Raw genomic sequence first — 144,179 nt, 5'->3', positions numbered from 1 at the left:
TGATATGAGTTGGCAAAGTAACGGGAGAAAAGGCTAGGATACACAGCACCAAAGAAAACCTGAAGGGATCAAAATGTATGGCCTGAGTTAGTGACATGACCTGACCCACACACATTAACAGTGAAAGGAACACACAAGTAAACAAAAAAACGAAACTGAAATCTATAACTATCAGTGTCAGATCATCTGTGAATCTTTTTGACAATGTAACATTAAATCAGACCTGGGTATTTCAAACTCTGGGTTGTGAATCAAAGCTTAGTCATGTCTGACTTACTACAGCAGCGCATGTCACTTTAGAAGCTAGTAGTTTTAGATATTTATTTAACTCTATAGAATATCTCAGGTTTTAAAGTTGCAACTCATATTACAGAATAGTTACCTTTACAAACTTCTGTTAATATAGAAATAAACCAATCAGACAAGGAACAACACTTAACAAGAAGGATATATTACATTTCAAACTGAAATTGTTAAACATAAAAGACCAACAGTACACGCTCCAGTGACTTCATCAAGTAGACTGCTTTGCTTGCATAAATATATCTGATTGAATGTTACCAAAGACCTCAGGACATTTGAAACAAAGGAATTAAAGAATGATATTCAATAAAAAAAAGTAAAGGTATAGCCTGCAAACCATAACATAACAATAAATATGTTACTACTCAACAATGCACCCACCTGTCTTTAGAAGATGTTCTGTTCCAAGTCCTACTATCTGGGAGATTAGACCTAGTAAAACAAAAAATTTGTTATTAGTGCAAGTTATACAGAAAGTAGATGTATTGAAGATGTGAAAGATTACATTAAAAATCACCTTTTACATAGAATACATTTTTAGTTAGACACATGAATACAGATGATGATTATGGGGATATTACAAACATTTATGATTATACATTACAAACCCTACATTAATCTAATGCATTTAAAATTGTGTTGTTATATTTATCATTCACTTAATAAAGCAGACGTTTTTACAAAAGACAACATACAACAAGGGGCAGCACGGTGGCGCAGTGGTAGCACTGCTGCCTCGCAGTTAGGAGACCTGGGTTCACTTCCCGGGTTCTCCCTGCGTGGAGTTTGCATGTACTCCCCATGTCTGCGTGGGTTTCCTCCGGGCGCTCCGGTTTCCTCCCACAGTCCAAAGACATGCAGGTTAGGTGGATTGGCGATTCTAAATTGGCCCTAGTGTGTGGTGGGTGTGTTTGTGTGCGACCTGCGGTAGGCTGGCACCCTGCCCAGGATTGGTTCCTGCCTTGTGCCCTGTGTTGGCTGGGATTGGCTCCAGCAGATCCCTGTGACCCTGTGTTCAGATTCAGGGGGTTGGAAAATGGATGGATGGAACATGCAACAATCAGAAAACAAATCACGTCACCTGCAGAAATTCCCATGTAATTTTGCAGTTATGGGTGTACTGATAAGGGGATGAGAAAGTATAGGATTCAAGTAGCAGTTTGTTTCTTGGTGCAACAAGAATTGTCTACATCTTCACATCACCAAAACCAAGGAACTGGTTATTGACATTCGCCGCACCATGAAGTCTCTATTTCCGGTCATTATTCAAGGCACGAAAGTAGTGGTGGACCATTCCTACAAGTACTCGGGGGTCCACATTAATGACACGCTGGACTGGTCTTGGAGCATAGAGTAACTATATACGAAAGGGAACAGCAAGATCTTTTTGCTTAGTAGACTGTATTCCTCTAATGTTGGAAGTGACATCTTTCACATCTTCTATAACTCTGTTGTGGCCAGTACAATTTTCTATGCTGTGATGTGCTGAGCTGGTAATATCACTTCAAGAGAGGCCCACTGAATCAACAGGCAAATTAAATGGGCAAGCTCAGTTAAATGACACAATCTGGACCCACTAGAGGTAGTATCAAAGGAGAGAATAAAAACAAAACTGAGTGTCATTATAAACAATGCTGCATATCTTCTCTCTGACACAAGAACACTATGGACTTTTAGCCAACAAATTATTCAGCAGAAGTGCGTCAAGAAACACTACAGGGATCCTTTGTACCAGTAGCAATACATCTGCATAATGCCTCACTGTGATAGTGACAGACAATTCAGAACTTTATTTCATTTTATTTTCTTGCTTTATTGTCATTCTGATGTCTGTGTATATTTATTTGCCTATTTATGTATGTATTTATTTAAAGAGCTTCTGTAAAAAAAACAATTTTTGCCCTGGGGACAAATTAAAGGTCTATCTATCTATCTATTTACATGTTTGACAACAGTGGAAAGTTAACCAAAAGCTGACATAACTTACCCTTGAGTAGTTCAAATACTGCAGTAGTGTATTTAGCAAAGAAACTAGATGAGAAAATTATAATTTCGGGGTTCAGGGACTCCAACTACAGACCTTGGTCCACCATTATGGCAGTCAAATCTTTCTCATATGGACTGGAATATTAAGTAAACTTGTACTTGTAGAGATTTGCTCAAAAACATGCAGCTAAGATTACATTCAGCTCAACAAAGGTTGTTTTTTTTCCTGTTCACCTAGTGTTTCCAAAATTTGGCTGGTATTTAAAAGTCTCTATTGTACTCCCATTAAAATCCATCCACCCATCCTCTTCCGCTTAACCGAGGTTGGGTCGCGGGGGCAGCAGCTTGAACAGAGATGCCCAGACTTCCCTCTCCCCAGCCACTTCTTCTAGCTCTTCCGGGGGAATCCCAAAGCGTTCCCAGGCCAGCCGGGAGACATAGTCCCTCCAGCCTCTTCTAGGCCGTCCCCGGGGCCTCCTCCCGGTTGGACAATGCCTGGAACACCTCATCAGGGAACCATCCAGGAGGCATCCTGATCACATGCCCGAGCCACCTCATCTGACTCCTCTCGATGCGGAGGAGCAGCGGCTCTACTCTGAGCCCCTCCCAGATGACTGAGCTTCTCACCCTATCTTTAAGGGAAAGCCCAGACACCCTGCAGAGGAAATTCATTTAAGGCGCTTGTATTCACAATCTCTTTCTTTCGGTCACTACCCATAGCTCATGACCATAGGTGAGGGTAGGAACGTAGATCGACTGGTAAATTGAGAGCTTTGCCTTATGGCTCAGCTCCTTTTTCACCGCGACAGACCGATGCAGAGCTCGCATCACTGCGGACGCCGCACCAATCCACCTGTTGATCTCACGCTCCATTCTTCCCTCACTCATGAACAAGACCCCGAGATACTTGAACTCCTCCACTTGGGGCAGGATCTTGCTCCCAACCCTGAGAGGGCAGTCCACCCTTTTCCGGCTGAGGACAATGGTTTAGGATTTTGAGGTTCTGATTCCCATCCCAGCCGCTTCACACTCAGCTGCGAACCGATTCAGAGAGAGCTGAAGATCACGGCCTGAAAAAGCAAACAGGACATCATCATCTGCAAAAAGCAGTGACCCAATCCTGAGTCCACCAAACCGGATCCCCTCAACTCCCTGGCTGCGCCTAGAAGTTCTGTCCATAAAAGTTATGAACAGAATTGGTGACAAAGGGCAGCCCCAGCGGAGCCCAACTCTGACTGGAAACGGGTTTGACTTACTTCCTGCAATGCGGACCAAGCTCTGACACCGGCTGTACAGGGACCAAACAGCCCTTATCAGGAGGTTCGGTACCCCATACTCCCAGAGCACCCCCAACAGGATTCCCGGAGGGACACGGTCGAATGCCTTTTCCAAGTCCACAAAACACATGTAGACTGGCTGGGCAAACTCCCATTCACCCTCCAGGACCCTGATAAGGATGTAGAGTTGGTCCACTGTTCTGCAACCAGGACGAAAACCACACTGTTCCTCCTGAATCCGAGGTTCGACTATCCAACGGACCCTCCTCTCCAGAATCCCTGAATAGACATTTCCAGGGAGGCTGAGGAGTGTGATCCTTCTGTAGTTGGAACACATCCTCCAGTCCCCCTTCTTAAAGAGGGGGACCACCACCCCGGTACACCAATCCAGAGACACTGTCCCCGATGTCCATGCGATGTTGCAGAGACGTGTCAACCAAGACAGTCCTACAACATCCAGAGCCTTGAGGAACTCTGGGCATATCTCATCCACCCCCGGGGCCTTGCCACCAAGGAGTTTTTTGACCACCTTGGTGACCTCAGTCCCAGAGATGGGGGAGCCCACCTCCGAGTCCCGAGGCTCTGCTTCCTCATTGGAAGGCATGTTAGTGGGACTGAGGAGGTCTCTGAAGTACTCCCCCCACCGAACAACAATGTCCCGAGTCGAGGTCAGCAACACACCATCCCCACCATATACGCACCATCCCCACCATATACGGTGTTGACACTGCACTGCTTCCCTAAACTCCTCCCATACCCAAGTTTTTGCCTCAGCAACCACCGAAGCCGCATTCCACATGGCCTGCCAGTACCTATTAGCTGCCTCTAGAGTCCCACAGGACAAAAGGGTCCGGTAGGACTCTTTCTTCAGCTTGATGGCATCCCTCACCGCCGTTGTCCACCAACGGGTTCGGGGATTGCCGCCACAACAGGCACCGACCTCCTTACGGCCACAGCTCCGTTCAGCCGCCTCAACAATAGAGGCACGGAACATGGCCCATTCAGACTCGATGCCCCCCACCTTCCTCGGGACGTGGTTAAAGTTCTGCTGAAGGTGTGAATTGAAGCTACTTCTGACAGGCTTCTGCCAGACGTTCCCAGCAGACCCTCACAACACGTTTGGGCCTACCAGGCCTGACCGACATCCTCCCCCCACCATCGAAGCCTACGCACCACCAGCTGGAGATCAGTTGACAGCTCCGCCCCTCTCTTCAGAGTGGTAGAGACCAGCCCCTCTTAAGGAGATTGGTTCCAGAGTCCATGCTGTGCATCGAGGTGAGCCCGACTATATCTAGCCAGAACCTCTCGACCTTGCGCACTAGCTCAGGCTCCTTACCCTTCAGAGAGGTGACATTCTACTTCCCAAGAGCAAGCTTCTGTAGCCGAGGATCGGACCGCCAAGGTCCCCGCCTTCAGCCACCACCCAACTCACACTGCCCCCAACCTCCTTGGCCCCTCCTACAGGTGGTGAGCCCATGGAAAGGGGGACCCCCGTTGCCTCTTCGGGCTGTGCCCAGCTAAGCCCCATGGGGGGCCCCGGTGACCCGCGTCCGGGCGAGGGAAAACGTCATCCAAGGTTTTTGTTCTTCATAGGAGGTTTGGTTGAACCGGTCTTTGTCTCATTTCCCATTAAAATGCTTTGTCATTTGCGCCATTTATTCTTAACCAATGTTAGGCATTCTTCCTAAGGTTACCCTTAACTAGTTACCATCTGCTGTCATATTCAAGTTGTAGAAGTCAGTTTAAAAGTAACAGTGGCACTCTCTTTATTAATTTTTTAAACACTTTTATCATGTCACCTCTTAATCCCTGTTTCATTAAACTCTAAAGTTTAAACTCTAATTGTTTTTATTTCTCATATCCTGCAGACTGTGAAAAAGGGTACCTTTGTATTACTGTGACCATTTTATAATATGATGGCAAAATGTAAAACATTCCACAAGTGTGTTATTCAGTTTAACACTAGAATTACCAGAGCCTACGAAAAACACTCGTAGATCCGTCCCACCTTAAATCGCTTCTTAAAACCTCACCTCTCCGCCAGCGTCTTTTATTAATCTAAATGTGCTGATAAAGAAAAGTTGCAAGTAGCCGGCTATTCCATCCCCCCACCAACTTAGAACGTGCACAAACTTCTCCCAGCTCATTTTTATAAAATAAAAACATACATTTGATTTCAGTGTGTTACAGCCAGTGTAATTTATGATACTTGTAAAGGTTAGTTTTTTGTTATTCACTTTTCATTCTTTCAGTCGTGTTCAAGATCCTTCCCTACCTGATCCGACACAAAGCTGTTTTCATATAAAGATGCGCTGTAGCTCTGCAGCGTACTTGTGACTGCATTCTGGTACCAATGCTTGCGAACTGCAGTGCCTGCATGCACTTTACGTGGCATTACACGTCTATTTTTTGAGCATACCTGTGTCGCTCAAACACAGGAACATATGTTGGTGTACAAGTATAACAAAACAAGTGCACTTTTATTCTAGACTATAAGTGAAGAAAAAATAAAGCAAGTTACAGTAGGTGGTTGATACGACAGCTTGCGTGGTGCAATGCTAAGAACTGCCGATTTCTGATCCGTACTATATAAAATCATCACATTCAATAGCCGGCTACTTGCAACTTTTCTTCATCAGCACATTTAGATTAACAAAAGACGCTGGCAGAGAGGTGAGAACGGTTTTAAGAAGCGATTTAAGGTGGGACGGATCTACGAGTTTTTTCGTAGGCTCTGGTAATTCTAGTGTTAAGCATAACCTTTCTTCACTTGCATTTACTATAAACCCAGCCTCCTAGTAGAGACATACAGTGCATCCGGAAAGTATTCACAGCGCATCACTTTTTCCACATTTTGTTATGTTACAGCCTTGTTCCAAAATGGATTAAATTCATTTTTTTTCTCAGAATTCTACACACAACACCCCATAATGACAACGTGAAAAAAGTTTACTTGACATTTTTCAAAATTTATTAAAAATAAAAAAACTCAATACTTTGTTGATGCACCTTTGGCAGCAATTACAGCCTCAAGTCTTTTTGAATATGATGCCACAAGCTTGGCACACCTATCCTTGGCCAGGTTTGCCCATTCCTCTTTGCAACACCTCTCAAGTTCCATCAGGTTGGATGGGAAGCGGGGGTGCAGAGCCATTTTAAGATCTCCCCAGAGATGTTCAATCAGATTCAAGTCTGGGCTCTGGCTGGGCCACTCAAGGACATTCACAGAGTTGTCCTGAAGCCACTCCTTTGATATCTTGGCTGTGTGCTTAGGGTCGTTGTCCTGCAGAAAGATGAACCGTCGCCCCAGTCTGAGGTCAAGAGCGCTCTGGAGTAGGATTTTATACAGGATGTCTCTGTACATTGCTGCAGTCATCTTTCTTTTTATCCTGACTAGTCTCCCAGTTCCTGCTGCTGAAAAACATCCCCAAAGTATGATGCTGCCACCACCATGCTCCACTGTATGGATGATACTGGCCTGGTAATGAGCGGTGCCTGGATTCCTCCAAATGTGATGCCTGGCATTCACAACAAAGAGTTCAATCTTTGTCTCATCAGAGCAGAGAATTTTGTTTCTCATGGTCTGAAAGTCCTTCAGGTGCCTTTTGGCAAACTCCAGGCGGGCTGCCATGTGCCTTTTACTAAGGAGTGGCTTCCGTCTGGCCTGATTGGTGGATTGCTGCAGAGATGGTTGTCCTTCTGGAAGGTTCTCCTCTCTCCACAGAGGACCTCTGGAGCTCTGACAGAGTGACCATCGGGTTCTTGGTCACCTCCCTGACTAAGGCCCTTCTCCCCCGATCGCTCAGTTTAGATGGCCAGCCAACTCTAGGAGGAGTCCTGATGGTTTCAAACTTATTCCAATTACAGATGATGGAGGCCACTGTGCTCATTGGGACCTTCAAAGCAGCAGACATTTTTCTGTAACCTTCCCCAGATTTGTGCCTTGAGACAATCCTGTCTCGGAGGTCTACAGACAATTCTTTTGACTTCATGCTTGGTTTGTGCTCTGACATGAACTGTCAACTGTGGGACCTGATATAGACAGGTGTGTGCCTTTCCAAATCATGTCCAATCAACTGAAGTTACCACAGGTGGACTCCAATTAAGCTGCAGAAACATCTCAAGGATTATCAGGGCAAACAGGATGCACCTGAGCTCAATTTTGAGCTTCATGGCAAAGGCTGTGAATACTTATGTACATGTGTTTTTTTTAATAAATTTGCAAAAACCTCAAGTAAACTTTTTTCACGTTGTCATTAAGGGGTGTTGCGTGTAGAATACTGAGGAAAAAAATTAATTTAATCCATTTTGGAATAAGGCCGTAACATAACAAAATGTGGAGAAAGTGATGCGCTGTGAATACTTTCTAGATGCACTGTATAGAAACCAATTGTATAGTCTGGGAAAATAAAGAAAAAAAGGAAGAAATCATTTTCCTTATATCAGAGGAAATGGATGCAAGGTTAAGAAACTTGATGAATTAGAAGAGAAAATTTAGAAATGTATATACTGATCGAGAAGCCCAGTCATTCAGGTGGCTGTAATAGGAATTTAGTAGAGAAAGTGAAGCACAAAATGGACAGAAGGCACCATGATGGCAGCAGAAATGCAGATGAGTTGGGAAGGTCATGTATCAGTTACAGGGATTTCTAGCAGTCCAGAGTTGATACAACAAGAGCCTGACCAAGAAACTGAGTGTCAGAGATAGTAATAATATACTTTCGTGGATGTTAGGGGGAAGCCTTAAATTCCGTTTCTCTGACAGACGTTTTCCAAAACAATTAACCTTCTCTTCCTTTCCACTATTTAATATATTAAAAATAACTGTTACTCAAGTGCACAAGTGCCAACAACAACAAACAAAAAGTCAAATTTATCTGTACTTTAGACAGGTAGCAAATAAAAAGTAGTAGGTGTTAAATACAGTCCCTGAAATATAAAACAAACAACTTAAATTACCTTTCAGCTAATCTCAATAAGTAAATGGGAACCTCAGAACAAAAACACCACTAAACTGTGACTAAATTTGCTCCTATACCTGCCTACATGTCCTCTTTCCATTTAGACCTTAAGGTTGGGGAATTTAAGAACAGTAAAAAAAAAACCCTCAAGTGAAACTAAAGAACAAAAGGAGTGCAAGAGCCATAGTTAGTCAGGTTATATTAAATTGATAGAAGTATTTTCTTAGTTATGTTAAAATTAGTGCATAGTTAATGGGAGGTTCTATTATATCCCCCACAAGTTAAATTATAAATTGAATGCTCTCATTATTTCCTGTCCCTCTGTCTTTCAGTTGGTAAGGCATGGAAGGCAAACAGTTTCAAACCATAAATTACAGAATGTACTGAATTTACAGTACTAAGTGAAATCTCAGTAAGTTTGCTACTGAGAAATAACACACTCTTTAAGTATAGAAAGTAATGGAAGTTTAACACGAGAAAGCTAACATTGTAGTGAAATACAGAAGAAACTTTTTTGCCTTTTATTCTGCATGTGTAGTAATTTTTTTTCATTTTCAAATTTTTGTTAAAACCTTTTTAAAATGAAATTTATTGGACCAAGAAATTTCTTTTGTTACATATTTGACTCATGCTGGATCCTACCCTGTCAACTCATTAACTGCTCGATTTTGGGAACCTGGGAAAGACACAACTTTACATCCAGCTTTTGTTCAAGTTTTGAATTATGGGGCTGAATCAACTATTAAATTGTTTAAAAGATGATTTCTAGGACACAGACTGTAGCACATCAATAATACAATAAGAGCCCCATGCTCGCTTGGTTTATTACTTATTTATCAAATCTATTCCAATATGTAGAGAAATGTGCAGACAGTACTCCATCATTATACACAGAAGTTCAACATGGTGTCCCGCAGGGCTCAGTACTGGGACCTTTACTGTTTTCACTTTACATGCTTCCACTGGGATCTCTCATTAGGAAACATAATGTTAATTTTCACTCGTATGCAGATGACACCCAGTTATACCTTTCATTTAAATCAAATGAAGTTTCTCCGATGTTGTCTTTAATTAGTTGTGTTAGTGAATTAAAGGAGTGGATGAATGAGAACTATTTGTCTTTAAATACAGATAAAACAGAGATGTTAATTGTTGAAGAGAATGACGCTGATCACAGCAATATTTTGTCATCATTTAACTCAGTTGAAATCCCAATTAATTTTACTCTATCAGCCAGCAATCTAGGAGTTATCTTTGATTCTGGCATGTCATTTAAAGCACATAATTACAAAGTTGTCCAAAACATGTTTCTTCCATCTTAAAATGTTAGGAAATTAAGGCGAATTCTAAATAAACAGGATTCTGAGAAATTAATTCATGCATTTACCTCTAGTAGGATTGACTACTGCAATGCGGTGTTCACTGGCTGTTCAAACTGTTCTCTATACAGCCTCCAGTTAATCCAAAATGCGGCTGCTTGAATTATTACAAGAACAAGAAAATATGAACACATAACTCCAGCTCTTAAATCCTTACACTGGCTCCCGGTTAAGTTTAGGGCGGATTTCAAAATCCTCCTTTTAACATATAAAGCATTAGATGGTCAAGGTCCGGCTTATTTGTCTGAACTTATCATGACTTACAAACCAGAGCGCACATTAAGATCTCAAGATGCCGGTCTGCTTATGATTTCAAGGATTAATAAAATAACAGTGGGAAGTCGAGCTTTTAGTTACAGGGCCCCTAAACTGTGGAATGGTCTTCCTGCTTCTATAAGAGATGCCCCTTCGGTCCCAGCCTTTAAATTTCGGCTGAAGACTCACTACTTCAGTTTAGAATATTCTGACTAGAGCTGCTGATTAACTGTACATACTGCATCTCTGTTGTTAGACATTAGCACTGAAACATAAGTAACATGATTGTTATAATTTGTTACTAACCCTCACCTATTCTGTTTCTGTTCTCGGTACTCAAATGTGGCAACTGGTGCCACGGCCCACCTGCCAAGTTGTCTGCTTGCCTATGGTAAAGTCATCCCTGATGGAGGATCTCAGGAATCATGGGAAAAAGGGGTCCTTTCATCGGATTGGCTGGCCGAGCAACGTTTCAGCCGTGGAATGGCCAAATGGGGAGGCAGCTTGATGGATGAGGTCTCCAGGACTCTAAAAATATCCAAATCTTATTATGCGATATCATCTACTGTTAAATTCTGCTCCGTACTTCTAAAATTTTTATTATAATGTTGTATTAAGGATTTGTTCTGTTCTGTGTATTGTATTGTATTGACATCCTTCTTTTGACACCCACTGCACGCCCAACCTACCTGGAAAGGGGTCTCTCTTTGAACTGCCTTTCCCAAGGTTTCTTCCATATTTCCCTACAAGGTTTTTTTTTGGGAGTTTTTCCTTGTCTTCTCAGACAGTCAAGGCTGGGGGGGCTGTCAAGAGGCAGGGCCTGTTAAAGCCCATTGCAGCACTTCCTGTGTGATTTTGGGCTATACAAAAATAAACTGTATTGTATTGTACATACTCTGGTTAATAATGCCACATTATTGCTAGGCAGGAACCAAACTTCAATAAAGTATATATTGTCACATACGTGCGATTAGAAGACAGTCAACAAAACCCACGGCGAGTAGACAGTCGAGAGATGGAGGGATAATAAAAGGGTACTGACCTTTCTCTTTCTTTCTCCGCAGAAGCAAGGAAGAAAAATAAATGTAGCCTATTGCAAAGCCAAAATGGCCAAAGAGCATTTTCCTCGATGATGACGTCACTCAGAAGTCAGAAACAAGACGTCATTTCCCTCCTTTAATTTCCTTGAGCCATTTCTGTTTCTGTATAAATACCCCCCGTTTTACGTTATGAATTTGTCAAATGTTTTCATTAAACCTGCTTGTTTCACCATCTATTTTGACATGTCCATTGGATATTATACGGGGCGGTTCCCGAAAAACTATATCTGACTGGCTGTCATATTTTATTTCCCACTATATATATATATAAACCTTAATAAACTTGCATTACCCCAAAGAAGGTTATCTTAGAACCATAAATCATGTTAACCTGCACATATCTGAGATTTAAAAGGATAACAAAACAAATAGTTTAATGTATATACCACCTTTTACCATACGAACACCACAAATTCGCAAAATGGTTGGATCAGTAAATTATTGTTTCAGAAAGCAAAAGACACTACAGCCCTCAAAAATAACTTGGTAATTACATAGTGGTTTTATTTGAATGGTTAAAGATAAATTCACTCACTGGAAAGAAAATCCTTTCTAGGCAGCAAAATCTAATACTACATGTTATAGTTTAGTACACTAAATGAAACTAACTAGACCTCTCCATCTGGCTTTCAAATCCTGATCCAGTACAAGTTCATGGTGAGTTAGTACCCACACCCTGAAAAGGAAGCAGGACTGAACATACATTCATTAAGACTCATATGCTCACACCAGGCCAATTTATGATGGACAGTTGATATAATGTTTTTTCAGAAATGGGGAAAACATGCAAACTTCTCCTTAAATACAGCCTAGATTACTATTAAACTGGAGTCTACAGCCTTTGATATTTTAAATAATATATCTGTTAATGATTATTTCGTTCTGAGTTATTTCAGTTAAGGATGACAAAAGCTTTGAGTTATTGCAGTTATCCTTACTAGAGAGTGGCAATGTATTGTATGTTGAATAGCCCATACAAGTAAGAATTAAACTGTACTCTGTACACATGACAATAATAACCATACAAATAAGATGTCCTATAAATTAAAAATCCTTATGGAAGCACTACAATTTCTAAATAAACAAACAGGTGCTGGATATTTTGAAAATACAATGTTGATTATTGGACTATTTGAAAAAAATGACAATACAGTAATCCCTCCTCGATCGCGGGGGTTGCGTTCCAGAACCCCTCGCGAAAGGTTAAAATCCGTGAAGTAAAAACCATATGTTCATATGGTTATTTTTATATATTTTAAGCCCTTATAAACTCTCCCACACTATTATAAACATTTCCCGCACAGTTATACAGCATAAAACCTTTGTATTCACTTAGATATTAAGTATGATTTGTTGAAATTATATATGTAAACACTCTGTTTATATACAGTAAAACCTAAATATTATTTTAAAGATATCAAGCATCTCCGATATCACGTATGTTACAGCCATTACGACAGACAAGCCACCAGCAATAAATACCTACAATGCAAGAAAACTTGTATACAGTAAAATGTGTGTACAGTGACACTAAATGTATGTACATGTAATAAGTACTGTATGTAGAAAATTAATTATGGTTAATCACCAACAATGACACGACGACTTGTCTGATAACAATGAGTTTAACTTTACTACACAACAAAGGAGAGCGTTACAGCTTTTCTAAAGGAGCCTCTTCAGGTGATTATGTAGCACCGCCGTTGTTCTTCTTCCGGCAGTCTTCAATCCAAATCCCTAAAGCAGATTCCATACGGACTACCGCCTTATTACATCCACTTTCAACTCGTTTTGTGCCCTGGTTAAAGGACACTGTGGCCGTAGATCTTATATTCTTTTCCTCCTTTTTAAATAAAAAGAATCGTGGGCTCATTGATGCCATAATGCCGTGCTGCAGCGGTGTAGCTTTTCCCTTCCTTCAACATACCCAAAACTTTTACCTTTTCAGCAATCGTTAGCATCTTCCATTGGTGCCTGGGCACGGCCCCTGAAACAGTAGCAGGAGCAGATTGTTTTGGAGACATAACAAAGGGCTTGACTATGCACAAAGATAAACACAAAAGAGCACAAAAGTTAACTCTTTACACAGCGAAACACGTTGATGCTGAATGAGCGAGACGAGACTTCCTGGTTAATGCAGCGGAATCGAATTCGGCACTCCGTTGCTGTGCCAATCAGCACACAGGAACTTAACTGCGTGCTCTGATTGGGTAGCTTCTCAGCCATCCACCAATAGCGTCCCTTGTATGAAATCAACTGGGTAAACCAACTGAGGAAGCATGTATCAGAAGTAAAAGACCCATTGTCCGCAAAAACCCGCGAAGCAGTGAAAAATCTGCATTATATATTTAGATATGCTTACATATAAAATCTGCAATAGAGTGAAGCCGCGAAAGTCGAAGCGCGATATAGCGAGGGATTACTGTAATCAAAACCAAACTTATAAGAAAAAATAAGCCTTTCACAAATCAAAGTCCTTTGTAAAACTACAAAACACAAATGCAACTGAAAGCATGTGCCCAAAAATGAAAATGACTGTGAAAGGCACTACATGAAGTGAGCCCCATAAGGGGACATAACTCAATCAAATAATCCATCTGTATTAATCAAAGTTATGGAATTATTGGAGTTTAACTTTGCAAAGTCAGGAGCCAAGCCTGTACATGACACCAGTCCGCTGCAAAGCACAACAAAGACACATTTTGAGTCACCAATTAACCTAACAACAAAATTCCATAGAAGAAAACCACATCAACACAAGTACATGTATTTTAAAGTGAACACAAATGAAACCGGGTTCAAAAGTCTTCAAGGCACCACTGCTACCCTGTCTGCAAGCATGATACTTTCCATGCAGATGACAGAGCAACACTGCACGCATTTACTTCTTTAACATTAACTTCTGCATTAAAAGGAAACCGCATAGTGTTAAACTTGGCATAAACAATTACCCACAAACTATTAGTTTTTATCTATCCAGAATGTCCAAATATTTAAAAAAGATTAAGTTGATCTTACTAAAAAAGCATGTTGTTCATTATTATTATTAGTTTACTGTTGAAAATTTCGAGTCTTTTTTGTCCCCTCTAATTTCTAACTATAATATATAGACAAAAAAGCCATTCATGCCTTGCTATGTACAGTATGTGCTAATCAGATGCATTTAAAATCATCATATATTTCAGGATGATCTAATGTTCTGACATTACCTGATAACTATCTAAATATTTCAGCACATTTATTTAACAGTTAGAACTATTACATTAAAACAATGTAAGTAAATGCCAAGAGTTTACAGCCAGCAAGCACAGAAATACCAATGGGCAGAGAGAATACTTGCAAGGGCAGAGTAATCATTTCAATAGAAACAATATACCAATTCATTCCATTTTTGAATAAGTATACAGTATTGACAAGAGAATGAAAATAACAGAAAGTCTGGGTAAAGTATTGAAGGTTCAATCTGAGCAAATGTGTTACAATTCTATTCAGCAAGAGTACTTTCTCTGATAATTTTAATAGTAACAGCTGTCTAGTTATTGTAGCTGGTATTTTAACAGGAATATACAACAAGACCTGTGTTGAATTAAAGACAGAGACTTGGGCTATTGATATTAAGCTGGTTCTATGTATGAATGTGTTATTTTGCTATGTGCGTTGCAATGAACATGAGTTTCAACCAGGGCTGTTTGCTGCCTTCTCCTGTTAGATTTGAAATACACACCAGCACCTTGCAATTTAAAAAAAGTCTGAATTTAAAGAGTCTGAAAAAGTGACAGATGAACAATTGCACTCTGAATTCAGCATGTCAGATTACTTCCATATTTAGAAGACAGGAAAATGTAATGTGGCCCGGGGAACCATTGCATAAGTAGATTAGAACATTTGCTTTTGTTCACAAAGTGGCAAACCAGAGTTAGCTATGTGCATTAAATCCAATCCCATATTATTATTAGGATAAGGGAATGCCTCACATACCCATTTTCCTATATACAGCAGAGAATGTTTTAGGAGATGTTTGTACTCTTTCTCTTCATATTGGTTTTCTCTAGTAATTTAAATTCACTATTACTTTCTGTGGTGTATGATAATGTTCCTACATGGAAAATTCTGGCACTGAACTCAGTGTTGCCTTGATGAGCTATCGGTGACTCTTTCATTGAAAAACAGTTCTGAAAATTGACAGATGTTTGGAAGAAACAGAAAGGTGATCTGATAACAAAATGTATCTCAAAAACACTATCAACCTGCCAAAGTCCATTTTCCCAAAGAGTGATTAAAAAGATTTTGCAGCATGAAATGGCTATCATCCACTTAACGAAACTGAGCTTCAGTGTTCGGCCAAGCTTGACATCTGCCTCATCATAAAAAAACTATTCAGAGGACAGTTAGGTTTACTTTTATTACTACACAGTGTAGTATTTCTTAATTAGTTTTCTTTGATAGATATACTGTATGTTAGAATTTGTGCACAGCTTATAATGCAATGCTAAATATTTGAATATTTGCTCTTATAATTATCAGTTTCTATCAATGAAAACATCATCTGCTTTCACTTTTCATAAGTCACGGTTGAGGTGATACAGCAGTTCCAAGCAGCATCAAATATAAGTTGGGAACCAAATCTGGGTGGAGTGGCAGTCCATCTCAGAACATTAATAGAGGACCATTTTAAAGTCTCCAATTAATCTATCACATGTACCTCTTTAATGTGGGGTGAAAAATAGTTGGAGAAAAGTGCACACAGATACAGAGAAAAAAATCTAACTCCACACACACAGCGACCGGGACTGAATTTAAACATAGAATCCTGCAGCTATGAGGCACCCTACTAGCTGTATATCTGGGCAAGGAATAATATTGATAAAGGCAAATGTAATAAACTACATTAAGAATGTTCAGGTTCAGGCTTTAATTTCAACTGGTCTTAACGCTTTATCTGTTTAACTGTACGTTTTTAGAAAAGTGTGTCTGTGTGTAATTTACTTTTATAGGAAATTAAGAAAAAGACTTGCTATAGTGTTGAATACTAAAAGACTTTTGATATATTTTCCTCTCTAAGGAGTTTACTTCCATTACTGTATTTTGCACTGGGAAGTGGAAACGGTTATGCAGTAAAACATCTGGATGATATATTGGGACAGCTTAGCTATTAGTTAACCAGCCAAGCTTCAAGGACTGAATGGTCTCATCTTATGTCTCACTTCTTATGTTCCTATCCAAACAATCATGTTCCATGAACTGCAGGCTTCAACTGGGAGCGGGTGTGCGCAAGTGCATTTCACTCTGGCGATTGGGGTTAATTGGCTGATTGCACACACACGTGCAGAGACAGGCGGATCAGTCAAGTGTCTCATTCATGCTTATCACACCTGCATCCAGTAACACAGGCAGGATATAAAGGAGCCTGAACCATAGATAGAAAATGACAGAGAAAGAGACAGACGAAAAGAAAAGGAAAAGGTCAGATGGAGAGATTGGTGGTTGAACACAAAACAAAACAAAACAAAACAAAACAAAAAGAAGGGCAGCATCACAAAGGAGCCGGGGTGCTGAAAGAAGGAAGGAGGTAGCCAGAAGAGCTCCTCGGAGAAGCATAGGGCTGACACTCGGGGTGGGGGGGAGCATGGGATAAAGGGGTCTACTCAGCTGAGCAATTTTTATGGAGTACCTAGAGTAACCTGATGTTCAGAGGGGGCTCCCAAATAAGGCTGAGGAGAGGCAGCAGGAGACAAAAGTTTGGCATGGAGCTCTGCTGGGACAGCAGGGACCTGAGTCTCTGGAAAAGTTTTCAAGAGGAACAGAACAAAAACACACACACACACACACACACACAAATACAACACAAGCAATTATCCTCTAATTGCTCATTACTCCAGTTAATTTTCCCAAATATGTTTCTATCCAGCTCATTCCAAACAAGGCACAATTTCACCTGAACAATTTTAAATGACTTCCTGTATGCCATATATTTTCATTTTTTTTTCTAAATACTGGGTTCTTCTTATATCAAACCAGATGAGAAATGTAGATAAATCAGACCAGTGGTACATAAAATGACAACAACTTTCTGGTAGCCAGCCGTTAATGCCCATAAAGGAAATACAAAAAGACATACAGAGGAGTAGGATGTGATACCACACCAAACTATACTACAGTAATCCCTCCTCGATCGCGGGGGTTGCGTTCCAGAACCCCCCGCGATAGATGAAAATCCGCGAAGTAGAAACCATATGTTTGTATGGTTATTTTTATATATTTTAAGCCCTTATAAACTCTCCCACACTGTTAACATTATTAGAGCCATCTTGACATGAAATAACACCCTTTAGTCAAAAGTTTAAACTGTGCTCCATGACAAGACAGAGATGACAGTTCTTTCTCACAATTAAAAGAATGCAAACATATCCTCCTCTTCAAAAATGTGTGTCAGGAGCAGAGAATGTCAGAGAGAGAGCGAGAGAAAAGCAAACAATCAAAAAATCAATACGTGCTTTTAAGTATGACGAAGCACCGCGATAAAGCGGCATTTTTTAGAGGAGCGTCCGTATCCCCTAGGCAAACAGCCCCTCTGCTCACACCCCCTCCGTCAGGCAGAGAGAGTGAGAGAGACAAAGAAAAGCAAACAATCAAGCACCGAGCGGGAAGCACATCGTATATCGAGGAGTTTTATTTAATATGTAATTCATGTTCTGATTGGGTAGCTTCTCAGCCATCTGCCAATAGCGTCCCTTGTATGAAATCAACTGGGCAAACCAACTGAGGAAACATGTAGCATAAATTAAAAGACCCATTGTCCGCAGAAATCCGCGAACCAGCGAAAAATCTGTGATATATATTTAGATATACTGTACTTACATTTAAAATCCGCGATAGAGTGAAGCCGCGAAAGTCGAAGCATGATATAGCGAGGGATCACTGTATATAGTTTCAAGAGCAGGGAGACACAACTTTATTGAGAATACCCAAATAAGACTAATACTCCAAGAATATCAAAACTGGAATTTTATGTGACTCATTTAACCTGATTAGGCTTTATTCTACTTGAACGTCTATTACAAGTACACAAAAAAGTTTAAGCTTCTATTATTCTGCAATATTTATTTTATTTTGAAATAAACAACTTAAAAAATTATTTAATTAAAGTCTCCTATCAGTGTATCAGAAGTGTGCAATTAGGTCAACAGAACTTCATGAAGGTACTTTTTCATGCTTATATTCTCAAACATTTAAAAACCCAAATACATGTAATGGTAAATATCGGTCAGGATATGAATGCACCTGCTCACACAATCTTTTGGTTATTCATAGCATTCCAGGGAAGAAGTAAATATTTTGTATAATTATGTATCGTCTTCTACCTCTTCTTTTTTTCACTTAAATCATGTTGCTTACAAGATCTTACTAGAAAATGTGTAGTATTATCTTTCTTGATTTTAGCCCTTACATTAAAAAAGCAGAAATTTAGGTTTTGATTTTTGACATTCACTACATATTTTTAAGGTTGCTTTCCACAGACAGTAATCATGAAAAGTCCCTCTTTTGTGAAAAACACTATCAAGAAAGTTGAAGGGGACTTTTCAAGTAACCCACTTTTACTTACATTTTAAGAGCCAACACAGTTTTTAGCATATTCACGGAACTACTGTCTATTTCTTACTTGTACATAATTATAATTAGGAGCTTACCTTCATAAAACAAGTTTACAGGATTTTGTTGTATCAGTTAACAGCAAATGCCCCAGATAACAGCATAATAAGGTAAAGACAAACAAAGTCAGAAAGGAACTAGGACTAGACCAGTGTAATGATGTTACTACTGGATTTCTGCTACTAAGAACTTCATGGTACTTTGGACACATACTGTAACAATACTATTACTAATATCTGGTTATCCTAAAAATTAGCTTTTGCGACAGGATTAAACTCTGTGCTACAGGCTGCACATTTACTAACTCTTAACATAAAACATTTTGCTAATGAACTGAAAATAAAATGCTACATCTCCTTGGTAAAAATCCTTTCACACAACAAACTAATTCTTAATAGCCTAGTCCTGACAGAAGGCAGCTTTCTTTTATGTTTTAAACCTAGTGTATGTGATGAAAACTATTTTGATATAGCTTTGAACCATACAAAATTTACAGATGATATTATAATCAGAGTCTCTGAATACTAAGGAGGCTGCAAAAATAATTTAAAATGTTTAAAGCTGGGTAAATATTTGAAAAAAGTCAGTGAAATGAACAAAAGTGAAAAGTACTACATTTAGGGACAAGAAATGCTAACTATAAATACAAAATAGGTACCACTGAATTTAAAGCTCCTGGGCCTACATTTACATACATTGTCATGAGGTACAAGTGCAGCATTAACTTGTCATTTTCTCAATAAACAATTTCATTTGCCAACATAAGGAAAATGTGCAGAACACTATTTCATTCTCAAATACTGCTAAAAGCTCCCTTCTAATCAAGCCTTAGGGAAAAACAAATTCTGTGATATTTTCTGACCACTTTATTTTAAAGACAAACATCTTTTTTATTGCTCACAGACATTTATTAAACCTAACACAGAAACAAAGTTTTACCAATATGGATTAAAAAAACTGAAGCCAACTTTGACTTCTATTGCGATTTCTTCCTTTTCATCTTCCTCTTTCGATGATGTCAGTTTGCAAATTCTATATTCAGTACAAATTAGCTTTCATGTACACTGTCAGCTGTAGGTGGAGAGACTGTCCTAATCTGCAAGGTACTTGAGTACTTGATTTTAATAGGTCACTGCTTTCCAAATACATATTTCATAATAAGCTCTTCATTTGCTGTAAAATAACAAAAACCAAAATGAAGCAAAATGCTCAACTTAAATATGGACAGAGTATTAAGAGTAGAAATGACTGCTGCAGCAGATCCAACATTTGCAGTGTGCCATCTGTTGGAATGCCTATTACTGCATAATTATCAATAAATACATTGAATTTATAACACCACAGATAAACCCAGAAAACATTAGCATTTCTGCAGAGATGCATATATCAAGGCCAGGAGCAACAAATGCAAAAAAATTAAAAAATCCACAAATTTGACCTCAGTTTATCAATGAAATATTGACACTGAAAAAATTGCAAAATTCAATTATTCTTTATTAAATCAGTTCAGCTGCAAAAAAGGGAAAACATATCATTAGTTCACATTTTCCAAAAGATTTGTTTTTAGCAACAGCATAGATGCATAATCACATCATTGATGAAAACTAAAAATAAAAAATAGGAATGCGAGAGAAACATTAAACACATTTGCTCTATGTTATCTGTTTCCAGGGGCCTATCTCTTAACAAATCTAAAAATAAAAACTAAAAAGTGAACACTAAACTGCACTGTATTTCCACTGAGTGACCTGAACATGATAAAATGCTTGGAAAAGCGTAGTTTACAAATTAGTAGCTTAATGGGTTTCATTTTTTAATTAATTCTTCTTAATAGGGTTTTTATCTCTGCACATCAGGTCTTCATCCTCGATCGAGGTTTTTAAAAGTTGGCTTAAGACCTACTTGTCTTTCATTGTGCATGATGGGATTGTGGTGGATGTTACAATTGGTTGTTTTATTAATCTGATTTTGCACGATTGCTTGTATTGTGTTTATTTTAATGCTTTTTGTACAGCACTTTGGTGCAACCTCTGTTGTTTTAAATGTGGTTTTATAAATAATCTACGTAATCTAATTAACTATATTATGTGTCTATTCTCATTCTTTTTTGAAAGATGAAAATTTTGTCCTGGGCTATACACACGGTCATTGTCTGAGCAGAGTTTGTATATTTTCCACATGCTTGTGTGGCCTTTTTTTATTATTTTTTTTTTATTTTCCTTGGTACACCTGTTTTAATTCCATGTCCCAAAATGTATTAAGAGTAAATGATAATTCATATCTGGCCATTGTGTTCAAATGTGAGGGGCCCAGCAATGGACTAGTGATTCTATAAAGGTATTATAAAGGCTATTTAGTGTTGTGTCTAATACTGCTAGGACAAGATCTGGCCACCATCAACCCTAAAGTATATTATGCTGGATTGCAAATTTTTTTGTTAAATTTTATTTATTCTAAACAGGTAGATCTAGTATTTCATTTTCATATTGACATACCTTTCAAAAAAAAAATCATACTGATTATAAAAATAACCTTTCAGAGTAAAGCTTAAAGTGTAAATTACAATAGATTAAACAAGACACGTTTGATGTCTTTGAATTGTGAGAAGGAAAGAAAAGACTTTGGTAAACACAGTAAGAACATTCAAATTCTCAAAGAAAGCCTTCCAGCAATAAATCAAACCTGGGGCTCAAGCCTTCAAAGGTATATGGAGAATTAAGCTAAAACTGAAAAGCCTATTTACACAGGACAGAGTAAATTCAGTAATTATTTGATGGATCGGCCATTAGATATTGCTTGCCAAATTTAAAATTCTATTAAATTTTTTTTTATTTTAAAATTGAGAAAGCAATTATAATTTCATATACAGTTGTTTAAAGGCCAAATTAAATAGCAAGGACATTTTTTAAATTATTATTCAAAAAATATTCATGTTAACAGTTTGTAAGTATAATATAGTATAATATTACTACTACAACAATATGTCTCAGAAATAACAATACAAAAATAAATAAATATATATAATGCTCAAAAAAATTAAAGGAACACTTGGAAAACAAATCAGATCTCAAAGGGAAAAAAATTCCTGCTGGAAATCTATACTGATATGGTTTGGGTAATGTGTTAGGAATGGAAGGATGGCACATCATTTGATGGAAATGAAGATTATTAACCTACAGAGGACAGAATTCAAAGACACACCGAAAATCAAAGTGAAAAAATGATGCGGCAGGCTAGTCCATTTTGCCAAAATTTCATTGCAGCAACTCCAAATCGTAGTCAGTAGTTTGTATGGCCCCCATGTACTTGTATGCATGACTGACAACGTTGGGCCATGCCCCAAATGAGACGACGGATAGTGTCCTGGGGAATCTCCTCCCAGATCTGGACCAGGGCATCACTGAGCTCCTGGAAAGTCTGAGGAGCACCCTGACTGAAACATAATGTCCCTGAGGTGTTTTATTGGATCCAGATCATGTGAACGTGGGGGCCTGTCACTTGTATCAATTCCTTCATCATCCAGGAACTGCCTGCATACTATCGCCACATGAGGCCGGGCATTGTCGTGCACCAGGAGGAACCCAGGACCCACTGCACTAGCACATGGTCTGACAATGGGTTCAAGGATTTAATCCTGATACTTAATGGCAGTCCAAGTGCCATTGTCTAGCCTGTGGAGGTCTGTGCCTTCCTCCATGGATATGCCTCCTCAGACCATCACTGACCCACCACCAAACCAGTTATGCTGAATGATGTTACACGTAGCATAGCATTCTCCATGGCTTCTCCAGACCCTTTCACGTCTGTTACATGTGCTCAGGGTGAACCTGCTCTCATCTGTGAAAATCACAGGGCACCAGTGTTGGACCTGCCAATTCTGGTATTCTATGGCAAATGCCAATCGAGCTCCATGGTGCCGGGCAGTGAGCACAGGGCCCACTAGAGGACGGCAGACCCTCCGGCCACCCTCATGAACTATATTTCTGATTGTTTGGTCCGAGACATTCACACCAGTGGTCTGCTGGACGTCATTTTGTGGGGCTCTGGCAGTTATCATCCTGCTCCTCCTTGCCCAAAGGAGCAGATACCAGTCCTGGTGATGGGTTAAGGACCTTCTATGGCCCTGTCCAGTTCTCCTAGAGTAACTGCCTGTCTCCTGGAATCTCCTCCATGCCCTTGCGACTGTGCTGGGAGACACAGCAAACCTTCTGGAAATGGTACGTGTTGATGTGTCATCCTGGAGTAGCTGGACTATCTGTGCAACCTGTTTAGGGTCCAGGTATCGCCTCATGCTACCAGTAGTGACACTGACCGTAGCTAAATGCAAAACTAGTGAAAAAACAGTCAGAAAAGATGAGGAGGGAAAAATGGCAGTGGCCTCCACCTGTTAAAACATTCCTGTTTTGGGGGTCATCTCATTGTTGCCCATCTAGTGCACCTGTTGTTAATTTCAACAACACCAAAACAGCTGAAACTGATTAACAACCCCCTCTGCTACTTCACTGACCAGATCAATACCCCAGAAGTTTCACTAACTTGATGCTATACTCTGATTAAAAGGAGTTCCTTTAATTTTTTTGAACAATATACTGTATGTATATATATATATATATATATATATATATATATATATATATATATATATATATATATATATATATACACATATATATACACACTCACCTAAAGGATTATTAGGAACACCATACTAATACGGTGTTTGACCCCCTTTCGCCTTCAGAACTGCCTTAATTCTACGTGGCATTCATTCAACAAGGTGCTGAAAGCATTCTTTAGAAATGTTGGCCCATATTGATAGGATAGCATCTTGCAGTTGATGGAGATTTGTGGGATGCACATCCAGGGCACGAAGCTCCCGTTCCACCACAACCCAAAGATGCTCTATTGGGTTGAGATCTGGTGACTGTGGAGGCCATTTTAGTACAGTGAACTCATTGTCATGTTCAAGAAACCAATTTGAAATGATTCGAGCTTTGTGACATGGTGCATTATCCTTCTGGAAGTAGCCATCAGAGGATGGGTACATGGTGGTCATGAAGGGATGGACATGGTCAGAAAATGCTCAGGTAGCCTGTGGCATTTAAACGATGCCCAATTGGCACTAAGGGGCCTAAAGTGTGCCATGAAAACATCCCCCACACCATTACACCACCACCACCAGCCTGCACAGTGGTAACAAGGCATGATGGATCCGTGTTCTCATTCTGTTTACGCCAAATTCTGACTCTACCATTTGAATGTCTCAACAGAAATCGAGACTCATCAGACCAGGCAACATTTTTCCAGTCTTCAACTGTCCAATTTTGGTGAGCTCGTGCAAATTGTAGCCTCTTTTTCCTATTTGTAGTGGAGATGAGTGGTACCCGGCGGGGTCTTCTGCTGTTGTAGCCCATCCGCCTCAAGGTTGTGCGTGTTGTGGCTTCACAAATGCTTTGCTGCATACCTCGGTTGTAACGAGTGGTTATTTCAGTGAAAGTTGCTCTTCTATCAGCTTGAATCAGTCGGCCCATTCTCCTCTGACCTTTAGCATCAACAAGGCATTTTCACCCACAGCACTGCCGCATACTGGATGTTTTTCCCTTTTCACACCATTCTTTGTAAACCCTAGAAATGGTTGTGCGTGAAAATGCCAGTAACTGAGCAGATTGTGAAATACTCAGACCGGCCCGTCTGGCACCAACAACCATGCCACGCTCAAAAGTTTGGAGTTCAGGAGATTGTCTTGACCAGGACCACACCCCTAAATGCATTGAAGCAACTGTTATGTGATTGGTTGATTAGATAATTGCATTAATGAGAAATTGAACAGGTGTTCCTAATAATCCTTTAGGTGAGTGTATATATACAGGTATATATATATATATATATACACAGGTATATATATATATATATATATCCATCCATCCATTTTCCAACCCGCTGAATCCAAACACAGGGTCACAGGGGTCTGCTGGAGCCAATCCCTGCCAACACGGCAGGAACCAATCCCAGGCAGGGTGCCAACCCACCACAGGACACACACAAACTAGGGCCAATTTAGAATCACCAATCCACCTAACCTGCATGTCTTTGGACTGTGGGAGGAAACCAGAGCAACCAGAGGAAACCCACACAGACACAGAGAGAACATGCAAACTCCACGCAGGGAGGACCTGGGAAGCGAACCCAGGTCTCCTAACTGCGAGTTCAGCAGCGCTAACACTGCACCACCATGCCTCCCTATATATATATATATATATATATATGTGTGTGTATATATATATATATATATATATGTGTGTGTATATATATATATATATATATATATATATATATATATATACACACAGTATATATAAACAAAGAGAGAGAGAGATTAGATTTATTTAAAGAGCTGATGTAAAAGGCCACATTTCCCCCTGGGGTCAACTAAAGTTCATTTCATATCATTATTTCTTATACTAAACAAGTAAAACATACATAAAAGTTTGAAAAGAAAGGAACTGCTAATAACCGATCAATCATCCACAGCAACCATTAACAAATCACCTAACATCCTAAACCCACGGATCAGTTTCAAATATGGAGGATGTGTAGTCTAAAAGAAAATCATTTGGCAAATCGGTCAATATTAGCATATTATACTTCATTTAACAAAATTTCCTAACTGTCCTAATTCCGTTTCTTGACAGACTGCTGTAACTTCTCCTCTCCTTGTAATGAATAACTTCACTTCATTCGGTTACAGAGGCCTTTGATAGTTTACAAAATGTTTTGCAACGCAAGTCGCACCGCAAGATGAAAAAATTAGCACTTGAGTCATTATTGTGGTGACAAGTATAGAGGCATCCTGTAAGACAGTTAAGTAGCAGTGCGAATATGGCGAGCCTTATCTCAACCAGCCATCTAACAACTAAAGATCAAAAGATAGTTGTAATACTTTCGTATCATGACAGGTTTTAAAGCAACTCTGGAAAGTACGCAGTACTTGCTGTCACTTGTATATCACATCTACCTATCTCGTCATCGTTCGTTTCATTATGTGGAAGGCCAATCCTTGAAAACATATCCACAGCGGCATCTATTATACATGAGCATCTTACTGATATCGGGTAACAAACTGGAACACCAGAGCTAAGTCTTTTGTTAACAGGTCTGCTTTTTTAATATTTTCTGTTGTTTGAGCATTTTTATGAATCTCGGTCAAAATATTCAAAGAAGGGCACTGGTACGTCAGCATAAAGCCAACAATTCCACACAACAATTCATGTACTTCACCTACAACAAAACACATCCTATTGACTGAAAATGGCACAACATTGTACCCCGAGATATTTGCCGCAAATACACATTAAAAACAAAATAAACCAACAGACGCTATGAAGAACTTACACGAGCCTTTAGCGTGGGAAGAATGATACAATACTCTTTTATTTTGGGGGGCTGCTAGCGGTCGCCGACTCTTTCCATCTGTCGCGTTTGCAATATTTCCGTTGCTTGTTCAATTCTAAGCGACGCTATGATGTAGCGAATAGCTGCAAATGCATGCGCTGCACTCACCTTCAAAGAGTGGAAAACGTCTGCACTCTCCTGTTTTCCTGTGGGTTTCTTATTTGGTTTGTCTTTGCCTGTTATTGTTATTATTATTTTCACTCTGATTGGTGAAAGCTACCTGACTGCGTCTTTTCTTCCTGGCGGTCTTTCCGGTTTCATAGGAAACTTGTAGCACCAGGGGCGCATGTGCAAGCAGCAACGCGAGCTCCCAGCAGAAGAGCGAACCCTTCAAATTCCTGCCCTAATACGGTGTAAGTGCCCTAATGCCGTAGCAACCTGGAGCGTGTCCATTCAACATGAAATTCCTTGTAATCGGTGGCATTGCTGGGATCTGATGGGTCCTATGGCAAAAAATAAATTACTCCCAAGTGTGAAATTAATTTAATAGGAAAAGTATGGAATGGTGATACGCTACATCCATGTAAATTTCACTTCCACCTTACGGCACATTTACCAATGCAATAGAAGCGATATACTGTGCAAGAATATACAATAAAGTACATTAATTAATTAATTATACGATATTTATTATGTACACCAATATACAGTAAAAATGAAAACGAAATGGAATGAAATTAATATCTTCAATAATTTTGAAATTTGAAGCTAAACTCGTGGGTCAAATGAAGGAAAGAAGCTGCATGGATAGATTGATTATTGATTACTACAGAGGTGGCTTAAAGCCTCTGCTCTCGTCGTCAAGGTGTGTGTGTATGTGCATTTCTTTCCCTTCATCATTCAGCATGTGCTGTGGCAGGCAAACAAGCTGTCACCTATCTTTATTTATAAATTCCTTTAATTCTGGGAGTTTGTGTAGGCATTCAGTTGTCACGCATGTAAATTTAAATAAATAACGTATCTCGTTACATTATTCTGGTACACAAAATTTGCAAAGCAGTAAGCCTGGTCCCATCATTAAATGGAGCAGACCTCATAATCCTGGTTATATTTTAGACAGTTTCTACTGCAGTTATCATTGGACAAAGGTCAAACCATTTTTGAAATATATGGAGATAAGTGCTGGACCAAAGTGGGCCAAAAACAATTAGCCTAGCGCCTATAACAAGGCAAACTCAATGCAACTTGTTTGATAAATAAAGGTTAGTTTTTTTCAGAAGCTATCAACTGTAAAAAAAAAATCTTTATCTTCCAATAAAAACTGCAATTTTAAGAAATGAAAATCAACTTTAATTTTCCACTGACACACACAGACACCATGTTAAAATCAACTTTTCTCAATATTTTTAACATTATAGAATCAGAAATCTGTTCCTAAATTGATAGTGAATTTTTGACCATATGATCAAACTTAAATTTATATGGAGGTAAATTACTACCATCAATGAATTACATCAAGCATGTACACTACATTTAAAAGGTCAATTGTTATAATTAAACATGGTGGGGTTGTGGGAACGACAACACTGTTAATGTTTTTTTAATCCAATGTGAAACAGCCAAGCGTGTAAATAAAAATCTTGCGAAACAACAACCTTTGTATCTCCGAGGGCCCCTGAGCCCCTTTGGCTCTGATGTAACTGCCCCATCCATATCGCTCAAAAGGGTGTTTAGAAAAATGCACCTGTAAATAAATTTCGTTACACTAAAACATCATCATTAATATTCGTGTTGTTTGACATTTTTCTTTATTAAGGGTAATTTATTTTTTATATACAATATACATTTTATTGATTTTAATTAGAAACGGATAACATTTCAAACTGTCAAGTCAAATTTAACAAATCAAAGCAAAAGTCGACCACCACCCAAGAGAATGAGAGAGGAACCAGCAACCGAAGCTGTTCTATAAAAGGAGCAAGAAAAAGAGAGTATCCTTTCCCACAAAATGGAAGCTTATTCTAAAATGTTATTGATTAGATGTTGCCATATTTAAAAAAAAAAAAGGTTTGAACAGATCCTAGAAGTTAGAATTTGATTTTTTTCCAATTTCAAGTAGTATAGAACATTTGTTACCCATTCACTTAAGAGTGGTGGGGTGGGATTCCTCCAATTGAGCAAGATAAGTCTACATGCTAGTAGTGTAGTAAAGGAAATTTGTTTGTCCAAATCTACTTCAAGGGTGGGTTATTTCTGATATAATAATAGCCCTTAACTAGAAGTTTTATTTATACATGACTACTTCATACACCCAACTGTAATTTTTGTAATGCCACTTTATAGTGATAGTGGGTTGCAGCTAGTAAAATACTTTAAGTGGGGTATGCAATATATGGGTGGCATAATGGCACAGTGGTTAGAACTTCTGCCTCACAGATCAATCCTCCTGGATTTAAATACCATGTCTAGACACTTTCTATGTGGAGTTTGCATGTTCTTCCTAAGTGTCTGCATGGGTTTTCTTCCCACATCCTTACAGAACCGCATGTTCGGTTAATTAGCGATTCTAAATTGTATGTGTGGTGATGGCCTGGCTAGTTACTTCCTGATGCTACTGAATTAAGTAAGTGTAAGTATATAATTTCATTATAAAGCATTACAACTTTTTGGACGTAGCATTTCATTAAGCAAGTTTATGTGTGAGTGGGCCTCCCAAACACAGTTGATCCTTTTCGGTCTACTTAACCTTTTAGTGATGTAACCGGATTCCGATGAAGGAAGTCTGCATGTTATAACACCTACATTATAACAATGTGCACATTAGGTTAACTGCTGAGTGTACGTTACCCAAATGACAATATACAGTATGCGTGTTTGAGTGTGTTAAGTTTAGAGATTAGTACCTGCATTACATGTGAAGCAGCTGGGTCAGGACTTAGTCTCCTTCATTCTGGATTGGATTGAAAATGTGCTTGAAAATAGTTAGATGTATTATTTGCATTTTTAGTCACAGTTTGTTTACTATATTACTGTGTAACTGGTGGTCTGTGTAGTGCTTAATATTCACAGCTCTGAGGGGTGCGATAAAATATTCAAATAAAAAGATTTTAAAACAGTATTTTCTTGAATAAAACAAATAAAGTTGAAGATAAGGAGAGAACCTTCGCAGGTTTGTGACTTTCATATAGTAGTGAAACGTGCTTTTCTCGGAAATCCACAGAGCTATTTTGTTGGAAGGAAGACTTGTGCTTCTGTTAGGGTTTCTCTTGGCATACAAGGAAGATCCAGAAAAAGACCAAACCAATATGGAATTCCTTGAGCAGTCACAAAAAATGTAAGCAAAGCTTTCCTTAAACAGGAATGTTAGTATAAACCCTTAGTTCTAAACCAGGAATAACTGGTGGCCACGTCACTCCTGTAACTCAGCTCCTGTAGCTCCCCTCAGCCTCAGGAAAGTCACATCAAGTGGCTTTATTGTAAAAACCACCCATACACAGCATTGCATCATGGGCAGTAAAGGCTTTGGACTTCAAACCCTGAGGTTGTGGGTTCAAATCCTGCTACTGACACTGTTTGACCATGAGAAAGGCACGTGACCTGCCTGTGCTTCAACTGGAAAACCAAAAAAAATGTAACCAATTGGATTTACCCTGGATAAAGGCGTTAGGCAAACAAATGCAAATAAATTAATGTAAAATGAAATAACGTCCCCCAAGACTGTGGTTCACATAAACACAGAACAAGTGCAAGACAGGTAAAGAGCTGTACTATTTGATAAATAAATAACAGGTAAGTGAACAGTAGTAAAAATTTAAAGCAGGTATAAAGTAGTAATAAATAAATAAAACAACAGTAGTAACAAATGAAATGAATATAAATAAGGTACTTCGGATCTGAGGGTAAGGAGTCTGGACAACGAAGGGGTAGAAGCTGTTGCAGAGCGTAACAGAACTGGTTCAAATGCTACAGTATGGGACAAATAGACCATGGAAGGAGTGGGAGTAGTCCATCACAATGATATAGGCTTTGCAGATGCAACACTTTATATTATAAAGATGTCTTTAATGGAGGACAGAGAGGCCCCAATGATCTTTTCTGCTTTGTGTACTCTCCATTGTACTTCCTTACGGTCAAAGACACTGTAGTTCCCAAACCAGACAGTGATGTGCGCGGTTAGAAGCAGTGTAGAACTGCCATATACACTCACCATATACAAAGTGAAAGGCTAGGAGCAGTTATAATGCCTATATGGGTGAAGTGTCAGGTGGACCAGACAAATGAAACAGGCTTTTAGGATATGGAACAGCATTTCAATAATGTGTAAGAAGATGTAGCATCTCTAGAGGATGGAAAATAGCTGGCTAGACAAAGATGGGACATGTTTATAGAAAGCTTTGGGTCTAGAAGCAGATCTCTTGATCTCTGGTGAGCTCTTACCCTCAGCAGGTGATGGCCATGCAGTGGGAATTTGTGCTAGAGAATAGGTGGGTCAGTATCACTTTCAGCTTTACAGAGGATGTACTGCTTGCACACTCAGGGCAGAGAAAATGTAATCGGGATTTGAAACAAACAGATCAGAATACACTCAGGGGCGCAACCGGGGAGACTAATAATAAATAAACAAAGATCAGGATGTGCAGGCGGAATTGTGATCAAAGAACAAGGAGGTAAGTCATTAGCCAAAAACAGAACAGTTAATTAAATCCAAAAAAACTATTATTAAAAATGTAAAAAATATTAAAAATGATAAAAGTAACAACATATCTCAAATTAAAAGCATAGCTAGCAATATTCATGGGAAAAACACCTATGTGTGGCCCATAGTTCTTTTGATTAAAACAAAACGAATTCAGGGTACTGGACCCCATTGTTTACTAAGTGAGAGTATAAATCTGTCACCAGTCTCCTTCACTGTGGAATGTGAACTTCCTGAAGATGCGTCTTATCTCTAAATGTTGCCTCTGCTGCTGATGCACTGTTAGCATCATTTGGCTATAATCTCCAGTGTTTAAACTGAATGAAAGGTTGGTCATTTTGGTAGTTGATTACCAAAAATATTGAGGATCATGTGAACACCTTGATTTATTTTGGTATCATCTACACTAATAAAAGGCAAAGCCCTCACTGACTCACTCACTCACTCACTCACTCATCACTAATTCTCCAACTTCCCGTGTAGGTAGAAGGTTGAAATTTGGCAGGCTCATTCCTTACAGCTTACTTACAAAAGTTGGACAAGTTTCATTTCGAAATTCTATGCTTAATGGTAATAACAGGAACCTATTTTTCTCCATATACTGTAATGGACCCGCTCGATGGCCGTGGGGGGCGGAGTTGCGTGTTACATCATCACACCTCCCACGTAATCACGTGAACTGACTGTGAACGCATTACGTAGAAGATAAGGAAGTGCTCCAAAGAGCACTGAAGAAAAACGCTCCAAAGAGTGCTGAAGAAAAACCGCATACAAGCTTATTCATAACTGCAGCTACTGCGGAAACAAAGCACGGTGTAAACCGTAAGTTTAAATTAAGTTTATGGACATGCTCACGCTAACATTTGTCATGCCATCGATGAATACTTTATTCGCGAGGTACAAGTTTAATGAGAAGACACGAGGTATAAACAAGACTTTGGATCACTTTTAACGGAGTTAAAATTGCTGTAGTGAGAAACTTTTAAGTGCCGGGTCTTAGCTAACATTAAATAAAGCCGTGGACATTGCAACATCACACAAGAGAGCAGCTCACGTGAACTGACTGAACGCAGTATGAGTGATCACTTCCATGCATCAAATCTGTACAAAAAACGCATTACAAATTGACAAGGTAGGAAAAGAATATGCTCCGAGCTGAGCTCCACAGCTAACGCGGTCTATGGAAGCAACCGCCATGCTGCCACAAAATACTCACAGAAAAATCCACAAGTTAATACACACGCTGTCTCTAGAGTTTCTCCACACTCAATGTATTCCTCGCATCCATGTTATACCCTCTGATCTCCCATTTCAATTCAAATGCCTCCAATTTCCAGTAAGGCTCTGCTTCGCGATGACAAGTAATACGTCTCAGGGACAGACCCTACAAAAGGTTGCCTTTGATTTGAGGCACGATTGCCTTTCTCCTGGACAATATATGTTGTTCGTTTATAAAACAGCGGAGAAGCTGTGTAAAGGCTGCTTCACAAAAAACCAGCGGAGCATCTTATATGAGCAGGCAGTCAACTAAAGAAGGGAATCAATAAATAACTATAATCGTAATAAACGAACAAAAAATAGAGTACAAGCCGCGGATTAAATAAAGGAAATGGGTACCTGAACAGTAAAGTAAGTCTCAAATAGCTACACAATAACTATAACTATTGTAATAAACGAACAATAAAACAGTACAGAACCGCGAAGCAAGGACAAACGACAGCCTTATATGGCGTTCGTTTATAAAGCATCAGAGAAGCTGTGTGAAGGCGACTACACAAAAAAACAGCAGAGCGCCACACTCTGAATGTATTCCTCACATCACCGTTATACCCTCTGATCTCCCATTTCAATTCAAATGCCTCAAATTTCCAGTACGGCTCTGCTTCGCGATGACAATTAATAAGTCTCAGGGACTGACCCTACAAAAGGTTGCCATTGATTTGAGGCAAGATTGCTTTTCTCCTGGACAACTATACGTTGCATTCTCAGGAGTAAGCAGCTTCGTCATATTACAACCGGAGTGCTGAACTGACAACGTGCTATACAAAGAGATTCTTAACAGATAGTTATTAGTATATTTTCCCTCAGTTTAAAAAGGTTTTCTTTTCTTCTTAATAAAAATTTAAAAGCAGTACTTCGTCGCTGCGAAGCGCGGGGATTTTGCTATATACAGTAAGTATATGTAGATATGTATGTATACTGTATATATATATATATATATGTGTATACATATATATGTAGATATGTATATGTATGTATATATATAAATATATATATATATGTATATATATATATATATATATATATATATATATATATATATATATATATATATATATATATGACAGCAACACTCATAACAGTGACAAAACAATTACATTAACAATCATGTTACGTTATTTTTAAAATGTTTCCTTTTCTTTTTCATAACTTCTTTAACACACTACTTCTCGGCTGCGAAGCGCGGGTATTTTGCTACTTGTATATATACCAGGCAGCACAGTGGTGCAGTGGGTAGCATTGCTGCCTTGCAGTTAGGAGACCCGGGTTCACTTTCCGGGTCCTCCCTGCGTGGATTTTGCATGTTCTCCCCGTGTCTGTGTGGGTTTTCTCTGGGTGCTATGGTTTCCTCCCACAGTCCAAAGACATGCAGGTTAGGTGCATTGGCGATTCTAAATTGTTCTTGGTGTGTCGGTGTGTGTGTGCGCGCCCTGCCGTGGGCTGGCACCCTGCCTGGGGTTTGTTTCCTGCCTTGCGCCCTGTGTTGGCTGGGATTGGCTCCAGCAGATCCTCATGACCCTGCAGTTTGGCTATAGTGGGTTGGATAATGGATGGATGTATATATACCCAATTTTTTAAGTTCAGATCTGGTACATTTATAGATTTTTAGGAGTTGAAAAAGCACTGCTTGCAATTTCAAGTGAAGTATGTTGCACTTTTGTAGCAGGAGGTCATTGATTTGGCCCATTGGGTTAGCCCAGTGGATATTTGGTGTAGGGCTGAAACACATTTGAAGTACCAGACTGACATCTCATAACTTTTAAGCAAGCGTGCTTTTTTGGGGGGTTTGCTGGATATTTCCCCAGCTTTATTCTAATCTTTGCCAGTTGCCATCCCTTTTTTATGCACTGTTAAAGTACACACTGCAACAGAAGCTGCCACTAGAGTAGACAGGAAATTTCAGACACCTGGCAGACCTCCTTCTAAAACTTAAAACATTTGGAGTTGTCTGCAGCGTGGATTAATGATGCTTCCAGTAACCTGGTCTGCTGCGACTCAATTGCGTGAATCTCAACTTGTAACTCTGCTTTTTTTTTAATTACCCCTTGGCTCAGGCTGGGTGGGAAGTGGGTGTGTTGGGTTACTTTGAATGCTATGTCTGTTTATTGATATATCCTGTCAACTTGTCTTAATAATAAAAAGCTGTTAACAAAAAAAAAAAAAAAAGTAGAGGAAATTTCAAAGGGATTTTAATTTCTTAAAGGAATTTTTCATTATCACCTACTTTTGGTTCAATTCCATTTTAACCTTTATACAGGTGTAGATAAGGAGAGTTTGGCAGCAGTACTGTCCAGGGTTTAAAAGGGGAGAAGAGTGGACAATAGCTTGTGCCAGCTGAAGTTCACATCCTCCAGAATGCAAACATCACAGTTATTGAAATAGAATTATAGTGTTTTCAGCTCTTATTTACACTGTAACTAAGAAAAAAATGAAGAATATTTATTAGAACCGTCAAATGGGTCTTTCTTTACAGATAATGTTCACCGGGCACATTTAGATGGCTATAGTATTAAGATAAAATATTATGTGAGTAAAATTTGAATGCGGCCATGTTACTTCTGTAACTAAAAAAAAAACAATTAATTGGCAAGTCTTCAAAGCATTTGGAGGAACACTTAGTTTCCCTGGACAGTGCTGGCAACAGGAGGACCCAAGTGAAAGAGAGATTCGAGCATAAAGGTCAACAAAGGTAAATAAATGATGGATATAGTAATACTGTATACCACAAAAAATTAGAGCTTTTTCAATTTCTATTCCTTTATTCACCATATACAATTCTTGTATATTAGGAATTTGTCATTTTTCACATATCCCAGCTTACTCTCCAGAGACACACAGAGAGTTTTTTTTTTTAATCTTGGGGTCAGAGTGCAGGGTCAACTATTTGTACAGCACCCATGGAGCAAGTGCAGGTTAAGGAAACATTCCTTCTGTCTCTGCCAGGATTTAAACCAGCAATCTTTGAGTTACCACCCCAGATCCTTAAGCCAGAGAGCCTCCACTTCACCCTAAAAGTTCACTTCTGGCCCATAGAGGGATTGAACCAGTGACCTTGGCATTATTAGCACAACACTCTAACCAAGTGAACTAACCAGCCAAATTACAGCTAACCAGCCAATAGCGTGAAAATATATGTTGACTTCTAAATACAATTTCTGTTCCAAACAGTTCTATTAACATTTACTTTGTGTACATCTAGGTCCATGGATCAGAATTATCAGGGGTTTGCAATCCAAATTCCTCTAAAACCTCTGTTTACCCTCAACTTTGACATACACATCAAAGCCTACATTGTAAATACAAATACAGGGGGGGATATGTTGTCTTTGAACAAAAATATGCACATCTGTGCACCTATAGGAGTGTGGATAGAGTCTTTATATATTTTTAAGTAAAATAAGCTTGTCTGTTTTCTATAAACAGCTATCATGGAAATCCAAGCTAATGGTTACTGAACTGACACGTAGAAGGATTAATGCAACTTAATGTAGGTGGATTCAAATTTAACTTCAAAACAGAATGTAACAGAGATAAACTGCATATCTGAAAGCCATACTGGTTCCGAGTTCTTTTTGTGGTGCCTTATTGGGGGCTGGTTCCGTATACTGATCCATCCAATGGTTCTGCAATCTCTTAAATGAGGAGACCCAGTATAGGTTTTATTGTGCATGCTCAGAATTCTTTAAAACATAGATAAGGAAGACGGAAGGTTTGAGGTAAGGTAATAATACTCATTGATCATGGGCCTTCATGGGATCCATCACAGTTCATCATGATTACCTGGGTTGAACATACTTGGTCCTGAAAAGGCTAGAACTCATTGAAGATTCCATTGTAGTTATTTGAAAATTAACGGCTAATGATAAAGCTTCTCATTAAAAAGAAGCTGGTTGAATCAGGGCTTTCTACAGACTTTTGTTTATTGATATTCGTAAACTGTATTCAGTCTGTTCTGTTTGGCCAGATCACATAATTTCTGAGGGGGAGATCATCTGTCATTTAAAAGCGCACACCCAGGAGTTAACATTTGCAAAATAATATTTACTATGCAAGCCACAGTCTTTAGACAGAGGTGATGTAAAATAAGCTGAAAACACTAGCAACACACCAATGAACTAGCCAATGTGTGTGCTATTATGTTAAACCAATATAATAATAAAAGAAATGTTTGAATACAAGGTGAATGCAAGTTGTCTGCAAATGAGTAATGGGGATTGTGGAAGATCGGTGAAAAAGAGAGTGTAGGCAGGGTGGAATGGGTGAAGAAGAGTGTCAGGAGTGATTTGTGACAGACGGATATCAGCAAGAGTGAAAGGGAAGGTCTACAGGATGGTAGTGAGACCAGCTATGTTATATGGGTTTGAGACGATGGCACTGACCAGAAAGCAGGAGACAGAGCTGGAGGTGGGAGAATTAAAGATGCTAACATTTGCATTGGATGTGACGAGGATGGACAGAATTAGAAATGAGGACATTAGAGGGTCAGCTCAGATTGGACGGTTGGGAGACAAAGTCAGAGAGGCGAGATTGCGTTGGTTTGGACATGTGCAGAGGAGAGATGCTGAGTATATTGGGAGAAGGATGCTAAGGATAGAGCTGCCAGGGAAGAGGAAAAGAGGAAGGTTTATGGATGTGGTGAGAGAGGACATGCAGGTGATGGGTGTAACAGAACAAGATGCAGAGGACAGAAAGATATGAAAGAAGATGATCCGCTCTGGCAACCCCTAACGGGAGCATCCGAAAGAAGAAGAAGAAGAAGAAGTAATGGTATAACCAGCTGTTGAAGTGGGCTGGTATTCACCGGCCCTTTTGCAGTTTGAAGTACCAGGAGTTTTTCTATATATACTTACAGCATTTGAAGTCAGCCGATACTCACAGCTATGAAGAACCGGCAATGTTTCACAACTTCTCATGACTTTAATGACACATGTATTAATGAGCTGCCAGCTCATGGGAATTGTAAAAGTGGCAACTGTCCTACTGCTTTCAAAACCAAAGTCTGTCACCTAGCTTAAACTGTACATGTACTAGCGGAAACCTTATCTTGAACCTTACATGAAGAAGCTGAAACAACCTGGAGTAACTCCTTCTCTCTTCAACCTCTGGATATGGAAGCTCTATTTAAAGTACCAAGTGTTTGATTGTTCACATATGTTCAGAGATTGCTTAGCGCGATTGAAAGAAAGGTGAGTATTGTGCATTGGCTAAGCAACAATGGTTCAAATTTGAGCAACAAGGCAGTTTTTGTCAGCTTCCTGGCAAATGGGGAAGCAAAACACTACAGAATGTACCTGGTGACAAAGCACTTGTGTCTGGTTGCTTTATTTTGGCACTGATAGTCTAGGGAAAGAACAGAATCTGTTGAAATTTACAACCAAGGTGATCATCTGTTATCAATCTGAACTGAGGAGAACATTGGAGAGGGAATACATTTTGCATTTTATGTATTCACAGACTTGGTAGTATTGCATCACAACTCAACATTTCTCCTGGTAATTGTCATGCAAATCCCATATGTGACCTCAACATGAGAGAGATGTTCAGCTAATTCAGTTAGGTGTGTAAAATGTTAAAAAACCTCCTGGAAAATGTGAGCAACTATATGCTTAGAACTCAAGATTGTGCTGTTACACTATTCCATGAAATGCACCTGACCCAATAGCTTACAACTATGGCACTGCCACATGACTGCCAGTCTTAGAATGTACTGACTCTACCTTGTTCAAACTCAGCCACAATCAGGGCTGAATTAAGACCCTTAGATGCCCTAAGCACTAAGTAATTTTGGTGCCCCCTTACACTAGTAATTCAAAATATTAAAACAATAACAAGCTAGAAAATAAAATTTTATTATCGAAAATTCGAAATTAAACAAAACTTACTTATAGTAAGAAGGAAAATAATATTTATTTTTGTATGCTTCATTTTATTTTTATCTTAATTTTCTCCTACTTTTTTTCCTTGCAAACTCTTTGATTAGATCTTCATAATCAATCTTACGTAACACATCTGCTTCTATACATAATAGAGATAAGGCATCCAGCCTGCCTTAATGCATAGTTGTTTTGAGTGGATTTTTAATATATTTTAACCGAGAAAATGAGCGCTCAGCTGAGCAGTTTGTGACCATTAATGTTAAAAATATACGAAAGGCAATGTCTACATTTTGAAAAGTACACTCAATATTGTCTTCTAAAATTACTTTATAAAGTTCTGCATGACTGAATTTTGTTTTTACATTTTCGTGAAAATCTCTAGTTTTTGATGAAGCAAACCAAATTCCAAAATACCAGATAGCGCAGATTTTGTTTCAGCTTTTTTGAAATTTTTTACATCTCATATTTAAGGATGTTTTAGGTCTCAAAGTAACTACAAAGTGGCTTAAATGGCTACAAATATTCATTTTATCTGCCATTATTCTAAGGACTACAAATTATCAAATCTCCTGCCAAAACCTGTAGAAATTGACTTTAACCCCAAAAATGATTTAAAAATTTATTTTGTGCGGCACTTCCGTATAAATCTTTATTAGTAAAAAAGTTATAAACAATTTTATCCAATAGTAATCGGCTGTACGATTTTCACTTTTACATAATGTAAATGAATTTAAAAATATCCAAGAACAGAATTAAATAGACTTACCAGAATATTTTTTCCTCAAACTGGGACGATTTTTTGTTTTTGCTTTAAACAGAAAATAACGCTTTCTACGCACTAGAAATTTATTTTAAGTTAAATAACAGATAATTCACGAAATACAACAATTACATGATAATTTTTAATCAACTATTAACTATTATTTAAAAATATAAAAACATTGTTTTGAATCTAATTATTTTCACAATATTTTGACATAACATGGCCTTTAAGGGAATCACCTTGAAATGGGAATTCCCCATCGTAGATGGCACCAGTATGCAGAACGGACTGTTTAAGGCGCCATCTATGAACAGTGACGGCATAGGGAGGTACAGGGAGGCATTATTCATTTTTCATTAAATTTTGAAAATGGCTACAAATTTAATTAATTTAATAATTTATGTGATAAATGCGGCCATGAAAATTTTTTGTGGTGCCCCCTTTACCTTTGATGCCCTAAGCATGTGCTTACTTTGCTTATATGGTTAAACCAGCACTGGCCACAATTCCAACTAATAAAGTGATGGAACTTTGCACATCTACAAATATAATTTAAAATAAAACACAAAACAACATTAAATTAATAATGTATGTAGTTAAAACATTTTGCTATACACATTTTAGCATATTTCACTCTGTAATAAGTAAAAACAGGAACATTAAGGGATTATTGGTTTATTTTTAGAATCATATACTTTACGGTATTTACAAACCACCAAGGGTAATTTTCACAGCAGCAACATACATTATGAGATAACTGTGAGCTGGAGTATGTTTCACAATTAAATTTAATGCTGACTTCATTCTTAGTACAGTATTTTTTTGCAAAAGTCTGGTGTATAAAGTTTTTTTTTTTTACCCCCATGTTTAAAGTCACATTTTCATCACATTATTTTTTATCACAGTGTTGCATGAATATATTTTAAGTAGTCTTTATGGTGCAATTTTCTTGTGCTTTTGGCACTTTTTCCTGCCTTATTAATTACTTTGGTGAGCTACAATAAAAGACAGAAGAACTATAAGTCTATCATTCATGTCTACTATAAGAAAGGTGAATACATTGCAGAGACACTTGTGACCATAAAAAAGAGGCCATGCAACACCAGTTTTCACAGTTATAACATATAAAAAATAACAAGATCACAGACCTGTATCACATTTTAAAAAGTAATCCCATTAAAAGGAGAAATTATTAATTCTGTTGTAAAAAGCAGAATACTGTATGTGAATACAAACTGTGGAGGATAAAACTGTACTGCACTGTATTATATACCATGCAATCCTAGGTCATGCTAAAAGAGTAAAACAACAAGAACATTAACAATGTAGAATAATATAAGGTTTGCTATATGTACATAAAGTGAATAAAAATGTAGATGTTAAATTCAGCCTGTCAGACAATTACACTGTATACAATGGCAGTTTCACTTTCTGCAGTTTATTTTACAATTTCCCAAACAAAAAAAAAAAAGTTCATTTACATATCAGAAGCTTCGACATATTACCATAATAGAAAGTAACTTAAAACATTACCCGAGAGTGACCTTCTGGCAAAGGTGAAGAAATGGTTAGACCTTTACACATTAAGACATTACAATTTTTCTATATATATTTTTTTTGAAAATTAGGGTTAGGACAATTTAATCCAGTAAGCACTTCTTTAAATGAAGAGTTATGGAACAAACTACCGAGACATGTAGTCGAAGCAGACACTGACAACCTTTAAAAATTGTCTGGATGAGCTATTGAGACATCTTAACTATTAGCTAAACAAGCAAGCTTGAATGACTCAATGGTTTCCTCTTGTTTGTCAAATTTCTTATATTCTTTTGTTCTTACATATGAGCATTTTAAAACAAATCCTGGCACGTTGGGTGGATTTCATGATTCATCAAGTGATTCTAGCACCATTCAACAGACATTAGCGGCGATTGAAATGGTGGGAGAGAGATTAAGTATATGGTAAAAAAAAAAAAACTGTGAATCATTTAATCTAGATAAGGAGAATAAAATTCTTATTTAGTCATACCCACTCATACAGATAGGTTTAACTCATTTCTTTGGTCTTGCCATTGCTTGCTACATCTTTCTTGTTTAATCTGCTTGAGAAGAAAGGGAAAGGGAAAAACAGAAATATGGATTTTATATCTGCAATGGACTATTATGGCTACCAGGGGGCAATCAGCTTGCCTTATTTGTCTTCTTTTATATATGTGTACTTTATTGCTCTTTAACACATGTATTTACTTTGCTTGCTAAACATATTAGCTGATCTAGTAATACAAAATAATAAAAACTACAAATGCAAGATTTTTTTTAATTGATGCTGTAATGCAGTTAAGACTATAGTTTATATGGCATGTGAACAATAGCTTATCATAAGAAAGTAATCCTGAACAGATGAGGAATAGATGAATGGGAAGATGATCCAAGAATGCACTGTGAACTGAATACACTAGAACTGTACTTGTTAGGTGTTTCAACTATTCAACCAGCTGTTTCATATTCTGATCAATGACCTTGCCACATGATGTTTATTCCAAGGCTAGGTTTATCACCATATACCCTGTATGTAAAGTTCAAATAATTCACATTGTTGTGGAGTTAACAGTTTACTCCTTAGGTTAAATTTACTTTTACTTTTTACAGCTTCTCGCCATTCTTTCTCTTAAGTTTGTATCTAAATTGAACATCATGCTTGGGCTGCAGTATGCCAAAACCAGCCCTTGAATTGTCCAAGGGAGGAATATCCATGTTTTGTAGTTCCAGGTCATAATGGCAAAGAATTAGGGCTAAAAACTGCTTAATCTCATTGACTGCAAAAAATCGGCCTGGGCATTCACTTGTACCTGCTCCGAAAGGCAAGAGGAAACTCTTAAATTTTCTTCCATTTTTAAGAAAACATGTCTTCCTTTGTCCATTCTCATCCAAAAATCGATTATATTTAAACTCCTAGAAATGAGGGAAAGACAAAAAAACAACAAAAATATTCATGTAATGCTAGTTAAGCTAGTTAATCAAATTAGAAGATACAAACTATTAAAAGAAATAGAATTTTCAAATCTAATGTGAAATCAATGTATAATCTTGATTTTTTAAGAACCATAGTACAGTATGTTTTTAGAAGCTACTTCCATGTTTTCTTCAAACTAATGCTCCTTTACATTTGCATTCAACCTACAGTATGTTCATATTGCATTGTTTAAAACCTTGCTGCTCAACAAACAGGTTGCACCAAGCAACCAATAGATAGCCAGATGGATCCAAGGCCCATTGGTGGACAGAACTGGTCTAAAAAGCTGGGAAACTATGTTGAGCAGTTTTCAGTGTGCTACATTCCGGGTTTTTCAAGCTCTCTTTCTATTTAAAGATGTGTGGTGTGACAATTTAACTCCTAGAATGCCCACTTAGTGATGCCCCAACTACAAAGTGCTACTGAAACACTGGAGCTGTTTAAAGTGGAATATGGTGACGATGCTATGAAAATGTCAAGCATCTCTGAGTAGCATAACAGGATCAGAGAGGGGCGAGAAGATGTGAATGACGATGTCAAATGTGGATCCATTCACCCTGACAATGCCAAAGGTCACGATGTACTCAGTGTTCATGACAATCAGGCTAAGAAATCAATTACCAAATCGGATCATCTATCCAATGGGGTGGACAATGTCAGTCCGGGAAAGCCACAGTGGTTGCAGGTTTTTGTTCCAACCAAGTTTCTTAATGAGAAGTCAATTACTACTGATGAAGCACTTATTGCTTAAATGACATTTTGATCCTTCATTTTAGTAGTCTCACTTGTTAAGGTTCCCCACCCTGAACTGCTTCTTTCAATGTTAAACAGCTGCATTCATTCTTTTTAATAGCTCCTTATTTAGTAATAAGATGTAAATGACAAAGCAGCCAGCAGTTCTCCATCTAGCCTGTTTTCATTTACATCTGTGTGTGTTCATCGTGCACTGTTAAATTTAATAAAAAACTTAGCAGAAAATGCAACAGACTGAAAATGATACATTTTAGGCTTCAAAGCATTTGAATGATATCCTTGGAAAGGATAAAATCTACAATATAAAGAACCTTACATTGCAGACTAACAAGCCATGAAATTAAATAAGGCCTGAGAATGGCAAGGATTGGTTTCTAATTAAGAAATTGGATTGGAATGAAAACCTATAGCCACTGCGACTCTCCAGGACCGACATTGCCCACCCCAGATCTATTCTATTCACTTGTCTTAGCCTCTTGTGATTTCTCGGTCTTCCCAAAAGTAAAAACTGCCATGAAAGGATGAAGATTTTCAGAAGTTTCTCACATTCAGTGTAACATGAAAAAGGAGCTCAAGGGTATTCCAGAAACAGAGTTCTAAGTATGTTTCTAGTAATGACAACATTGTCCAACTACTGTAAATGCATAGCTGCAGAAGGAAATTACTTTGAAGGTGACAGCAGCAAATTTATTTACACTCACGAAAACAGAATACAAAAATAGAATGAAATTTATACTATTTCTTCATCACCTGAAAAGGAGATGCTGAAAATTATATGACCTACATTTTATTACACCACTCATTATTACTTTCTGTAGACAAGCTTAAAATATTATAAACACTGGCCCTTGTTTCATTTCTTAGGTTTTCTACAGTACTTTGTGCTGTAGAAACCCTCTTAGGAGCCCATTCATCAAACAGCCAATAAATAACAAATAAATAACTAATAAACACTGCAAGAGTTTAGCTGCTGCAGTGATCAAAAATGTTCCAAAAATAATATATTTTTTAATGCACTGTACTTCAGCAATGTCTTTCAGCTTGTTGCACTGCATAATACATTACTGGACAATTCTTTGCTTACAGTTGATGTAAATTACCATATTTGCCATTTTACTGAAATTCAAAGCATTCGTTACACTTGAGGCATGTGATTTTTCAATTGTGCACACATGCAGGCAGACATTGCTAAAGTTACACTGTTTTCAATACCATTGTTTCAATGGTTGCTTTAAGATCTTTAAAAGGTACTTTACTGCTATTGATAAGATAATTAGGTTAGGTTAGGTTAGGTGCACGCACTGATACAGTGCATTGTCGCACCCACCACACGACAAACCAACTCAGGATCCAGATTAGAGGTCTATAAAAAGATGGCCAAGTTTAAAAACATACCTTTGGATTTTCATATATCTCGGGGTCCAAGTGTATCATCTGAGGATACAGAGCAATGCAGTCACCTTTGCGAATCTTAATCTCTTCACGGGAGTCCAACGTAAGAATGAAATTTTCATTGGCGACACGAATCATAATGGAGGCACTTGACAGACGTAAAGCTTCATCAATTATACTGCCTGATGTAAAATTTAAAGAAAAAACATATATGTATATTATATGATATATATTTTATCATAGACTTAGTTACAATATAGTACAAATTGTTGAAAAAAACAAAAAATATATTACATTATTAAAGGTGCTTAATAGAAAAATTACAGCTTACCTAAAACTGTCATGTTGTCTAAATGATCTTTAGTAAAGCAAACTTGTGTCTCAGTACTCTGATTGGTGTCTTGAAGTAACTGTTCTACCTCTTTTCTTGCTTCCCTCAATGCTTCAGGTGACCTTTAAAAGCACACACAAAGGAAAGCCATTTATCAGCAGTCACTTTAATTTTTATTGCATCCTTTTTTCACACTGCCAGTCCAATGTGGTCCAGCTGATAAGCCAGAGTGCTCAAAAACAATAGCAAATGCAGGCAGTTTTACATCATGGAGAACAGGGGTTTGGCCTTAAGATGCCCTAGTGGGTTGTGCCTAACACTGCTACTAGTGACACCTAAGCACCATCAGCAAGGTACTCTATGTTGCATTTTAATAGAAGATGCCCAGGAGATATTAACTCTCAGAACATAAATCTGGGTAACATCCTTGGGAGTCCACTAAGCCAACAGGTGGCAGCAGAGAAATCCATTAAATTATATGGCACATGGCTCCTTTCTCCTAATTATAATCAACATATGAGCTGGGAATGGCTTAATCTTTTAAAGGAGACTTGGAATTCACGGTTGAGAACATCTGAGGTCCCTAGAGGGAGTCCTAGGAGCAATGAAACAAGGTGTTTCCTACTCTAGTCTTGATTCTGGAAGTGATGTCTGGTCTTCACCTGGAAATAGTTCCTGACCAGTGCTGACCAGGGATTTAAAGCTCTGACAGGCCCAAAAACAGGTGATCTTAGAGATGGAAGAATTTGTTTTGGCAAAGCCTCAACTGATGATTAAAAGAGAGGCCAAAGAATTTAGGCATGACAGACAGAGTGAGCATAAGGAGATTTATTGTAGAAAAAGCCAGATAGGAAAGTGGAGTAGCCACCCTAACCGAGAGTTGTACCTTGAGCCATTGTTAAAGCAGGTAAGCAGTCTTGTTGTACTTTTTTTCCTTTTGCATTTAAGACTCCCAGCTCCTGTACTCTTCTGTGTTGTTAATTTATTATAACAAACCTTTTTCTTTTATTTATACTTTTTAGCCTTGATAGCTTTATTTGGGTTTAAACCCAGCTCAAAAGTACACTCCTCTGGCCACATCCTTTTTTCATGCTCTAATTTTTTATGTATGTACAGCATGTTTTCATGTAGATTTAGTCTGGATTTATACATACAGGCATATGAAAGAATTTAGTTTAGATGTCTTACTTCAAGAAAATGATTTGTAAGATATAAGACGAGGCCTTTGTCAAAAAGCCATCCAGAGAAAAACTAAGGTAAGAATCACTAATCAGTACAACTGTATCATCAATTAGAATCATTTTTATAAACATTATTTGAACAACACAATAAAAAGAGAAGCTAACACATTGTGAGAGCTGCCCGACAAGAACATTTGTTTAGCATAAGAGTGCTATTTCGTTTTAATCTATCAAGTCATCCAGCTTTTGGAATTTTTCTCTGAAAAAATCCATCTGGACACAGCTGAAGAGCCAAGACTTCAGTCACAAATAAGAAACTTTCATTGATGGCCCAGAGAATGTTGCTCTGATGATGTGCTGCTTTTAATGCCTTGATGGATATTTACTGTATTTATGGAAGTTAAACCAGCATGTAGGACCCAGTCAAATGGTATTTTTTTCTTCTATGATTTGAGTGTTTGGGCCTTCAGTTTCCTATTTTAAGGTGTGTCTGTTTATTTAGAAGGAGTAGGCAATACACCAGGGCTGTAAAATAAAAAGCTCATTATTTTTCAGGAAGCATGCCTTCTGCAAAGTAGGTGAATTTACAAAGTGATTCAACTCGACCAGGGGCATGAAAAGAGATATGGGTGCATGTGAAGACACACAAAATTAGACCATTAGAAAAACTGTGTTGAGAACAGACCATTCAGCTCCCCAAGCATGTTCATCCTGTTCACCTAAATTGTACAAATAACATTAAGCTGAGATGTGAAAATCCCTAAAGTCCCACTTTCCACCACCCTACTTGTTAATTTATTCCATATGTTTATGGTTCTCTGAGTGAAAAAAAATACTTCTAGAATTTGTGCCAAATCTGTCCTTAACAACTTTCTAAACATGTTCTTGTTGCAGAATATACTTTAAAGTGAGAACTGGGATCCACTGTACTACTTGTTCCCACTTAATCTCTGTCTGTATAAACTGCATTCAACTCCTTCAGTCTCTCCTCATAGCCCAAGCTTCTTAGTTCCTGGATCAGCCTAGTTGCTCTTCTCTGACTTTCTAGTTGGTCTTCTCTGCAGCACTGCTACGTCTTTTTAGAAATGTGTAGACCAAAACTGAACACAGTGTTTCAGGTGAGGCCTAACTAGCGTGTTGTAAAAGTTTAGCATAATCTTCCTTGACTTGTACTCCAAACATCATGTTATATAACCCAACATCCTATTAGCTTTCTTTCTTGATCACTTCTGTACACTGTCTGGATGTAAATAGTGATGAGACTTCTATGACTGCTTAAGTCCATTTCATAAGGTGTACTTTCAAGTTTCAGACCTCCCATTGTGTATTCAAATCTAATATTTGTACTTCCCACATGTACTATTTTACATTTACTTACATTAAATTTTATTTATAAAATGCTGCACAACATCAACATTTACAAAAAACCTTTGTTTAAAGGCATCATGGGTCTTCAAAACATTCTTAGTATCTAATCCTCTCATTACCATTGTATGGTAGATATCTTGTCTATCTTTGTTTTATACAGTAATTGTGTCTTTCATTTTTCTATTCTTTAATATGTAAAGTACTTTGAGCTACTGTTTGTATGAAAATGTATCTATATAAATAAATGTTGTTGTTGTTGTGACAATTAACTCAAAAGTATTTTATGGAAAAACTAATTATTAAAAATACATTACAATCTTCAAATTCACTTTATATCACAAATATGGAGAGGTACATACAGTATTAAGGTCTACACTAGACAATCATTTGCAATGTTAGACAATCTCTTTTGTACGATAGTATTAATCATTTTATCAGATATAAAACCCTCAAACAATCTAGGATTCAATGGAGTTTCTGTATCTAGTCAAATATTGTAATGTTTGTACTTCGTTCACCTGTCTATCTGGACTGCTTAGAATAAAAAGTGCTTAGAAAATCCATCCGCCATTTTCTGACTTAATCCAGTTCAGTGTTGCAGAGGTTAGACTCTACCCAGTAAGGGCATCATGGGAGAAACTAACACTGAACTGGACACCTGTCATCTGCTGTTTATGTACATTCACCTCAGGTTTTATACAATTACCCTTTATTTGTTCTATGCTACAAGTAACAAAGACATTAATTCAGAGCCCTCTTGCATGATATGTAAAAATATGCAATTATATTATTTAACTAATGCAATATTCCTTGAATACTGTATCTATTTGTGCTGGATCATCTCTTGCATTTGACTCATACCAAGTGCAATTACACAGTTAGCCAAATCAGTTCTAACTGGCCTTAATACACAAAACATTCTTTAAAATTCATAGTCACTCTTGGGTTTCACATGCTTAATTATGAATGGTGTTCTATATTTTAGCAAGAAAATGACATTAATTACAACAAAAAAACTGTTTTATATGAGTGCATAACATCATTTACAATGAGATGCTTCAGAAAACATTATTTCACAATTTTCACGCCAGGCTATATTTAGAAATTTACTTGCCATTTGCACATTGTTAACATCATCAGGCAGCCACACACAACTCCCTTTCACACCACAGTGCCACAGGGTAACAGACATGTGACAAGCTGGATTCTCTTTGCTGAAGCTTCCATTTTGATAAAATATTTTTAAAGAGGATTTTTTTCTTTTAACCCAAAAATATGTTGTGATTGGACTTGAATACCGTCTCTTGGAAATTTTTGATTCATTGTTTTCTGATTTTGCCTTTTAATCTGTCTAGCATAATATCCTTGTATGTAGTAGCCACTCAATTTAGTTATGATCGTGTCTAGATACCCATCGTACAATAAGCAGCAGCTGTCCTGAAAACCACTGTTTAGAGAAAATATGCAGCAAATGGCTGAGACTGTCAGATTTCTTCTCAGCCAGATATACAGGAAAAGACAGCTGCATACAAAAATATAATTGAATATAATGTTATGATGGTGGTTTGCTCCTGAGCCAAACACTGAGTATCTCCTTTTTTAAGATGATGATGACACTGGCCTTTCCGGACTATGTTTTGGATACTCTAACAAATAAAGGATTTGGTTACTGTTGACCTTCTACAGCTTTTGACCATATTTTGATCACTGCTAAGGTACAGTATTTAACTTCTGCCACTTAAAATTGTCTTTGATTCTGCTTGTAAAAATGAAGAACTTAGCTAAACTCAGAGTTTTTTGTTCATTTGCTGCTATGAAAAGGCACATAAAATGGTCAATGCACATCATGCCGGGCAGTGTGGTGTACTGCTTAAGACACTGGAGTTCAAACCCTGAAGATGGGGGTTCAAATCGTGCTACTGACACTGTGTGACTGCCTGTGCTCCAATTGGAAAACCAAAGGAAATGTACCCAATTGTATCATAAATGTAAGTCACCTTGGATAAAGGGCATAAGCCAAATAGGTAAATGTACTAATTCAAATTATATATGGTGCTGTTCATAAATCTTAAATTTCTTTATTGTAAGATGAATATTATTATGTCTTACACTTTGGGGCCTTTGAAATTGAATGACTAGCCATTGGTTATAGCTGCACATTTTTGATGCACACTAACATGTTATGAATGAGAGATTAGCCGCTTTCATTTCACACTAGCATGCTTTTCTGCTTCTAGCACTTCCTTTATTAAACTTCTATTATTGGCCTTTACAGAATCTCATTGTCTTGTCTTGATTGCCTTCTTAAGAAAAGAACAGCTGCTTGATAAATGTTAAAAACCATAATGAAGATTTCATAAGAGCACCTACCTGAGCATATAAAACAAGCTCCAGAATGTGGCAGGCAGTGTGTTGGCTTGTGAAGCCCACAGCATAGCCACATGTGTTCTTGCCTTGTTCACTTCATCTAGATTTTTTATTCTATCAAAAATGTTAATTCGCTTCTCTATCAATTCTGAAAGATTTGTGTTTTTCTTTAAATATTTGTGTAGGAATTTTCCAGCTAAATCTTCTCTTGCTGCCTTTACCTTCCAGAGGAGGAATATTGGAATGCCTGCAACAATATGTGGAAAAGCATTATCAAGGACTTTGAAATCATCCATGATTCTCGTCATCCAAGCCTCCTGGGCTTCTTCTGCATTGTCTTCCGCAAACAAATATTCATTTCTTCCAAACAATGTCAGATAACCAGCCTCGAACATGATTTTAAATGCAAAGCTGTATAGTCCTTCTGTGGTCCAGTCATACACTTTACTTTTTTGCATAACAAATTGAAGGTTTTTCATCATGCTGAGCGTTAGTGGTTGTAAGGCTGCACCCTGAAGTGTCTGTCGAAAAATTGGATGAATCTCCTCATATGATATGTTATATTTGGGATCAGCAAAATCTGCATGGCCAAATACCTGTTAAAGTAAAGAGAGACATAGTATCTGGTAAAAGTAAGTAGTTTCACAAATAGTCCCACCATCTCATAATAAACCAGTGAGAAGAAAAATAAAATCAACTTTTCATTTCCAATACAGAAACTTGTAACAAAATCAACAAGTTGAAGTGTACAAAAGCATAACAATAAATTGTTCTCCTCTGCAGTAATCCAACCAACAAGTATAATATTTATTAATTTCTTTCAAACTTCTTTGTTGATTACAAGGCAGAGGGATACACTCATACTGAGTAAAGTAAAAACTGACAATTCAACAAATATAGAGTAAAGGTGCAAAATCCACACAGGCAAACAACCCAGTGGGAAATGGAATCCAGATTCAACACTAACCACTGCATCACAATATCACAAGATTATTATCTTAGGATCATTTACAAAGGAGTCAAAAAGCTGTGCTGTAAAAACTAAATTCCTCCCAAAGCCAGCTAAAATTAGGCTGTAGTGGTTTTTCACTGTTATTAAAATATAAAAAAAAATTATATACATATGTGTGTGCATAAATTGTCGTAGGTGCCAGGCATCCTGGTGAAGGTGGATCCCAGACACTTACTGACATAATGGATGGTCTCAGTAAGTGTGACAAAGACCCAACAAGGCAAGCGTCAAAGGAGTGATGGCTGGGAGGCCAGTGTATGAGGATGGACATTAAGGAGGTATCCCTGCCGTGATGTTTAGTGCTCCATTTCTTGGTTGGGAGGACAACCCCTTTGTTCATGTGATCTCTCCATATGCTGGAACCCTTCTGTTGAGTCCATGTTTTAATAACTACAGGGCAGCATGGGAGTTATGGATCTATAGTGCTTCCCAGAGGCAGTGACTGGGCACTGGAAGCTGGACTAAAGTCTAATTTGTCCTGGGGTTTGGGGCACTTTGACACCCTCTACTAATGTAATTTCTCAATGTCGTCTCCACCCTTCTCAATGCGTGACCTGACTGAAAGTGCCAGGATTCCAGCAGCATAAAAGATTCTGTCTTGTCCTTGCAATCACTTGTGCACTCAAGTTATTGTCGAACACTACATGCCGAGGGCTACTACAGTCACTAGAGTAAGTTATTCTGACTTTCTGGAGACCGATGTGAAGCCTGCTATTCAATCCAAGCAGCGAGGACTGCTGTCTCAAGAAGTCTTTTTGCTGCAAGACTATGCCTGCCCACACACTGCTAAGAACACCATGGCTTATCTGGAGAAAGTGAAGTGTAAGGTATTGCCACCTCCTCCTTATTTGCCAGACTTGGCACTGTGTGATTTGCACCTTTTTTGACCACTAAAAAACATCTGGGTGGTCGTTGATATAAGACAGATGATGTGAAGAAAGCTGTTGATATTATTGAGATACAACATTATCAGTGCTTTTAAGGTCCATTCTATTTTTTAATAAAACTCATTTTCTAACTTTAGCTTGACTCCCCCTCATATTATAGTCACTTGACCCTAGTGGTTCAATTACCTCTACACTCTCAATTCTATCCTGATTATTACAAAATACTAAATCTAGACAGGCTTCACCCTGCATTGGTGCTTTAAAATACTGTGTTAAAAAAAGTCACAGGTCACTTCCAAAAATTTCTGCTCTTGTGCTCTGCTATTTGCAAGATTATCCCAGTTAATATTCAGATAGTTAAAGTTCCACCATAACTATAACATCCCCTTGTAAACTTGCATTTTTAATATTACTAAAGAGATGTGTGTTGAAATTGTCTCCATTGGGCGGTCTATTACACACTCCTAAAATAAGGCCTCTTTCCCTACTACTTTCCAAGTGAAGCTACATGTCCTCACTAAGGTGGGACTCATCAGCCAAACGAAGGGGACTTGTATTTAAATTCTGTTTGGCATAAACAGCAACCCCACCTCCTTTTCTGTTCTGTCTATCCGTCCTAAAATGTAACAGAATCTGTATAATATGCTGCTAATATACTATGATTTAGCTTTTCTAAAAAACAAAGACTATATCTACACTACAGATTGCTGCTGAGCTCATCAACAGCATACTTCAGATAATTATTAAAGACATGAGATACCTTGCGACAGTGGAGGGTTAGAGTTTCTTTCAAATGATCAACACATTTCACCCAATCTATACACTACCTTACAGGCACTACTTTACAAATTTGATAGAAAAAAATATCAGGATACTATAGAGTGTGTGAAAGCAGCACAGTGAAATCAAAAATCAGACTCAGCACTGATGCCAGGACAAGTATTTTTTTTGGTACACTTTATTGCCACAGAGGCATACTTAGAAGTCACCTGCTATTTCATTAAAAAGGTCTGGGCGGTGACTTCATACATCCTGACCAAACAAACAGCCACTTGAGGAATGACACATCTGGCAGAAAATATTGCTGCTTGAGTGGAGAAGATGGCACAGAAGTTTGGTTTCTTTCTCAAAAGTGTACAGTACTGACTATTGCACATGATAATGCAACTAATGTCGTAGTGGCTCTGAAGATCTTGGAAGAGAAGCAAGAAGTTGAGTAGGTGGGGAATGGGATAGCATTGTGCTGACTGGCACATTTGCAAAACAAAAACACTGATGAAGACGTGAGAAGGAATTTAAGGTGGCCCGGCATTATGACTTTTTTTGCAGGCTTCAGGGATTCTATTGTAGAACAATACAGAGTTGATATTCTAATGATAAAAGTTTTCCATGCTTGCTTTTTGGTATTTGTTAGATTTTCAATAGAGTAATCCAAAATCATTATTTTGACAGACAAGTTATTTATTAGTCTAGCTGACTAATCGAAAAAAAAAACTGCTAAACTAATTGATAAAAAAAATTGTGGTTAGGTGCAACCCTAGTGATAACTATTTCACCACTGTGCCACCCAAAGATAAAATTATATTCCGAGTCCACAATACTCTTATTTCTTTATCTCTCTCTTTCTGCATTTTCCATGCTGCTATCACTATGACTAACACACACCGACGGAACCTGTAATACATCACATACTTGGGCAGCTGTCCCGGTCACTGACGCCACCCGATCTGCATAATATAGTGAGGAGCAGGGTCCCAACAAGCTGGTTTGTTAAAGGGTTAGAGTTACCATAGTGAGTACCCCTTGAAGATTTGAACGATCAGGGGGTGGAGGTGAATTTCTCAGATAGTGACATCCTCATCTAACATGGCTGCTATAGCTCTGCGATGTCACACTGACCATGCAAATCATCATGGGATGCTGCATAAAAATAATTAATCTAAGCCAGCAGTACAGAAAAGTTAGGAGAACTAAGTCACCAGCGAATCCAGCAAATTCACTGTGAAAAACGCATTGGCTAATTTTCATAATCAATACTACTCACAAATAGAACAGGTTTATTCCCTGACTTAAGGCTGCATGTACATTTACATTACATTAATGTATAATGTTATTATTGGTCTGTTGAGATTGTAAATTCAATTACTCCTTTATCTGAATTTAACTCTTTCTGAATATTTGAAAAAGCTTGCAAGTAAACATTTAATTCTACAACTCTCCATTGGAAAGTTAAGTTTAAAAAAAAAAGTTCTGTGATAGATGTTTAAATCTTTTAGATTAAGCAACATACATTACATGGCACTTACCTTTAGTGAAGCTGCAATCGCAAACTTTTGGAAATTTAGGTTCTTGCCCTGGCGAATCACATTATTGTATGAAAAAGGGTCTAATATGAAAGTGAAGTATTTTCCAGCAATTCTACAGGTAAAAACGTCCCCATATCTTCTTTTTCTTGATGTAAGAAATTCAAGAGGATTTCTTTGAAACTGCAATGCAACTCCAATAAATGGAAGCCACCCATTCTCTATAGGTGGCTCTCCATCTAACCTGGAACACAAAGTAAAAAAGTAAAATAAATAAAATGCAATGTTAACTTAGGAAGAATAAACTTGAAATAATAATGAAAGAGTCTATCTGATGAAAGACAGAAATTCATATAATTTTACAAGTGCATTTAAAACAATTGCATATTATTAAAAATGAGGATTTTTAATTTTTTTTTCTAATGGAAACAAGCCATTCTCAAGAGTGTTTTAATAAATGTTTAAATTCACTAGATTGAACTATAAAATATAAAATTAACTTATAAAATATACAGTGGATATAAAACCTTTACAAATCCCTGACAAAAATCACAGATTTTGTTTAATAAAAAAATGAAAGTAAGATAAATCCTGTCAGAACTTATTCCACCTTTTTTGCAAAATTGCATTCTATACAAACGAGATGAAAACAAATCAGAAATTGTTTAATGAAAAAAGGAAGGAAAAAAATCATACAGAACCTGGTTGCATTAGTGTGCACACCAACCAAACTAATACTTTTTGAAGCTCCTTTTGATTTTATTACAGCACTCTGGGGTCTTTCTGGGTAAGAGTCTATCAGTTTGGCATATCTGGTCTTGTCGATTTTTGTCCACTACTATCAAATTACGAGGGCATCTCCTGTGCACAGCTCTCTTCAGATCACCCACAGATTTTCAATTGGATTAAGATCTGGGCTCTGTCTGAGCCATTCTAGAGCATCGACCCTTCTTTGATGAAGTGATTGCTTTGTCGATTTGATGTATGCTTCAGGTTGCTGAAAAGTAAAGATTGTTTTCATCTTCAGCTTCCTAGCAGATGCTTGAAGGTTTTGTGCTAAAATAGACTGATACTTGGAGCTATTCATGATCCCATCCACCTTGACTAAAGCTCCAGTTCCAGCTGAAGAAAAGCAGCCCCAAAGCATGATGCTGCCTCCACCATGGGTATGGTGTTCTTCTGACGATAAGCTTTGTTATTTTTGTTATGTGTTATATGTGTATGTGTTATATATGTGTTATGGTCTCATCAGACCAGAGTACATTTTTCCACGTGGTTGTGGAAGACTGGATTATACCTTTTTGCAACATCTAACCAGGCTTGGATGTTTTTCTTTGTTAGAAAAGGCTTTCATACTTTGCTACCCTTCCCCACAACCCAGACATATGAAGAATACAACTAATTGTTGTCACATGTAGAAAACAAACAGTATTTACCAGGAAATCCCGAAGCTCCTTTAATGTTAATGTAGGCCTCTTGGTGGCCCTCCCTAACAGTTTTTCTCCTTGTATTATCATCAGTCTTGGTGGGATGTCCTGATCTTTGTAGGGTCACTGTTGAGCCATATTTTCTCTACTTGTTGATGACAGTCTTCCTCATGTTTCATGGGACATTTTAATGCTTTGGATAAATTTTTGTTCCCCTGTCCTAACTGATACCTATCAAAGACAAGATCCCGTTCATATATTATAAGCTCTTTGCAGACCACAGCTTTCAGAATATGTGGCAACAAAGAAGATATCGGAATAATCCTACAGGAACAGCCAAACTTTATCTGAGCTCAATCAGAGCAAGGTGTATACTAACTACTATTTGAGATGAGACTTATTGTGACTGGTTGATTCTGAACTCACTCACATCCTTGATTATAAAAGGGTGTGCACACTAATGCAAACAGGTTTATGTATAATTTGAGTCTAAGTTTCTGATTTGTTTTCATCTTCTTTGTATAGTCTGCAGTTTTGCTGTAGAAGTAAAATAATTTCCCACAAAATTTATCTTGGCTTTGTTTTTTCATTACACAAAATCTGTGATTTTGGCAGGAGTGTGTACACTTTTTATATTCATTGTACATATTGTGATAAGAATGAGTCTGAGACATCATAAAGATTTGGGGCAGCCACCCATATAATTGAATCGGCTGCAAAAAGTAGTTTTAAATAGCACGATGTGCTTAGTTCGGAGTCCAGAACAGAACTGCCTGTACTGAGGCAAGATGGCAGTTTTAAAGGGCTGGAAGGGAAATGACGTCATCTATGCCGGAACTGGGAGTGGTGTCCTTGTGCCCGGAAGTGACGTCATCCTTGGGGCCAGCAACAGGCGGGATTTCCCGGAAAAGGTCTGCAAGGGACTGAGAGAGATAGTCAGTACACTCCGCCACCCCCTGGCCTGGCATAGAATTACTAGTGTTTAGGCCCTTCAGCTGGTTCCCATGCGCACGTGTGTGACAATATAAACTAAGAACTTTATCAAAGTTAAGACTGATTAACTAGCATAGAACTTTTCAAACTGGAATATTGAACAAAACACTGGAAGCTGCTGTGAAATATTTAGCATCTTTTAAATGATAGCAGTGCATGTTATTAGACATTTATAAACCTAATCTTCATTGACTTAAACTTTGTATATTTTACATCAGCTTACAGGGGTCTTAAAGGTACATTGCTAAACATATTTTTTGGAAAAATCAATCTTATTTACCAGGCTTAGGTAAATAAGATGAGCGTGGGCATCATCCAAGGAAAAGAAAAAAAAAATTGTAATATAAACATAACAGTGGTTTTAACATGTATTTGTTTAGCACACATTTTTCTCCACAATAGGTCAACAATATCAGTTACATAATAAATCATGATTGGCCAAGTGAAGAGCTCAAAACAAAATACAAACTAATTACAATTCCCCAGTTTCAAAAACCTTATAAACAGACAGCAATTTGTCAGACAAGACAGTCTTCAAATGTTTATTAAACACAGTACAAAAAAGGTAGCACACATTGGTAGTGCGTTGCCACCCCACGAGTGAGGTAGTCAAAATTCTAAATAGAGATGGGCAGCTCTTTCCACCAGCTAGGAGCTACACATGCAGAGTCTGGACTGTGACTTGATGCCTTGCAGAGGTGACATCACCAGACGCTGTTTATCAGAAGACCTGAGTGGTCAAGAAGAAACACACAACCTCACAAGTGTCTCCTTGTATGTAAGTGCTGACCTGCTGACTACTCTGTATGCAGCATTTAAGGATCTACATTTAATATTTGCTGCTACAGGGAGCCAATGATCTGAAAAGAGGAGTGACATGTGCCCGACTAAACTGGATGAACACCAGACATGTCGCTGCATTTTGAATCATCTGCAGTAAAGAGTTGCAGTAGTCCAGCTGTGACAACACCAAGGCCTGTTCCAGGGCTTGTGTTGCATACTCTGTCAGATATAGTCCGATATTTTAGATATTGTATAGAGTGAATCTGCAAGACCAAGAAACAGATGCAACATGGTCAGTGAAGGACAGTGAGGGACAGCTGGTCATCAATCATCACCCCAAGATTGTGACCAGACTTGATGGGTGTTACGAATAGTAGTCTAAGCTAAACAGAAATGGGCTGCTAACTGACGGATGAGCTGGGATAACAAGAAGGTCCATCTTTGCCAGGTTGAGCTAGAGATGGTGCTACTTCATCAAGGTTGATATCAATGAGACATGCACAGATTCTAGCTGACACCATGTGGTTCTCTGGAGGGAACAACAGGTACAGATGTGTATCATCGGCATGGCACTGATAAGAGGAACTACGGGACTGGATTATGAGGCTTAGTGAAGAGGTGTAAAAAGAGAACAGGAGTGGACCTAGAACCAATCCTTGGGGCACCTCCATGTTTGCCTAGTGCAACCCCGACATCTCATTTTCGCCAAGACACATGGTAGGATCTAGCCAAGAATTAGGACTCAAACCACTTGAGGGCAGACCCAGTAATGTCAAGGTCAGAGATGGAAGGAGGACCTGATTATTGATGGTTTTGAAGACATAGGAGAGATTTAGAAGGATGAGTGCAAGTGAAATGTTGGAAGCTCTAGCAAGCCATAACGTGTAATAAAAGTCTTGGTGGAATGGGCCTTATTAAGATTGTTAATCATTTAATTAATCATTGTTAACTCCATGTGGAAAGAGGTCTTTAAGTGTGGGATGCATGCTGCCAGGAACAACACAAAAACAAGAGAGAAAATCTTCACCATCACCCAGGAAGATGTCTACCTTCCCAGTGAATGAGATCTCTGGGGACTGAAGAAACCTTTCAAGCAGCTACTGCATGAATCCAAACTTGAAGGGAATCCTCTTTCTTATTTTAGGTATCCATACACAAATGTCCTTCAATAACAGTCTTTTCAAATACATGTATTACTTTTTGCTACTATTAGTTATCCTGTGTTTAATTTTTTATTTTTTGCAAGGCAACATAGTGAGGTTACATTTTTTGTTTGGCTCAAGGTATAATGTTAAGAGCACATATTGTGGGTATTAGCCATATTCCCACAGAGGTTAATGGCAAAGTAGGCATACCTTCAAAAAGGAGCAGTGTGGTAAGGAGGCACCTGCTTTTTCAAGTGCCACAAGTGTGAGTGACACTCAGTTCTGAAGACAACCGTTTTGTCCTTTTATGCCTTGCAAGCAATTCTCTTTGCTTGAAGTAGCTGCAGAAGCTATACAAAAGACTCATTTTGCTTAAGTAACCTGCCCATGTGCTGATAAAGCTGCACACTTGTGGCGGTATAAAGCAGATATGAAGGCTATTCATATATACACCGTAATTAGCTGTTACTATTATGTGAACCAAAATAACAAATGGGCGAACTTCCAATATATCATGTAAAGCTGGATGTTCTCAATACCACATACCCTGCCATCTTAACTTGCACAGTTGCAAAAAAAAGAAGTGCAAAAATAAAATTAAAGATTGGAGCCTCCTTAATGTACTAAACGCAGCAGAGCTATAACAGGACTTAAAAGTAATAATTATACATTTTTTTTATATAACACCTTTCCCAAAGTTGAAAGTACTAGTGGTTTAATTTAACTTCATAGCTATAGTACAAGGCTATATATGTTCAGAACTATGACTGCATGCTTGCTGTTTTTCAAAGGTGAACGCTATTTAGTAGGAAGTCGTTTTTCTTGTTTTCAGTTGTGAATAATTGCAAAGCACAAAATCCATTTTGTCATCAGTCCATCGCAGGGCCAACACACTGACATACAACACACACACACACCTACCCACACACACACTAGGACCAATTTAGAAGTAGCAGTTCATGTTAATTACATGTCTTTGATCTGTGGGAGAAAACCTGAGCACCAGGGAGAAACAAACGAAGACAGTGGGAGAGGAATTTTCAAAAATTTCTGCATTAATATTAAAAAGACATGAAACAATACACAAATCTAAAAATGTGACACTTCTCTCAAATTTGAGTTTATAACATACATTTGTATATCTCTGTGCCTTTTTTTCACAATTTGAAATGAGCCAAGAGTGTTTCCAAACAGAAATAATATACTGTGTGATTTGGTGTTGACAGCTAGCCAGGGCCACTGGTGCTTTTCAAAAAAGAGCAGAAAATTAAAAGTGGCAGCACACACAGAATGTGAAGGACAATAGCAAATCAGTGGGTGAACAAAAGCTACTGAAGGTATTTAGAATTGTCTCACATGGTGGGCAGCTTACTTGTGTGTCACTCCCACATGATCCAAAGAGAAGTACTTTCTCACAATAACAATTTCTGCTTTTGACAGCATGTGCTCATCTCGCAACAGACTTTATTCACTTGAGCACTGGTTTACGTGTAATGCAACTCCAGTTTAACACTAGAATTACCAAAGCCTAAGACAAACTCATAAACCTGGCCCACCTTAAATCAGTTCGCACTTCTCAATCAGCATCTTTTTTTTTTGTAAATGGGTCGATAAGCGCAAGCAGCAACCAGTCTACTATTCCATCCTCCCACCACAGCAGAAATGGCAAAAAGCACTCCCTAAACCTTTTATTTGGGAGTGAGGAATCGGGAGCAATACAGTGTAAATAATACATCGTTATTTGGAACATATGTATTTCATTTGTGTTCTGTGTCTATAAAGATCTATGTAAGTGTAGCATGACAGAAATGTTGAACACATACCTAAAAGACAAACATTTTTCATGTTTTAGTACTAATGACAAAATTTTGACATGAAGTGTATAATGTGTGAAAACTGAAGTCCAAATATCAAATAAGCAATTTCACAAAAGGTACAAGTATAACAAAACAAGTGCCCTTTTATTCAAGACTATAACCGAAGAAAAAGAAATCTGGCTAGCATACTTCATTGTTATGACTACTTTGGTAGTACAGCGGTAAGAACTACTGACATATTATCAAGAGGCGGCGGGTTCGAGCCTTGCCGAGTCACAAATTAAACATTTTGAGTAGTGAGCTACTGTTATTGCTACTATTATACAATAAAAACATACATTCGATTTGAGTTTGTAACAGCCGGTGTAAATGTATGGTACTTTTTTTTATTCAGTTTTATTCTCTCAGTCACGTTCACGCTCACCCTGATCTGACACTGTTAGTGTTTAAATAAATACATGCTATAACAGAGATGAACTCAGATGAGGACGAGGGTTCTACATTGGGGAAAGAGAACAGAAGCTTTTAATGCCAAGTACCATCCTTCTCTATGCAATGATTTGGTAAACACAACTTTGAGTAAAGCTAAAAAGACCTGTCACCATCTGCTTGAGGAGCGTAGCATCACCTTTACACCTTTTTGCAACACAAGTAAAAGCACTCTTAAACAGTATATAATTTTTGACACTCTGAAATGGATTTTCAGAGTTTTTCCACTATAGTACACTTTTTAGATTTTTCAAAAAGCTGAAGGCAAAGTCAGTATATTTCTAATTAGCATTTAAAGTTATTAGCTGCATACCGTAGATTAACTTGAAACTGTGTTTTTTTTTCAATGGCTTTTTAATGAATACTGGGCTTCTAGTACAGTGGCTTATTCACAGACCTTTTATTATTCTGGTCATCTAATTAGCAGAAAAAGAGTGCATGTCAGAATTTGTACTAAACAGTTAACAGTAAGCTGCCAAAAAGATTCTTTGTAACAAGAGTAGACCACATGCCGTCTGACTTAGCCACTGAACTTTTTCCTTCTAAGCTTTTTAATTGTGAAAAAAAAAATGTAAAAATCAATGAATGCAACATGACACCCAAGCAAAGAAGTCTGCTTACGCTGCAACACTAACATTCTGTTGCGAATCAAAGCCAATCTGAAGAAATGCCAGCTCATTTGACAAATAAGCTGTCTAAACTGAACAAATTTGATAAAAGACCTTTAGTTTCTTGCAATGACCCCAGTCCTTTTTATTTTATTATTTTTTCAAGTTATTCAGTGATGAAACCACAAAGTAAAACTAAAAACAAAACACTTAGAAAATGAAGTTAATATTGCTTCCTTAACTGAGGCTTTTAAAAATTTGCTCATAATATTTTTCTGGCCCAGAAGCAGATTTATTCTTTTAATTTCCTTAATATGTCAATGTTTAGCAAAGAATGCTGCTCCAAGAGCTTGCGTTCAGCTCCTTGTTGGGTCACTGTTAAGTCAGTGTGGAGTTTGTGAATTTCCCCTTGGGATTAATAAACTATCTATCTATCTATCTTTACACGTTTCCTGATGTGTGTTATTCTAGGCGCACTCTGATGTTCATTCCAAATATACATATATTAGGGAAAAAGGTGCTGTTCAGCAGGCCCTGTATAAAGGAGAGTGAGCTTGTACTTTATATGAATGTGCCCTGCAGCACAGTAAGATCCCACTTGGGGAACAATTTATGCCTTACATGCAATCCTATGCCCAAATCACCCAGCACTGACATAAGACAGTCTGAAAAATGAAAGAACTGATTTACAGCTACAGTTTATTAATAACTTTAGCTTTAGTGTATACTTTTTGTGTATAGCATTGAAAATACAGGTAAAATTCCATTACAACGAACTGCCAGGGACCTTAAAGATGTTTTGTTGTAATGAGATTCTGTATTTGTCACTACAGTGCTTTCTTTAACTTACGTCCAGGCGTTTGCAATCATTTCAATAGCTTCTTTCACGTTAATTTTAATCTTCTCTTGTATACAAGTTATGCTGACAAGAATTTTTCTCAGCATTTCCTTGTGATAATACACTTTCAGGGTGCAAATGATGCCCATATCCAAAGGCTGAAGCACTGCTGTGCAATTGGGTGGGATGAACTCAATGGAAACATTATCTAAATGCGGAAGCATTGTGGGCAGCACAGTTATCAATCAGAAGCCAAATCATCCTTTTCCTCTTCTTCATATTGTGAGGTTTCTGAACTCTTTTGGGATCCCCCCACACAAAGTGAACGTCACGCTGAAGTGCGTTCCGAAGCGCGATTGCAGCGTCTGTGTAAGAGTGTTTGTCCATTGCTGGGGCAGGGCAACATCAGGCTCACAGTGCTGCAGTGAAGCGCCACAGAAGCGAATCCTAAAAGATCAGGTCGTGCAATAAGTCCCTGTCTTACACCCCAAAACACAAGACTAAGCCTCAGTTCTTTAGCAAAACCAGCTTTATTCAACTTGAAACAGGAACAGCATGGTTATTTATTGTAGCGTGATCTACCACTCTCCTATACACAGACACAGCAGTCAGGCAGGGTTGTGACCAGGTTACTGGCCAAGTAATACTGTTCCCTGCATTTACAATGTTCCTTGCATCACCCATCGAGATCTTTTCTGTTTGCTTCAGTGCCGAGCCGCAGCAGAGCTGTGAGCCTGCTGTTGCCCCGGTAACAGATCTTCCACAGATGCGGTGATCACACTTCGGGACATTCTTTGGCATGTTGTCCACTTGGGGGAGGTCCCAAGAGAGTTTAGAAACCTCACATTTTCTTGAATGAGTGCCGCATTAATAGGAATACTTCTTGAACAAGAATCACTGAACCACATAAAAACTGCTTTTTCTGCATCTTCAAATGCAGCAATTCGCATACATTTGGAACCAGAGATTTTTCTTCTTTTTTTGCTTTCAAGAAAGTTGACAATGTCAATGGCAAAATTTTGAATTCACTGGCAACGTCTTTTGTCTTTTTGCTGCAATCGAGCACTTCAAAAATGTTAAGTTTTTTTTTCTAATATGAACTGTTATCATTTTTTCGTGTCTGCCATTTATATAGGAGCGTGACAATGAGTTAAATTTCAATGGATGTTTTTCAAATGTTGACGAGCAATAAGCAAAAAGTATCAGTAAAAACCACCGAAAACAAAAACAGCAAAAAGAAAAAAAAAACAGTACGAGGAAAGTTCAAAGAAAGCAATTTTTTCTTTTACAGTGTTTCTGTTTGGGGGATCGTTGTGCACAACTGAGCTGCGGCCACAGAACTAACTGCTCTGTGGATGATTCATTCAGGCATTTCAAGGTCTTTTGGGCACTTCGTTGTAATGAAGTATCTGCTGAATGTACTTCGTAGTAACAAGATTTCTATAGACTCGCGTCATATTGGAAAACTGTCAGAACCATAAAAATACTTTGTCGTGATGAAAATTTCATTGTAAAGATATTTGTTGTAACAGAATTTTACCTGTATCTGAATACTCTCCCAGAGTTATTCTGTAACACTGTATGAAATGCTCTGCAACTTATTCAGGACACGGATCTGAAAAATATGCATAATTTTCCAAATCCCATTTCCGGCAGCTGAATTCCAGATGGAGGTCCTACATCCTGAGGTGCCAATTGAAGGGAAACACTTGTCCTAGAACCGGGGTATGTTGAGGCCAGAGACAATCTGTGCAGATACTTGAATCGTACTGGCCATTACGCAAATAAGCTCCCTACTTCTAGTGCCCCTACTACCTGCCACTGGGAAAAAGTTGCCTCCCACCTCATCCAGATTTCAGTTCCACAGTGGCTGACCAAACAGCTTTTTACCGATAATGGTCTGAAATCCATGTGAAACTGATGATTTGGTTATGCTCTAAGAAAGACTGAACAGTCTTATAATCATGTTCTCAAATGGGAGCTTACATATCAAGTGAATTTTCGGGATGTCATTAATGACTTTGCAATTGCAAAAGCTCTAGGGCGGATTCTGTAAAATTTAGTGCAGAAACATTGGATCTGTTATTTACTGTATTTGTTTCACATTTGGTTAAAAGGGTACTTTTATTAAGAAGGGAAATAAAATGTTGGGATAAAAGCAGAATGTGTAGAGTACAAGTCAGGGATGTTTATGCTTAAGCTACATAACATGCATTTGTAGAATCGCCTGGAAAATGTGTGCAGGAAACCAAAAATATATCAGTGCTATAGAAAGACCAGAGAACAGCGATTTCAACGATTCAATTCATGTGTGAGTACACTTTAAGTAAACTGAATTTGAAAGGACACACAAGTGTTCAAAATAATGAAGAGAATTATTACAGTGGATACCAGCTGTTATTTTAAAATTAATTACTCAACAAGAAGATAAAGGCCCAGATCTGGTTACGGATGAATTTTGGCAAAATGTAAGAAAGGTTGTCTTTACTCGGAGAACCACACAACTTGAATAAATTACCAAGCAGTGTGGTGGAGAGCAGTAATTTGGGAACCTTAAAAACTTGACTGGGTGGTGTTTTGTAAAATTTAGGTAAATAGGGACTGACTGGCTGTATTTGGCAGAACACTCTAAGAAGGTAACAACTGAAAACCTTCTATGCATCCTAAGTAGCAGTGAGTCATTTATATTTTAGTAGCAAAGATAATGCCATCCCAGTTTGTTTTACAATGTTCTTAGTCAGATCATGATGCCTTATTCCACATAGCTATTTATTTCTTATTATTTCTAGTGTGATATTAAGTTAAGAATCCACCAACTTCATGGTTAATATACAACTCCATATTGTGCTGCGATATTTAGCAATTGCATAATGTTCATCAAAAGCATTTTAGTGCCTGTTGACCACTTAATGGATGTAGCCCTGATAATAGCTAGCCATTGTAGATGTGCACCTTCCCTTCCAATTTCAGTAGGAGTGATTTGTGGTTGTGAGGTCTGTCATTTGTCATACTAAGATAAACTGAAAGATGCAAGAATGAATTAGTGGTTGTCTTTGAACACACTCCATTGTTCAGTGAATCGTTAACAAGTTCAGCAATAGTTTCCATCTTGTGCCAAATCCTGCTTGGAAAGACTTTAGTTGTCTAGTACACTGAAATGGGGAAACAAGTTCAAAGAACTTTGTTTTAGTAGAGTAACACTACTATCAAGAAACGGTCTAAAAATTGCTTTGCATTGAAACATCTGCAAAGTACATTGTAGCATTTATAAACTGTAAAAAGATCAGCAGACAAGCTCTTCATTCAGCTAAACATACTGTATTTAAAAATAATAAGTCAGGAATTGTGGATAATTGTGTACACAAACAGCAGCCTCATGTAGCAAATGGCACAAAATAGTCATTGTCAGTGTAACATCCTAAAGCCATCTATTAGTCTCAACTCCCTATTAAAGCAGGCAGTGTCTCAACTGAATCATATGATCTGTGATGCATTGTGTCACAACATTATCACTAAGCAATCTGTTCTGATTGACAAACAAGTCCTTTGCTTAAGAAATAGCTGCTAGACCCTCTTTTCATTGACACTGACATTTAACTTCAGATCAAGCGTCAGTTCTACCCCAAAGGGCCTCTGATGAACAAAACTGTACACCAGTTGTCAAACAAAAGATTGGGCTTACATGTACCCGTGAAACCAACGACATAAATAGCCACTCATTAATTTATAATCAATTGCAGATACTATATGTGTGCACTCTATATACTCAGTGCTCTCTGCCTGGCCTTAAGCAGCAAAGTAAAGCAATGTGCAAGAACAAGAGATACTGTATGTAAAGCCTTATAATTAGTCTGGCTAAAGATGGGAGTTGACTGATCACTGACTACACAACAGATGTACATTTTATGCTAACAAATGAGGACAACTGTGTATGAAACCTCAGGGAAAACTGCAGTATCGGCCACAACCAAAAGGTGCGACCAAAATGAGCAAAGAAAGAAAGAAAGAAAGAAAGAAAGAAAGAGATCCTTCCATGTGTGCCAGGAAAAGCTGACACCCAGAATCAACAAGAACCAAACTAAAAGTACACCTACTTTGATTCAGGGAACTATTGATTGTAACGTAGTAGTTAGAATAAAGTTAGTTAATGTAAGTATATGCAATTAATAATGACCATTGTGAAAGATATGTTATTAGCTATTATAAGATTATCTTCTTACATTTAAGTAGGAAAGGTCAGAGCAGTTTCTTACATGCATATGAAGGAACATTGGCGGGGTGGGGGATCAGAATTCATAAGTTGTGTGCATGTCTCTATAGGAGAGAAAAAGATTCAACTCAGCTAGGGTAGACTTATGTTTTGTGCTGTTTGCTATAGTCCCTTTTCTATATATACTACATATAAACATCTATTATCTTTACTTTATGAATACATTTTATTATTTGGTTTATTGCAGCAAGCATGTTTGGGTTATTTGGTTGAAAAATAGTCTATCACCAAGTTCATACCATAAACAGAGAAAGTGAAGGTTATTTAATGTGGGCTTTTGTCAATGTATCATTCATAAATTGTATAGACTTCTTCACAGTTCTGCTGTTGGAAGGTGAAACACAGATTCATCACAAACACCACAAACAAAAAAACTGAACATTTTTAAATGTATTATACAGTCAATGGATCTACAGTTCACATGAATGCAGTAGGCTTATTCTTAAAGTTGTGGAGTCACTGCACTTTATTTAACAGGGCTGTGCACATGTTAGCACTGCATATCAACTGATCCTTATGTTATTTGTATATTGTTGTTAATATTGAAATGTTTGCTAATCAGTTAGTGAAAAACAGCTTGGAGATCTTATGAGATGTTATTAACCTTCTTCTACACTCTTCTTCTCGGTATGCTCACTAACATAAGTGAGGGGAGCCTAACATTCACCAGTTATGAATATGATGCCACAGCATTTTATGCAAATTTAACATTTTCATTTTTAACTAGAATTTATGACTGTAGAATGTCCGGGAATGGAGAGGGCTGTCTGTTGGCCTGGGTCATTAAAAGTGTAACTTTGTTTGTTATAACTGTGGATACCACAGAGGTTCATTTTCTTCAAGAATGCGGTGAACTGGAGATTCAAATTTTATCTCCTCAGTTATCAGCTGGTCATCTTTCAATTTTAATTTTGATGGATCTTTATACCGGTATGATTATGTTATGTTTAACCAGGGATATTTACTGCATGTTAATGTATGCAAAACAAATGTTATAAAATATAGTACTTTACTGCAGTCGTATTATGGTTATAAATTTGTGGAAGTGCACAGGTCTCTGCTCAGTGTAGAATATAGTTAACTTTCTCTCACAAGGAATCAAATCTGACATTTTGCATTCTTACCTTTTCAAAAATATGTATTTCAACCAACAGCTTAGGTTTAGCTGGAAGCAGTTAGATCCAGAATGTAAATTTGAACACGTTAGATTATATCTCCATGAAAAACTCAACTTTACCATTTGTATTTGCATATCTTTGCATATTTGTTACCAAATGCTGTTAGGTTGTAGAAATCCTAACAACATGGTTGATACTTAAGTGTGCCAATACAGCAACAGTTTGACACCTTTAGTTTATTTAACAAACAAAAGCATTTAATATCCCCCTCTGAAATGGTAATCATTCCACAAATTCATTCATTTCATATATACAAATATCTAGGGATGGTTGTGTTAATATTTCACCAAAAAGACAAATCTGATAAAATCCACAATTACAAAGATTTTACAGGTATATTAAGCCCATGTCAAAACTCTTATCAGAAAACAGCTTTTCGTAATTATAAAACATTTTTCTGAGGCTCTGGTGTGTCAATAATGCCAATAATTGACATGACAGTCTTTGTCCTGAAATTGAGGAAACTTGACAGCAACAACTTTCCTAGGCAACAAAGACAAACAGAACATAAAAGATATGGAGAAGATCTTGGTAAGGGCTGGGATGGCAACAGATTTTGGTTACAAGTGAACAGGAGTGAAGCAGTAAGAGATACCAATGGCACTCATTTCAATATAGATGGGCTGCAATCGTGTACTGGCCCTTTAAGGCCAATATTATGTAAGGGAATACAGGAAGCAATGCAGCTCTAGCCTGGTGTCCTTGGTCCAAATGGAGACCAGCCCCTGCTCTGATAGGAGACTGAAAATGACCATGGGGATTAAAAGGCTCTTCTGCCACAGGGACTGCAGAACCTGGAGTAGGAACGAGAGACAGACAAGAGATCCACAGGCAGGATAAAAAGAGTGTGTTTATGGTTGACGCGTGCAAGTGGCATCCTACAATATATGATAGGAAGGGATCAAGAACCTGTTATGAAGGGCAAAGTTAGCTAGCAGGATTATTTTTCCTTTTGTGTTTGATACTGGGTGGCACGGTGGCGCAGTGTTAGCACTGCTGCCTCGCAGTAAGGAGACCTGGGTTCGCTTCCTGGGTCCTCCCTGCATGGACTTTGCATGTTCTCCCTGTGTCTGCGTGGGTTTCCTCCCACAGTCCAAAGACATGCAGGTTAGGTGCATTAGCGATCCTAAATTGTCTTTAGTGTTTGTGTGTGTGTGTGTGTGTGTGTACTCCACAGTGAGCTGGCACCCTGCCCGGAATTTGTTCCTGCCTTGTGCCCTGTGTTGGCTGGGATTGGCTCCAGCAGACCCCTATGACCCTGTGTTAGGATATAGTGGGTTGGATAATTGATGGATGGCTGGATGTTTGATAATTCCAATCCTTATCTTTTCCATTTATTTAATAGAAACACCTTTGTTTAATCCACTTTTAGTTTCCTTTGAGTCATTTTTGAGTTCAGGGACAATCAATAATTATCCCTACTCTCAACAACAGAGTAATGTAATTTGACTCATCAGGAGCAAAACTACAATACTCAATAATTACTGAAAGCAAAAGCTGTTGAGAATACACTACCAACTATTGTTAAAAGTAAACCATGAAAATCAATCTTTCCTTCATTATGAAACATAATTTAAAACATTTTATAAAATATTTGAATGGAAACATCTACCGGGGTTAAACCAGTTTACAGTGCTAATGTAAATGTGCTTGCAATTGCAAACAAACCTTACATTTGATAAAATGACATTTTCATATAGACACATTATATGAAACATCAAATGATAGCAGATGCTGGTCAGAAAGGCTGGTAGAAAGCATGAGAGCACAATTATCCTCTCTTTTCTTGACAATGTAAACCACTGCATCAGTGATCCTGTCATGCCCACGGTGATGCACTTTTATCACACCCCACCTACTTTTTGGGCTTCATGCAAAGCGGAAGGATAGTTGCGGTGCTATACTTTGTGTGTTTCAGCTTCTGAGAGTGGCTCAATCAAAGGGTGTGGGCGAATGATCAGCTATTTTTGGGAAAAACACTTAAATGGGAGAGTGGGCGACTGATGATTTAAGCATAGCCTCAGTTCTCAATCATTGGAATTTCAACATTCAGTCGTTCATCAACAATGTGCAGTGTGTTATCGTTGTTGTACCGAGGTCTTGTCACTATGTGCAATTGATGTATGTAGGTGCATAATAAACTGCATGGCATGTTTTACAAATTTCAGAATGCTTCCCGTACCTCAGTAAACATTTTTTAAATGGCTATTTATTTTGTTAAGTGTGCTTTATTTAGATTTAAAAGATTTTTCACAGCACAGCTTAACCATCCAGCAATGAAGCACTAACAGGATACTCACTACTTTATAATTTTGCCACTCTTTATTTTAGTGAGTGCTTTGAGTTTGTTAAATTTCACTAATGGATTGACTATTAAAGATGTCACACTAACAATTTTAATGAACTTTTCATGTTTCCTGTAAACACTGTTTGTGCAGAATGCACACACCAAATGAGCCTGTAGTGTATCTCTTATGGACTACCCGTAAATCTTTCATGGTTGTTTTGTCTTTTGTCCAATGCACAAAATACTTTGAATACTTTCATTTATATTTTCTCTAAGGTTAGCCCAAACAGATGTTATTAGGTCAACTGGCTACTTTAAATTGTGCAATCTGTAATAAGCCTGGCTCAGTTTGTGCTTTTCTGCAACTTTGAATTAGATACAAAAAATCAAATAAAATGATGATTACAAAAATGTTACTCTTTTCAGATAAGTTCCTAAATAAATTATTTTAGAAGTTAGATCATACACTTGTCAATGTCATTAGTCATTCCATTTTTCACTGTCAGTGCCTTCTGTTGCTTGGTGAGGCCAAAGATGGGCTGCAGTCCTAAGCCTTTTTCCATTTTAGCTAGTTATGGATATAAATGGATATAATGAGGGTATTAGAAATAAACTTGATCCATTAGGCTTAAAACTCAAGACAGAGGTAAAGGGGTGATTATTGACTCTGACCTAAATTTTAAATCACATATTAATCAGATTACTAGGACAGCATTTTTTCACTTAAGAAATATAGCAAAAATTAGATCCCTTATAACTTTTCAAGATGCTGAAAATTTAGTTCACACTTCTGTTTTTAGTCGACTAGATTACTGTAACGCACTCCTCTCAGGACTACCCAAGAAAGACATCAATCGATCGATTACGAGTGCAGAATGCAGCCACCAGAATCTTAACTAGGAAAGGAAAATCCGAGCACATCTCTCCAGTTTTGATGTCACTACACTGGTTACCTGTGTCATTTAGAATTGACTTTAAAATACTGCTTATGGTTTACAAAGCCTTAAATAATCTCGCTCCATCTTATATCTCGGAATGCCTTTCACCTTAAACTCCAAATCGTAACCTTAGATCTTCAAATGAGTGCCTGCTTATAATTCCAAGAGCTAAACTTAAAAAGAAGTGGTGAGGCAGCCTTATGCTGTTATGCACCTAAAATCTGGAATAGCTGACCGATAGAAATTTGCCAGGCTAATACGATGGAGCTCTGCTAAAAACTCGTTATTTTAACATGGCTTTCTCATAACCTCATTTTAGTTTAACCCTGATATTCTGTATATGCATTTAATTATCATTTGTATCATGTTCCTGCAATTTGAACTGACCCCTACTTTCTCTGCTATTCTTTTTCTGGATCTGTGGTGGTGATCTGCACCACCACTACTTGATCAAAGCACCAAGCAGCCTTTACATTGATGCATTGAAGGCCAGTGGTCCACATCACCATCATCGTCTAATTCTTCCACGGGGAGCCTGAAAACCATGAGGACTGATTGAGGTCATTGATGTTAGGTAGAATGCCCAGTGGGGGCTGGGTGGTCTCATGGCCTCTGAACCCCTGCAGATTTTGTTTTTTTTTTTCTCCAGCTGTCTGAAGTTTTTTTTTTGTTTGTTTGTTTTTTATTGTCCTCCCTGGCCATTGGACTTTACTTTTATTCTATGTTAATTAGTATTGACTAATTTTATATATTTTTTCTTTGTTCATCCTGCAAAGCACTTTGAGCTACATCATTTGTATGAAAACATGCTATATAAATAATTGTTGTTGTTATTTAAATGTACCCCCTCTACTGTTCAGTGCTTGCTTGTAGTCTGTGGTTTTTCATGTTTTAGGTATTAACTTTTGGATTCAGATTTTTTCCTATCATTTGAATTAGCTTACTACTCACTCATACAGTATGCCTTATTCTCCCCTCTATGACTTGGACGATTTTTCTTTCATGAATGTTCACTACTATATGTGTAACAGCCTGAGTATGAAAATGCTGCTAACTGGTTTAAAGAGTCCAAGAGTAACGCAAATTTAGTCCAACTCTTAGGAGTAAAAGCATTTTATCAATTTTCAAACTTTAGGAAACTACACCTAAATTCACCGTGATTTAGAAGAACTCATTAGATGTCCTAACTGACTAGGAGATGCCAGAAGAGATTTTCACATATATCCCAGGAAAAGTTATGTTTTGGAAACGCTGGACAACAATGAACTCATTATAAGATATTGATCTGACAGAAATAGAGTATTTTTTGTAACAAATCTTATATGTTATGTGATTGATCTATCTATGTGGAAAAGCAATGCACTGTCAGCCAAGCATTTCTTAAATTTTGTACCAAATTTTAAACACACTTGGAACTTGTGAGGTAATGCACAGATTATACATTTGCACACAAATCAATCTGAGGTAATGTTTAAGCAAGTTGCATTCATGCAATTGGGTAACAGATAAAGATCACTGCCCCAGGTGCAGGTGAGTGCACATTTGTGAATCACAAGTAATATCACAGTAGCGACATACAAGTGATCATGGAAACTGTACTATAGTAGCCAGCATATTACCCTCAAGAAAGATGGGGCTGAATAGGCGATTGTCAGCAAAATGTCACACAGGTACACTGTATTTTGAATTCCACTAACCCCTGTAACATAAACTTTTACAAGCCCAGGAAACTCCAAGAAAGCAGGTAGAAACTCCGAGCAGATAATAAGATGAGGATCAACAAGAGAGGCACAACACATTATGGGACTCTGGAAGATGACTAGAACAATGCAAGAGTAAATGTAACTTCAGTAACGGTGCAGGAATAGCCATGGCTAGTTTCAGTAAATGTTATTTTACAAGGCATTACCCCATGTACCATAATGACAGGAAAGTGATTCTCCTGGAAGTACAGCAGTGGATCCATTCATTGTTAAATATGTGTGTCCATTATCTGCCTTAATTCTTATTTGATATGTGTGTCTTGGTCTTTCCGTTTTGGTGTTCATTACAATATTATTCATAATGTTGTGAGGTGGCAACAGTAATGTGCAGCTTAACGCAATATCCTAAATTTCCTTCTCCTTTGATTACTATTATCATCATTGTGGTGAAGCCTCAGCATCAGTATCAGAAAACCACAAAACGTCATCATACAGTACGTGTCAGTGTGAGGCAAAGGAGTGCTGTAACATCATGACATCATTCGTTCTCAGATATGGCCTCCTACTCCTTCCTGGGACTGGGAATAGGGTGCTTTATAACTACTTTTTATGTTCTTACAAACATTTAGTCCAACACCTAGGGGTTATTCTGAATTGCTTAATAAATATGGGCCCAGATCTAACTTACTCCAAGATAGGCTTCTTTCTTGATTTGAATCTTCTGTAAATAACATCGCAGATGTCTGTCTGTGGTGTCCATGTCAGTGTCAAGATAACTGCAGAGTTGAGTGTGTAATTGTGATGGCAGTAGCACCATAAAAATATCTGTGATATGATTATTTTTTTTGTCAATAAGATTTTGAGAGCTATTCCTCCCTATACCCAAGCACTGCATGTATCCAAAATGGGTTTTCACTCCAAGTTACTCCGGTATTTCACCCACATGCTAAATATATGTGTGAGGTTATCTGACAATTTTGACTTTACCCAATGGAGCGTGTGTAAATGTGCCCCGTGATAGACTGGTTTCCTTTCCTGGTTTTGATTCCTGCGTTACATCTAATGCCTCCCATACTGAACTGGATTGAATTAATAATTCACCAGAAAAATTACATTTTTTTCATCTGGAACTTGTCCCGGGTTGCTTGTAGTACTGTCCTAAAAAAGTATTCTTTTTATGCTGGGTTCTATAATGGATGGATTTATTCCCATTATATGATAAGTGCTTTATGTCATTTTCTATGCATTTTGCAACATCTGTTTTAGTCTTAATGACATAATACACTTTGGAATAATCACCTGTGTGATTCAGGTTATTTGTTTTGTACATGACTTACGACATAAGCATGGTGGGACAGTGGTTACTCATGTTGCCTCATAGACCCAGCAACATAAATTCAAATTAATAATGGGGAATATGCTATCTACATAAATTAAACATATTACCATTTTTTTGAAATCATACACTGGTTTCCACGTCTAGTTTGCACATCTTCCCTGTGTCAACATGGGGTTTGCTCCAGAGGCTCAAGCATTTCTTCAGCCTCCTCAAGGACATATTTGTTAGCTGACTACTCCAAATTGGCCCCGGGAGAATGTGTGCATAAGCAGGTCCTGCAATGGGCTGGCGCTCTGTCCAGGGTGGCTCCTGTCTTGTGGTGAGTGGTTTTAGGATAGGCTTTGGCTCCCAGGGACATTAAATTAATGGTTCTCAGAATGTCAATGTGTTATTTCCTTATAAAAAAAAATTAGATGGTGCTTACTGTGGAGGATGATACATAATTACATGGCAAAAACTGAACTTTAGCTTATAACAATGAAAAGGATTAAACAGGCAAAGAACAACAGATTTCTTGCTTGTGATACAGAGCTGGCCCCAAAAACAACACTCTGTTCCCTTTTCATTTACGACAGAATTTTGAAGATGGCTTATTTAATGACATTTTAGTAAAAAATGTGTGTTTGGGACTTTATAAGCATACAACTGGACGACTTAATGTGTGGATTATGCAACAAGAGTAACACGTGATTTGCTATTTATTATACAATGTTGCTCAACATTTTCCCCATTAACTAGAAACTTTATTATCTTGATTCTCAATGAAAATATGAGATTCATTTTTTTTTACCATAACTACAACTTACTGGGGTAAGTAACATTAAAAAAAGATAGCACTTTTGAGTGGTGTATTCTTTTATAATTAAAAAATGGGAAACTATTTCAGCTCAGACTTTACCCCTATAAAATGTATGTTTAAAATACATAATTAGTCTGCTGCAACTTCTGTTTGCTTTAAAGAGCAGTTCAAACAACGCACACTATTGTGGAGTCAGTACAGTATTTAATGATATTGTGCAATGGCTCCCGAGTGCTAGGTTTGAGTTCAGGGCCTTGTCATTACATGTGTGGCATTTGCGTATGGCTTTTATCTGGGCACTTCACTTTTACTTCTGTCACAAACATGAGCTTGTTAGGCTAATTTGAGACTGTAAATGAACTCAGTGAGAACATAGGAGTACAACCTGAGACTGGTGCACCATCCACGGTTATTGACCGAGTTTGATGAACTGCTGCCAGTGTAACTAATACCCAGAAGTCCTGGAACCTTTAATGTGTGTTAGGACCTATGATCCATAGGGGACCAGGCCAAAATGTTCACCAATGGAAATATTTTGTAACAAATAATTACAAGCAACATGCAAATTACTTGTTCTTTCTGAACAACCCTTGTCAATGAATCACATGAATTGATGCACAAGCACAAATGAAGCAATTCAGTCGAAGTGCATGCATGTCCTGGGGGATGCCATCAGCATTGTTTTTTTTTTTGCAGAAGTTTATAGATGTTTAAAGTGTAAGAACCACCTGAATCAAGAATTTCAACTCACTTCACTTAATGATTCTTTTGAGTTCAAACTATATCAGTATCAGCAAACAAAAGCTCTGTCACTTATGATTCTCTCATTCATCATACAAGTACAATACAGTAACAACAGTTATATTAGAATGTATTAATTGTTTTGTATTATTTATTATTGGAATTGTTTTAAACTAAATATATTAATATTAAAACTAATACATGTATCTATCTTTATATATTCAGCACACTAGTCACACAAAACTGAACCTTACAAGATATTGTAGTTTGTAAAAAGTATTTGCTTATAACTTTACTTTAGTGCACACCTTTGTATAGCTCATTGACTACACTGGGCACGTATCACTTACTGATTCATTTGTGATTGAATTGAATCATAACCCATGAGCAAGTTTCACAGTTCTTATTCATTTGATTCACAAGGAAATGTTTACATGAGCATGAGTTTCGCAATTCTATTTCATTTGATTCACGAACAAATCATTACCCACAAATGAGTCACACGATGCTCGTTCACTTGTGATTCTATAACATAATGTCTTGTTTTAATTATGTGTCTTAAATGTGTTGCCATGATTTGTGTACTGGAACAGGATAATATCACGTGAATTATCATCATGTTAAAAATAATTAATTGGATATACACATACAAATACACACACATAAACACACATATGTACAGTACATATACACACATATATACATATACATATATATACATACATACATACATACACACACACATATATACATATATACACACAAATATACATATACACATATATTTATACATATAAATATACATATACACATATATTTATACATATACATATATATATACATATACTGTATATACTGTATATATATACACATATAAATACATATATACATACATATATATGCACATAAATACACACATATATACATATATACACATATACATATACACACACGTACATATAATAAATAGATACGCACACACATACATTGTATGTATCAATATGTATACAAAATTATGTATGAAATATTAAATTATATATTTATGATGTGATCAGAGTTGACCCCCACAGGACTTTACATATGTGCCAGTATCCAATCCTTAAAATGAATAAAAAAGAATCAATTCACTTAAATGGATTGATAGAGAGAACAACAACAACAATTCAGTAAGAAAGAAACAATTCAGTAAAGTGAATAGAAATGACCATCACTTATAATGGACTTAAAGCTTATGGTGTAGTCAGTTCAGATGTACTACTGTTTTTTTAACCATGCATCAGTCAACACTCAGCTTCTTTCAGCTGAACATCAGTCATCATCCCTCCCTGCCCTCCCTGTGAGTCAATAGACCAACATCAGATCCCACCGCTTAGTAGCATTGTTGTTTTGTCCTCCTTTTTTGTTATGGGCAATGTATTTCCATTCCGAGGATTCAGTTTCATTTAAAAGTATGATAAATGAAATTACAATTGTTCAAAAATAAACTGTTTAATCATTTTTGGAAGCTGTATTAAATATAAAAAAAATCAACTGTTTCTAGTGAAAATATTATTGAGTTGATTGTAATACGATGAAAGTTTGTCTTTCTTTTTGTTCACTTTAGCTATATGTAGTGTTAGTTACAAACACTTAGGCTTAACACACATCACATATGTGCAGATTTTAACTGCGTTACTTTGCACTGTTATATTAATAAACTGTAATATTACGGCATTTAATATTACAAAAATCATCAATGTGCATGCCATGTTTTAAAAATTAAAGAAGCTATTAAATGTTCTTAGTAAAAAGGCTATGTGTTTGGCCTCCCTTCCATGGCTTGCACTAAACCTACCTGCAGAAACACCCTGAGATTTTCACCCCATTCAAGGATATAATAATGTTGAGTCTTGCACTACATCTGCATGTTCTGTTCTTGTAAATACATATTAAATAAATACCTTTTTTATTCGGATAAAGGACCATGTTAAATGAAAACAATGGCAGCTTAAGTATCTAATCATTTTTAGAAGAAATGACACCTGATCTGAAAAAGGGCGAATTTGAATGCCATACCCTCCAGGTACGAATTGAGAAATAAGTGATACAACCGGGTTCATACTTATAGTATACTTGGCACAAAGAAGCGCCACAAAAATTTCATGCAAGGACAGGCATAATCAGTGCTGCAAGGTTAAAGTCTTCAATCATCAAACGCAGTAAAGAGTCAATCTGCATATTACGTAAATGTGTCGAAAAGCTTCGCGATACTAGACTTTTACGAACAATTTAAACAAAACATCCAATTCCTGAAATGATAAGTAAATAATGCAAATGATTACGTTACAACTCTTAAAATGAAATCACTCTCACAAGATCGGACCTGTTAAAGGAGCAGGATAGCCACGGAAAGGTAAAACGTTATTGACAGGTCAACATGCGTTGCTCCAGTGTTAGCCAAAATTAAGAATTCAAAAAGTAGTAGATGTCTGTAAATTATTATCATAAGTTATACTTTGTTTTCCCCACTTGAACAGCCCATAAACCGTGTAAATACTGCTATGCAATCGTTGCTTTAAAAGTAGCTGTGCAGCGGCGAGTCACCCTGTAGCCACTCTCGGGAACTGTAGTGCGATGAGCGACAAGGACTGTAAAGTTAAGTCTGGTAAGTGCGCGTCTCCGCAACACTGCGAACACCGTTGATAATATCGATCTGATCTGCTATAATAGCACTGCAAAAGATGCGTCTTTACAGGTATTAGAACGCAAGACGATCGAAAAGATTAGGAGGACTGACTGAACGTTAAAAATGGCAATGTGCGAGGTCTTAGTGCGCTGCCCTCAATCGAAATCACGCTTTCTTGTTTTCCATTTAAATACATAACACGACTTTTGCGACAAGTTATAAAAAATGCAACTTACCTTTTTCTTTTGGTTAGGAACAAAAAACAAATGACTATGACAATCAGGGTAAAGAAGAGGGAGACGGTGAGATCAGCCATCACCGGAGCGCAGCACCACTTTGTCGGTATGGGTGTAGCCGAGTGCAGCTGCAGCGGCGTTGGCGTGAACTTTCCCAAACACTGCAGGAGTGCTGGCGGCTCGCACGTCTTTTATTTCTGTGGGGCATTCCCGGAAAGGAACATATGCAATCCGTCAGCCAGACTTGTTTTCATGTGTTTTCCCTTCATGGATCGAATCTTTTTCTGCACTGTTTTGTAGTTTTGTTTTTCATTTAGTCGTTTAATTAACCGCACGACCATTTACAAAGATGCGTACTACGCAAGCGCTCAGAAAGTTAAGATTTAACACTTGACAGGCAAGGAGACCAGTTAGTGCTGTAATAGCCTATACATTTACAGGGCGGAATCTCCTGTAGCCTCGAGAGTGAGGTAATAATTTATATATAATTTATAATACGATGATTTGTACTAATTTACTTTATAACTGTGACCACCCCCCAGGTTTTAGCTAAAGTGACAGAATAGGTTCAGAGCTTTCCACTAACATATCGGTGTTTTGGGGGGCAGCGGGGGGTTGGCATACATTAACCATAATCAAATGCAGGCTGACCTGATCATGAGTTCAGCAACTAAATGGACATATCATAAAATTCAAGGATTTAAATGCCCTATACCTTTAGAAAGTATTCAGACCCTTTCAGTTTTTGTTATGTTGCAACCTTAGGCTAAAATCATTTAATTCATTTTCCCTCATCAAGCAGCACTCAATATCCCAAACTGACAAAGCAAAATAGGATTTTTAATTTTTTGCAATTTTATTAAAAAATGAAAAACTAAACTATCCCTTTGACACAGACATTCAGACCCCTTTACTCAGTACTTGGTTGAAGTACCTTTGGCAGCGATTAAGGCCTGAAATCTTCTTGGGTGTGATGTGACAAGCGTCACACAACTAGATTTGGAGTTTTCTGCCTTTCTTCTCTGCATATCCTCTCAAGCTCTATCAGGTTGAATGGAAAATGTAAGTGGACAGCTATTTGTAGGTCTCTCCAGAGATTTTTAACTATGTTCAAATCTGGGCTCTGCCTCAGCCACTGAAGAACATTCACAGAGTTGTCCCTAAACCTCTCTTGTGCTGTCTTTGCATTGTGTTTAGGGTTACTATATTGTTGGAAGGTGAACCTTTGGCACAGTCCAAGGTACAGAGTGTTCTGCAGCACTTCTTCATTAAGCTTATCTTTGTGTTTTGCTTCATTCAGCTTTCCCTCAATCCTGTCTAGTCTCCTAGTCCCTGCCACTGTAAAAAAAACACCAAATAAGGATGCTGCCACCACCTTGCTTCACTGCTGGAATGGCACTGCACTGGTTATGAGCGGTCCCTGGCTTACTCCACCGAAAACACTTAGAACAGATGCTTAGAGCTGAGGCCAAACAGTTCAATTTTGGTTTCATCAGACAATAAACTCTTCTTTCTTATAGGCTGAGAGTCTTTTAGGTGCCTTTTTGTAAACCACAAGTAGACGTTTATGTGTTGTTTAGCCATACACCCCAGACTGGTGGATTGTTGCAGTGGTGGTTGTCCTTCTTTTAGTTTCTCACACCTCTAAACGGGTTATCTGAAGCGCAACCAGAGTAACACCACTCTTACCAAGGCCCTTCTCCCCCATTTGCTAAGTATGGTGGACAAGTTAGCTCAAGGGATAGTCGTGGCTTCCTTTGGCACTGTATGCACAGCACCTGAGTACAGTATATGGTACAATCTCATGTTGCTTCCCTACTGAAGATTCTTAGAACTAATAAAACAAAAACTTGACCTTTCACAGTTAGTTAACTGTGGCCCAAAAACTGAAATCATTTGCCTGCCCATGTAGGAACTGCCCCGTCAGTCACAGCATTTAACCCCAGCTGAAAATTCATTACTTCAGGATAGAATAGTCTGATTAGCACTGCTGATATGCAGTTCACATTGCATCTGTTTGTTAGCCGTTTGCACAAAAATAAGTGTCACATTCATTATGAACTGTCAGTAACCCTCCTCCATTCTGTATCTCATCTCAATATCCTGAGCTCAAAAATGAAAGTGTGACATTTATTATGAACTGTTACTGACCCGCCTCCATTCTGTTTCTCCATTCCATACCCTGCTGTGGCTGCATTTCCCAGCTTCCCATGGAAAGTGACACAGAGACAGTGGAAGATGTAAGATTCCAGGATGCAAGGATTTAACCTTTTTATTAGACTGCCCAGGACACATACATACTAATATAGTAGAATGCCCAGGAAGTGGTGGGCACCATCACCAGAACTATAACTTTGTCTGAGTTTTCACTGTGACCCTGTGTGCTTTAACTGACTGCAGACCACCAAATTGTTTCTTACCTCCTTGAATGGTATCAACTGGAATTTTTATGTTACTCACCTTCGCTATTAACTGATTATACCTGCTATGCTTATTATGAAAAGCATTCACCCCTGTAAAAGCTCTGAAATTTATCCATCAATCCATTATCCAACCCGCTGTATCCTAACTACAGGGTCACAGGTCTGAAATTTAATTATTATTATTATACAACATTAAAACACAGAGTTTTTGACACTGAATAACAGAAAAAGGCTCTTTAATGCCAAAGTGAAAACCAATCTCGGTATTTACCCGTTCACGTTGGTATTTAGTAGGTGCGCCTTTGGCAGCATGACAGCATTTCTCTACCAGCTTTGCATATTTGGACATTGCCACTCCATATTTTTCTTTGTAAAACTTTTAGAGCTCTGTCAAGTTGCATTTGGATCACAATTGAATAGCTTTTGTCAAATTCAGGCACAAATTCCAAATTAGACTGAGGACTGGACTCAGACTCTGCCATTCTTGGGCATTAACATTGGTGTTTCTAAGCCATTCCTGTGTAGTTTTGCCATTATTCTCAGGGTTGTTGTCTTGCTTGAAAACAATTCTACCACGGCAACTGTTTCTTTTAGACCGCATCAGGTGTTCTTGCAGGATTTCTCTGTATTTTGCTACATTAGTTGTACCCTTTACCCTCAAAGCCTTCTAGGGCCTGCTGTAGATGCTGCCACCACCACAAAGCTTCACAGTGGGGATAGTGAATTTTTAAAAATGTGCCATGTTCAAACATGGTGTTTAGTCTGATAACCAAAAAGCTACATGTTGCTCTCGTGAGACAACAGAACCTTCTTCCAGCTAACTTCAGAGTCACACTGTGTGCCCCTTTTGGGAAACTCCAGCTGACCCATAATGCTTCAACTGGTTAAAACAGACCTTTCATAGCCTTAAGGGGTCTTAAAGTGACCCAATGTAGGGTCCAGTGTTTAACACTTATGTGGTTAACCCCAGTACTATTCTCCAATAATATATAATACATTGATGCATACCTCAAAACTGACCTCCTCTAGACCAAGGGCTTGACATGAAACTGATATAGACCCTAGAATTGACCTGATATTCAGTATAATTTAGTGTCTCAGACTAACATCACAGACTCTGTGACCTCAGGTAAGAGCCATGGCCTCAAACTAACTTAAAGTAGACCTTAGAACCATCATATAAAACCATTTGACATATGCTAAGCTAATGCAGAAATCAAACTTGACAATACATGAGACCAACAATCCTATATTAAAATGATATACATCTCAAATATGACCTCATGAAAAATCTAATATTCCCTAATTCCAGTACTAACCTACTTTATAACCTGGTGCCATATAATAAACTGTTACAAACTTCAAAACGTACCATTAAAATGATATAGACCAAAGAACTGAATGCATATACAGTATAGTAAAACTCAATGTCCCAAGTTAACCTAATAGAATATCCAAGCTGAACTCATATAAATCCCCGGGCCTCATACTAATCTGGTATAGACCCTAGAAATGTTCTTGTATAACATTCACTGCCCTAAAATAAAAAAAATAAAAAAAGCAGGGACCTCAAAACTGAGCTCACGTTAAACTCATATTGTCATCATATGTGACTTCACATAGAATGCAATGTCCCATACCTGCAATATAGGATATCCCCCATTGTTGACCTCATATACTATAACAAAATGTCCTATAATAACTAATTTCAGACCTCAACACTGAGTTTACGTGGGACCAAGTGCTCAACCTTAAACTAAACATGGACCTTAGAACTGACTTTACCAATAGTAATAACCTAGTCCACATCAATTTGGGGCGGCACGGTGGTGCAGTGGGTAGCGCTGCTGCCTCACAATTAGGAGTCCTGGATTCGTTTCCCGTGTCCTCCCTGCGTGGGTTTCCTCCGGGTACTCCGGTTTCCTCCAACAGTCCAAAAGCATGCAGGTTAGGTGCATTGGCGATTCTAAATTGTCCCTAGTGTGTGTTTGGTGTGTGTCTGTGTGTGCTTGGTGCGTGTGTGTGTGTGTGCATGTGTGAGTGCCCTGCAGTGGACTGGCGCCCTGCCCAGGATTTGTTTCCTGCCTTGCACCCTGTGTTAGCTGGGATTGGCTCCAGCAGACCCCCGTGACCCTGTAGTTAGGATATAGCAGGTTGGATAATGGATGGATGGATGGACATTAATTTGACAGACCCTCCAAGGCTGGCTTCATATGGGACCCAGGGCTCAACACTAATTTGATGCAAAGCCTAAGACTGAACTTACATATGGCCTAATGAACTATAATAAAATAATACAGACCTCAAAAATGATATTGCACACCAAATTAGCACAGCATAAAGCCCCTCATAAGAAGTAAGACTCCACATAGCAAATTCACTTAGAAAATGCAAGCTGGACAGTTTGACATCCGTGGCAGAGCGATAGGTGCTGAGCAGGCTCCTGTCAATCATGGAGAATCCACTGCATCCACTTAACTGTATCATCTCCAGACAGAGGAGCAGCTTCAGCGACAGACTGCTATCACTGTCCTGCTCCACTGACAGACTGAGGAGATCGCTCCTTCCCCACCCTATGTGACTCTTCAATTCCACCCGGGTGGTAAACGTTAACACTATACAAAGTTACTGTCAGTTTTATGTGCATTTTTATCACTTTTTAATTTAATATTGTTTTTTATAAGTACTGTATGCTGCTGCTGGAGTATGTGAATTTCCCCTTGGGGATTAATAAAGTATCTATCTATCTATCTATCTATCTATCTATCTATCTATCTATCTATCTATCTATCTATCTATCTATCTATCTATCTATCTATAATATAGGTAGTGTTTACTAATGACAAATGGTGTGTGGGTGTGTGTGACTTGCAGTGGGCTGGCGCCCTGCCCAGGATTTGTTTCCAGCCTTGCGCCCTGTGTTTGGCTGGGATTGGCTCCAACAGACCCCCGTGACCCTGTAGTTAGGATATAGCGGGGTTAAAAATGGATGGAGGATGAAATTCATTATCATTGTTGGGTTGCTTTCATGTCACACATATTGACTCAGCTCTCTTCTTATTTTTGTCTTGTCAGCTAAGCATATTTCCTGTGCTAATGAGTTTGGACTAAAATGATATGTTATGGCATGTCTTCAATACACCAATTTGCATGTAGAGAACAAGAAACAGGGAAGAAAAATAAGCAGTATTTGATTTTAACTTATGCAATAAAAGCTAAGCATCACTTCTGTCATAAATATGGCCTAAGTAAATGTTGAATTTGTGGCCCAGCTTGAGGCACTCTTGAAATATACAACATCCATCCATCCATCCATTTTCTAACCCGCTGAATCCGAATACAGGGTCACGGGGGTCTGCTGGAGCCAATCCTACAGTATGTCATACATACACTACCAGTCAAAAGTGTTAGAATACTCCTATTTTCCCAGTTTTTATTGAAATCTAAGCATTTCAAGTCCAGTGAATAAACTGAAATGGTACAAAGGTAAGTGATATACTGTCAGAGGTTAGAAACATTTAGAATAATAAAAACTGAAAAATAATGTCATTTTCAGAGTTACACAAAAAGTCCTCTTTAAGGAATAAAGCAAAGGGTCAACAGCTTACTTGTTTCTGCAGCAATGGCAGTTAATTAAGAATGAAAGATGATGCAAACACATCCTATGGGTGTCCCAACTTACATTGGTTACTTACAAACACTGTGTCTATATAAAAGTAGTGTTGAAACAAACTGTGTTGCTGTTCACCCTATGAAGCGAGAAAGGGCAATTGACAAAAGAAGGCAGGCAGATTATTGTAATGCTTTAAAGTATAAACCTTTCCTTTAGAGAAATTGCAAAGAAAGCTGAGGGTTCAGCGGGTACAGTATCCTACACCATCAAAAGGAACTTAGAAACTGGAGGAAACTCTGACAGGAACAGGTTTAGCAGACCCAAGGCCACAAAAGAATCAAAAGACAAGTTTCTGAGATCCATCAGTTTGCATAATAGATGCCTTACATAACAGCAGCTTTAATCATACTTTAACATCTGCTCACTATCCATTTCTCCAATTGTTTTTTCATTCTATGCTTTAATTTCAGAGTACATTGAGGCTGATGTAGTTTCCTGGCCCAGTTATTTTGCAAATTTAGCAATGACTTCTAACTGCCAATTAACCTGTCAAACCTGCAGCTTAAAGTCTCTTCACAGCTGAAATTGACACTTGCTTATTTTGACCACAGTCCTGTGAGGTGTGTATCATGCAAGCTGTTCACTAATGAGGACGGTGGAAGCAACACAATTATCATCTGATGAAATTCTCAGAAACTTTTTTTAAACCCTTCCAGGGGAATTCTAAAATACTTCCAGGACCAGATGAGATAGAGCTAATGAATACAACATGTCTTGGATTTACCCCTGAATCTAAACTTGGAAAAGAGGAACTGGGATCCACTCCTGCAGAGTGGTCTGGGAGTGAAGTTCACTTGTGAGCACATGGTGGGCAGTGACAGCTGACTTCGAGCTCTGCCTTGAACTTCTCCTCTCACCATGACCATTGATTTGACCTTACTTCTATAGTTTTCTTTTTCCTTTTTTATTTCTGTTATAAATCTAGCCTCTTATTGTTTTTGGTCACTTTTATGTGTATTTTCTAGTTTTTCACCTGTTTAAGTTTTCTATTGATATCATATTTTTTGTTTCATATTTTCTTTAAACAGATGCTCTGCTTCTTTAATTCAAATTTGTGTTATAACTAGTTTTTATAGCTTATTTATGATTTATTCTATGAGCTTTGGTTTTCTATTATTAATTTGCTATCTATATTCTTGGATGTTTTTGTACTCCTCCCATTATTGGATATGGGATTGTATTTTATTTTTTCATTGGCTTACTATTCCATTTGTTTTTGTACCCAATTTTGTCTTTATAATTTAACTATAGATCTTCTGTTTATTACTATATTTTTATTGTTCTTGTATCTTTGTACAATTGTAATCAATTGTTTTTAATTTCTTTTGATTTATGTGTATTTTCTTTGATTTTTATTGATTTGTACAACATTTGTTCCTGTGGGCAGTAATCTGTGTGTTTCCTTATTTTTATGAGCTTCCTTATATTTTTTCAGAGTCTGTTACTAAGAATAGGTGTGAAATTTCATTAGACAATAGGCCTCAGTTATAGTGACATCTGTTAATAGGATGTATCAGTAGTACTATGTAACTAAAAACCTTTCTATATACGATTTTTGTAGGATTATTTCCAAAGGCTAATAGTTTTGGCAGGCAGTGTGGTGTAATGGTCAAGGCTTTGGATTCAGGCCTTCAACTCCAACGGCTGTGGGTTCAGATCCTGCTATTGACACTGTGTGACCTTGAGCACATTACTTCAGCTGCTTGTGCACCAATCAGAAAAACGAATAAAATGTAACCAATCATATTTTAAATGTTGTAAGTTGTCCATCCACCCTATTGGTTAGTGGGCTGTCAATTCCTTCTACTCCACCTTCGTTTGCTTAAACTCCACTGAGCACAGAGCATGTAAGATAGATAGATAGACAGATACTTTATTAATCACAAGGGAAAATTCACATAGTCCAGCAGCAACATACTGATAAAAAACAATATTAACTTAAAGAGTGATAAAAATGCAGGTAAAAAAACAGACAATAACATTGTATAATGTTAACCTTTAGCCCCCCGGGTGGAATTGAAGAGTTACATAGTGTGGGGGAGTAACAATCTCCTCAGTCTGTCAGTGGAGCAGGACAGTGACAGCAGTCTGTCACTGAAGCTGCTCCTTTGTCTGGAGATGATACTGTTCAGTGGATGCAGTGGATTCTCCATGATTGACAGGAGCCTGCTTAGTGCCCGTGGATGTCAAACTGTCCAGCTCCATGCCTACAATGGAGCCTGCCTTCCTCACAAGTTTGTCCAGGCGTGAAGCGTCCTTCTTTATGCTGCCTCCACAGCACACTACCATATAGAAGAGGGCACTCACCACAACCATATGATAGAATATCTGCAGCATCTTATTGCAGATGTTGAAGGACGCCAGCCTTCTAAGGAAGTATAGTCGGCTCAGTCCTCTCTTGCACAGAGCATCAGTATTGGCAGTCCAGTCCAATTTATCATCCAGCTGCATTCCCAGGTATTTATAGGTCTGTACCCTCTGCACACAGTCACCTCTGATGATCACAGGGTCCATGAGGGCCCTGGGTCTCCTAAAATCCACCACCAGCTCCATGGTTTTGCTGGTGTCCAGCTGTAAGTGGTTTGAGTTGCACCATTTAACAAAGTCCTTGATTAGGTTCCTATACTCCTCCTCCTGCCCACTCCTAATGCAGCCCATGATAGCAGTGTCGTCAGCGAACTTTTGCACATGGCAGGACTCTGAGTTGTATTGGAAGTCCGATGTATATAGGCTGAACAGGACCGGAGAAAGTACAGTCCCCTGTGGCGCTCCTGTGTTGCTGACTACAATGTCAGACCTGCAGTTCCCGGGACGCACATACTGAGGTCTGTCTGTAAGATAGTCTACGATCCATGCCACCAGGTATGAATCTACTCCCATCTCTGTCAGCTTGTCCCTAAGGAGCAGAGGTTGGATGGTGTTGAAGGCGCTAGAGAAGTCCAGAAACATAATTCTTACAACACCACTGCTTCTGTCCAAGTGGGAGAGGGATCGGTGTAGCATAGATGATGGCATCCTCTGCTCCCACCTTCTCCTGGTACTGTATGTGAAATGCAGAGGGTGCGGCGGACCTGTGATCTCAGGTGGTAAAGCAGCAGCCGCTTCATGGTTAAAATAATATTAATAAATATTGACAAATAAAATAAAATGTGTTAGCTAATTTTCATTTTCTGTAATGTCACAAAATTTTGAACAAATAAGTAAAAGCATTTTTGAGATTTTGGGGTATATTTTTTTACTATTATAAGGGGGTTTTATATACAGTATATATATATGTGTGTAAAATTTGCAAATTAAATATCTTGCTATATTTTTTCTTATGTTTTACAATTATTTTATGACATGTTTTGATGAGTCAACATGATATGGTATTTTTTTTATGCAATCAAATCTTTAAATAACATAAATGACAATTGAAATAGTAGCACCAACAGGTTTCTCAAAAAATAAACAGTTAAAGGACAACTGAAAAGACAGCAATAACAGTAAAAATACGACTGTGTCCACAAATAAAATTTACCTTGTTAAAAAAGTAAAAAGAAAATGGCTTATGCAAAAAATAGGAGGGAAACCTAAACACCAAACCTCACTGAAAGGGGATTTAAGATGCAGGAAGGGGAGAACAACAGTCACCACCAGCTATCCAGCTTCCCTGGCAGAAAGGACAGAAAGGATCATTAGGCAGACCCATGGCAAAATGCTCTCACAAAGTAAAACTAAAGTAAAAATGTGATATGACCAATCCGAAGTTGAATGAATCGAAAACTGGGTTTCTTAGAGGGAAGGTTCTGCTGCCAAAAAGAGGGAACTGCACAGACGTTCCCAGATCTTGCACAGATGACCATATATAGAGATGCCACAGGTCTCGAGGTACAGGATAGAGAGTTACAAAAATGGTGATGTAAATGGCAAGGAAGAGCGGGAGATATTGAAACACTGCAAGTTTTGAATGTTACATTATATTTGAATAGTTTTAGGATTTTAGGATTACATTTTGAATAATTTTGTATTCATTTCTTCACTTATATTTCTTTCCATTTAAGATGTTATAAATGAAGGAGAAAAACTTTGGAAATGCTCACATCCTGTCACAGAGCTTGGATGGTCCTGAATATTGTACCCCCAACTCATCTGGAGTACTGTGTTCAGTTTTGGTCTCCAAATTACAAAAAAGACATAGTAGTCCAGACAAGAGGGTCTACACTGATTCCGGGACTGTGAGGTAAGAACTATGAGGAGAGATGAAAGAACTTGAACCTTTTCAGTTTAAGCAAATGAATACTAAGAGGAAACATGATTAAAGTGTATAAAATCATGAAAGGAATTAGGACAGTAGGGGTCAGTTGTTACTGGAACACTGGAACATGGTTGGAAATTTGTTAAGGGTAGATTTTGCATAAATGTTCGAAAGCTTTTCACTAAAAAAAACATAAACACATGGAATAAATTATTAAGTAGTGTGGTGGAAAGTAGACTTTCGCAACTTGTTGTTTTGGATAATGTAGGTGAATAGTATGGAAAAGCTTTTTGGGGTGAATGGCCTGTTCATGTCACAATTGTTCTAATGTTCTAAGATCCTGAAGTAAAAAATACCTACCACAAGTAGTAATTTCATTTTTGAAAATACCATATCCTGATAATTTAATAAAGATGTAAAATGTACTTAATATGTTTATTTATAATTAGGTGCTGTAAGCATCTGAAATTTCCAAAATTTATAAACCCAAAGTCCCAGTTTATATTGAACTCAAAATTCACAAAAGCCTTTTATTCCAAAGTACTAAATGCCAGAGTATGTGCCCTTCAGAGCAGGGTTTCGGTTGTTATTTTTTATGATATATTAAAAACTTTAGAACTTTAAATGCTTGAAGCAAAATACGGTAGCTGGAATTTACTCAAAGCTTTATCAGCTCTTAAGACAAACACATACAAGTGTTCCACAAGATCTGATTTGAATCTGACCATTTGATTTCAAGTTAAGGTGTCCAAAACATTTTTAAAACTGACATAAAGATACACAGCTATATGTCTTCCCAAAAATGCTCACATACACTAGAGATATCAAAACTTATTTCTTGTTAAAAAAGCAGATGTTGGTTTTCTTTTCAATGAAAGTAATACTACTTCCAAATACGAAATATGAAAAGAGTAAAAAAAAGCACTACTGGTAAATGATTGACTGTGAAATAAGGCCAAGAGTAAAGAAATGCCTAACGGCTGTTAAATTCTGAATGTATTAAACAAAATATTGCAGCCCATCTCATTCAGCCTGTTGGTCATTCATCTAGTTCGTTTCCTTGAGGATCTGCACTGGTGCCGGCTTCTCTGCATGTGTTAATTTCTTTGTGTATTAAGTCATTTCTTTCAGGGTGAGAGAATGTATTATAGCAGCCTTTCCTGAGTTCACAGCTAGAAAGAGCAGACCACCCTTTTCCAAAACAAACTTTTCTCCCTCCTCCCAGAAAATTCCCTAACATTTCCTGGCCAGCTGAGTTATAATTCAATCCTCCAGAGTCTGTTCCTGGGTATTTTTTCAGGGACCTGTGGCTTGTACACCGTTTTTGGAAGGTACGCTTGGGGCATCCAAACTACATGTCCAGATTTGTCTCCTATTAATCTGGGGGATGCAGCAGCTGCACACCAAGGACCAGCCATAGTACTGTGCTCCTCAGCTTTTGATGGAGAGTGAGACCAGCAACCTTGTGCAGAACCTCATTTTGTTCACCTGTGATCTCATCCTTTTCGTCAGTTATCAAAGCTCATGACCTAGGTGAGGATGCAGATGTGGACTGGCCAGTAAATCAAAAACTTTGTTTGAGTATGTAGCTGCTATATCACCACCAAGGCCTTGTCCAACACATACAAATCTGTGGCTGCTGCATACTGAATCATTGCTTAATCTTATGCTATGTCTGTCCTCATTCTTGAATTGTTCCATTTGATTTATCAGCTCTCATCCTTTCTAAAGTAAGAAAGTTAGTCTTCTTCATAAGAGGACCATGTGCTCATATTTTAAGGTGCCATTTTACTACTTAAATACACCACACCCAGGGGTTCTGAGACAGATGTGATAAGGGAACAAAAAATAAACAATCCTCCTAATCAATTTAACATGTACAGTACTTGCTTCGTATGCTCACATAGTGACCGGTGTGAACTTCAACACCTAAGTCTTCGGTTTATGTCAGACAGAAGCTCTAAAATCTATACCAAGAGGGTGTGAGAAACAGAATAAAGAATTCAGCACCCTGAATGCTGGGGGTAGGTGGATCATAAAAACTCTTGCCACAATCGCAGCTGTAGTCTCGTTTCTTGGCTCTTTTCATGCAGTCTCATCCACTGCCTACATATTCATGCCTATGGCCAAGCCTCACACCACTCAACTATGGTCAGTGATCACACCATCTGCCAAACTTTCTTCTACTCTCTGAGCCAACCCAATCCAGAATCCTACTCGAGACTTCCTCAACAGCCAACCAACACCAACAAATTCTCATCCCTATGGATTTTAGTAGCAGAGAAGTGGTGCCTCTGAAGTACACGAGTCATTTCTTTCCAACCTCCTCCCTGCACAAGATCCTTTTATGACTCTTCCTCGACACCTCAGCAACCTGCCTCTCTCGTATCCATTATGCAAACAGGATATTAACAGAAGGATTTTGAACTTACAAATTACAGAATAGCACAGTGTTGTTGCCACACCTCCAGGACCCTGGATTCGAACACTAATCTGAATGCCTACTATGCTGAGTTTTCAAATCCTACCATTGGGTTTCTGTGGTATCCCAGTTTTCTCCAATACTCTAGTGCAGGGGTTCTCAAACCCGGTCCCGGGGCCCACTGTGGCTGCAGGTTTTTGTTCCAACCAGATTCCTAATCAGTGACAACACCTGATAGCACTGATCTCATTTAATTAGCTGGTATTATTTATCTTTTATTCTACATTCAGGAAAACACAGCAGCATGATTTTTACATTTATAAGAAACTTAGAAATATTTCTGTTTTTGCTATGGATTTAAATGCTTAACTCTCTTTTTATTATCCATCCATCCATTTTCTAACCCGCTGAATCCGAATACAGGGTCACAGAGCCAATCCCAGCCAACACAGGGCACAAGGCAGGAACCAATCCTGGGCAGGGTGCCAACCCACCGCAGAACACACACAAACACACCAAGCACACACTAGGGCCAATTTAGAATCGCCAATCCACCTAACCTGCATGTCTTTGGATTGTGGGAGGAAACCGGAGTGCCCAGAGGAAACCCACGCAGACACGGGAGAACATGCAAACTCCACGCAGGGAGGGCGGAAGCGAACCCGGGTCTCCTAACTGCGAGGCAGCAGCGCTACCACTGCGCCACCGTACCCGCCCTTCTTTTTATTATATTTCACTCTTTCTCTGTGCATTTTGCTCCCTTCATTGAATTTTAATAATGACAATTAAAAACAAGCAGAGCAGAAACCCAAGCAAACAACACTCAATCGTGAAAGGCTGCCACTACTTTAGTGTCAGCCCCACAAAGTAGTAAATAAGGGATTACTGTAATTAAACAATTAGAACACCAAGAAAAGTAGAATGACAATCAAGATGAAAATACTGTTAAAAAGAAAAAAATACATATAACTGCTTAGTACATTTTAATATTTTTTTTTTAACAAACTTAGTTTTTTAATTTGTATATTGTTCCCAAAACAGGGAAACAACAGTTCACTTAATTAGCACAGGAGTCCAATTAAAAACAGAGGCTGGTTGGAACAAAAACCTGCAGCCACAGTGGTCCCCCAGGACCGAGTTTGAGAAACCCTGCTCTAGTGCATGACAGGAAGTTCAGACTTGACCTGGAACAACTTTGCATTTTGTACTTTGTATTTGTTTGGTGTCCCATTCAGGGTACATTCCTGCCTTGTGTCTGCTGTTGCCAGGGATATGTGACCATAATGTATACTGAAAAAAGCAATGGATGAGTGAATGATTTGCCATTTTCTTAAACTCAGTTTTTGTAGTCTATGAAAAATTCCCATACAGAATTTACTTAATTAGTACATTCAAAACATACCATTCATCCATCTGTTTTCTTATCCTATCTTATCTGTGGTGGACTGGGCCAGCTGGAGCTTATCCCAGCAATCATTGGGTGCAAGGCAGAAGGAATACCAGGACAGGACACCAGTCCATTACAGGGTGAACGCACAACACTAGGCACAAGAGACGAAACAACAATGGAGAGGATGCCAATCCATTGCAGTGCACACATATGCATTTCACTCACCAACATTGGAAACAGTAAAGAATCATCTCTGGGAATGTGGGATGAAAACCAACACAGACACAGGGACAAAGTGCAAATTCCATCTAGACAACAACCAGGCAAGGCATCTGTGAAACCACAGCACTAACTATACCTCCTAACTAATTCCAGTTGTATTAATTATTTAAGCTCTCCATTTCCTAACTTGCTCATCTGGAACAGGGTCATTGGAAGCTCTGGCAATATTTAAAGTGAGACTGAGCCTTTGACAGTGTTTGAGAAAATCATAAAGCACACTCATTATCCATCCATCCATTTTCCAACCCGCTACATCCTAACTACAGGGTCACGGGGGTCTGCTGGAGCCAATCCCAGCCAACACAGGGTGCAAGGCAGGAAACAAACCCCGGGCAGGGCGCCAGCCCACCGCAGAATGCACACTCATTAACCATGGATCAATTTTTTGCATTTCACTTAACCTACACTTCTGAATTTTTACTTAAAAAATTATTTGTTTGATCCCTTATTACATTTTTAAATAAATGCAAAGGATTCTTTTCTCCTCCCAGAAATTACTGCAGGATGTGTACACAATGCAGACCATGAAAACTCCTGCCAACAGATATCTGATTATTGAGCTCATTGTTTGATTTTCTGTGGTGCACAAAAACTGAGTCATTAACTTCTGCTGCCTTTACTGGGATTTCAAAGAAGCTAAACATGCAATAGCAAAAATGTTATGATCAATGTGTCAACAGCCTGGGGTGTTGCAATACCCTGCCATAGAAGTAAGTGGTCCTGTTACAAAACTGAAGTGTAACAAAAGGCTGTTGAGCGTTTGGTTAACCCTTGATGTTGCTCAACCCCAAAGATAACTGACACTGTTTATTCAGTAAAAAAATATACAGTACAGGCCAAAAGTTTGGACACACCTCCTCATTCAATGTGTTTTCTTTATTTTCATGACCATTTATATTGGTAGATTCTCACTGAAGACATCAAAACTATGAATGAACACATGTGGAGTTATGTACTTAACAAAAAAGGTGAAAGAACTGAAAACATGTTTTATATTCTAGTTTCTTCAAAATAGCCACCCTTTGCTCTGATTACTGCTTTGCACACTCTTGGCATTCTCTCGATGAGCTTCAACAGGTAGTCACCTGAAATGGTTTTCACTTCACAGGCGTGCCTTATCAGGGTTATTTAGTGGAATTTCTTGCTTTATCAATGGGGTTGGGACCAGCAGTTGTGTTGTGCAGAAGTCAGGTTAGTTGGACGATCATTTATTTTTCAACAGGACAATGACCCCAAACACACCTCCAGGCTGTGTAAGGGCTATTTGACCAAGAAGGAGAGTGATGGAGTGCTGTAAATGGTCATGAAAATAAAGAAAACACATTGAATGAGGAGGTGTGTCCAAACTTTTGGCCTGTACTGTATATTATATTATATAGAAACTGTGAAGAGTTTGGAATCACCCATACATTTTCAGCACAGATATTACTAGCTTAAACTGCTTAAAATGACTCATTTTTAATTTATTATTTACAAATGACTACAAAGCCCCATTTTCAGCAGCCATTACTTCAGTTACCTAATGGTGAACTCCCTTATCTTATCCTTAAATAGTTAGATATAACTGTGAATTGTTTATTAGAGAAGCCTTAATTAAAACTTATATAAAACGCATTAATATTATTATTAAAATCATTAATATTATTATTATTATTAATTGCATACGTACAGCTGAATCCTGTTATTCTGTTCACCTGGGTTGCAGGGTACTGGCTTTCTTAAAATTCAGTTCTGGGTTTGAAAATGGCCAAAATAAAACAGCTTTCTCAAGACACATGTAAGTCTGTATATATGTATTTTTTTCTTTCTTTTTTTGCAAAAAAAAGTGACAAACACTGAATATTTCTTACAAACGTGCCTACAAAGGGTCATACAAAGAGGAAAGCCCAGATGCACAACTGTATAAGAGGGTAAGTACATCAGAGGTTGTAGTTTGCAAAACAAATGCCTTACATGTCCTCAGTTGGCATCTTCCTTTAATACACACCAAATACCGATGTCATTTGCAAAAGAGTAAAAATAATTCCTACAGTAGATTCTGGACTTATGCAGGACCAATTATTATGGCCAAAAATGTGACCACAAGCTGTGAGTCAACAGTGCTAAATACCTAGATAAAATTAATAGAATTAAATATCAAAGCAACAGCATTTCCTGCACACATAATGCATGAATTCACTAGGACCTGCCCCCCATTGATTTGATAGTGGTTTGATTTTATCTTTAGTCGTAGGGGCAGGCTCTGTATGCATGAGAGGTAACAACAAATAAACGCCCACCTGAAAAGACAATGTATATAATGCAGCAATAAGGTATAAGGAACCGGAGTGTTTTGGACATCACAGAAAGAAGAGAGTCTTATGAGCCTGATGATTCATGTTTCATGTGACATGATGGAAAAACAGAGATTGCAACTGTGATGGACAGCTGGTAGCTCAACCCGGGATGCCTGGGATGCCCCGAGAAGGAAAAGATGGGGGAAGGCAGCAACTTTTGGACAATGCCTCCCCCAAGACACTAATTGACAGCTCCCCTGGAGTATAGCGGTGCCCTGGATTCATGCGGGGCATCCTGGGTCTTGGAGTGCGGTTTCACAGCCCTATATAAAGGACTGCTGAAGATGCAGCAGACGAGCCAGAATTGGTGGGTAGACGACAGAGCCTCCTGGGAGGTGTGGAGATGAGAATTATATTGATTTACTGTTTATTTAATTGTCTATGGTGGCTGTGGTGCTTGAAAGGCACTTTGAAGAAGAAAAAACAATTAAAAAAAATTCTTTGTGATTTTACTCTGTGTCTGCATATCTGTCTTTTGAATTAAAAGGGGCAACAGTGACCCCTGGCATTTACACAACTAAACTCTCTGTGCCTGTAAACTCTCTGTGCAGCAGGAAGCACATTACTAGTTGTCAGAAAAAAGGAACAAGCACTTCATATTCTGGAAGTTAAAACTGCAAGGTATGCTAGAAAGTCATATTCGTATAAATTGACATACTTGGGGAACATGATCAGCAACTGCCATCATCAAGTTGGTCACCACCACTGACTAGAAGTTGGGTAATATGACATTAGCTAAACAGAATCCAGGCTTTGTTTGCCATCTGTGCGCAATGCTGTCTGTGTCTGCAGGGATAAATCTGATTTATTCCAGTCTCCTTTCACAAAGAGGTGCATTTATGTTGTCAGTCAGGCTGTACGGAGCAATGAGACCAGAGAATAGGGTGATGCGGTTATTGACTCCTTCTCTGTTTGTACCTTGTAGAACTGAAGACAAACAAGCAGATATTTATTGACACAAAGGACTGGAAGTTGCCATTCATTATTGAACCCATAACTTAAGTCGAATTTAAATTTGAACCCAAGATAGTCCTGACTATATTTGTTACTTTGCTATTTTGTGGCTCTCGTTTGTTTCAGACATTAGAAAGGGTTACCGTGAGGTCCCCAAACCTTCATCCTCTTCTCTAGTCTTACCACGGTATTTAATTAATGACTTCAAATTAGGCTGTTCTTCTCTTAGGGTTTGCATGAATGAGTATTGTGATGAACGTACATTCCAGCTAGACAAGGTTCTGGATGCTACCAGGACAGGCTCATTCTCCATCAACCCTGACCTGGATTAAGTGAGTCTAAGAAAAGGAGGACAGGAAAATGCTATTTCAGACACAATGCTTTCTTCCTGCAGTGTTGTCTCTTATATTTAATATATTTAAATGTAAATTCCAGTTCTTTAAGATTCACTTAAATCAATTGCCCTTTTTAAAATTAACATTGGATACTCAAAATAAAAACACAGGAGCATTTGGGTACAACTATTAACTCCTGTTTTGAAACCTTAGCCTTACAGTGCATAAGGAGAAAAGGGTATTATAAGAAGAGTGCTGCAGTTTGTAAAAAATGAGTAATCTGACACTTGCAATGATGAGGTCATCACTGCGATTGTGAGGAGTGCACTGCTTAGTCATTTGTTTTAGAAATTCTTTGAATTTGTTCTCACAAATCATGTTGTAGCTAGTGGTAGACATCGAGCAAACATGAAGATTTATCGTAGAATATGTTAGCACAATTGGGTCTGATTAAATTTAAATAGCTAATGATTTATTTGAACATCTCTTGCATACATATGTGAGACCGTTATAAAGCAGGAAATTAAAAAATATGATTTTACTAAGAATAATCATGTTTACTTTTTAGTTGCATGAAAACTGAATTGGATAAGCAGACAAATTAAATAGGTGGATGGGTAAGTGTTATTGGATTATTATTATAGCCATCTGTTTTTTTTCTTATAATTGAATTCAGCTCAAGACTGTGGTTAATTATTCACGATTACATCACTTTTTTGAAATTCTGCATGTTTTACTTCATTTCTGTAGCAAAATGAATGCCCCTAGATATCATTTTATGCTTGAAGTAACACCAAGGATTAATAAAATAAAAAAATATATAAAAATAGTCATCTTTATTTTTCCAGGCCTCAAAGCATCAGAGGAAACTATAAAATGAGCAACACTTCTAACCTTCTGCGTCTCCCTTTACAGGTTTGCTTTGTTTCTATATATGAGATAGCACAGCACATTTCACTAGTTTACTTCTTAAACATCACATATCATACTTTCTTTCATCCTATCTGTTTATCTTCTCTTGTCCCCAGACATCTCGGCCTCTTCCTTCCATCAGTTAGCCGTCACCCTATTTCCAGATTTGAGGTACCAGTACCATGGGTGACTTCCAGGCCAAGCTCTCTCAACACTTCCAGGGTTAGTGGCAGCCCTTTTTTACTAAAATGATATCTAGAGTATCCGTTATGATCTATAGTCACTTTGGACTAGTTTCTTTGGTTTTAGAATATTTAATTATTTGTTTGTTTACTTTTTTAAAGAATTTATATATTTTTTTTGCGATTTTTGTGCTGTCTTGTTGGTGATCTCATTGTATTGCATCATACTTTCGTCTGTGAATACTTTCTTGTTTCTCTGATGCCTTTACACATGCATAAGTCAAGGATGTGCCTGATGCTATTTTATTGAAGAGTAAAGGGTCACAGTAATGTCTTGTTGGACCTAAAAAAAAAAATAAATAAAAAACTGAAGAAAATACTATTTTCAAACAAAATGATTATTGACATTTTTTTAAAAGAATTACTGGTTCAGCACCTACAATATAGGGGTTAGGCAAAAGTAGGTTTACTGTTGTGAGTACACAAGGCGGGCAATTTGAGCACTTACAAGATTGTAGCTAAGAGCACTGTCCAATTATGACATTCTTTAATAAAGTTAATAAGGTTATTGTAATAATCATAACCTGCATGTCTTTTCCCAAATGAACTGAAAACCTACTTTTGCACACCCCCGTGTGTATAGCTCTTCTCTGTGCCTAAAGAGGTGATTTAGTATAACTGACTGAGTCTGGCTTGTTCTTTTATCACAATTACATTTTTTTTGCCTGAATAATTAAACACTACCTGTTGTTCAGTCTGTTTTACGAAGATGTTCATGCTGGTTTCAGTCGGTCTCTTGCAGCTTTTGGGTTAGCTGCATTAAATAGGTGACACGGTTCTAAGCCAACCAGTCCGGATGTGGCCTAAGTGCTGAGGTCCAGGGCTCTCTAGGCACAGGGGCGCCCCCTGGCGGTGACCATGGGCCCCTACAGGGTAGAGTTTCAAAGCTCTGTACAGTACACGTGGCCCCCAAAGGAACCAGGGTGGTCGCCCCCACGTGGTCTGAGGTGAGCGGAAACCCTCTTCCGGTCTTCCTGGGAGTCCGAGCCGGGTCGCCACCGCAGCCATCTCCGACAGTGCATATTGAAAAATAAGAACTGGGTTTAGGAAAAATACTGAGATGGTCAAGTAAAGAATGTACCAAAATAAAGAATGATGTAATATACAAAATGTACTGAAGGATGACTAAGCAATGACTAAAGAAATCAGCAGATGTCCTACACAATTAGAATGCACAGTTGTTATATGCATAGAAATTTCAAGGGTTTTAGCAGTGGCGTAGCTAGGGGGGGCAGAGGGGGAGGTCGGCCCCGGGCGGCACATTTTTGGGGGCGGCATTATTGGCCACAAGGCTTAGTACAATTTTTTGTGTAAGCAGCAGGGTTCGGAAAAAATATCACTCATGTATGAAAAAAGTCAAATTCTCAGATTTTTTAACTACAAATGCTTGAAAAATAATGTTCTGACTGTCCTTCTGCATCAGACACAGCAGTTGAAATGTATGAGGCAATGACAAAAATAAACATAAACATTACACCGATAATAATTTCTAGGAAGATAAACAACTAATTTACAATTTATAATTTCGTTATTAATCTGAATGCGTTCTTGCTCTGCGCAGAAAACATCCCCACCTATCACTTGTACCCTACTTTGGTTGTGGTTTACGTAGCGTAATTATATTAAACTAATAATTAGAACACGGCTTATCAGTGTGTCTATACTATATTCTTGTCTAGTTGATGCTTATAAATGTATATAAGAAAATATTGCTGTTTCTTAATATATGAATAAATCTATGCAAAATGTATCTTAATTTTTCTCGATACGTCATTTTAATTTTCTATTTAAATAGTTTAACATATTCAGATGTTGGAGGGTGGCAAATTGAAGCACCGCCCCGCCCCGAGCAGCACGAACTCCAGCTACGCCACTGGGTTTTAGCTCAACTCAAAGGTATAAGAAGAACTAGAAAAATAATAAGATTTACTTTTATTTTATATGTTTTTGGGTATAAGCTCATGAACCAATCAGAGTAAATGCATGTATTGATTGACACTGTTATGTAATTTCATTTGCTTATAAAACAGACCTCTGTACGTTGATATTTTGACCATTCTGATCATGCTGTTTTAAAATTGTTTGTGAGAATGCTCCCTCTTCTTGAAGTGACATTAAAAGACAAAAAAAGAATGGCTCTTCTCCTGCCTGGTATCTTAGTAAAAGGTTCTAAGATTTTATTAATATATATCTAAATTTGACTTCTTCCACATTTTTTTCCGGCATTTTTTCTGTAGTAGTAAATCTTCTTACCTTCAATCGCAGTTTTAATATCAGGAATGAAATGAAGTCACAGGGAGAAAGATCTAGTGAGTACAGGCAGTGAAAAGCAACAACCACATTGTTTTTGGTCAAAAACTTGTGTGTGCAGGTGTGTTGTCATGGTGGAACATCCAATTTTAAATACTTTGCCCCAGACATTTTTTCCTGATGCTTTCCATTAGATGCTTCAGCATTTCAATGTAATTGAATTCAATCAACAGTTGTTGAATAGCTATATATCCTCAGGGAACAAACTTTTTATGAGTAAGTCCATCAATGTCGAAAAAACAGTCATCAATGTCTCTTGAAAATCTGCCATGGTAGCTTGGAGAAAAAAAAGTTGCCCAAGTCATATGCATGATTGTAGAATAAAAGCCAGAAATACACACTCGATCAACTCATCACAATGCGACTAAGTGAACTGATTAACCAGACTTGTAGCCATACAATACCTAGAAGTGTGCTCAAGAACTACGCTCTACTCCCACATTATTGAACGATTACGGGAATTTTTGGATTCAATCTTATATAAGGTCCAGCCATAGAGTCATGAACTTGTACTTTTTTAATATTTTATAACCTTCCCATTATACCTGTATTAGTTTTGTGTCATCCAGTTTGTGTTTTGAAGCATGGAGAATTTGATTTTTGAAACAAATGTGATTTTTGAATTGTAATATTGTTTCTGATGACATTTTTGTTTTTTTATAGGCACTGCCATTTTTGAAATGTTTTTTGTAGTATTACCAAAGAAATGTACTGTAAATGCACCAGTGAAATAAAATAAAGGGTCAGTAGTGGCATTTAATATCATGCATATCAAGCTGTCAACATACCGTAGCCCAATGAGCAGCAGCTCTAGCACTGGAAATACTCCTGGGTCTGCAGGTGGGAGGAAGGAAGGCAACACTCGGCAGGAGGAGGGCAGTGCTGTGGTGAGAGGAGAGAGTAATTGTGGAAAAGAGAAAATCTGTGCGTGGTACTTGCGTCCACTTCTGGAGGTACTGTGTTGAATAAACACCCATTTATTTGACCCCAGGACTCTGTGTGTATTCTTGTTTGAGGTGTGAGGCTTGCTGAAGGCCAGGATACATCAATTTATATATAAATTGTGAAAATTACCTTTTTTAATTAAGCCTTGTTTCAGATAGGTACATTACAGAGAAAGCTAACAATATGATAGTGTGATGGACGGCCGGGGATCCTGTCCGGATGGGACGCCCTTTCCAGGAGAAGACTGGTGGAATGGGCATGCTGTCAGGAGTACCTTCCCTGGGACATGAGAGGGCAGCACCCTGGGTTTACATCGGGGTTATGGAATTGTGGTTTGGAGGCTCAACCCAGCAGAGGTCCGAGGCCACCGCCAGAGGGCGCCTGGACAGCTCCAGAGTCTGGACATGCAGCACTTCTGCCACACCCGGAAGTGCTGCCAGAAGAGGAGCGGGGTTCCGGTGCAGCACTTCTGCCACACCCGGAAGTGCTGCTGGATGTTAATCAAGGGACACCTGCAGCACTTCCGAGTGTTCTATAAAGGAGCTTTCCGGAGCTGGAGTCGGGTGAAGAGAAAGACAAAGCTTTGGGAAGAAAGCAGTAGAGAAGAGATGGGAAGAGAAGAACTGCATACTGTTTTGGAGCACTGTGTTGTGTGCAGGATATTAGTGTAAATAAACATGTTTGTTTTGGACATACGGTGTCTGTCTGTCAGTGCCCAGTATTATGGATAAATATTTGAACATTAGAACAATAGAACATTCTAGACGAGAACAGGCCATTCAGCCCAACAAAGCTCGCCAGTCCTATCCACTTGTTTCCTCGAAGAAAATATCAAGTCGAGTTTTGAAAGTCCCTAAGGTCTTACTGTCTAACACACTACTTGGTAGCTTATTTCAAGTGTCTATCGTTCTTTGTGTAAAGAAAAACTTCCTAATGTTTGTGCGAAATTTACCCTTAACAAGTTTCCAACTGTGTCCCGTGTTCTTGATGAACTCATTTTAAAATACAAGTCTCGATCCACTGTACTAATTCCCTTCATAATTTTAAACACTTCAATCATGTCACCTCTTAATCTTCTTTTGCTTAAACTGTAAAGGCTCAGCTCTTTTAATCTTTCCTCATAATTCAACCCCTGTAGCCCTGGGATAGATAGATAGATAGATAGATAGATAGATAGATAGATAGATAGATAGATAGATAGATAGATAGATAGATAGATAGATAGATAGATAGATAGATAGATAGATACTTTATTAATCCCAAGGGGAAATTCACAAATCAGCCTAGTCGCTCTTCTCTGGACCTTTTCTAGTGCTGCTATGTCTTTTTTGTAGCCTGGAGACCAAAACTGCACACAGTACTCAAGATGAGGCCTCACCAGTGCATTATAAAGGTTGAGCATAACCTCCTTGGACTTGTACTCCACAGATCGTGCTATATAACCTAACATTCTGTTAGCCTTCTTAATGGCTTCTGAACACTGTTGGGAAGTTGATAGCTTAGAGTCCACTATGACTCCTAAATCCTTCTCATAAGGTGTACTCTCGATTTTCGACCCCCATTGTGTATTCAAACCTAATATTTTTACTTCCTATGTGTAATACTTTACATTTACTGACATTAAATTTCATCTGCCACAAATCTGCCCAAGCCTGTATGCTATCCAAGTCCTTCTGTAATGATATAACGGATTCCAAATTATCTGCTAATCCACCTATCTTGGTATCATCTGCAAACTTAACCAGCTTGTTACTTATATTCCTATCTAAATCATTTATATATATTAAAAATAGCAGCGGCCCTAGCACTGACCCCTGTGGAACAACACTCTTAACATCGCCAGTTCTGATGAGGTTCCTCGCACCATCACCCTCTGCTTCCTGTGTCTGAGCCAATTCTGCACCCATCTAAAAACATCACCCTGAATTCCCACTTCTTTTAACTTGATGCCCAACCTCTCATGTGGCACCTTATCAAATGCTTTCTGAAAGTCCAGATAAATAATATCATAAGCTCCACTTTGATCGTATCCTTTTGTTGCCTCCTCATAGAATTCCAACATGTTAGTAAAACACGACCTCCCCCTTCTGAACCCATGCTGACTGTTCAGAATAACTCCTGTCCTTGTCATGTGTTGCTCAATCTTATCCTTAATAATTCCTTCCATTAATTTTCCTGTGATGCTTGTTAAGCTTACTGGCCTATAGTTGCTTGGATCTGCCCTGTCACCCTTTTTATATAATGGGATGATATTTGCCATTTTCCAGTCCTTTGGAATCTCTCCAGTGCACAGTGACTTCCTAAAAATATGTGTCAAGGGTTTATATATGTACTCACTAGCCTCCTTAAGAACACGAGGATAAATATTATCTGGGCCTGGTGATTTGTTTGATTTCATCTTATTTAATCTGAGCAGCACTTCTCCCTCTACAATTTCCAAATCCCTCAGTACCTCCTTAGTAGTTGTGTTTACCTCTGGCAGGTTATCCACTTGCTCACTTGTAAACACCTCAGAAAAATGTAAGTTTAGGGCATCTGCTATTTCATTGTCTGTATCTTTTAATTCCCTTTACTATTCCTGATGAACTTGACCTCCTCCTTAACTGTTCTTTTACTACTAAAATACTGAAAGAATCTCTTGGGGTCTTCTTTCGCCTTATCTGCTATATTCCTCTCCAACTGTCTTTTAGCCTCTCTGATATCCTTCTTAATGGTTGCCCTCATTTTCTCATACGCTCTACGGTTCTCTTTGCAGTCATTAGTCTTATATGCCTTATACAGCAGTTTTTTCCTTTGCAACTTCTTTTTAAATCTTTATTAATCCATCGTGGAGTTTTTTAGTTTCCTATTACTTCCAAATTTAGGTATGTATCTGTCCTGCATTACATGTAAAACATTTTAAACCTGTTCCACTGCTCCTCGACTGTCTCCACATTTAAAAGCTTATCCCAGTCTATCCTACTTAGACTTTGTCGCATCTGCTCAAAATTAGCCCTACTAAAGTTCAACTTAACAATTTTAGTCTTTGCATCTGTACTCTTACAAAATACTGAGAATTGTATTACATTATGGTCACTTGACCCTAGTGGTTCAATCACCTCTACACCCTCAATTCTATCCTGATTATTACAGAATACTAAATCCAGATAGGCTTCACCCCTTGTTGGTGCTTTAACATGCTGTGTTAAAAAACAGTCGCCGATTACTTCTAAAAACTCCTGCTCTTGTGCTCCTCCATCTGTAAGGTTATCCCAGTTAATATTTGGATAATTAAAGTCCCCCATGACTATAATATCCCCTGTAAACTTGCCTTTTGATATTACTAAAAGATGTGTGTTGAAATTACTGTCTGAATTGGGTGGTCTATAACACACTCCTAAAATGAGACCTTTTCCCTAATATTTTCCAGGTGAAGCCACATGTCCTCACTAAGATGGGGCTCATCATCCAACTGAAGATGACTTACATTTAATTCCTGTTTGGCATAAACAGCAACCCCACCTCCTTTTCTGTTCTGTCTATCCTTCCTAAAAATGTGTATCCCTCTATGTTACACTCATCCCCATCTTTGTTATTTAGCCAGGTTTCCGTTATTGCTATAATATCATAATTGTGCTCTGCTACATACAACTCCAACTCACTTACCTTATTTTTGATACTTCTAGCATTAAGGCAAGCTATTTTTAATGTGTTAATCCTTCTATCTTTACGTGTTTGCTTAAAATTTACATTACTATGCATTTTTATTTCTACACCATTGTTTGTTCTTCCATGTATAGATCTAAATCTGGCCTGTCCTAAACTCCCTGCCCCCCCATTCCCTAGTTTAAACAATCCTCGACTAGCCTACACATACGCCTCCCCAATACATTGGTGCCCCTCCGGTTCAGATGTAACCCGTCACGCGAACAGGTCCCATCTGTTCCAAAAGGAGTCCCAATGCCCCATAAACCTATACCCTTCTACCCTGCACCAAGATTTGAGCCACGCGTTAAGCCTTCTAATCTCCTCAATCTTACCTGGACTGGCGCTGGCACAGGCAGAACTCGGAGAAGACTACCTTGTCAGTTCTGCTCCTCAGCTTGGTACCTAACTCTTTGAATTTGGATCGCAGAACTGACAGACTACCCTTATGTATGTCATTTGTTCCAACGTGGACAATGACAACTGGATCCACCCGCTCTGGCCAAGAGCCTATCCACCCTTCCAGGAGGTCTCCCACCTGTGCTCCCGGAAGGCAACACACCGCGAGACTCTCTCTCTGGAGCACACCTGCGCTTCAATCCCCTAATGATTGAGTCCCCAACTATCACTACCTCTCTCTTTTTGGGAACTGGTTTTGAGGTGGCCCGTTGGGGCTCCTCAACCCTGCCTACCACCTCAGAATTATCAGAGTCACCGTCCAGCTCCGCCAGGACATGATAACGGTTAGACACTTCTAATTCTGGGGTTGATGCCCCCGGACAGTGTGCACCCTTTACCTTACGCCTTGTGACCGTGACCCACCTATTCCTACCTGTCTGGTCTGGAATCTCCTTCCGCGCCACCTTAGGGGTGCACACTATCTCTAAAGGACACCTGGGCCAAGTCCGCCAATTCTCTATTACAACGCAGGTCAGCCAACTCCTCCTCCAGTTCAGCGACCCTGAGCTCGAGGTGCTGGATCAGCTGGCATCTCTTGCAGATGTAGCCCTCATAGACAACTGGCTCTTCCAAACCATCATCTAAAAAGTCCAACATCCAACAGGACTTGCATTGCACTGGCCTCATTATTAAAATTTGACTTGGGATTACTAAGCTGCCTTAACTATTTTTTTTTTTCTTAAAATTAAATTTCTTCTTCTTTCAGCTGCTCCTTAACTTAAATGGTAACACTAAGATCTGCTACAGATATTTTACACCTTTTCCCCTTAAGCTCCTGTACTGTTCTCCCTCTCAGCTGCCTGCTGTTTGCCTTTCTATGAGGTTAACTTTACTTTTCTCTGTCTCTTCTAACTTTGCCTCTTCTTACTTATAAGCTCTTCACTCGCACTGTTTGTATTCCCCCGTATTAATGAACCAATACGCTGTCGCCCACTTAACTGTTCTGCCTCTGGACCGCTAAGGACTGTTTAATCTAAAATAAACAAATAAATAAAACTTTACTACCTTATTTGCTCCTACTGCTCCTTGTGCCTGATTGGTGTCTTAACGCAGGCCGCTTACCTGCGCACTACTGAGTTTCCACCTTTTACTGCTTTGAAGTCAGCCGCGGCCTTTTTTTCTTTTCCTTTAAACTAAGGAATCGCTGTTACGACGACGCGGTTATTTATTTACAAATGGCGATATCAGTTACTGCTGCTTTCTACCCTGCCGCCTCGATGCTAAGTACAAATAACTTTTCCAAGCGCACTTCCAAACACCCAGCTACTTTTGCTCTTGTGTGGGCAAAAAAAAAAAACCCTTCTAAAGGGAAAAAAGCTTTAAAAATTCCCACACGGTTCCTTAGAGGCAACCAAAACCCAAGTTTTTAAGAGCAAAATGTATTTTTTTAATGTAAATCTCACACCACAGAACAAACCAACACTCTCAACAGACTCTAGCGTTTGCAAAGCACACGTGACTCTCAATCTCTAATTGTATACAAAGTTTATTAAAGTATGTATTTTAAGGAAATGTTATTTATTATAGTATTTTGTCGTCACTAAACAATAAGCCTACAGAATTTCATTTTGTTCATAAAAATGAACAGTTAACACCTGCGATCTATAGTTTAATTATAAAAAGACACTTAAATACAGGACATAAAATTCATTCAGGAGATTAGTGTTAAAAGTTTTATAAAGGGTTAAAGAAAAAAAAAATAGTGTAGCGACCTGGGGTCGAGTCTTGAAGTTTTTAAAGCCGATCGCTGCCGTGCACCTTTCCCAAGCTGTTGGCTAGCGGATTGCCAGCGTTAAACACGCAGCTGTACCCAGCTCTTTAAGTAACGAGCACTCGTGTCCCATACACCGCACGACTACGAGTGTCTCGGCAGCACCCAGCTGTACCCAGCTTCTCAAGTAACGAGCACTCGTGTCCCATACACCGCGACTCGAAAGTGTCTCGGCATTAATTGCTTAGATAAAATCTTAGCAATGAATAACAGCTTTGTCCTGTTGTATCTCTTTATTCACAGATAGCCAGTAAACAAAGCTCGACATTATTGCACTGCCATGGTCAAGGTCATGCACGAAGACATATTTCACATACCCGGTACTTTTTACAAAATAAATAACCCCGGACGGCGATGACCCACACCCACCCAACTATTTGAACACAAACACAACAATTATTTACAAGTTAAGACATTAATAAATACAACAGGAAAAACATTATAAAAAGCAGTGAACGTACAACCTTCCCATAATGCATCACTCCGGCAGTGCTGACTGCCGGGTCGCTACAATAGGAATCGTTATGGGAATTGGCAAATCCAGTAATATGAAATCAGTGATTGGTATCGACCTTAAAAACCTGATCGCAGCATCCCTAATCATAAGAGATTTCTCTCTCTCAACTTTGTTGTTGATACCAATTATTGCCAGTCAATTCAACCCTTCCTGACACCATGGAAGATCTCCAATAGGTCTTTATGAGCTTAAAATCTCCTCTCGGTACTTGCAACAGTTAAACTTTTTTTTGTAAGTTAAATTGAAGTAGGAATTTGTAACAGTGAGATTAAATACAGAGGAGGAGCAGGATTAATCATGGTTTTTTCTATTATCCAAAAATTGTTTCTAGCAAAAGTCTGTAGGTACTGCAGCCCATGTTTGCCACCTAGCTGTCAATGACATTGCAATTTGTGCATCATTACAGTTTATAAAGCTGCTTAAAATTCTTAACAACTCTCACAGAATATTCACATTTGCAACACTAACATTCTTTCTCAATTTCAAAGTGAAATAATAGTCACACATTATTGAATTTCTAAGACTGTTACACATGCTTGAGATGACCCATCAAATTAGGAAACTAACCTAACCTAACAACAAGGGCAGGCCTCAAATCAGAGAATTAGTTGGAAAGAAAGCCTATGGCATTTTTCTGTGGACTTAACAGTGTTGTAAATCCGAGATGCTGGCTGTCAACATTTATTTTTCATGACATCGCCATATTTCGTGCATTTTCAACAAAAAGGAATCTGCTTTTATATGATGAACAATAAAAATACTCCAGAGGAAAGATATAATTTGTCAACTGCCCCTTCCAGATCTTTCCTATTTTCTATGACAGGGATAATTGAATGGCGTTCTCCTGCCACTAACCCACAGCAGCTCTGTAGCTGGATCCTTCTTGGTCCTCTCCTCAGTCCTATGCGGCTGCTAAGTGCGTTTATGACTAGGACTGGCTGTGCTCTCACATTCATGCTAAGAAGAGTCTGTTCAGACTGCAGCGTTCAGTGTGTGTATAATTGTATAATAGTATTCATCCCCTTGAAAGTTTTCATATTTTATTGTTATAAAACATTGAATCACAGTTGGTCAAATTTAGCTTTTTTGACACTGATCAACAGACAAAGACTCTTTAATGTCAAAATGAAAACAGATCTCTGCAAAGCAGTCCAATTTAATTTTTAATATGAAACACAAAATGATAAATTGTGTAAGTCTTTACCCCCTTTAATATAAACACTTAAATCCTCAGTGGTGCAGCTAGCTGGTTTCAGAAGTCACATAATTAGCTCAGTGGAGATCACTTATCTATAGCCAAGGAATCTCAATTGAATGTAGCATAAATACACCTTATGTGAAAGGTTCAACTTCAGGTGAGTCAATGAAGTGAATGAACACTCAAGGCAGGAAATGAGACAACACAATTCCAAAGTCACTGAATATCCCTTGGAGTCCAGGTAAATCAACCATAAAAAAAGATTATGATGCACATGGCCTCCTGGATAGATTTTGTAGGAAAGCACACAGGAGACTCTGACGTCTATGATCTGAGGAGACCAGAATTGAACTTTTTGGCCATCTGACTAAAGGCTAGGTTTGGCTTTAGAAAAACACTGTAAGCCCTTGAATTCTTGCTATCCCAGAAAATTCTTTGAATAACAACAATAGGGATTCTCATTTATAAAATATATCTTTCTGTCAATATATGTTAATTCTTTTAAAAGTAAGTACTCTTTCATTACAGAATGTCTTTCTTAATCATCTGCGGTAACTTGGCGATTTACAATTGGAAGTGTCTTTGTCAGATGCTGACCTACACACCACAATGGACTATAAGTGCTTAATAATGGGTCCTTAACCTTCAGTGTCACCTAAAGAGCCCAAAAAGGCTAAGAATGTCTGACAGTGAGTTAAGCAAAATTTAGCTAGTCAGTGAAGGTTGGTTGTCATATTTATAGATTGGCCAGTCCTCTGTCTCTGAGCATTTCTTCCCTCCTCCTACAGCAGTATAAAACAAAAGTATATTTTTTACAATTTTTTGATTCATGTGGATCTTACCATCATTTTCCATGCAACCCTCATGGACCTGAACAAAATGATAATATAAATACAATTGGCCTTAATAGTGAGTGTAGCTATATGCATCCTGGCCAGCATACCATCAAGTGTAAGCTTATGCTTTGTCACAAATAAGTCCAGGTTTGGAGAACGAACCTGATGGATGTATAAATAATTTCTGTACCTTTAAAAAAGAACAAACTACGTTAAAGGTCTCTTTGACCCAAAATGCTGCAGTTGATTAATAGCTGCAGTCAGACTCTTTTGAAACAGGAAGTAATTTATTTTGGGATTAGCATTGTGCAAAAGAAAAATTCCCTAAGAACATACTCTCAAATACGTGATATTTGTATCTAACTGTAGAGTGTATTGAGTGTTAAGACTCAATATAAAATCAACATTATACCCTAGTACCCTAATTTTAGTTTAAAGAGCTAAAATGGAAAGCAGACTCACTCAGACAAACATGACTGGAATGATATGGGCATAATTAGTGGACTCAAGTAATCCAAGGCTCTAGTGCTAATGTGGAGAAGGCTACTACCAATTGTTTAAAAGGTCTTTCCTTTTTCCACCAACACCACCTTCTCTTGATGTCCGGTCCCTCAGTACAATCCCTACAACATCAACAACTTCCACCACTTTCAACTGGATTGGCCAGTGATGAGTCCACCTCTGATCATCAATACAGGCTGATGGAAAGGAAGTTCCACGAGACCCGATGGAGTTGCTAAGGCCTATGTTGACCAACATTGTGGTATCCTCTGGCACCTGTTAAGTTTGTAACTAAGTCTGCAACAAGTGCCATTGCTGTTGAAAACATCCTGTATTGTTCCAGTTCCAAACATGGCAGGTGCTTCTTCACCTATGTATTACAGATCAGTGGCCCTTATGTCTCACATCATGAAGACTATTGAGAGGCTGGTCCTGAGCTACTGTATATGAGTCCTCAAGTGAAAGACCACTAGGCCCACTGTAGTTTGCTTATCAAATAAAGATAGGAGTGAAACATGCAATTATATATATATCTCATCCACTAGGGTTATGCCCATCTGAACAAATCTGGCAGCACTGTAAGGATTGTGTTTTTTGATTTCTCCAGTGCGTTCAGTACGATCCAACCATTCTTGATAAGGCGTAAGCTCAAGGTTATATAAGTGAATTAGTCTTTGGTGTCCTGGATAATGGGCTACTTGTTAAGCAGACCATAGTGTGTGAGGCTCAAAGACTGTGTCTCTGATGTGGAAGTGAACAACACTGGGCCAACACAAGAAATAGTTCTTTCTCCATTTCTCTTCATTCTGCACACCACAGACTATAAGTATAACACCAGATCATGTCACCTGCAGGTGTACTTCAGAACAGGTCATCCACCTGAAGCTAAGCATATTTGGGCCCAGCCAGTACTTGTATGGGAGACCAACCAGGAAAAACCTTGAGTTGCTGCTGGAAGAGGTGTTGGAGAGGCCAGCAGGGCCACTTACCCTGTGTCTGAATGTGCTCCAGTGAAATAATGGGGACACTGTGCTGTAAAAATGGCACCGTCCTTCTGATGAGACGTAAAACTGAGGTCCTGACTCTCTGTGGTCATAAAAGATCCCTGGGCATCCTTCGTAAACAATAGGGTGTATCCCAATGTGCAGGCTAACTGACCATGACAGCCTGGTCCTTCAGGCCCCTAAATCATCCCCTGTCTCTAATTTGCCAAAATAGAGCCTCTATGCCCAGGCACTATTCAGAGGGTGGATGTGGAGGTGGTACACTGCTACAGACAAATGGGGGGTCCACATCAATGACAGGATGAACTATTCTTGTAACACAAAGGAACTGTACAAGAAAGTGCAGAGCAATCTCTTTTTCTTTATGATACTGTGCTACTTTAATGTGGGTAATGACATCCTTCACATATTCTACAACACTGTGATGGTCAGTGTAATTTTATACACAGTGATATGCTGGGCTGGTAACATCAATTCAAGACAGGCCCATCAAATCAAAAAATTAATTGAAAAGGCAGACTCAGTTATTGGATGGACTCCTGACCTGCTGGATTTTGTAGTGGAGGAGGAAATGGAGACAAATCTGATGGCCATTAGGAAAAATACTGCACAGCTTCTCCTTTAACACATCAGCCTAAAGAACTATCAGCCAATTAATTATTTAGCAGAAGTGTGTCAAGAAATGCTGCTGGGATTCCATCATATCAAAGGCATATTGCCTTTACAGTATACTGTCTCAGTGACTGTTGCTGCTCTTTTTCTCTTTAACCAAATTAGAAGTTTCTATTTCTTTTAAGTTTTTTTCCCTTTAGTCACTCTGGTGTGTATTTGAGAGTTGGTATTTTTGTTAAAATGTAATATTTATGTATTAAGCTTGTGTAAAAATTCAAATTTCCCCCTGGATAAAAAATCTATCTATCTATCTATCTATCTATCTATCTATTGTGATAGACAGCTGGGTCCCATGCCCGGCCGGGACTCCCCTGCTGCATATGTTCTGGGGGAGCCACCATGGACAGATCAATACCTCCCCCGGGACGCTTGGTGGCAGCCTCCCTGGCTGACGATGTTACCTCAGTTTCCTGCAGGGTTTCATGGGAGATGGAGTTCTCCACAACCCTGTTGGGAGCTGGGGTGGCTGCCAGGGGGTGCTGCTTGGAGCCAGGAACCCACCTGGACATCTCTGCAGCACCACCCGCAGATGCAATTAGCCACAGGTGATCAAGCACCTGGAGCACTTCCGGGAGGGCTATAAAAAGGGCCAACATCCACCACTCAGGGGCCAGAATCGGGAGGAAGAGGATGAGGTTGCCTGAGAGGAGTGGTGGTGCAAGGTGGAGAGTTATTGTTGGAGTGCATAAAGTGCTTTTGGGACTGTGTATTGCCTGTGGGTCACGGGGAAAACGTGCACCCACGGGTGAAGAAAAATAAAGCCTGTGTGATTTTTACACGTGCCTCTGCGTCAGTCTGTGCCGGGTCGGGCGCTATATAGCGCCTTTCTCACACTATCTATCTATCTGTCTATCTATCTATCTGTCTATTTGTCTATCAAATAGCAAAGTTAAGAGAAAACAGAGATTGTTTATGTATGTTCTGTATTCAGAGAATCAAGCAGTGGTACCAAAGCTTAAACAATAAACTACCACATCAGAAACTGCACAACAAATAGTGGTTACATGTTAATCTTCTTTAAGTGATTTAAGGTTAAAGTAAAGTAAGTCTTTAATATTGGAAAATGGTCATTTGTGTAAATGAATAAAAAAAAAGTCAGCGAAAACAAAAATACACAGAAAGATAAAATGAGAAACACTCAACAATATTTATTACAGGTCTTTTTGGGTTACAGTTTCAATAAACAGCCCACCTACCTAAAGGTCCCAGCTATCATCATTCTTATTTTTGACTCATGTTTTTCCTTGTGGTTATTTTTTATTGTTCCTCCTATATTTATTACTTATTTTGAAATGGCTTGTTGCTATTTTCGTAGCCATTTCCTGTTGCCACTGTTTAGAGTTGCAGTAGCCAGTTCATGTTTGCGGTCACCACAGACAGTAATCTCAGAATCAGGGTGATGGAGCTATAATTATCTGATTTTGACAGACTCCAATAAAAACTTTATTATTTTCTTAATTACCTTAAGAAACTTCTCAGTTCCTGTTTTTTTATGCTTTAGTGTTTTAAGTACTTTATTTGATTGATCTGGATTTGGTGCGCCCTCTATTAGTCTTCTGGGTATAATTCCTTGCTTGTTTAAACATCTCTTCTCCTGGACATCCAATTTAATATTCAGTTACATTCCAGTGCTAACCTTTACACAAACAAACTCTTGCAATTACTGAAAAAAATGTAATTTTGAAAACATGTAACTGAGAAGTACATGCTCAAAGGAAATGCACTAAACCTTTACAAATGTCTAGTCTGTAAGGGAATTTATAAGTTATTTATGTCTTTTATGAGCAATACGCAATGTATTTTCTGGCCAAATGCAGGACTAAATATCTGTGGTTGATTGGAGTGTTGCAAAGCTGCAAAGCTTCATGTTACACATTATTCTTAAATCACATATTCATCAGACCACTAGGACAGCATTTTTTCACTTAAGAAACATAGCTAAAGTTAGACCTCTTATATCATTGAAAGATGCTGAGAAACTAATTCACGCTTTTGTTTTCAGTAGACTAGATTACTATAACGCACTCCTCTCAGGACTACCCAAAAAAGACATAAATCATTTGCAACGAGTGCAGAATGCAGCTGCTAGAATCCTAACTGGGAAAAGAAAATCCGAACACATTTCTCCAGTTTTGATGTCACTACACTGGTTGCCTGTGTCATTCAGGATTAACTTTAAAATACTGCTTATGGTTTATAAAGCCTTAAATAATCTCACCCCATCTTATATATTGGAATGTCTGACACCTTATATTCCAAATCGTAACCTTAGATCTTCAAATGAGTGTCTCCTTATAATTCCAAAAGCTAAACTTAAAAGAAGTGGTGAGGCGGCCTTCTGCTGTTATGCACCTAAAATCTGGACTAGCCTGCCAATAGGAATTTGCCAGGCAAATACAGTAGAGCACTTTAAAACACTGCTGAAAACACATGACTTTAACATGGCCTTCTCCTAACTTCACTTTAACTTAATACTGATACTCTGTATGTTCAATTCATCACAATAACCATTCATAGTGGCTCTAAAATCTGTACTGACCCCAACTCTCTCTTCTGTTTCTTTTTCCGGTTTCTTTGTGGTGGCGGCCTGCGCCACCACCACCTACTCAAAGCATCATGATGCACCAACATTGATGGACTGAAAGCCAGAAGTCTACGTGACCATCATCATCAAGTCCTTCCATGAAAACCCTAAATACAAAGAGGACTGTTTGACTTATGTTAGGTAGATTGCCCAGAGGGGACTGGGTGGTCTCGTGGTCTGGAACCCCTACAGATTTTATTTTTTTCTCCAGCCTTTGGAGTTTTTTTTTGTTTTTCTGTCCACCCTGGCCATCGGACCTTATTTATTCTATGTTAATTAATGTTGACTTATGTTTATTTTTTATTGTGTCTTCTAGTTTTCTATTCATTTTGTAAAGCACTTTGAGCTACATTTTTTTGTATGAATATGTGCTATATAAATAAATGTTGATTGATTGATTGATTCTGACAAATAGGCTCATTAAATTGTTTCTTTTGGACTAATGCTGATTATTGCCAATAGTAAAGTTAAAATCTGTTTAAGAATTTATTTTTTAAATCCATTTCTTCATGGCAGCACATAGTGTAAAGCAAAAACAACCCCGGATGGGACACCATATAAATCACAGGGCACAAACACACACACCTGACCATTTCTGTCTGTAGAATATGAAAAAACTTATGCAAATACTGGCCAGCACCATCAGGAACATCTTTATTATGAGTGAACACATCAGAAAAAAAGATCTACAGGAATACACAAGAAGAGTAACAAACCTGGAAATCAAACCCAGATAGCCACACTTCTGCAGAGGATTGCTAACTTCTGCCCTTGAGGTTTTCACTTTAACATTACATCTTGACTTTATGTGTTAAGGCTTACAGTATGGATACAGACGTAGAGCAGGATCCTTCTTTTCCTACTTACAAATCTGTATTACTCAAAGTCAGAATAATTAAAGAGCTTTTGTTATGAAGTGTAGTGTATGAAGTTTATGTCTGCTCAATGACATCCTAAGGTAATTTTTAAGAACTTAATATACTTATACAAATCCAGAATACACTGCTAATTCTTCCCCTTGACTGTGTTTCAGATGTATGCAAAACGTTTCCAGTTCGACTTGTTTTGTTTTTCTCACCCTAATTAGACAAAACTATTAACTTAAGGATGTCAAATCTTGGCAGATTCCAAAGGTATTGAGATCTCATCACTTTCTACACAATTTATTTTGAATAAATTTGCAATTTTCCCCATTTATCTACACTTAGTAACTCATAATGACACAGTTAAAAAAATACTTACAGAAATGTTTGTAAATTTATTAAAATCTATAACTGGAATGTCTCATTCATATAAGTATTCAAACCATTAATTCAGCTGGCAGCAATAACAGCTTTGAGTATTCTTGCATACATTTCTCCAAGCTTTGCAAACCAGGATTTGGGCAGTTTATCCCATTCTTCCTGGCAGATCCTCTCAAGCTCCATTAGATTGGATTGGAAATGTCTGTGAGCTACCATTTTCAAGTCTCCCCATGGACGATCCACTCATGGGCAGTCAGGGACTTCTTGTGATGCCACTCCACCACTGTCTTGGCTGTATGCTTCAAGTCATTTTTGTGGTGAAAGGTGAACTGAAGCTCCAGAATGAGGTCATGCACACTCTGGAGCAGGTTTTCTTCAAGGACCTTACTGCACTTGGCTGTATTCATTCTTCCCTCAGTTTAGACAAGTATCCCTGTTCCTGCCATTGAGAAACATCCCCATAGCATGATGCTGCCACAACCATGCTTCACCACAGAGATAGTATTAAGCATGTGGTGAACAGTTCCTGGTCTTCACCAGCAGTAGTGCTTGGAGTTTTGTCCAGAGTAATAAATTTTTGTCTCATTAGACTACAAAACCTTTTCCCTTGTGGTCTCAGAGACCTTTACATGTCCAAGCAAGAGTTAGACACTCCACCGTAAGAGCCTGAATGATGTATTGCTGCCGAGATGCTCATTCTTCAATACAGATTGTCGTTTCCCATCTGAGGACTTCTGATGTTTTCTCAGAGTGACCATTGGGTTCTTGGTCATCTCTCTGACAAAGACTTGTCTTTTCCTGCTTACTCAGTTTGGCAAGACAGCCAACTCAAGGAAGAGTCCTCTTAGTTGCATGTCACAGTTACTAAGACCACTGTGCTCCTAGAAACGGTAAAAGCTTTAGAAATTGTTTTTAACCCCTTGCCCTGATATATGTCTCACAACAATTTGATCACGGAGGACTACAGAAAGACCCTTAGACTTCATGGCTTGGTTTTTGTTCTGACATGCAGTGTGAATTGTGGGGCATTATATACACAGATACATGCTCTTCTAAATGATGTTCAGTCAATTCAATTTAACATAAGTGAACTCTAATCAGGTTCTAGACACATCTCAAGGATAATAAGAAAACACATATGACCACAATTTAATGTGCCACAGCATAGGGTCTGAAGACGTATAGAAATGACAGAGTTCAGTTACTGATTTTAATAGATTTGCAAACTTTAATGGAAACATATTTTCACTTTGTTATTATGGGTATTGAGTGTAGATTGATGGGCAAAAATGGATAATTTATCAATGCAAAATTAAATTTACATCACAGTAGTGTGCAGAAGGTGATGGGGTCTGAATACTCACTGAATGCATTGTTTGTCACAAACAAATTAAGTCAAAAAAATTAAATGAAAATATGAAAATATCTATTATCCAAATAAAAAAATGGAGATAGAAGCACAAAAAGAAAATTAAGCTAACAGTTTTGAAACACGGCTTGAAACTCCAGAAAGAATGGTTGTTTATAAGCCATGACCCAACTCTTCTAAGCTGCCCAACTTCTATTCAGTGCACCAAAAACATACAGGAGAATGCCATCAGGATGCTTTCACCTCTTCTCTCACACTTTTATTTGATTCTTTCTATCAATCTTTACAATAATGGTGCTTATTCTTGTCTGTTTCCACTCTCCATTTGTAGTTCCTGCTCTTACACTGCTCACAAATTACCCTCCATACACCAGTAACATGTGTGGAAAGCATTCCCCCAGACACAGACAGACCGACACCAGAATGTCCAAAACACACATCTTTATTAAATCTCACTGCACCACAATGCCTTCTTTCAACAACTCTCTTCACTCTCTTCTTCTTTATATATTTTATATATTTTTTGAATATTTAATCATAAATACTAAATATGTTTATGTAATTCTGCCTATTCAAATGATACCTGCACTTCTGGAAAAATCAGTTGTGCCACATACTGCATATCTACCATTAATTCTAAAATCTTAATATTCAAAGAAGTAGAAATTGATGCTTTCATATCAAAAGTAAGATTTTTAACACTACTTTGAAAAAGATTTATAATAAAGGAAGGTAATGGTTTACAAGTATATAACACATTGTCGGGCAACCGGTGCGCGTGCGCCGTGGAATTTTCTAGGGGGGCAGTGAAAACTTTTGTAAAATATTTAAAATTGCTAGTGTTTTTGAACTTTTGGTTGATTAAAAAGATAATGTTTAAAAAATATATTTTATGTTGGAAAAACAGATAATGGAACACTTACGGAAATCGAGTCTAAGAAACGCGAGAGACTTCAAATGATCGACAAGGAAATGCGCGTCTGTCTTTCGAAAATTGATCCTCACATCAATCTCATATGTTCTGAAAAACAATCTCAACGTTCACATTAATTAAATTTAAGATTGATCCTTTGATTCATTTATTAATAAAATGTCTCTCAAACTTGATATTAAAAATTTATAAAATTAACTTTTTATTGGCGATTGTCCATAGATTGTGTCGTCACGACTTTATTTATGGGCAGTCCCTCAGGTGCTTCTGAAAGAAAATTTTTGGACTTAGTGTGCCGCAACTCGAAAAAGGTTGCCTTTCACTGGTATCCATCCATCCAGTTTCCAACCCGCTGAATCTGAACACAGGGTCACGGGGTCTGCTGGAGCCAATCCCAGCCAACACAGGGCAGGAACCAATCCTTGGCAGGGTGCCAACCCACTGCAGGACACACACAAACACACCAAGGCCAATTTAGAATCGCCAATCCACCTAAACTGCATGTCTTTGGATAGTGGGAGGAAACCCACATAGACACAGGGAGAACATGCAAACTCCACGCAGGGAGGACCCGGGAAGCGAACCCGGGTCTCCTAACTGCGAGGCAGCAGTGCTACCACTGCTCCACCGTGCCGCCCTTCACTGGTATGACATATCCTAATCCTCTTGATCAAATTCAGGTCTATGACAATTACAGCCTATCGTGGCAGCCTTGAGTGCCGGGTAAAAGCTAACCCTGGACAATGACCCAGTCCATCAATGTGGCCACTCACACAGTACATGGATGAAATTTGAATTGGAAATTATCCTAATAATGTCTTTGGAATGTGGGAGAAAAAATATAGTATTCAGAGAAAAACTCATGCAGATACAGAAAGATTGTACAAATTCCACACAGGCAGAGACTGGGCATGTATTCAAACTCGAAATGATGGATTACAGAAGCAGCACTGCTAAGCACAGTTCCTTACCATTGCCAAAATTAACTAATAATTCTATTTTGTTCTTCCTTTTCTTTGACACTCACCAAGTACACTTTGTTATTAAGTATAGGCTATATGTGTTCACTGGGGCATTGTCTTTATTATTGTAGTGTTGAAGATACTGTGTTGCTGTGGAAAACATTTCTGTATAAGGGATAATAGGCCTAAAATGTATCTTGTTGAGATAGGTAATGTCTGTTACATGTTAGCCAATAAAAATACTTATACATGATAAATTTAAATTTGATATGCTGTGTCAGAACACTGCAAGCTGATTGCCTCCCACACTGTACTGTATCACCCTTTTAGTGTACTCTCTAATTCCCTAATTTGCAAATAAGCCAAAAATTCATTACAAACATCAAGCAAAAAAAGGAACAAGTAGAGTGCAATTGCATGATTAGGTTATGGCAAAAAAGTGTGAAGGATGGATTTAGGCAGAACCTTGCCAAGAGAGCAAGGGAAAAAAAGTCATAAGGCAAAAATTAATCACTGAGGACATCAGGAAGAGAAAACAATGGCTAGAAAAATGCAAATAGAAAGATCAACCCAACAATTTAACTAAGAAAGAAGAATATGCTTAAAACTATCAGCAGATAACAATGAATGGTGTCAGGTGGCAGTAGAATTGTGGTTGACATGACAAAGGAAGCTGGAAGTGTGGTGTGAGTCTGGTCAGACACATGATGCATGTCATAAGGTTGTTTTCCAATGAATTTCTTAAAAGACATTAGAACTAGCCTTTAATTGGATCTATGTCTCGTAAAGTGTATGTAAATTTCATTCAATATTTACCATTATGTTTTACTTTAAATGTATGTTTGGTTTGCACTGATGTTTTACAGATCCCGAATCCTAGGTCTGAATCCTGAACCCACTACCTGTCTGTGGGGAGTCTGCACATTTGCCACTTATAAATATGGGTTTTTCTCCATGTAACTTCCAAATCTCTAAGGCCATGCAGTTAACTGCTGATTCTAAATTGCCTCCTGTATTAGTGTGAGTGGGAGTGTAGCTGTACAGGTGAGTGAGCCATGAACTGAACTGGCATCTCATCCATGGCTGTTTCCTGCCTTGTGGCCAGTACTGCTGGGATAAGCCTTGTCCCATAACACTGAATGGGATTTACTAATTTTGAATTTGAATTGCAGCAGGCTGAAAGGTCAAGCGAGATGCTATCAGAGGAAAGCTGCAGAGTACAGTATTAGTAGTAGTAAAAATACATTTAAAGAAAGCTAATACCTTCCATAAAACATTACTTGCATGGAACTGGATTCAGTGAAACTAACAGAAATAAAACATCAAAATGTAACATAAGGACAACATATTCATCACCATTTCAACAATTCACAAGCAACCAATTTAATCACTGTTTTAAAATGGAATCATTGCACGATCCATCCCAGGTTGCACATATCGCATTGTGGTCTCTCAGATGCAGCTTCTATGCTGAGAGCAATAGATGGACTTCTATGATTATTTGCACAGGGACTGCCAGAAAGTACTGCAAGCAGAATGTTTCCTGGTGATGTCAGGACATCACTCTCTCAGTCCCTACATTTTTGCACAGCACAACCATTAAGCTCCACTCATCCAGAGTGTATATCCTGCTGAATACGCCAAGTGTTGTATCATGGAATCATGACTCAATCCTCCCAGGTCACACATTTTACACAGTGGTAACCCTCCAACACACAACATGTGGATTACATAGGCCCTCCAAAGCCACTCCTTTCCAATCAGTCAATCAATCAATCAATCAATCAATCAATCAACATTTATTTATATAGCACATATTCATACAAAAAAATGTAGCTCAAAGTGCTTTACAAAATGAATAGAGAAATAGAAGACACAATAAAAGATAAACATAAGTCAACATTAATTAACATAGAATAAGAGTAAGGTCCGATGGCCAGGGTGGACAGAAAAACAAAAACTCCAAAGGCTGGAGAAAAAATAAAATCTGTAGGGGTTCCAGACCAAGAGACCGCCCAGTCCCCTCTGGGCAATCTACCTAACATAAGTCAAACAGTCCTCTTTGTATTTAGGGTTTTCATGGAAGGACCTGATGATGATGGTCACGTAGACTTCTGGCTTTCAGTCTATCAATGTTGGTGCATCATGATGCTTTTGAGTAGGTGGTGGTGGCGCAGGCCGCCACCACAAAAAACCGGAAAAGAAACAGAAGAGAGAGTAGGGGTCAGTATGGATTTTGGAGCCACTGCGAATAGTTATTATGAAGAATTGAACATACAGAGTATCAGTATTAAGTTAAATTGAAGTTATAAAAAGGCCATGTTAAAGTAATGTGTTTTCAGCAGTGTTTTAAAGTGCTCTACTGTATTTGCCTGGCGAATTCCTATTGGCAGGCTATTCCAGATTTTGGGTGCATAACAGCAGAAGGCAGCCTCACCACTTCTTTTAAGTTTAGCTTTTGGAATTATAAGGAGACACTCATTTGAAGATCTAAGGTTACGATTTGGAATATAACGCGTCAGGCATTCCGATATATAAGATGGAGCGAGATTATTTAAGGCTTTATAAACCATAAGCAGTATTTTAAAGTCAATCCTGAATGACACAGGCAACCAGTGTAGTGACATCAAAACTGGAGAAATGTGTTCGGATTTTCTTTTCCCAGTTAGGATTCTAGCAGCTGCATTCTGCACTCGTTGCAAGTGATTTATGTCTTTTTTGGGTAGTCCTGAGAGGAGTGCGTTATAGTAATCTAGTCTACTGAAAACAAAAGCGTGAATTAATTTCTCCGCATCTTTCAATGATATAAGAGGTCTAACTTTAGCTATGTTTCTTAAGTGAAAAATGCTGTCCTAGTGGTCTGATGAATATGCGATTTAAAATTCAGATTACAGTCAACGGTTACCCCTAAATTTTTTACTTCCGTCTTAACTTTTAATCCTAGTGCATCAAGTTTATTTCTGATAACCTCACTGAATCCATTATTGCCAATTACTAAAATTTCAGTTTTCTCTTTATTTAGTTTGAGAAAATTACTATTCATCCATTCAGAAATACCAGTAAGACATTGTGTTAGTGTATCGAAAGAGTCGGGTCATCAGGTGCTATTGATAAGTACAGCTGTGTATCATCAGCATAGCTGTGGTAACTCACGTTGTAAGCTGAGATAATCTGACCTAACAGAAGCATGTAGATTGAGAAGAGCAGCGGACCCAGGATAGAGCCTTGTGGAACACCATATCGGATATCATGTGTCTTTGAGATTTGATTACCACCACTCACAAAGAATTTTCTCCCTGCCAGGTAGGATTCAAACCAATTTAAGACACTACCAGAGAGGCCCACCCATTGACTAAGGCGATTTCTAAGAATATTATGATCAATGGTGTCAAATTCAGCACTCAGATCTAAGAGGATGAGAACAGATAAATGGCCTCTGTCTGCATTTACCCACAAGTCATTTACTACTTTTACGAGTGCAGTTTCTGTACTGTGATTTGTTCTGAAGCCTGACTGAAATGTATCAAGAATAGCAGGTTTATTGAGGTGGTCATTTAACTGCATAATGACTGCCTTCTCTAGAATTTTACTTAAGAAGGGCAGGTTAGAAATGGGTCTAAAATTTTCAAAGGCAGAGGGGTCAAGATTATTTTTCTTGAGCAGGGGTTTAACTTCCACCATCTTTAAGAACTTTTTCATTCCTTTTCACCTAAGAAAAAATGTCCCCACCTTCTACCACATACTCTGCAAATCATCCTATAAACACCTTCTTCTAATCTCCCTCTGGTTCAATGATCACTCTCTCCATTGGAATATATATTCAGGAATGATCAATTTTGCTCCAAAGATCAAATCACACAACTAAAAATACTTGATAGATTTTACCCTAACCCTCAGAAACTTTCTTCAATGTGTACCTCTTCTGACCCACTTTGTCGTCTTTGATCTTTAGGTTTGCCTGGGCCGGGGCCACAATTAAGGCAAATTTGGCATTCATCTAGGGTGCAGATCATAAAGAGTGGGGCAGACCCAGACACATGGGTTAGCTACCAGTCAGTTGCTGCACTAATAAGCTTGGCCTAGGGTGCAAAATAACAACTTAAACTATATATCATTGTGTGGGCAAGTTTGGTGACTGGGTATAAGTCGCGAGGTGAGTCTACAGTGAGAAGTAGATGCAGTCTTGTGCTTTATACTAAAATGCTTCCATGACTGCCTCATAACAAACTTCACAGTCTCTCTTGCTCATTTTTTCATCTTATCATGATGTTTTTAGCTTTTAGATTACTGGAACAAAATGTATAGTATGGTTGATGGAAAATGAGAGCCCAGAACACAACTTTGCCTTTGTAGACTATGAAAAATAAACTTTATTGGCGGTTATTTGACTTTTAGTTTTCCAAGATGCAGTTTGTAAAATTTCCCAGAGGGCAAATGACTACGAGAGAAAATATGTCTTTTGTATGATTAACAATGCACATTTATTATACTCATAAGTCACTTACACAAAAAAATATAGAATTCAGACTTTTTACAGATTTTAGAGTAAAGTCCCTTTCTCAAGGGGAATTCTTAGAGCCCTTGATTGCTCTCCCTGCATTAGAGTTATGTGAAGTACGTGTCTGTGATTTACAATATGGGATTCATTTGTAACTGGATTGAAACAAATTACAAGAGAGTTAGCTAAAATGAAGTGGTTGGGGACACTTGCAATTCAAGTCCAGCTGTGTAAGTAAGCTGAGAACAACTGTAGAAAACCTTCAGTTTCTCTTTACAGAATAAGAGGCATTCAGTGGTAAAAGGTCATGTAAAATGTCCCAGAGTTTAGTATTGTTCTTTAATGCACATTCCACCCCGCCAGGAGCTCATTCCTATTTTGTTAACCCCTTTAGATCTCAGTTCCTGTTAACACATTCAAACTGAATCAGCATTTTAAAAATGAGTGAACTGTCTCTATTGAATTGATAAGTCATTAGGCTAAACCTGGTATAATTGGTGTTTCTCATTACGTTTTTATTTGAGTTAACAATGCATTTATTTTTGGATTTTATTACCTGCATAATTGAGTTCTGGCAACTGTTTTAAATTTAAAAGTGTTCCTGAATAAAATAAAGAATTTTACATGTATTCTGTTTCCTTTAGTTTCAGGTGCCACCATTTTGAGATGTTAGCATTATTGGTTGCCATGGGGTGTGACAAGCATGGATAGAATTAGAAATGAGGACATTAGATGGTCAGCTCAAGTTGGATGGTTGGGAGACAAAGTCAGAGAGGCAAGATTGTGTTGGTTTGGACATGTGCAGAGGAGAGATTCTGAGTATATTGTGAGAAGGATGTTAAGGATAGAGCTGCCAGGCAAAAGGAAAAGAGGAAGGCCTAAGAGAAGGTTTATGGATTTGGTCAGAGAGTACTTGCAGGTGATAGATGTGACAGAACAAGATGCAGAGGACATAAAGATATGGAAGAAGATGATCCGGGAGCAGCTGAAAGAAGAAGAAGAATGGCAAGCTGTCCAGAGTTCTCTGGGAATATATAACATGGGACATCATCAGAGAGTAGATATAATGGTCAGTGCATACATTTCCAGGCTTTCCAAGATTAGGATTAAAAAAGTGTTGGTGTGAGATTCTTGCAACAAAAACGTCTGGCGATTAACATCTGTGTTTGATTTTTGATTAGCGTTTTTAAACTTGACAACAAATCTGTTAGAATTTGTTAAAGATATTTGGTTGAATTTTGACTATATCTTATTCAGCATTTAAAGCAAATCAAAGCTAAGTAGTGAAGGAATAAATACAATAGACTAGTGTTGTGATATGGAGTCGCTTGCATAGTAGAAAGGGTTGAGGCCTTCATAAACTCATCATCAAAGCAAGTAAAGACTTTCCCTGCTCTGCCAGAAAAGGCTTACCCTAGATACAGACAGTCCCCATCTACTACCTCCTGAATTTAGCCTAGCAGGTGCCAAAATGGGGAACTGGCTTTATGGTGGTTCTGTGGCTAAAGGATCTGGGCTGGTAACTCAAAGGTTGCTGGTTCAAATTCCTGTAGTGACAGAAAGAGTGCTACTCCTATGGGCCCTTGAGCAAGGAAGGCCCTTACCTTACAATTACTCCAGGGGTGCTGTACAAATAGCTGACCTTGTGCTCTGCCCCTAAAACTCTGAGTTTGTTGTGGTATGCAAAAAAGAGAATTGTACCCATGGGGATTAATACAGTACACCTTTTAAAAATAAGAATCCCAACACTTAAGAAAACAATGATTATCCACCTAGAAAAAGAAAATGTGAAAACTCCAAAAAAGCAACAAGGAACCTTTATAAATATATATTTTTTCAAATATGAAGAAAATAAAAAAATGAGAGAAAGACAACCCAAGGTAAGCAAGTGCCAGAAACACTAATCCAAAAAGTAAACCAAATACAATAGAAAGAAAACAACACTTACATAAGACAGTGAACCACTACTGGATCTCTCCATCTCACAGCCTTTTACAGCTAGAGGGAGGATCCAGCAGCAATGACCCCAGGGTGGTCCCATCTCTTCAGGCTCCACCCACAAGGAATATGGCTCATAAGAACATTTAAAGTCACAGTACATAAATGGCTTCAAATGCAACAAAAACAACAATTAAACACAAAATACAAAAAAATACAATTTGACACATAACAACCTGGAGACAAATCCAAGTCGAAAGTCAGAAACTGGTCGGTAACCAGTAACACAGTAAATCTCTTCCTAAAGCCAAATTTACAGTAAACTGAATGCATAGCCTAGGGGGAATGCTAAGGATTACAGAACTATAATGGAAAAAAAAACACATCCATCCATCCATCCATTGTCCAACCCGCAATATCCTAACACAGGGTCATGGGGGTCTGCTGGAGCCAATCCCAGGCAACACAGGGCACAAGGCAGGAACAATGGAAAGCTCTTTATTTTTATCCACAATCATGGGTGAGGAAAAACCCATTGTGCCAGTATTTAAAATGTCACGTCTATAACATTAGACACAGCAACGCTTGAGACCACTCCCCTGCCAACTGGGAGCTATTTTCTGTCAATGAAACTCAAAAAATAGAGGCACTCATATACAAATCAATATGATAGCATTAAATAATAACCAAAATAAAGTATATTTTGTTGCAAGACACTGGAAAGGATACAAATAATTAGCCAGCAATGTTCGTTGACATCAAAATTTCACAAGAAAAATGTACTGACTCCATAATAATTAAAAAAAAAGTCAGAATTATAACAGTGCCATGGAAAAGAACAAGAACAGCCATGAAGTGGATAGAGTGATAAAAAAGATGGGAGGGGAGAAAGGAAGAGTTTTACAAGTCCTTTCAAAGTGGATGTTGTCACTTTCAGCAGGGTATAAAGAATGTGTTTGTGCAGGATTGTGATTTATTTTTTGTTGAACAAAACAAGTCTAACGTCATGAACTTCTCACGCTGAACCTAGCACTAGTTCTAAAACTGGTCTTTTTTTATTATTTCGAATGTGTATTCTGGTTTGTCCAGTCGAATAGAATAAAATAGCTCAGACCAGGAGAGAAAGAGATGCTTCTTTAGGGATCATGCAAGAATGGTGTCAAAATCAAGATTAAAAGCCAGTAAAACAACTAACGAAATCCCATTGACAAATTCAAAATTCAGTTTATTTGGTATAGCGCTGTGACAAAGTCTCAGGTAAAATGCAATTACAGACTTTATCAATTACATAAGAACTGAATTAGGAGACAGCATAGTTTGAAACGGATTAATATGCATGGAACCCAGCACTACCTCTCCAATAATTAATTGTTGAACTATGGCCTGCTGACATCGGAGGAGATGGAAATAACAACTGCGGACAGTGGCATCCCTGGCGAAATCAAAATTGTGGAGGGTTCATGGTCAAATATAATAGAGAAAGTTACACTCAAAGTCAGACGCAGACACAGTCACAGCCCTTGAGAACTCAGCCAACTGGCCGCCCACCTTCTTCTGGGCATTCTACAATAGAATTAATGATGGGCCTTCTGATGTCACTAAAAAATCTTTTCATCCATTAATTTCAAGACTCCCTGTATCTAAGGTGTCTCTTCCATTTGCTGGCAAAACAGCTTAGAAGTAAAGAAGTAGCAACAAGTGCCAGAGCAGGATACCAGGAAGAGGCACTGAGTAGAGGAGGGTTGGTAGAGGTTCATAATTATCATAAAGATTATGTTTTAGTAAAAATGACTAACAAACAGAGATGCAACATACTCCTCAAATAAAATTGTCCGGAAAAGCCTTAATGTAAACGAAAGTCTTTTCTGTTATTACACTCTAAAAATTAAATGATTTTCTTTCTTTCTTTCTTTCTTTATTTGAATGGATGCCAGGAATACCATACAAACATTTGAAATAACATTAATGAGATGAAGTCACGAGTAACAATGTCAACAACATATATGACTGGCAACTGCAGGGTTGTCATAAATAAAAAAGCCTGTTAAGAAAAATAGACATAAAACAGAACTGCCAATGACATGATAAATATGTGAGAAAAACTACTATAATAAAACAAACATGTGTGGCACAAACACAAATGTCCACAAAACATGTTCACAACGCCATTCTTGAAATGTATTTACCTTTCTAAATCCTTCTCTTATGTTTGTTTTTTTGTTTCATTCAGTTGTGTCAGAGAGGATTTGAATGATACTTCATTGCTGACATGCCACCGGCAACATCCACCATTACTATAAACAGCCTTGCTGCAGCCATAAAAATAAGACTAACAATAATGAGTGGAGTGAAACTCAAATACAAACATGCATTGTTCAATGAATAGCCCCTATTATGTTACAATAATATGGAATACTGTCAGGTAGCCCCTAACTCAGTCTGGTGAATAATTTTATAGTCAGGTTCTGAGCGTCGTGCTTGAGAAAACAATCAGAGCATAAAATTATTTAAGTAATCCAATTATAAAAATCAAATAGGCGGGGTCAGTAAACAGTCAACTCCCCAAGGAAACCAGAGCAAAATGAGATAAGCAGAAATCAAAAGCCTTTAGACAAACAAAATAAAAATAAAAAATCCTAAAAAACAAACCTTCTTGTGTTGAGTCTTTTAAAGATGGCTATAGTATCTTCATGCACATGTACAGATGAACACATTCTTCTAACTCCGTGCAACATACAAGAAAAATGCTAAGTGTCTCTGGTGACAATGGGAATGGGCACAAAGGAACCCCCCCTCCCAAAAAAAATAATAGAACATTAGAACACTCTAGACAAGAACAGGCCATTCAGCCCAACAAAGCTCGCCAGTCCTATCCACTTATTTCTTCGAAAAAAGACATCAAATTGAGTTTTGAAAGTCCTAAAGTCTTACGGTCTACCACAGTACTTGGTAGCTTATTCCAAGTGTCTATCATTCTTTGTGTAAAGAAAAACTTCCTAATGTGAGTGCGAAATTTACCCTTAAGAAGTTTCCATCTGTGTCCCCATGTTCTTGATGAACTCATTTTAAAATACAAGTCTCAATCCACTGTACTAATTCCCTTCATAATTTTAAACACTTCAATCATGTCACCTCTTAATCTTCTTTTGCTTAAACTGTAAAGGCTCAGCTCTTTTAATTCAACCCCTGTAGCCCTGGAATCAGCCTAGTCGCTCTTCTCTGGACCTTTTCTAGTGCTGCTATGTCCTTTTTGTAGCCTGGAGACCAAAACTGCACACAATACTTCAGATGAGGCCTCACCAGTGCATTATAAAGGCTGAGCAGAACCTCCTTGGACTTGTACTCCACACATCGTGCAATATAACCTAACATTCTGTTTGCCTTCTTAATGGCTTCTGAACAGTGTCATGAAGTCGATAGCTTAGAGTCCACTATGACTCCTAAATCCTTCTCATAAGGTGTACTCTCGATTTTCTGACCACTTCTTGTGTATTCAAACCTAACATGTTTACTTCCTATTTGTAATACTTTACATTTACTGACATTAAATTTCATCTACCACAAATCTGCACAAGCCTGTATGCTATCCAAGTCCTTCTGTAATGATATAACAGATTGCAAATTATCTGCTAATCCTCCTATCTTGGTATCATCTACAAACTTAACCAGCTTGTTACTTATATTCCTATCTAAATCATTTTTATATATTAAAAATAGCAGCAGCCCTAGCACTGACCCCTGTGGAACACCACTCTTAACATTGGCCAATTCTGATCAGGTTCCTCACACCATCACCCTCTGCTTCCTGTGTCTGAGCCAATTCTGCACCCATCTAAAAACATCACCTTGAACTCCCACTTCTTTTAATTTGATGTCCAACCTCTCAGATTAATAATATCACAAGCTCCACTTTGATCGTATCCTTTTGTTGCCTGCTCATAGAATTCCAGCATGTTAGTAAAACACAACCTCCCTCTTCTGGACCCATTCTGACTGTTCAGAATAATTCCTGTCCTTGCCATGTGTTGCTCAATCTTATCCTTAATAATTCCTTCCATTAATTTTCCTCTCCAGAATCTCTCCAGAATCTCTCCAGTGCTCAGTGACTTCCTAAAAATATGTGTCAGGGGTTTATATCTGTACTCACTAGCCTCCTTAAGAACACGAGGATAAATATTATCTGGGCCTGGTGATTTGTTTGATTTCATCTTATTTAATCTGAGCAGCACTTCTCCCTCTACAATTTCCATATCTCTCAGTACCTCCTTAGTAGTCACGTTTACCTCTGGGAGGTTATCCACTTGCTCACTTGTAAACACCCCAGAAAAATGTAAGTTTAGGGCATCCGCTGTTTCACTGTCTGTATCTTTTAAATCCCCTTTAATATTTCTGATGCACTTGGCCTCCTCCTTGACTGTTCTTTTACTACTAAAATACTGAAAGAATCTCTTATTGTCTTCTTTCGCCTTATCTGCTATATTCCTCTCCAACTGTCTTTTAGTCTCTGTGATATCCTTCTTAATGGTTGATCTCATGTTCTCATACACTCTACGATTCACTTTGCAGTCATTAGTCCTATATGCCTAATAAAGCAGTATTTGCCTTTGCAACTTCTTTTTTAAATCTTTATTAATCCATTGTGGAGTTGTTTTTTTTATTTCCTATTAATTCCAATCCAAAAGAAAGGAAACATAACAAATTACTTTGTTCCTGATAGAGATATATATAGATGGAAAGAATAATAATTTTAGTGTAAGTTAGAATGGCAAGACAAGACTCAATAAGAGAAATGATCCCACATTTGTGAAACCAGAGTTTCAGCAATACTCAGTATGAAGTATCAGGATATGCTTGAATGAGGACCGTAGTCTCTGTGTGGCTCTGCTTGGTACCCAACAAAGAAAACTGAATGCATTCCCCATTTAATAAAATATGTGAAATAGTAATAGATCCCCAGTTTTATTCCCTGAGCCTAATAATGGCTAGCCCCCAGGGAGGAAGTTCTAAAACTTCACATAAATGACAAAAGTCAGACATCCCATGTGGCGCTATGTGTTCCTGGCTGTTTATCATCACTGCCTCATTATTTCACACTGGCACTCTACATACATGTTCACACTCACCAGTAACTGAAGTTTTAGTTATTCATGAAGATGTCGGATTATTGCTTGGTGAAATGGTGGGCTAATTTTTGCTTGGTGAAAATGGTGAGCAAATCTGATTAAAAATGAATGCAAATGATCATAGTAAAAAAAAAAGAACATAAGCTGTAAATAGAGATAGACTCAGTACATTACCACTGGTCGCTCTAACAAGAGAAGTTAAGGTGTTGCAGTAATTAAAAAAAAAATGAACTAGCTTGCAAAAGTGAGTGTGGCGAAAGCATAATGAGGAACAAAAAGTGAAGGGCAGTTACCCACCACAAATCCAGGGTCATTAGAAAACAGTCCGTTGCACTTTCAGAGAAGAGAGTGTCAAGCTCAGATCCTGAAGGACCACAGTGCCTTTTGTACCTGCCAGTTTCTTAATAAGTACCCAATTACTGGAGCTAATGGCAAAAACATCCTTTCCCTTAATTTTAATTGAGTTGCTTCTTAATATTAAGAACCCTTGATTGTTTATTTTATTCCTTAACTAGGAACCACATAATGATGAGATGCCTGAAAAGAATGGTGAGAAATCAGCAGACCCACAGGTGACCAGTGAATGCAGCAGACTTGTATTCAGTTGCCGATGGGCCACTGTTTTCACTCCAATCAATTTTTAATTGGAAGTCATTAATGAAATCTGTTGTTTACTTCTGCTTTTACTTTTAGTAGTTTAATGACAACTTAGTGCTCTCATTCAGGCACTCCTGGCATTTCCAGTCCTTTTGATTTTTGTTATTTTCTGACAGCATCATCCAAAAAGGTCCTCTCCAACCTTCATTTTGTACTGTACGGTACTGAAGGAGATCTCGTATGACAGACACATAAGTAAAAAGGGGTTGTTACGTTAGAAGGATTAATCAAGCACTAGGGAAGTGTTCAGATCAGCAGATGAGACATAGTCAATATTGAAACTGGGAAAGACAAAATACTGGCATCAAAACCAAATAAAAAAAAAGAAATAAGACTTGATGAAATAAAGCTTAAATATATCACAATGAGGAGAGTTTTTAAGGCTGGCATCTGTAAACTCAAATCATAACAGATGTCAAGGGTGACCTTTTATCTCGTTGCTCTGATGACGTCAAACACACGTCTCCTATCGAGGCAATATAACAAGAAATGGTGGTGCCCTTAAAGAAATAATAGCATTGGAAAAAGTGCACAAATATTTACAAAATTGTATCTGAAATTCAATTAAAAAAAATCATGGAAATATTTTGAGTCCGCATGAATCACAATCTCAAATAGGTGCCGGATATCTTGATAATTTTTAACAAAAAAATTGCCAAAAATTCAAAACAGATCATAACAGTTATGATCAGGTGGGTCACTTTATCATTCATTATTGTTTAAGTGCTGGTTAAAGAAATCAAAACAATTAAGGGTTCTGAAACATAAATGTCTAGCCAATTAAAATGAAAGCAAAAGACTATGTCCCATTAAAATAAGCAATTTGTTACCAATTTAAGAAAGTGGCTATATTGAAAATGGGCAGCCATCAAGGTCTCCAGGACCTGAGTTTGACATCACTGTTGTAAAGAATCCCATTACCCCAATAGCCGGGGGATTGCCCTGGCAGTAAGTCTAACAAGGGGGTTTAGGTAAAAACCTAACATGTAAGTAAAAGTGCATTGAGAATAGTAAGAGTGAGAGCAAGAGGTGAGTGGGAATATGTTGGTATTATTTTGTATATAGGCAAACTACCCCAAAAGGTAAAAATCCTAATTACGTTAGACTTGCAGGTAACGATTAGGTTTATTTTTATCTTAAATATTGTAAATTTCTGAGCATGTACATTTAAAATAGCGCTATGTAAGAATGTGTTAATCCTTTCAGTAATTCCTCCCTATTTGGAGGTCAATGCATTTGGAGCTCAACTGCAGACAACAGTTGATTTTACTCTTTAGCACCATAATGTCAATGTGTAAGTAATTTAAAATGTTTGCTTAAGTCCATCCATCCATCCATTACCCAACTCGCTATATCCTAACTACAGGGTCACGGGGGTCTGCTGGAGCTAATCCCAGCCAACACAGGGTGCAAGGCAGGAAACAAACCCTGAGCAGGGTGCCAGCCAACTGCAGTGTTTGCTTAAGTACCTTCTAAAAATTGGTACAGAAATGCAAGTACCGATGTTTCACGTGAATTTGTGCTAATGTCTCACAATGTCCTCTCTGCCCCATGTCTCAATCCAGATATTCGCTCTGAAGTGTCTCACCTAAGAGCTCCCTACCACCCGGTGTAACCCAGTGAAGCTCACTCACTTCTCTGAACTAAAGAAGAATGGAACAGCTACTAATCTGCTTTCATGTGTGTGATGGTAGGCTGCGCTCTCTCCTAGCCTTCCGACTCCTACACATACCCAGACTTTTATATCCCATCACATTCTGGACAGAGTTTAATATTCTCCCCATATTTATATGGGTTTTCTTTGGGACTTCCCCAGGTTTATTTTCACATCTACTATCATGGAGGCTGTGCCCGTTAGTTGAAATCTGGAATATACACTCACCTAAAGGATTATTAGGAACACCATACTAATACGGTGTTTGACCCCCTTTCGCCTTCAGAACCGCCTTAATTCTACGGGGCATTGATTCAACAAGGTGCTGAAAGCATTCTTTAGAAATGTAGGCCCATATTGATAGGATAGCATCTTGCAGTTGATGGAGATTTGTGGGATGCACATCCAGGGCACAAAGCTCCCATTCCACCACATCCCAAAGATGCTCTATTGGGTTGAGATCTTGTGACTGTGGGGGCCATTTTAGTACAGTGAACTCATTGTCATGTTCAAGAAACCAGTTTGAAATGATTCGAGCTTTGTGACATGGTGCATTATCCTGCTGGAAGTAGCCATCAGAGGATGGGTACATGGTGGTCATGAAGGGATGGATATGGTCAGAAACAATGCTCAGGTAGCCCTTGGCATTTAAACGATGCCCAATTGGCACTAAGGGGCCTAAAGTGTGCCATGAAAACATCCCCCACACCATTACACCCCCACCACCACCAGCCTGCACAGTGGTAACAAGGCATGATGGATCCATGTTCTCATTCTGTTTACGCCAAATTCTGACTCTACCATTTGAATGTCTCAACAGAAATCGAGACTCATCAGACCAGGCAACATTTTTCCAGTCTTCAACTGTCCAATTTTGGTGAGCTCGTGCAAATTGTAGCCTCTTTTTCCTATTTGTAGTGGAGATGAGTGGTACCCGGTGGGGTCTTCTGCTGTTGTAGCCCATCCGCCTCAAGGTTGTGCGTGTTGTGGCTTCACAAATGCTTTGCTGCATACCTCGGTTGTAACGAGTGGTTATTTCAGTCAAAGTTGCTCTTCTATCAGCTCTTTTATCAGTCGGCCCATTCTCCTCTGACCTCTAGCATTAACAAGGCATTTTCGCCCACAGGACTGCTGCATACTGGATGTTTTTCCCTTTTCACACCATTCTTTGTAAACCCTAGAAATGGTTGTGCGTGAAAATCCCAGTAACTGAGCAGATTGTGAAATATTCAGACCGGCCCGTCTGGCACCAACAACCATGCCACGCTCAAAATTGCTTAAATCACCTTTCTTTCCCATTCTGACATTCAGTTAGCAGTTCAGGAGATTGTCTTGACCAGGACCACACCCCTAAATGCATTGAAGCAACTGCCATGTGATTGGTTGATTAGATAATTGCATTAATGAGAAATTGAACAGGTGTTCCTAATAATCCTTTAGGTGAGTGTGCGAGGTATGAATGGCATCTTAGTTACGGAGCAGTGAGACAACTCTACATCCTTTCACAGGTTTGAGGGATCATTAGGGTTTGCAAGTCCTGTTTGATTGTGAACTGAGGGCTAAGTCTTTAGACAAAGTGTTTGATTTACAGGTTGGTCTATTCATCTCCATACTCATCTTTGTGACATGCTCAGAAAAATGTCCAAATGAATGAGATTGCAAGTACAAGCTACTGAAAAGAGATTCTGGCACAACGTTCCTGTGCTCACTTTCACTAACACAGTATGGTGGGTAGATCAGCAATAAAAGAAAAAGCTGAAGTAGCAAGCAACAAATCTAACTCTGAACTTTATAGAACACCACACTAGGATTACCAGAGGAAAATGTTGTACCTACTTTATAACATTGTATCTTTATCTTCCGTAATTGTGTTCTTAGAGTTACCTTTTAACACCCTTCACAACAAAATTAAAAATCACTTGATTTTAATTCAGAATCAGAATCACTTTAATTCACCTGTAGTTATTGTATAGGAATTTAAATTGTTAGCTTCAGAGCTGCTTGTAACATAACACATCATCACATGTAAATAATATAAATAACATAAGTTAAACATAATTACATTACAAACAGTTGCAAAGGAGATCTGCAAATGAAGATGTGCAATCGAGGGCATGACTGTATACTACGTACTAACGTGCACACACATACATGTAAATATACCGTACATTCACACACCTTCATACAGTATATGAGAGAACACATTAGGAAGACAGGCTAAATTACTGTTTTGTGAGGCCTATAGCTCCGGGAAAGAAACTGTTTAGGTGTCTATTAGTTTAAGTTTTAATTGATCTAAAGCATTTACAAGAGGGGACAGGGATACAGGGATGAGATGAGTCCGTGGTGATCCTTCTGACATGGTTAGTGACACGAGTCTGCAACAGAAGGAAGACCACAGCCAATTCTTTTCTCAGCAGACCTCACAACAATTTAAGTTGTGAAGTGGACTGTTGCTGAGCCAAACTAGAGAAGAATTGAGAATGTTATGGCTTTGTAAAATTGTACTAGGATTGGCTGGTAAATATTTAGTTTCATTAGTTGGTATAAAAACTATAGCCACTGCTGAGCCTTCTTAGTGATGGAAGTTGTGTTAATGTCCCAGCTTAGAGTGTCTGTAATAGCTGTACCCAAAAATTTAAAGGATTCCTAGATATTAACTGCTGAATTGTTCATTTTTACTGGGAGAAGTTGTAACTGATCTTTGCGATAATCAGTTACTATTTCCACTCTCCTAGTGCAATTGAGCATTAGGTTATTGGTAGCCCATCAAAACACAAGAATAGTCATTTCCTTTCTGTAAGCTGTTTCATTACCATTAGTAAATAGTGTGAAGAAAAACCCTTACTGCTAGCAAAGACACTATAGTGCATTGGAATATCAATCAATCAATCAATCAACATTTATTTATATAGCACATATTCATACAAAAAATGTAGCTCAAAGTGCTTTACAAAATGAATAGAAAAATGGAAGACACAATAAAAAATAAACATAAGTCAACATTAATTAACATAGAATAAGTAAGGTCCGATGGCCAGGGTGGACAGAAAAAGCAAACAAAAAAAAAACTCCAAGAGGTGGAGAAAAAAAATAAAATCTGTAGGGGTTCCAGACCACGAGACCGCCCAGTCCCCTCTGGGCAATCTACCTATCATAAGTCAAACAGTCCTCTTTGTATTTAGGGTTTTCATGGAAGGACCTGATGATGATGGTCACGTAGACTTCTGGCTTTCAGTCCATCAATGTTGGTGCATCATGATGCTTTGAGTAGGTGCCACCACAAAGAAACCGGAAAAAGAAACAGAAGAGAGGGTTGGGGTCAGTACGGATTTTAGAGCCACTATGAATAGTTATTTTGATGAATTGAACATACAGAGTATCAGCATTAAGTTAAAGTGAAGTTATGAGAAGGCCATGTTAAATAGAATAGAGCCAAAGAAGTTTAAGAAGATTAAATACTTAACAGACAAAGTCGTTTGTTTAATTTTGCATGACAGATATGGCCAGTGCAAGGTCATTTTTGGGAAGTCATTAACTTCTTAGACTAGGCAAAGCAGTGACAAAACAGTAGAACTAGTGTCTCAGAATTCCTGGTTGCAGTTCATTTAAAGCAATACAAAGTACTTAAATCCTTCATCCACTCTTCTGCACGGATGTACTCCTGCAACCCACAGTGTTGTCCTTAACCCTACATCATGCACTAGTTTGGCACACAGAGGCCAGTCCTCAATTGCAATCATACTTCTGAGTCCTTAAGGGGAATGTCAGGATTACAAACCTTGTATAAGATCATAGCCATTCCTTTTATCCTCCAGCCCTGTGCAGCCCTGAACTGAATTTCATAATGTTGTGTTACAATATCTATTTTCTATACACTGTTTTCCTTAGCTGGGTCATGAGAAGTAAGAGTGAATCCCAGACAGCACCAGCACAAAGCAGGAACTATCTCCTCATTCTGAGGTAATGCACAGAATGGTAATTCAAAAATGCAAATTATCCAAATATGTATAAAAAAACAGTACTTGTGGAAACGCCACATGGACATGAGGACAATGTACAGTTTTCATGCAGAAACTTGCTGATTTGGAATTTGAGCTCACACATCAGGAACTATGAGGGCAACTTTGCTGTCATGCCACCACTAAATAACATAAAATAAATGTTGAATATTGATTGCTGTATAAAATATATGCAATTTTCACAGCTTCAATTAACTTTCATCAAATTTATAATGATATTTGCACTTTACTACTATTCACATACTTTAGGCATGTTTTCCCTAGGGTTCACATGTGGTACAGTCATAGCACTGATGCCTCTCAGATCCAGTATCTTGGGTTCAAACCCTTTGTTCACCACTGCCTTTGCAGAATTTGCACATCCCTGCCATGTCTGTATGACATTTTCCATCCTATGTTGATGTTCTGGTGTTTTGGAATTAAATGTACTGAACTGTAGACATTTTGCTTGGAAGCCCACAGCAGTTTATTTTGCTGCAGATTTTGCCCAGATAAGCTAGAAATGTATTTGAACTCTGGGATGTTACTCGCATACTGACTGGTACTGTAAGAATATTTTTTCTGCTTTAATTCATTATCATATATATTTTGGTTCAATTTCTTCTTATATTAACTTAGTGTATAATTCATATTACAATCTTAGATTAGAATGAACTCAAATGGCAAATGGAAGTGGCTATTTCTGAAAAGGAATTGGATACAGTAAAGTTAAACACCTGTGACAAGTATTATTTGTCTGTGACATCACAGGGTCTAAAAACTGTGGCCAAAATGGGCCTTTTGCTGTAGAGGACTGCTTCTCTTAAGCTTTTGTACCTTTACGGAAATTAAGTTTAAGCTTTTTGACCTTGAAACAAGGGTATATTTTTTTTTATGGCTTTATATCCAGACATTGCTATTTGTTTGTATTTTCTTACATTTACACTGTAAAGTGCAGCAGACAGAGGGAGACCACACAAGGAATTTTTGAAATGTTGAGATGCCTCTGGGCACTTTTTATTTTGCAACTCTGCATTAATCCCGCTCACAATAAATCTTTCCCAGCTCTCCAAAAACCCACTCAAAACATCCGCCCTCCCTCTCCCCTATATATCTCTTTCCTGATGTCATCTGTCCACCCCTGCATAGAGAAGTAATCACTGCAACGAGAGAAGGTGGCATTTTATGAGGATGGCCTCCTTGAAGATGCAGTCTCTTATCTTGATGTTTTGTATGCAGTTGCCATCAGGCATTACAATATTATTTGCAGATTTTATTAATTTTTACTTCTATTAATATACCATACCATACCATTTTCTAAAGCCTGCTTAATAATATTATTAAATATTGCTTATAAATAGTCTAAATAGTTAAATATATTCTTTTAAATTTGTATACTTTGCCTGTGTATCTTGAGTGATTGAAGTCATAAAGTAGACAGAGGACAACAGCAAAGAGCACAGAATGCAGTAATGCATCGTTTGAGTAAGCGACATTAACCAAAGGTGTATCAGCCTCCACTGTCTAGGGTACATTCAGGGACCATTTGTCTTAGCCTTTAGTGTTTAGGTTAACACTGGGGGGCAACAAGGTGAATTACTCAAGACAAAGCTAGCTGAGTCCCTGTGTGCAGCACTGAGGGGTAATCGACTTTGCAGGCATCATCCATTATCAGTGCTTAAGTGAGTGGGTGCATGTTAAGCTTATGATGCGAGAGTAGGCCATAATGAACTTGATGAGTCCTGCTTACCCATCAATATTACTGATGGTTAAGATAAGTAAACTGCTGACTTGGTGCAGTGTGTATATAAGAGTCCAGGGTTGGTTTTCTGGCCCTTGTGACCTACCACTGAATTAGAAAATGAATGTCTCAGTCTTTCTGTTGTTCCTCCACTGCTCCAAAAGCCCGGGTTTGATATGTTGCCATGGATGTGTGTTTGGTTTATTTAGAAACAGTTTATTTAAACTGTGCAAGTGTGAGTAAAAGTGTGTGCATCCTTCAAAGGGCTGGCACCTTATCCAAGGCTGACTCCTGACTTATGTCTTACGCTTGATGCAGTCAGGAAATGGTATTTCCAGGAAATAGGTTGGTGGATGAGAGGACCGATATTACTGTTTTTGGGAATGTTTGCAGAGATCATATCAGTTCAAAGACAACATCAGCTTTATCTCAGCATTCACTGGGAACACTTTATGCATGCTAAACTATTATCATTTGTAATGTCATAAACTAGGAAATGTTCTTTCCTTTAGGAAAATTTATTTGCTTTGATTGTGAAATTACGGTGTGGAATCTGCAATGCTTTTCCAGGACCACAGTTCCCTCAAAAAGCTGCCAGCTAGGTTAAAGCGCTGCTGTAAAATACCCCAGTGTCACTGGAGGTGATTGCATGTCTCCCCAGCAATGGGATGGCACCCTTTACAGGGTTCTTTCCATTGAACTCAGTATTGCCAGATTAGGCTCAGAGACCCCATGACCATTACTTAAATTAAGTGTGTTCAAGAATGTATGAATGTTTTTACATAAACATGAAGTTTGCACTGCACTTTGAAATTAACTTTTACTTATGTTTCCTGTTTTACAGAGATTTTTCATAAGATATACAGTAATCTGTATACACGTTTTTCATTAATTGTAGCCTGAATAATCATGTTCTGCAGTTAAATTAATTATTGCCATTTTATTTTTTTAAACGCAATTTACTTACATACATTAAAGTATAGGTGTATAGCAGAGCCCCAAACCCCAGACAAAACTTTACCCACACAAGCCGCAGGTTCAAATAATACTTTTGATAAGCAAAGCATTCTTATGGGTTTAACCTTCCAAAATCAGCACAGCACAACACAATTCTTTCCTCCAATCCTCCCAGTTGAGTTGAACTTTGTCCAGTTATTCCCAACTCTGGTTCTCCAAACTGAGGTGTGGAGGCTCCTTTTATCCTGGGCCTAGGAGTATTTCTGGTGCCACAACATTGAATGGAGAAGCTCTATCAGGTCAGTCAAAAGCCCCCAAAAATAGAGATGCCTCCTCTTGACAGCTCTCTATGGTGACACTTTTGGCAACCTGCAGGGCAGCCCAATGGGACTACAATTCCCAGGAGGCTCTGCAAGTATGAGTATGGGTGAACCAACAAAAAGACACTGCCATCTAGCACACTGGCATAGTATGCAGCCCTAATAGAGTAGGATTTGAAAAAGAATTTTTAACTTGCCCAGCTGGGGGCACCAATTAAAATGCAGGAATTGAGTTCTTCAGCCTTTAGACTTATAAATATATATTGAGACTTAAAAAGAACATATACAGTATATATAAAATGCTGAAAAAAAGTAAAGGAACACTTTGAAAACACATCAGATCTCAATGGGAAAAAAATTAATGCTGGTTATCTATACTGGTATGGACTGGGTAATTTGTTAGGAATGAAAGGATGCCACATCGTTTGCTGGAAATGAAAATTATTAACCTACAGAGGGCTGAATTTAAAGACACCCTGAAAATCAAAGTGAAAAAAATGATGCAGCAGGCTAGTCCATTTTCCCCAAATTTCATTGCAGCAACTCAAAATCGTACTCAGTAGTTTGTATGGACCCCATGTGCTTGTATGCATGCCTGACAATGTTGGGGCATGCTCCTGATGAAACGGCGGATGGTGTCCTGGGAGATCTCCTCCCAGATCTGGACCAGGGCATCACTGAGCTCCTGGACTGTCTGAGGTGCAAACTGGCGGAGTCAGTTGGACAAAAACATAATGTACCAGAGGTGTTCTATTGGATATAGGTCAGGCGAGCGTCAGTGACCCACCACCAAACCGGTCATGCTGAACAATGTTACAGGCAGCATTACATTCTCCACGGCTTCTCCAGAGCCTTTCATGTCTGTCACATGTGCTCAGGGTGAATCTGCTCTCATCTGTGAAAAGCACAGGGCGCCAGTGGTGGACCTGCCAATTCTGGGATTCTATGGCAAATGCCAGTTGAGCTCCATGGTGTAGGGCAGTGAGCACAGGGCCCACTAGAGGATGTCGGGTTCTCAGGCCACCCTCATGAAGTCTGTTTTTGATTGTTTGGTCTGAGACATTCACATCAGTGGCCTGCTGGAGGTCATTTTGTAGGGCTCTGGCAGTGCTCATCCTGTTCCTCTTTGCTTATAGAAGCTGATACTGTTCCTGCTGATGGGTTAAGGACTTTCTATGGTCCTGTCCAGCTCTCCTAGAGTAATTGCCTGTCTCCTGAAATCTCTTCCATGCCCTTGAGACTATGCTGGGAGACACAGTAAACCTTCTGGCAATGGCACGTATTGATGTGCCATCCTGGCACATCCTGAAGAAGGACTACCTGTGCAACCTCTGTAGGGTCCAGGTATCGCCTCATGCTACCAGTAGTGACACTGACTGCAACCAAATGCAAAACTAGTGAAGAAACAGTCAGAAAAGATGAGGAGGGAAAAATGTCAGTGGCCTCCACCTGTTAAACCATTCCTGTTTTGGGGGTTGTCTCATTGTTGCCCCTCTAGTGCAGCTGTTGTTAATTTTATTAACACCAAAGCAGCTGAAACTGATTAACAACCCCCTCTGCTACTTATCTGACCGGATCAGTATCCCAGATGTTTCATTGACTGGATGCTACACTCGGATTAAAAAGTGTTCCTTTAATTTTTTTGAGCAGTATGTATAAAAGTAACTGAAAACACTAGTTTTCAGGAACATAATAATACAATTATTGATAAACACAACGACTAAAGAAGTACAATAAATGCATGCACTGTCTATATTGACATAGAAGACGACACATTCAGACTAGACAGACAAGCATGTAACATATAGGCTGGCTGTTTATCAGTTATGTACAGTTCTAATTTATATTGGCACAGATAATTAGTTTTGTTGCCAAGCCTTTTATTATGTCCAATGTTGTGTGGAGTTGTTGCTTTTTGTTGATCAGGGTTCAAGTGGAGAATTCTTCATTTGTTGGAGTGCACTCTTTCTCTTTGCTTCATGACATATGTATGCTTTGTTTTCCCTGTTCACCTTCTACTACCCTTTTTTGCAACTTCATGGAGAAAAGCATCAGTCTTAATGGCACAAGAGTTTAGATCCTGAAGTTCCCTTCTTGAAGTAATGGCTGCTCCTCAGCAGAGAGTAGGTTTTGGAGCTTTTCAGTCATTTTGGAGAGTTCTCCTTCACTGAGAGAATCCCAGAGTTCATTGAGATTCAAGAGAACATCCCAAAAGAAACAATTTCAGGATGGTGCAGGGAATTTTAAGGGAATGTATAATTAGATTAAAGCTACTTCCAGTTGCAAAATCAGTGTCTCCTAATAAGTGAGTTATTCTGTCCATCAGAGTCATTCCTTGACTTATATGCCTTTGGTCTTGCTTGAGTCCACATCACGCCTTCTGGTTTAAGAAACCTGCAGACGGTCCGCTGCAAAGATGACATGTCACCTATGATTTACAGTATTGTTATCATATGATCCAGATCCTGATGTGAAGGGTTCAGCCACTTTTTGGAATGTAGCTTGGGTATCTAAATTGGGGTTTTGCTGAATCTTCTGCCTTTACAGGCCTTGTGTGCCCCTGTTCAGTGCTCCACTCACATGGGCTTGTAAATTATGAGGCAAACATGTGTTAATCTGGATCTTCTTATCCTGGATGGTATGGTATGGTAAAATCCTGTGTTCTGGAGCCGGCTAATTCACTGCTCACCTTTTGCACAAACTTCCAGCTACAAAATGTTTCTGGCATTTGTCTTTAGTTACTGCACTACTAATGTTTATAACATCCTTCCAGCTGGCACTGGACAGCTGCAGTCACTAGACTGTTTAAATCAAGATCCTTTTTATTTGATTAAGTTGTTAATTAGATTTGTTAATTTATTTATATGTTAATGCTATGTAATCTAGACTCTGCATAGCTACAGTAAATATTATTTTTTAACATTTTATTTATCACTTTGGTGCATTTATATTTATATGTGTTTGCTGGGTGCAACAAGCCTTATACAGTTAATGTGTAGTCACTGAAATAAAATCCTCAAACAGTTGATGTTCCATCAGATTTCTAATTTTTGTGAATGATTCATCAAACTGACCATCTGTCTTGTAGGAAATGTTTTTGTCTTTCTGCCTACCCATAACCAGCATTGTTTTATTTGGTCCAATGTGAGCTGTTGCCTATAGCAGCCACCATTTGTGCAGGCATCAGTCAGCCTTGGACAGGACATTGTTTTATTTTTGGACACACTCAAACACAGTCACACACATGGTGTCACTAAGGCAATTTAAAGACATCTAACACTTGATGATTTTAAAATGTAGGAGCACGATGGAGTCCAAGGAGGAACCAACATAAACACCGTAAGAACTTCTTACAGAATGCAAGCCAAGTGAAAATGTAACTGGTGTGTGCAACTGTGTGCTCTGAACTTGCAGTCATAACTGGTGGGGCTCACATGCTTTTAAATACTGTTCTAACATTAAAAACAATTAATTCCTTCTTTCTTTCCCATAGACTGAGCTCCAGCAAATCATTACATTTCCAGGAAATGTTTCTTGCTCTCTTGATTCTTTTAGAATGAGAACATGTTTACCAAATGTGTACTGTGTGGAATTGATAAGTCAGACAAGCCAGCAGTGACTGCTTAATTTGTTAGCCAAGTATTTTTTTATCAAAGTGAGTGTGGAGAAACAACCAATAAAACTCAAAATACAATACAATAATTCTCAAAATCTTACACTTTTCTTCTTGTTATTCAGAATTCCATTTCTGCCAGCATCCCAAACCCCACCTGTCAGCTCAGCACTAGTAATACACTCAATACACCAAGGGGGATCCTCCTACTCTTTGATGTAACACGTGTTCAAGAAAAGCACCCAAGACTTGGACAGAGACAAGCCCACAACTGGGGTAAAATGTACACCACTTCATGAAATGGACCAAGGAGCCGACCTGAATGCCTTTACCTGAATGGCTCTCATTAAATAAAATTCTGCATAAGTACTTTTGTGTCATTCAGGGAGTCAAGGGCTGCCCTCCAAAGTAAGTCAGACTGTTTGTTTTGAACTTTTGACACAAGATTCTTGTTCTTCTCATGGGGATTTCTTCTTGTTCATTTTTTTCTAAGATATAAATGCTGTGCTGTTAGCTGTTAACAATCCCTTAGGTGAATGCACTGCTCTGAACAGGAAAACAATTCAGTACACACTCGAGAATTGGACCAAAAAAAGTCAAATCTAGAAGCAAAAATGCATACATCCATCCATTGACAGGCCTGCTTAATCCAGTTTGGGATCATGTGAGGCAGATCCTATTTGCAGGAATCAACCCAAAACAGGGAATTGGCTCATTAAAAGTGACATTTATACACACATCCCTCACTTACTTACTTGGAGACAGTAAAGAGTCATCAATTAACCTATCACTCATACCTTTGGGATGAAAGAAGATGAGCAGAATACCCAGAGGAAAACCTGCAGCAAACACACATTAGAATGTGCGGATTTTACACAGTCTATGACCAGCTGAGACTTCAAACCCAGGAGTTTGATCTGGGGTGGCACAGTGACACAGTAGCAGGGCTGCTGCCTTGCCACAAGGAGACCAGGGTTCAAGTCCAAGGTGTTCCCTGAGTAAATTGTGTATGTTCTCCCTATGCTTGCACGTGTTTTCTCCAGGTGCTCCAACTTCCTCCAACAGTCCAAAGACATTCAGTTTTGTTATGATTTACTGTACACAAAATGGCAAAAATGGGTTTAGGCCTTACAATATCCCAAACCCAGAGCAGTATTCACCTGGACTGAAACACAAGTACAGGCGTCACCTCAGGCAGCGGGACGTCAAACTCAAGCATCAGGTTTCTAGCCCTAAGGAGGCCCCAAAAATGGGGAAGCAGGTTTTTCAAATTCAAAATCCCCTTTAAGTTCCAAATTCTCATAGGATACCGCCCAAAGGGAAGAAACCATTAAACGTTTGTTTGAGAGCATGCACAGCGTTTGTATAGGGCCCGTGTTGGCTTGTGCCCACCCAGTTTCTCATTGACCCAACTTGTTTTGCAACATAGCTTTTTTATTTTATTTTTTCTTTCCTGAAATAAAAATTTTCCTACTCTGCATACAATGCACTTTAAAAAAAATATCGCTGTTGATTAAAACATCAGTTAATTATAAATGTACAAAAAAAAATCACCAGCGTTAACTTTAGAACTTTGAGTTTATTTATTCAAAAACTCTTTAACTCATTAAAATATTTGGCAAATGCGTATATGGATAGCAAATTTATGGTGTTACGTCTACATAATAACAAGGTTTAGAAAATAGGTTTGGCTTTGGCTACT

At 38.3% G+C, this 144,179-nt stretch overlaps 2 protein-coding genes and 1 long non-coding RNA gene across 6 annotated transcripts in view; 1 reads left to right on the top strand and 2 right to left on the bottom strand.

Annotated features, from left to right (window-relative positions):
* The window catches only part of LOC120530241 (syndecan binding protein (syntenin)), a 56,808-nt gene extending 30,135 nt beyond the window's left edge, over positions 1–26,673 (bottom strand). Inside the window, exons 1-2 of one of the 2 annotated variants that reach the window (XM_039754553.1) lie at positions 26,472–26,673; positions 685–735 (exon numbers count right to left, since the gene is read on the bottom strand). The gene's annotated coding sequence lies outside the window, so the exon portion shown is untranslated. The other variant, XM_039754554.1, reaches the window with a different exon arrangement.
* Positions 26,674–39,578: 12,905 nt separating this feature from the next.
* LOC120530239 (cytochrome P450 7A1-like) lies at positions 39,579–78,161 on the bottom strand. The gene is made up of 6 exons (XM_039754552.1): positions 77,783–78,161; positions 53,530–53,770; positions 49,328–49,920; positions 44,409–44,530; positions 44,081–44,259; positions 39,579–41,871 (listed from the first exon to the last, which is right to left on the bottom strand). Exons 1-6 carry the CDS (start codon positions 77,860–77,862, stop codon positions 41,563–41,565), a joined length of 1,524 nt encoding a protein of 507 aa, XP_039610486.1. The 5' UTR covers positions 77,863–78,161; the 3' UTR covers positions 39,579–41,562.
* Positions 77,453–100,556, top strand: LOC120530240. 3 transcript variants are annotated; one of them, XR_005633928.1, is made up of 6 exons: positions 77,453–77,525; positions 87,922–88,100; positions 96,403–96,451; positions 96,683–96,749; positions 96,863–96,968; positions 98,784–99,121. It is a non-coding gene; the product is annotated as an uncharacterized LOC120530240 (long non-coding RNA). The 3 variants fall into 3 exon arrangements; XR_005633927.1 differs by lacking the exons at positions 77,453–77,525; positions 87,922–88,100 and adding an exon at positions 99,962–100,556 and having other exon boundaries at positions 96,222–96,451; positions 98,784–98,884; XR_005633926.1 differs by lacking the exons at positions 77,453–77,525; positions 87,922–88,100 and having other exon boundaries at positions 96,222–96,451.
* The last annotated feature ends 43,623 nt before the right edge of the window (positions 100,557–144,179 follow it).

Source organism: Polypterus senegalus, chromosome 5 (genome assembly GCF_016835505.1).
Source record: "Polypterus senegalus isolate Bchr_013 chromosome 5, ASM1683550v1, whole genome shotgun sequence".
NCBI classification, from domain to species: domain Eukaryota; kingdom Metazoa; phylum Chordata; class Cladistia; order Polypteriformes; family Polypteridae; genus Polypterus; species Polypterus senegalus.
The sequence above is the reverse complement of the archived record's forward strand: the minus strand, read 5'-3'. Positions and strand labels throughout refer to the sequence as shown.

Bases quoted from the DNA above. Each gene is read 5' to 3' on its own strand.
- LOC120530239 (XM_039754552.1), bottom strand. From the start codon at position 77,862: ATGGCTGATCTCACCGTCTCCCTCTTCTTTACCCTGATTGTCATAGTC. The intron at 53,771-77,782 runs GTAAGTTGCATT...TTTGTGTTCCAG, and splicing joins TTCCTAACCAAAAGAAAAAG to GTTAGATGGAGAGCCACCTA. The intron at 44,260-44,408 runs GTAAGCTGTAAT...ATTTTACATCAG, and splicing joins AGACAACATGACAGTTTTAG to GCAGTATAATTGATGAAGCT.